This window comes from Pseudorasbora parva, chromosome 21 (assembly GCF_024679245.1).
Source record: "Pseudorasbora parva isolate DD20220531a chromosome 21, ASM2467924v1, whole genome shotgun sequence".
NCBI classification, from domain to species: domain Eukaryota; kingdom Metazoa; phylum Chordata; class Actinopteri; order Cypriniformes; family Gobionidae; genus Pseudorasbora; species Pseudorasbora parva.
The window spans coordinates 12,373,064-12,517,242 of record NC_090192.1 but is presented as its reverse complement, the minus strand read 5'-3'; the positions used below and the strand labels follow the sequence as shown (position 1 = coordinate 12,517,242).

The following is a 144,179-nucleotide window of genomic DNA, read 5'->3' as shown; positions in this document are numbered from 1 at the left end:
CACTGCCAGAATTTCGTCTGAGGTAAAATTTGATCGCAGCGCTCATTAATCGGCTGCCGGTGAACATGTCAAACTAACGACCAAAGATGTCAGATTTTAGCCTAGGATCTGAGGAATCTTTCAGGATTTGCAAAATTTGTCCCAGACGGCCAAATCGTGGCCAAAATCGCACAGTGTGCACCCGGCTTAAGGTCACACTGTCTCACCGCTTGCTAATGCGCCAAATTGGTTTAGCTCGCATTTTCTTTATGCTAGTTAGTTTAGCATCTGGTGGAGCGCAAAACTTCTGCTGTAGAAATTTCTTTCTCAAAGAAAGCAAAATCAGGCTACCAAAAAGAAAGGAAAGACAAGAGAAGGAAAGAAAACAAAACGAGTGGAAACAATTGGTAACTGACTTATTGTCAAAGAAAGGTGATCACAAAATAGAACACAAAATCTATAGTGCTAAACTGCTTGAATAGCATAGACATGGGGGGGGGGGTTGACAAGACCCCCTAATAGTTAGAAATGGCCAAATTGTCCCCCCAAAAATTAGACATTCTTGCATTGTTCTGCTGCACTTATGTATGCAGCTCTTTGCATGTTAGGATGACAAAAAGGTTCAAAAATTATATTTTTAGTCTGGTCTGCCTCAGGTCTAATGGCGCTTGTCAATGTCCAGAGGCGGACAGAGAACACAGCTTTATTACTTGAGTAAAAGTACAGTACCCTTTGCTAAATTTTACTCAAGTACAAGTAAAAGCATTACTGTCAGATGTCTACTTATGTACTGAAGAACTGATTTTTAAAAGTACTTGAGTATCAAGAGTACATTTTCTAAATATTGCATTACTAACAGCCAGTGCTTACATTTATCTACAGAAACGTCCTACATGGAGTTATGAAAAATGTTAATACCTTGGAGAATGTAAAAGGAATTGAAAGTAAAATCAAGTCATTTTCATCTTTTTACCATGTTGCTTTATTTAACATTTTTCATTTGCGCAAAAGGCAATAGCACAATGGCAGTGCTCTGACAAACCTCTGCTAGAGTTTTAATAGATTTTTTGCACACACATTTGAACCAGACTGTGTTAAACACACTGCATACTCAAGAACATCACGGGTAGGCACATTCCTGGGATGGACCTGCTGCGTCCTCATCCCTGCTGCGTCCCCATCCATCTAAATCTGACCATGGAGTTGACTATGGCGGAAAGTTGAAGGTGATTGCTAATAGGCTGTCCCAATCAGTGGCGCCTGAACAATCCAATTACGTTTGAGAGGGAAATTGAGGGTTTCCGAGTTTTTTGTTGTTGTTTTTTTAGTAGTAGTAACATGTACTTACGGTTATGGATAGAAATTTAGTGGAGTAAAGAGTACAATTTTTGCCTTTAAAATTACTTGAGTAAAGTCATGAGTACTTCTCAAAAATGATATTCGAGTAAAGTACAGATACAACAAAATTGAACTTAAAGGGATAGTTCACTTTGAAATTAAATTTTGATATGTTTTAGCTTACCTCATTGGCATCCGAGATGTAGGAGTATTTGTTTCCCCAGTAGTTTCAATTTTAATCATTTTAGGTTAAACCGTTCTTGTCTGTGCCTGACATAATGCAGGTCTATGGTCACCATCTCAAAGAGCATACACAGAGAAGTCCAAATTAAACAATCCCCCATCGTAAGGACACACTGATGGCCTAAGACACGAAACGAGCGGTTTGTGTGAGAAAACGAACAGTATTTATATCGTTTTTACCTCTTGTACACCACTACGTCTGACTGATTCGAGGGCGTGCGTGTTTCCTGTTGTGACATTCACGCGTTCTGGCTTTAGTTGGCGCAAACACGGAAAACGCCGGAAGTGGATCTCTCGCGCGTTAGTTCACCCAAAAATGAAAATTATTTAATTAATTACTCACCCTTATGTCGATGGACACCCATAAGACCTTAGTTCATCTTGGGAACACAAATGAAGATATTTTTGTTGAAAGCTGATGGCTGAGAAAGGCTGTACAATAATTTTACAATGCGACGAAAATAGTTATTGTGCGCACAAAAATCAAAATAACGACTTTATCCACCACGTTATTGACGTGAACTCGATGCATGCGCGAGAATATGACGCAAATCCGCCGTTCGAAAACACGTCCGAGACCTACAACCTATAACACCCGAAGACAATAACTTGGCGGATAAAGTCATTATTTTGATTTTTTTTTTTTTTTTTTTTTTTTGCGCACAAAAACTATTCTCGTCGCTTTGTAAAATTATTGTATAGCCACTGTAGTGAGATGGACTTTGTAACGTTTTAGTGCCTTTTATGTGTCTTGTGAGTGGGAATGTACTGAATGCCAATGGAGGCCTATCTGAAGGCCTATCCGAAGAAGAACGAAGGTCTTACGGGTGTCCAACAACATGAGGGTGAGAAATTAATTAAATCATTTTCATTTTTGGGTGAACTAACCCTCTAAGTACTTTACTCAAGTAAATGTACTCCTTTACTTTCCGGCTCTGTCAATGTCAAAATGATTGAGATGGCCAATCAAAGTAGGCTGGGTTTACATTCTCTTTTGGCTCTTCAAACACAGATGAGCGTGTCAATCTATCGCTTAATACCATTGCGGAGAGTCGATTATTTCCGGCAAAGTCACAAAACAAAATGGGTTTATTCTCTTAATAGACAATCATTGTACATCTTTGATTTTAATGAAGATGGGAAAAAAATGGACTAGAACCTGTAAAGGCAAGGATCTCGATATATTATGATAGTTTATACGCAGATTAAGGCAAACATTATTTGCAAATAGTCCCAAAATGATTATTTACCTACTAGAATTAGACCTAGATTTCCGTTCACTGTCCTGTTTCTTTATGCTTTACAAAAAAATAAAAAAATAAATGGTGCCCCCAATGCTCAAGACATAGTTACGGCCTAAGGGAAAAGGCTAAATAATAATTTTAAAAACTGTACACTAATGCTGTTTGCATAAAACACACCATTATAATAGGCTAATTTGAAACATATAATTTTAAATTAATAGGCTATAATATCTAAAATTACCAATAATAGGCTAATCAGTATCATAGGTGGCTTGGTAGCTCATCATTAGCTACATATAATGTAAACATTATATGTATGTCAGATATGCCATTAATATTAGGCTACCTTCAATGGCATTTACTGGGGGGAAATTCCAATGTCATGTATAATAATAATAATATTTTTTATTTATATAGCACCTTTCCAAAGCTCAAGGTCGCTATACAGAAAAATACATACATATACACAGTATCAAGAAAGAACAATGTAGAACATAGACATAATATACAGGGAGAAAATAAAATTGGTAAGCTATCTGTTCCTTTTGGTTTTTCATAAAGTTTCAAGTAGTGAAATGTTATAGTTAACAATAATAACCCTATGTAGTCAATATAACATATGTTCTATATATATATATATATATATACAGTCTTGTTCAAAATAATAGCAGTACAATGTGACTAACCAGAATAATCAAGGTTTTTAGTATATTTTTTATTGCTACGTGGCAAACAAGTTACCAGTAGGTTCAGTAGATTCTCAGAAAACAAATGAGACCCAGCATTCATGATATGCACGCTCTTAAAGGAGTACTTCAGCGCTGGGAAGATGAATCTGTATTTAAACTGGGTCCTCAATGTAGTAGAAATGTGAAATTATTTTTTAATTTGGTGCCTTCTAGACTGAGAAAAGACAAAAAATGTATTTTTGTCTCATGGGGATGAACGACTACAATTCCCAGAATGCTTCGCTGCCCTATGAGGCCATTCCCAAAGCCACCAACTTGATTACAGTGACTGAGTTAGAGAAGACACTACAATTAAAAACTGAACGTGTCTGTTCAATATAATGAGTGAGTCACCGCGCGAGTTTCCCAGCACTGAGCACTAACTACACGAGTGAAAAAAATGAGCTGATGAGGTCTCGTGATGAGAGCTGAGGTAATCGCGACTACACTCACAGCATACATTCACAACGCGAGTTCAGTCTGGCACGCGTTTCAGTTCATGCCTTTGCAAGCTTAACTTTCATAGAAATTAATTTGAGAAGTTAGAAGACTTACATTGCTCACCATAGCTCCGTTTAAATGAGTGCCTGTAGCTGATCTCTCCCTGCGAGCTGAGTGTAATCTCCCATCCCCCATGCGCAGATTCAAAACATGCGGAAATGGCTCCCTCTGCTGGCTGTAGTCTTTAGCCTTTGGCCAAACGTTCCTCCTATGATGCAAATATCGTCAGTTTGCATCATAGGAGGATTTTTTTCAGAAATAAAATCCATAAATCTCTTGTCTCAGGGGGATATGAGGGGGGAAAGCACAATCATTTGAATATACTCCAGGGTTTCTACTGATACAAGGCCATATGCTAATCGCTGAAGTAACCCTTTAAGGCTGTGCAATTGGGCAATTAGTTGAATTAGTTGAAAGGGGTGTGTTCAAAAAAATAGCAGTGTGGCATTCAATCACTGAGGTCATCAATTTTGTGAAGAAACAGGTGTGAATCAGGTGGCCCCTATTTAAGGATGAAGCCAACACTTGTTGAACATGCATTTGAAAGCTGAGGAAAATGGGTCGTTCAAGACATTGTTCAGAAGAACAGCGTACTTTGATTAAAAAGTTGATTAGAGAGGGGAAAACCTATAAAGAGGTGCAAAAAATGATAGGCTGTTCAGCTAAAATGATCTCCAATGCCTTAAAATGGAGAGCAAAACCAGAGAGACGTGGAAGAAAACGGAAGACAACCATCAAAAAGGATAGAAGAATAACCAGAATGGCAAAGGCTCAGCCAATGATCACCTCCAGGATGATCAAAGACAGTCTGGAGTTACCTGTAAGTACTGTGACAGTTAGAAGACGTCTGTGTGAAGCTAATCTATTTTCAAGAATCCCCCGCAAAGTCCCTCTGTTAAAAAAAAGGCATGTGCAGAAGAGGTTACAATTTGCCAAAGAACACATCAACTGGCCTAAAGAGAAATGGAGGAACATTTTGTGGACTGATGAGAGTAAAATTGTTCTTTTTGGGTCCAAGGGTCACAGGCAGTTTGTGAGACGACCCCCAAACTCTGAATTCAAGCCACAGTACACAGTGAAGACAGTGAAGCATGGAGGTGCAAGCATCATGATATGGGCATGTTTCTCCTACTATGGTGTTGGGCCTATTTATCGCATACCAGGGATCATGGATCAGTTTGCATATGTTAAAATACTTGAAGAGGTCATGTTGCCCTATGCTGAAGAGGACATGCCCTTGAAACGGTTGTTTCAACAAGACAATGACCCAAAACACACTAGTAAACGGGCAAAGTCTTGGTTCCAAACCAACAAAATTAATGTTATGGAGTGGCCAGCCCAATCTCCAGACCTTAATCCAATTGAGAACTTGTGGGGTGATATCAAAAATGCTGTTTCTGAAGCAAAACCAAGAAATGTGAATGAATTGTGGAATGTTGTTAAAGAATCATGGAGTGGAATAACAGCTGAGAGGTGCCACAAGTTGGTTGACTCCATGCCACACAGATGTCACGCAGTTTTAAAAAACTGTGGTCATACAACTAAATATTAGTTTAGTGATTCACAGGATTGCTAAATCCCAGAAAAAAAAATGTTTGTACAAAATAGTTTTGAGTTTGTACAGTCAAAGGTAGACACTGCTATTTTTTTTGAACACACCCCTTTCAACTAATTCAACTAATTGCCCAATTGCACAGCCTTAAGAGCGTGCATATCATGGGGTCTTGTTTGTTTTCTGACAATCTACTGAACCTACTGGTAACTTGTTTGCCACGTAGCAATAAAAAATATACTAAAAACCTTGATTATTCTGGTTAGTCACATTGTACTGCTATTGTTTTGAACAAGACTGTATATATATATATATATATATATATATATATATATATATATATATATATATATATATATATATATATATATATATATATATATATATATATATATATAGTGCCCTGCACTAATGTTGCTCTCTAGGTAATTATGAGCAAAGGTGGCTGTGAAGGTGAATCAAATGTTTTTTTCTCTAGCTCACGTTGGTCAAAATTATTGGTACCCAATTGCAACCTCCTTTTCCCAAGATTACAGCTCTGTAATAAATGTGCTTCTGCCAGGCGGCTCTCATCGTGGAATGGAAATTTTATAAAGTTAAGAAACTTCACTTGCCCTCGGCCTAACAATTAGGCAGGGAACAAATTAAAGATCAATGAGACCAAAGATCACCAGATTCTACACAAGACGAATTATATCTCATGTTTAACCACTTCAGAGACATCAGAGCCAGCGGCAGTCGTCAGAAGAACTAGCCGAGTTAAGGCTGCTTTTGCCGGGGTTAATGAGCACTGAACGCTGCTGATCGCCTGGATCACACAACTCCCAAAACGCCAGATCAGATTTTCAAATAGGTGCTATCTTAATAAATAAACCACAGATTTCAGCTTTAAACAACTACATTCTCACCTGAAAAACTCTTATAACTACATTTTGTGACACAATAACAGGAGTACTTTTAAATTACTCTGGCCTCGGGGTTCAATAATATCTGTCTGCAGAGCCGCAGAGCCGCAGTTTCACCCCAGCGGTTTTGCCCCGCGCATGTGCAGTTTCATGCCTTATTATTTTAAATACATAAACTTGAACACAAATAAAACTTACTTTTAAACAGGCTGAAAGTCCACTGTGACTCAGAGGAGTCATGAGAGAAAGTCATGTGGTCAGATGAGACCAAAACAGAACTTTTTGGTCATAATTCCAGTAAACGTGTTTGGAGGAAGAAGAATGAGTACCATCCCAAGAACACTATCCCTACTGTGAAGCATTTGGGTGTGTTTTTCTGCACATGGGACAGGGCGACTGTACTGTATTAAGTAGAGGATGACCGGGGCCATGTATTGCGAGATTTTGGGGAACAACCTCCTTCCCTCAGTTAAAGCACTGAAGATGGGTCAAGGCTGGGTCTTCCAACATGACAATGACCCGAAGCACACAGCCAGGATAACCAAGGAGTGACTCTGTAAGAAGCATATCAAGGTTCTGACGTGGCCTAGCCAGTCTCCAGACCTAAACCCAATAGAGCATCTTTGGAGGGAACAAACTCTGTGTTTATCAGCGATGATCTAGAGAAGATCTGTGTGGAGGAGTGGGCCAAAATCCCTCCGACAGTGTGTGCAAACCTGGTGAAAAACTACAGGAAAAGTTTGACCTCTGTAATTGGAAACAAATGCAACTGTACCAAATATTAACATTGATTTTCTCAGGTGTTATAAATACTTATTTGCAGCTGTATCATACAAATAAATAGTAAAAAAAAATCATATATTGTGATTTCTGGATTTTTTTTTTTTTTTTTTTTTTTTTTTAGATTATTTCTCTCACATTGGACATGCACCTACGGTGACAATTTCAGACCCCTCCATGATTTCTAAGTGGGAGAACTTGCAAAATAGCAGGGTGTTCAAATCCTTATTTTCCTCACTATATATAGCAAGTTTATACTTCTTTATCAGATAAAAAATTGCATTTGTCACTTGCAAAAAAACTAAATTGTAAAGATATATAGATTTAATTTTCTAAATGTGCATTAGATACATTTTTTTTTTTTGATGGACAGTCCTTAATCATTACTAGCTTTCATTGTATGGATATAGCCATGTGTGAACTATTCCTTCAAATCAAGATTGTTGTTATTAAACCTTTATCTAATTATCATGCTGGCTGTGTTTGTCTAGCTCTCATACATGCATAATACATTACACAATCACAAAAAAAAAAAAAAAAAACTTATTCAGCAGCAGATATTCTTTTCTAAACTGACCAAATCTCGTTATGCTTTTCAATGCTTACATCAAAGCCTCACATTGTAATTACTGGCTATTTCGTGTGAAATTGAAAGGTATCTAATTATACGACATCAGAGCAAATAACCCCCTCAGTGACAATCAAACACTCCAGACAGATTCTTTCAAAGTCTCTTTAAAACATCTATCATGTTATTTCTGGATATTATCAGTGTATCTGTGTCAATCAGACACGTATGAAACCGTAGACTGTTATTATAGATATTGAAACGTTTTACTTGTATGTTTAAACTTTATTTTGAAGGTGCCCTAGAATGAGTTGAAACAATATGTTAAATAATTTCTCTGATATCTACATAGAGGGTATTTGGCTTTTTTAAGGGCAAAAATTGTTCATTTACAACCCTATAAACTGCCCCTAGGATGTAATGCTCTGTTTTTGCCTTATTTGAAAGTGTCATGAATATTAATGTTGAGCTCTGCTCTGATTGGCTTATTTCCAACCCAGGCTCATTGGAAATACGTGACTCTGCCTACATTTTTGCAACACCCGAATTATGTACCTCCAGGTACATTTACCTGCACTTTTTTGGGTGAAACGTCCACCGGAGGCGCTAAGTGGTAATACTTTTTTTTCCATTCCAGATTAAACCATAGACAGTAAAATAAATGGACCGAGCGATCCCATTGACGTCAACGGCGAAAGAATGAAGTCAACCTAGGGGCACTCACTTCCTGATGGCTGAGCGAACTGCGCAGGCTCAGACTGAGCTTGACGACGTAGATGTGACGTGAGCCTCCTGTCTGACAGCTGTGAGTCTTCTAGTAGATGTGGAAAGTGAAATCTGAATCATGTTGTTTAAATATTTTCTCCCGTTGCTTTTGGCTCACTATGGGCTTCTCCCCATTCTTCCCCCTTGACTTTATCAGACTTTATGTCTCCACGTCCCCCCGACTGTCTCATAGACAGTAAAAGATTGCTTGCGAGCGTCTCCTCAGGTCTATACGGTAATTTACGGTAATAAAAAACGTCTCAGATGTAAAGTTATTCACTGTCAAAGTGACTCAAAAATGAATGGGAGTCAATGGGATGCAAACAGCAGGTGATGGCTTGGTTAGCAATGGCAGCCCCTAGGGGTGGAACGCTTTCCGAGCGCTAGATTACCCCCTTGGATTAAACTTCAAGTGATACACAGTAGGGCAAGTTTAGAATGGCGCGATCGGTCACGAGACACACGAGAGCCAATGGCATTTTACAATCAAAGCTGACATAATGACGCAATTGGTCACGAGACACACGACAGCCAATGCCGTTTCTTCTGGCGGATGGACTCGACGTTACTGATCGCTTTTGGGGATTTTCTTCACACAAATTAATCGTTTGGCCTCGGAACACTTGGGATATTTGTACTTTCTGAATAAATTATGCATGCAGTCGTATCTGCCTGTTATCCTGTTTTTTTATAATACACAAATGGGTAGGCTTAGGGAGGGGTTGAGTTACACGTTCAAAATGTCTGAATATGTGTGTGTCCACAAGGTAAATGGATTTATAAACATACTAAATTGTTTTTTGAAAATGTAAAAATGCAGAATGTTTTTTGTGATGGGTAGGTTTAGGGGCAGTGTGTGTGTGTGTGTGTGTGTGTGTGTGTGTGTGTGTGTGTGTGTGTGTGTGTGTGTGTGTGTGTGTGTGTGTGTGTGTGTGTGTGTGTGTGTGTGTGTGTGTGTGTGTGTGTGTGTGTGTGTGTGTGTGTGTGTGATGGGTGTTTAGGGGTAGAGGCACTGTAGGGGGATAGAATGTAACGGCGTTGAAAAACACGCTAAAAAGCGATTATGCGTCTTGATAGCATTCCAAAATGGCATACGAATTGGCGTGTCATACATACGCCATTTCATGAGATCAGTCTGGGAATGGAGAAAAAGTATTACCACTTAGCGCCTCCGGTGGACGTTTCACCCAAAAAGTGCAGGTAAACGTACCTGGAGGTACATAGTTCTGGTTTTGCAAAAATGTAGGCAGAGTCACGTATTTCCAATGAGCCTGGGTTGTGTTTTCAGCAGCTCACTGCACACAGCAGTTCAGTGAAGCGGCTCGTGAGTCCTGACAGAACACAGACTGGCTAACACTGACTGAATGACACTTTAAGTAGAACATCTCAAATGGAGATTGATAAAATGCAGCTTACTTGTTTTTTGGTGTTTTCAGATCATCCGCTTGCAAGAAAGAGCTTGGTGCTTGCAGTTGCCAGATTTCAGTCATTTAAATTCCCCAAACAGAGCTTTTTGGTGAAAAGTATGTAAAAGTTTTAGGTAAAACACGTATATTATCCAATGTTTTACCTAAACGTCCAATCAGTATGGTAATCATATGCATGCAAGCTTTCTCTCGCGTGCAGATGATCTGAAAACACCAATAAACAAGTAAGCGGCATTTTATTCTCCATCTTTTTTTATCTCCATTTGAGATGTTCTGCTTAAAGTGTCATTTTAGACATGTCTTTCTTCGTCAACGATATTGCATCTTTATATAACGTTAGTCACAATGTAGGCAACGCAGTGACTGTGATGTACTCTGAAATACAAGCATGCAAAAACATCATAGGCCTACTTCAGTTCTCAAAAATATAAATATATAACTTATATTTTTACAAAATGAATAGCCTTGTCAAATGTCTGTTGTTTGAACTCATATAGTGGAAAAGGTGACGTTTGCTAGAAGGATTAAGTGAACGATCTGTAAACAACATTGGTTGTATTTTGTAATACAAAATAATATTAACCTGTCATTAGACACACTGTTTAGTTTTGTATGGTACTTGGAGTTTCCTATTGTTACTTTAAGCATCTTGCGTTATCTAGACAATGCTGTCTCTCTAAGAAACATTATATTTAATCAGAAATTGTTTAAACTGTCAATAAATGGATACAATTATTATCGCTACTTACTGCTTGCAGGAATACAGTTGTAATTGCCCCTTTCTTCAGTTTAAGTCGCTAAGTGAAGCTTGCTTGAAAAGGGCCGAACAAACGAACGATCTTGAATTAAATTGTTGTGGTATCTGATTATAAACATCAACCGTGACTGTTGACATATGAAAAGTCCTCACGTCCCCTGCACAGCCTGGAACATGTGTGTCCATGAGAGCTGATGTTTTTGCTATATTTTTGCTAGCAGTCCCGATGATTCGGCTCCGTCAGTTCCGCCTGACAATGCACATGTTTGGACATATGCAAATGTTGGGGGTATATATAAATGTGTATTACCCCAATAACTGTGTCACGGTTGGCCTTATATTGAGAATCACTTATTTTTCTGTGGTGTTTTTGATTCACAAGATATATGACATGAAGGAGGAGGCAATGGTGTTTGAGACTCACAGTATGTGATGTCCATGTACTGAACTCTTATTATTTCACTATGGCAAGGTGAATTCAATTTTTCATTCTAGGGCACCTTTAAGGATTTCTTGTTAGAGTGTCAATATACTTTTAAGTACAGAGTTATATTAATTAACAACTTATTTTAGGGCTAGGATTAGAATTTGTGGTTACACTTTATTTTAAGGTGTCTTTGTTACACTGTAATTATACATTTAAGTCTGAGTGGCCTAATGTGATTACATGTATAGGCCTATAGGGGTTTGTTTAGGGTTAGTTGCATGTTAATTATACCTTTACATATTATTAATAATATTATACATAATTTATTATTCCTACAGTACATGTAATATATAACTAGACATGTGCCGGTACGCGGTAATGCGATATATCACATTAATGAATATGCATGTTATCTTGGGCAATTTAAAATACTGTGAATAATTATTTATTGCGAATTATTCCGATTTTTAGAATGTCTTTTAAGAATACTTTAAACATCAGCCATTTAAAATGAACAACAGGTTTAAAGAGGAATGCACACTGATGTAAAGCATGGCGGGATGAGTGAAGGAGATGCGCATTCACTCTCTGACAGCAGAGGGCGCTGATTTCAACAGAAGAAATGCAGCCATTTCCCCGGCAATCCTCCTAAACAAAACACTCGCGCTGTTCAAAACAAAACAGCCTCTATTCAGATTTCCGTATTCGCTATGCTATGGTGCTCATCACATCACCAAATACTTAATACTTAAAGAATTAAGGTTAATTATTTTCAAACTTGAACATTTTATATTTGAATCTGGACTATATTACATGCCCTAGATATTGTTTGAATATGTTCTGATTCTTTGTTGTTCAGTCACACACTTTACAGTAGGCTAAGGCTCAATCATGTGGTGTTCGGGTCAATTTGACCCGGAGAAGATTTTCTTTCCCCCGAAAATACTAGTTAATGTTATCGCTTTGGACTGAAACTTAGTGACTTTGTTCCCAAAGGGTATAACTAAATCTAAAAAAAAAAAGGGAAATTTTCATACTTTTTTGTGGGGGTTTTGTTACCTTGTTGCACTTGTGGTGTTCCCGGTCAAAAATGACCGGCATATAAAAAATAGCTTATAAATCACTCATTATACCATATTTTCACCCAATCTTGGATTCAATCTTTTTGTCAACATGTTCTCTTTCAATTAGGACTGGTTTTATATTTTGATTTGCATCTGAATAATCATAGGCCTCATTTATTTCAGAGTAGGCATTTTATTTTTTGAGTATTTTTTTTATTTTTAATTTTTGAATAATTTTAGAAATATTAAATAAAATCTGAAGAAAATTGGTATTGTTGATCACACTTGTCTACTCTAATGTTTCACCAGGAATTTTGTTTTGAAACTTTTATTTTGTAAAAAATATGGCACATAGTCACACTTGTGGTGTTCCCGGTCAAAAATGACTGGCCTATAAAAAATAGCTTATAAATCACTCATTATACCATATTTTCACCCAATCTTAGATTCAATCTTTTTGTCAACTTGTTCTCTTTCAATTAGGACTGGTTTTATATTTTGATTTGCATCTGAATAATCATAGGCCTCATTTATTTGAGAGTAGGCATTTCATTTTTTGAGTATTTTTTATTTTATTTTCTTTTGAATAATTTAAAAAAAAATTTAATAAAATCTAAAGAAAATTGGTATTGTTGATCACACTAGTCTACTCTAATGTTCCACCAGGAATAATGTTTTGAAACTTTTATTTTGTAAAAAAATATGGCACATAGTCACACTTGTGGTGTTCCCGGTCAAAAATGACTGGCCTATAAAAAATTGCTTAGAAATCACTCATTATACCATGTTTTCACCCAATTTTGGATTCAATCTTTTTGTAAACTTGTTCTCTTTCAATTAGGACTGGTTTTATATTTCTGTTTGCATCTGATGAATTGTGGTCCTCATTTGTCTGAGAGTAAGCATGGTCAAAAATGGTCACAATGGCCGACCATTGAAAGTGAATGGGAGAGACTGAAAATAACAGAAAAATTTAGTTTTCAGGAGCATGTTTATTATTTTCATGTACACATGAGCATATGTGCTTGCAAACATCGAGCCCTTGGACCTGTGCATGTATCGATACATTTATACACACGCTACCCAGACACACAAACGTTAAAACACACAAACCTTTTTGATCATTACACACATTCTTTTCCACAGAGAGAAATTTGATCCTATACCCTAACCTGCATCTAATATACATTTATCCATCTGACATTACCACACACACACACACACACCACAAGTGTGACAATGTACCATTTTATACAAATATACATCATGCAATAGAACAGGCATATATAAATTGTAAATATTGTCTAGTTCTGTGTGAGAACCTTACAGTTCCATAACAAAATGTCATAATATTTTGTCTGGAAGCTGTGATGAAACAAGAACATGAAAGAAAGATTATTTTGAAGCCGGGTCACTGCAGTCACAGCCAGTTTGTGTTTGTGTGTGTGTGTGTGTGTGTGTGTGTGTGTGTGTGTGTGTGTGTGTGTGTGTGTGTGTGTGTGTGTGTGTGTGTGTGTGTGTGTGCGTGTGTGTGTGCGTGTGTGCGCGCGTGTGTGTGTGTGGGTGCGTGATGGGTGTTTGTGTGTGGTAATGTCACATGGATAAATGTATATTAGATGCAGGTTAGGGTAGGATCAAATTTCTCAAATTTAAGATTTAAATGCTTTATTGTATTTAAATATTCACTTCTTTTTATTATAATAAAGGTTTTAAACTCGTTATAGTACGACAACATGTTTTTGGTAACTTATTTTAATACTGTGATAATACCGTATAAAGCTTCAGCAAATAATCGCAACATGAAAATGTGATACAGGCACATGCCTTCATGTAACAATGACACTGTAAAATAAAGTGTTGCTAAGTTTGGTTTATGATTAGTTGTTGCATGTTATTATGCATAATGTACTGTCATTACTAAAATAAGTGCAAGTAGTAAGCATAAGTAACAAGGACACTGTGTTATCAATAGTATATAATATCACATTTGGTTTGATATACTATAAACATATTTATTTTCAAATGGTGTCGCAAGATGGTGCAGATTGCCAGAGGAGTAGACTAAAATGAAATGATGAAATACAGTAAAGACGATCTTTAAATCCAATTTCATTCTTGTGCACAGCCCTATGCAGATGCACTGATCCCCTTGTGTGTGTTTGTGAATTTTTAAGTGCTGGCTGGAGGTGCTTTTGTTTGAAGTGCCCTTAAAAAGAATGAAATATCATGACGCCTGGAATTATCAGTTTCTCAACAAGATTTTCAGAAGCTCAAATAAAGTAAAGTACCCTTTCAAATGGTTTCCAGTACCTTTTAAAGAGACAAGGCACAGTTTTTCAAACCTGTAAACTATTTTCAAGAGACTCAGGGACCACAGAGTCAAAAAGCCAGTTGAGAATGAGAAGAGAGAGAGAGAGAGAGAGAGAGAGAGAGAGAGAGAGAGAGAGAGAGAGAGAGAGAGAGAGAGAGAGAGAGAGAGAGAGAGAGAGAGAGAGAGAGACTCTCTTTTTAGTATACTTTTATGTGCTTATTACTTCACTGTGATCTAATGTTTTCGACACTTATTTAAATGTATAATAGTTTAAAATCATATTAATAGCAATGAATTAAAGTAATGCTTTTTAGTAACCCGGGACATTATTAACTACCCTCCTCCTCATACATTTTTTTTTTAAGTTGAACATCAACTTTTTAGTATGCCTTAATGAATTCATTATAAACAATTTATATATATATATATCGGGTCACTAACGACCCGAGGTGTGTAACATTGGAAGTATACATATATTAGCATATGTGATAAAAGTTTATTATTTTCCATAATGTAATGATAAAAATTAAACTTTCATATATTTTAGATTCTTTGCACACCAACTGAAATATTTCAGGTCTTTTATTGTTTTAATGCTGATGATTTTGGCATACAGATCATGAAAACCCAAAATTCATATCTCAAAAAATTAGCATATCATAAAAAAGCTTCTCTAAAAGAGCTATTAACCTTATCATCTGAATCAACTAATTAACTCTAAACACCTTCAAAAGATTCCTGAGGCTTTTAAAATCTCCCAGCCTGGTTTATTACTCAAAACCGCAATCATGGGTAAGACCGCCGACCCGACCCTGTCCAGAAGGCCATCATTGACACCCTTAAGCGAGAGGGTAAGACACAGAAAGACATTTCTGAATGAATAGGCTGTTCCCAGAGTGCTGTATCAAGGCACCTCAGTGGGAAGTCTGTGGGAAGGAAAAAGTGTGGCAATAAAACGCTGCACAACGAGAAGAGGTGACCGGACCCCGAGGAAGATTGTGGAGAAGGACCGATTCCAGACCTTGGGGGACCTGCGGAAGCAGAGGACTGAGTCTGGAGTACACACTAAAAAACGTTGGGTTATTTTTTGTACCCAACCGTTGGGTTACACATATTGGGTCAATATGTTGGGTTATTTTGCAAAATGTTGGGTTATTTTAACATCGTTAAAGTAATAACCCGGCCGTTGGGTTAAATACGGTTTCCCCAGTGACGGTTCAAATTTTAACCGTCCAGTTACTGCCAACAGAAGACGCTGCTGCAGCCTGATTATGAAATGAAAGGTAAGACATGCCATTTTTTTATGAATACAACTCTTATAACATTATGTATTGTGTACTGAAACGTTGAATATAGTCGAAAACTGAATTTTATTAAAAAAAATCCCTTTAATGCTCTCTGGAAAAATGAGATAGATTGGAAATAAACCATAGCTATCCCAGTTAGCTCGCTAGCAGTAATAAAGTAAAAACATTATTCTAGTGTACCTATTTAGAAACTTAATACGGTGATACAGAAAGTAAGTAACTAATGCCTAGTCTGAAATCACTATCTAAAGCCGCGCGGAGCATTATCAGCTCGGCCCGTGCAGCGCGAGCTCAGACCCGGTCACACGACACCACAGCAGCGCTGCATGATATCCAGGGGGAAGCGTTTGAATTCGCCGAATATCCAACTGTATAACTTACTACTCTAAATATCTGTTGTGAGATGAATGAGTGCAGATATTCACAACAGCATTGACGCAGAAAACTGAAATATTGTGCTAACAATTTTAACGTTAGTTCACAACAGTTAGAATGTTTTCCAACCCACAAATTACCTAGTTTTACCGTAGTAAGTTAACACAAACTGCAACTATGATAATTTGGCAGAAATGTGGTAGGCCCATATTCATAATGAATGTTGTCATATGAATATATATTATGCATGTTACTATTAAACGTATTACAGGAGTAGCTAAATCATACAACCATAGTACGTTTTCTTATGAAGCTATGACAGTTTTTGCCTTTATTTTAAATATGTTGTACTAAATGTGTTATATACCTGTGTTTTAGACCAATGGATTCATTTGTGAAGCAAAGACTAGAACAGTTGAACCTCTGCCATTTAATTAAAGGTGAGTACGATATTGAAACAAGTTGTACACAATTATTTTTTAAAGACTAGTTTACTTTTCTGGTTATTTTTTCCCCCTGCTTCGTTCTAATGCAGAGGAAGGATTGGATCTCAGTGGTTCTCGACTCTAGTCCTGGAGTATCACCAATAGTACACAAGTTCGATGTCTTCCTTATCTGACGGACATTTCCGGGTTTGGAGTCTTTACTAACAAGTTGGTAAGTTGAATAACATTAGATAGGCCAATGTGCAGTGCAGGGGCTACTACAGAACCAGGTTATTTGGGAAACAACCAGTTTATTATTATTTTTTTCAGCTGTCTTTTCTCATTTTCATACAGTATGTTTTAATTTCAATAAGTTGTTTTTGTTGTGTCTAAGTGCATATGAAATCAGGTCCACACATTTGGTATAGGTGAAAACTGTTTTTTTCTCTTTTTCTGTTAACTTGTCTTTCAAAGATGATCATGGAGAAATTGCCTTTAAAACCCATCCTGCCATCATCGCCATACCTCACAAATGGACAACATGGTGTGTCCAACATATGCTGAAATGAAGAGAAGCTTAATTACATTCACCAATCAGCCTGTAAGTAAAAGCAACACTATCAAATTAGCTTTGATAAAGTGCACTGCTCATATGCATCCATTTATTATTTGCTTTAGTGATTTTGCTTGTTAATAGATTATCCAATAGTTTACCCAAAAAATATATCATTATGTACTCACCCTCAAGTCATCCTAGGTGTATATGACATTCTTCTTTCAGACGAACACAATCAGTTATTAATAAATGTCCTGACTAATCCAAGCATTATAATGGTCAAAATTTGAAGCCCAAAAAAAGTGCATCGATCCATTATGAAAGTAATCCATAAGGCTCCATGAGGTTAATAAGGGCCTTCTGAGGTGAATCGATGGGTTTTTGTAGAAAAATATCCATATTTAAAACTTTATAGACTAAAATAACAAATTTTCGACAGACAGCCTTCCTTATTCAACTTACAAAGAAACTGTAACGCCTCTCGCAAATCAAAACGGTTACGCTACGTCCAACTTAATCGTCTCGACATTTACGTTTTTTTACGCTACGTCCGACGTTATTCTCACAGCAGTTACGCTTTTTTCAGAAGTTGAATACTTAATGCGGTCCATTGGAAGCTAGATATTTTACTTTATAACGTGTTAAATATGGATATTTTTCTTACACAATCCCATCAATTCACTTCAATGGGTTCTTATTAATCTCCGGAGCCGTGTGAAGCACTTTTATAATGGATGGATGCATTTTTGGGCTTCAAATTATGGGCTTCCATTATAAAGCTTTGAAGAGCCAGGATATTTATTAATATAACTCAGATTGTATTTGTCTGAAAGAAGAATGTCATACACACCTAGGCTGGCTTGAGGGTGAGTAAATCATGGAATCATTTTCCTTTTTGGGTAAACTATCTCATGAATTACCCTCGTGTCGTTGTAAGACTTTCGTTGTTCTTTGAAACACAAATGTTAAAGAAATCTGCAAGGTTTCTGTCCCTCCATTGACGACCTACGCAACTACCACTTTAAGACCCAGGACAGACAGCTTTAAAGTAATCCATGGGATTCAAGTGGTCTAACCTCAGTTTTATGAAGCGACACGAGTGCTTTTTGCAACAACAACACAAAAAAAAAAACATAACACAACAACATTTGCTCTCTTTTCAACACAACACGCATGCGTCAAGGGGCTCTCGTGAACATGTGTTGAGATTAATGTTTTGTAAATAAAGTGGTAAATTATGGTTAAGGGATAGAATATACGCTTGTCACTTCATAAAACTGAGGTTGAATTACTGGAGTCACATGGATTACTTTAATGTCTTTACTGCCTTTCTAGGCCTTTCTGTGTTCCGAAGATGAACCAAAGTCTTACGGGTTTGAAACAGCATGAGGATTAGTATGTTGATTGGTGAAAAATGAAGAGCAGATGTAATGACTAATTAGTGACAATTTCTTTAATTCAGTACAACACTGCTTCATTGCAACTTTGACGTAATTTAACACTGCTGATGTTGTCACAGTGCAAGCAAACTGAACTTTTTTTATTCTTTTAAGGTAGGAACTAACATGGTGCATTAGCTGAACAGTGAGACAAGCCAGGATCCACATGACGATGCTTGGGGACAAAGAGACCTCGCTGATTTTTTTCATTTTCACTGTGGAGGCAGTTGAACAGAAGACCTTATTTCAAGCACTGGCTGTATGTTTCAGATTTTTTATTTATTTATGACATGAACTATCCAAAGACCTCTGCCCCATTTGGGAGATTTTGTAGCATGCAAACTAGAATATATATTTTGCTGCCTCATTAAAAACTTTGATTATCATAATTTGTATTTGTTTTGCTACATATGTTTACAACACATCAAGGCATACAGTGTACAATGTAGATTTTTTTTAATAAAGTTGTTTATTTCTGGAAGACTTTAATATTATGAATTTGTGTATTCTGTCCATATTTGTATAGGTTTTTAATTTAATATTTGTTGTGTTCATTTTTAATTTTTGTTTTGTATATACACCTTTTATGTATGTTTACCTTATGTACATTTTTGTGTATTATGTGTGCTGTGTATTTTGAATTTAATATTTACACATTTATGTATATTTACAATAAATATTTACTCCCCAATATTTAGTTTGACATTTACAATATATATTTTAAAGCACATTTATTGTTTTATACAAATAAAAAATCTGTATTTGAAAACAATGGGTATTTTATTTATTAAAATAATGGCATGAATAAAAATAAAAATTTAACTCAACTGTTGGGTTACTTTTAACCCAACTGTTTTTTAACCCAATGCATTGGGTTAAAATAACCCAACGTTGGGTAGGTGCTATATCAACCCACAGTTGGGTTACGTGTTGGGTTATTTTTAACCCAACATTTTTAAGTGAGTAGAAACAGTCAGAGCCACCGTGCACAGGCGTGTGCAGGAAATGGGCTACAGGTGCCGCATTCCCCAGGTCAAGCCACTTTGGGCTACAGAGAAGCAGCAGTGGACTGTTGCTCAGTGGTCCAAAGTACTTTTTTCGGATGAAAGCAAATTTTGCATGTCATTCAGAAATCAAGGTGCCAGAGTCTGGAGGAAGACTGGGGAGAAGGAAATGCCAAAATGCCTGAAGTCCAGTGTCAAGTACCCACAGTCAGTGATGGTCTGGGGTGCCATGTCAGCTGCTGGTGTTGGTCCACTGTGTTTTATCAAGGGCAGGGTCAATGCAGCTAGCTATCAGGAGATTTTGGAGCACTTCATGCTTCTATCTGCTGAAAAGCAGTCATTTCTGCAAAAGGATTCTCGAACCAAGTATTGAGTGCATAACTGAACATAATTATTTGAAGGTTTACTTTGTTTGTATTAAAAACACTTTTCTTTTATTGGTCAGATGCAAATTTTTTGAGATTTTTTGAGGGAATTTGGAGTTTTCATGAGCTGTATGCCAAAATCATCAGTATTAAAACAATAAAAGACCTGAAATATTTCAGTTGGTGTGCAATGAATCTAAAATATATGAAAGTTAAATTTTTATCATGACATTATGGAAAATAATGAACTTTTAGCACATATGCTAATTTTTTGAGAAGGACCTGTACACTTACACTTTTACACATACTTATACTATATGTAACCCCCTTTGTTCGGACTGGGACTCGAACCCCGGTCCACCGGCATGAGAGTCCTAACAAGGAGGCTAAAGGCTGCAACCTCATCCTCTAGCGTCAGTCTCATTTATTTATTTATTTTTTCTGTACAGCAATAATTGAATATTTGATGACTGAAGTGCAATTCACAATTTTCCACAAGGTGGCAATGCCTGATACAGTCACCTCAGACAATAAATGAAAAAAATATGAAGTATGATCAGTAAAACTTTTACCAATTTTCTGTAGAGCAGGTACTGAACACAATCAAATATTAGTGTCACTGTCTCTTGATGATAGGGCATCTGGTAAAGGAGCTGTCAGCCATCAAAATATTGATTTTAAAGACGTTGAAAATTATCTTGAGAATATGTTTGAGTTGTCAAATATAATCAAGATGCTGAATGTACTGGCAAATGACGAGTCTGACGAGGACAGTGATATATTATATTATATTATATTATATTATATTATATTATATTATATTATATTATATTATATTATATTATATTATATTATATTATATTAATTATATTATATTATATTAAAGATCCATCCATGGTAGAAATAGAGCCAGCTCGCTAAAGAACTGAATATAATAATGATTGACAAAAGATTCAAAACAAATTTTAAAACAAAGATTTGAACAGTTATGATTCAGCGTATTGATTCATGATTCGGATTGCGTGTCAAATCATGTGACATTGGCGAGCCGAATCATGAATCAATACGCTGATTCATAACAGTTTAAAACATTATTTAGAATTCAGCCCATCACTATATAAGTCGTTATTTAGGTTTTTTTGTGCACAAAAACTATTCTCGTAGCTTCATAAAATTATTGTAGAGCCACAGTGAGATGGGCTTTGTAACGACGTCTTTAGTGCCTTTTATGGGTTTTGAGAGGGGCAATGACATTGGTGTCAATGAAGGCCTGTCTGAGCCATCGGATTTCAACAAAAATTTAATTAGACTTGGTAAATCCAGCTTTATCTGCCGGCGATTTGATTTTGCCCTGCAGCTCACTCTGGAAACCTGTACATTCATTTATCCTGTTTCTGTCACATATTTCCGGGAACCAATCACAGACTGGCTCATTCACCTGGCGCGCTATTGGTGGGTTTAACACGATGACGGATAGAGAAGGATGGATCGATGCCTGTTTATCACCCCTCTTGTGGTCTGATTGGTTGAAGGACTATCCAATTACATACGGAGTCATTTGAATTATGCTCGTTGATCACGCCTCTTGTGCAGTAGAAAATACAGAGCAGACTCACCAGACCAATGTACAATCTTAAAAGACTGAGCTTGGTCTGGTGATAGCATGACAAGACTTTGATATAAAGTGGGACCAATTTTCTACTCTCCAAAGAATTTTTGTTGCTTTTAAGAGTTCTTTGCTGAACCTAAACTTACAAGGGACCATTGAAAAATGTCAAGTTTTAAGAGAACACATGTAAACTGTCAATTAATGAAAGACAAGTCCCAGAGGAAAGCACTTTTGAGATGGTACTACTGACAGCAGACGGTTACCTGATGATCTGTTTGGGGAGTAAAGGAGCGAGCCGTGAAATATAACAGTGGTATCAACGTACATTAAAGGGATAGTTCACCAAAAAATTAAAATTTGATGTTTATCTGCTTACCCCCAGTGCATCCAAGATGTAGGTGATTTTGTTTCTTCAGTAGAACAAAAATTAAGATTTTTAACTCCAACCGCTGCTGTGGGCCAGTCATAATGCATGTGAATGGGTAACAATTCTATAAGAGCAAAAAAAAAAAAAAAAAAACATACTTACACAACATGCATAAAGAACTCATGATGACACATTGATATCTTAAGACACTCTATTGACCTTCCTTAAAAAAAGTGAAGCGCATTCTAGGCTGTTGGATATAGCGCTGTATTTGAGGTAAAAAATGATATAAATATGGCTCGAATTCTCACACAAACTGATTGTTTTGTGGCTTAAGATATCAAGATGTCGTCATGAGCCACAGAGCTCTTTGTGCATGTTGTCTAAGCATGTTTTTTTTCTGCTCTCATAGAATTGTTACCCATTCACATGCATTATATGACCTACACACAGCAATGGTTAAAGGGGGGGGGGGGGGGTGATGAAATGCTGTTTCATGCATACTGAGCTTTTTACACTGTTAAAGACTTGGATTCCCATCCTAAACATAGACAAAGTTACAAAAACTAATGTTGGACGTTTGATGGAGTATTTCTGTGTTAAAAATACTCCTTCCGGTTTCTCACAAGTTTCTGCGAGTTTTTTTCGAGTATGGCTCGGATTGACGTCGATAGAATGGAAGGTCCTTGTATGATCCGTACGGGCTCTTCTCCTGGTAGGGTGCGGGCGCGCACGTGACTAGAGCGAGAGAGGAAATGCACGCCTGTAAACACTGCTCTGCTGCAGATCCAGTCATCCGTGAACACTTATGACGCGCCGCGCTACCGCTCCACTTTATTCCTATGGTTGATATCAATGCTTCAGCACAGCATTCCCGGAAGGCAGCGCTGCATTTGAACCGATTTGAATGCAGAAATGACGGGAAGCTTCACAACATCGCGGATTTCCACGGTCAATGCTGTCACAGGACTTCACCAAATCATACCAAAGAAGTGTGTTTTTGACGGAGCGGCCCCAGCGATAAAGGTTCGGTCCTGCTTTGGAAGCAGCCGGTGAGTAAAACTGCTTCAAATGTCTCTGCTGTTGGCTATCGTCGCGTGTGTAAATATCAGTAAACGACACGATCGCGTGCTTCGTCATTCAAATGCGCTAAAGGGTAACGTTACTCCATTGTTGTTCTATATAACGTTACACTAGTCTGACGTGCAAAACCGTTTTGCTTGCTACTGCTAAGGTTTAGTGGCATACAATAGTCCATAAACCGAATCATGTCCTCATAAACTGCGAGTAAACACACACAAATGTTGACAGGCCACTAAAGACGGACGTCCTGCTGTTGCTGTTTCTCCTGTTCAATTTATTTCAGCCTGATTCTGGATCACGTATTAGCTGAATCCGATCGATAGCATACATGGGTCGATAGCATACATGGGTTTCTCCACGCTTGAGGACGCTTTGGTTGTGCTCGTCATTCTTCAGCTCCGCCCACACGATACGCCTCCAGGCGCTCGTTTTTTTCCGGAAAGACTCGGTACAGCCTATATTTCTTTTATAAATATAATAAAACTAAAGACTTTTCGGAGATATGAAGGATGCAATACTACTCTATAGGTACTCAAGATTGACATGAGATTGACTGAAACTGAGTGCCCCCCCCCCCCCCCCCCCTCCTTAAAGAGTTAAAAATCTTCATTTGTGTTCTACTGAAGAAACAAAGACGCCTACATGTTGGATGCAGATAAACATAACATTTTCATTTTTGGGTGAACTATCCCTGCTGAGAGAAGAGACTCGATTAATGAAACGCAACTATCTTTCACAGCAGAAGAGGATGAATGCACAAGAAAAGGATGAAGGAAAACACAGCTCCTAACAATCAGCCAGACATAAGCAAAGGTCATGTGTGAATCTGCCCCAGTGGGGAAAAAAACACAGCTGACCTTTGCCACCTCGGTTGAATAGCTGCAGAGATGATATTTGGCATGTCAGTGGAGTGTGCATTTCCATCCAGACACGCATCCACTCAACTATTCACATGAAAACACTGATTTTCACTCTCTCTGTTTTCACACACAGAAGATCTGGCTTCCACAGGCTTCACTGAACACGCACACACACACACACACACACACACACACACACACACACAACGACACACACACACACACACACACACACACACACACCAGCGATCAGGCTAATCGATGCCTGGTAATTAGGCCGCAAGGAGCTCTGGACACACACACTCTCAGCACCCAGCAGTGTGAAATGAAACAAATGAGGGGTCAGTGGAGAAGCAGATGACCCTCAGAGTGCAGAGATCAGGGGTCAGCGCTTCTGGCATGTCCCACATCTCGCTCATCCGCCCACTTTTTTAGAAACACTGAATTTTGCTGGTACAATTCCCAAATTTACCAGATGTTTGGTGCAGGAACCAATGAGGGGTGCATAAAATCATCAAAGACAGAGGGAGAGAGAGGTGGAACCTTGACAATTCAGGAAGGAAAGAGACAAGCGTGATGAATTGCGGGAAGACAAGTGGCAGCCATCCTAGTTGTTTAGACCAGTGTTTCCCAACCTTTTTTCAGTCATGGCGCCCTTTGAAAATGTTCTACATTTTGTGGCACCCCCTCGCATACGTTACGCTAGAAGTATAACAGTACATATTGCTCACGGATTCAGTTTGTATACCAATTTAGGTTTGCGGTTTCAGTACGGTTCTGTATTTTCTATTGTATGTTCAGGGAAAAAAGGACTACTGGCAAATGAAAATAAAGAAAATAAGAACAGATAACTTAAATACAGGCAGCAGCACAAATAAATAAATACTATTGAGCAAAAATACTAAAGAAATAAACAATGCATTTCAGGTAGGTCTAACATTAGTTTTTAGGTAGAGAAATTGAATAAAGTAATCAAATGTAAAATAACTGCATATTTAACTGTTTAAATTAAAGATTAATCCTTATTAAACTTACAAAAGCTATTTAGTCAAGAGCAGTGAGTGATGTCCTTATCTTTTGTTTGACATTAAACAGAGCAGTAAAGGCTACTGCCCCTTTAAGACCTAATCCACGGTTATGTGTCGTCTTTCTCGACTGTATATAAAGTTCACTTAAGGCCTATTCAGACTATGTCTGCTTGGATACTCATCAAGATGAACATGTTGACATACTTTTTGTGTGTTTGTCCATTAAAGTGCAAGACTTGAAAGAGAACTTAATATTTGTGAGTTGTGAGACATGTGCACGCTTTCGGATGATGCACAGAGACAGATCTTCTCATAGCACCCGCAAGTTCTCATTCACGTGTTCTGGCTGTACACACTCCCGGTTTATGACGGCGAAAACGACTGGTCATATACGAACATACGGCAGCAGCACTCACTTGCATTGAACAAAGTTTACAAAGAGAGACCGTTTTGCCCACATTTTTTTTTTTTTTGTATCACTGAGGAGAAACACACAAAACATTATTTTCAGTACAACCCATATTAAAGATGCATCATCACATGTGAGATGAACCGCGGTGCAAGTGCGTGCTGGGACCTTTTACACGGCACCCCTGCTCACGTCAGACGTTACCCCGGTTGGGAAACACTTGTTTAGATTACAGATATTAAAGGGGAACTATATGCCTTTTTTAAAGTCTTGATTTTGTTTTTGGGGTCTACTAGACTAATTTTTCATGCTTGATTAAAAAAAAACAAAAAAAAAACAAATCACATATCTTCCGTTGTTGCAGCACCTCTCATCCCAGTCTGTCAGTAATGCTCGGTTCAGCTCTGGTCTCTAGGAAGTCTCTCCTTCCAAAAAACAAAATGTGCCCTGATTGGTCGGCTGGACCAGTGTGTTGTGATTGGTTAGCCGCTTTGAGTGTGTTTCTTAATTGTTATGCTCCTTAACATAACTGTGAGTTTCAACACACCCCTAATAACTCAACCAGGCCTTGACCTTTTACAACTTTTAACCCAAAGCCTCAAAAGTATACTTTTTTTCTTCTTCTTTTTTTTTTTTTTTTGTCCAGAAAGCTTATATCATTTCATTTTGATAATAGTTTTTTCTATTTTTTTTTAACCAATTTTGCTCTGGGACCACTTTGGGGATTTCCGCCTGGATTTGGCCTACCCAAATTAAAAAGCTTCCCATACTCACATAAAGTAGTCTAAATACACTATTTTGGTGTCAAACCCTTTGAAGTTACATAAAACACTGCTAAAAGTGATAAACATGCAAGTATATGTTGTCTGAGCTGTGAAAACGTGATAATGGTCTCAGAGTAATTTAGTGATGCATATCTGCAGAAAGTAGATATTCTAAGCTTTCAAATGGTACCACATATGAGGTCAGAGCTCCTCCAGAAGTTTAAATATTATAGTTGATGATTCAGGCCTGTGTACAGGGTCTGCAGTTTCTTTGGAGATACTTTGGATATATATATATATATACACTCATCTAAAGGATTATTAGGAACACCATACTAATACTGTGTTTGACCCCTTTCGCCTTCAGAACTGCCTTAATTCTACGTGGCGTTTTACCGTTTTCGAATCCATTCAGCGGATCTACACTCTTAGAAGAAAAGGTTCTATCGGGGCTATGTATTTAGAACCCCTAAAAGGTTCTATATAGAACCATTTTTAAGTGCCAAAAGGGTTCTTTCTTGTCATTATAGAACCTTTTTTGCTAAAAACTGTAAATGCTATTTTTTAACCTTTTATGCTAAAAAGGTTCTGTAATGGCAAAAAAGAACCCTTTTAACACTTAAAAATGGTTCTATACAGAACCTTTTATGGGTTCAAATACGTAGCACCCATAGAACCTTTTAAGGTTCTATATAGAAAATTTTCTTCTAAGAGTGTAGGGATCTGGAAGTAGCACTTTTAGCATAGCTTAGCATAGATCATTGAATCGGATTAGAACGTTAGCATCTTGTTAAAAAAAAAAGTACCAAAGACTTGCAATATTTTTTCTACTTAAAACTTGACTCTTCTGTAGTTACATCGTGTCCTCGATGTATTGCGTACATCGTGTAAAAGTTGCGTTGTTCCAGGCCGATATGGCTAGGAACTATACTCTCATTCCTGCGTAATAATCAAGGAACTTTGCTGCCGAACCATGGGTTCAGCGGCCCAATGATATTACACATGGATTCGAAAACGGTAAAACTCTGTTAAACTCTTAAAGGGAGTTGGAAAATGAGCCTATTTTTTTAAAAAAGTGGATTGTTCCTTTAAACCATGTAGTTGCCTTATTACCCAGGATACTTTCTTAGGCAAGTATACAAAGTACATGTAAGTGCATTTACTGTAAAATAAAGTGCAACCATAACTATATGTAATTTGTAACACTGTACAATTGGTGTACAAGTTCCATTTTTTTTCTTCTATTTCCTTGTTGCTTTCAGAAATGTTTTATATCTTAGCTACAAGAAAAAGTTTATATTTGTACATCGTGCTAATTTTGTATTTACCAGCAGATTAACATGAAAGAAATGCATAACTGTACAGAAGACAATTTTCATGTTTTCATTTTCAGGGTTGAATAGACAATTTACTTGTTGCTGAAAAATTTAAGCGTAGCACCTAGAGAGACAAAGAACAGCATAATTTAGTCATTTTTCAGTCTTTCTCCAATGGAGGAATGGCATGCTAACACAATGAAGCTTACACTTCTGTCAGAAAAAAAGGGAATGGTTGGCATTGAAAAAGAGCAGTCGCCAACCTGCAACTCTTAATTAAATAATTCATGTTTTCAGTCAAAGTCCTCCTTTTGTCAAATTTTCCTTGCCTTACATGCTTTGCAAAATCTTGTGAAGCAGTGTGTGCAGGACGACTTTTATTCTTTTGCATTGCGCTGATAAAAAAAAGCCTGCATGACAGGATATTTCTTGGCATAAATACCCAGTGCATGTCAGGGTGTATGCTAAGATTTAATGAATTGTGACAAGTGTCACTTTGCAGCAATATGGGCAGCTCAGGGTTCTGGCTCGTGCGCCCTGCAAAATGTGGCTTCATTGGCACCATGTGAAAAGAAGCTGCTACCATCGATTCATCCTGGGTCACTAATCCCCTCAATGAAAATTTGGTTTCATTCGGGCTGGTTTCGCTCTGACAGGCGTGAATCCACCCCAATTTACCCTCTACGTGGGGTTTCCCTGAATGCACCCAACACACACTGGTTTGATCTCAGCCCGCGTCCTCGCCTCAATGAGGCGCTTCATTAGCTTTAATATGTGAAGTGTGCCAAGACCTACCCAGCCACAACACGGGCAAGGCATGAATAGCCCCCTCCATGAGCAAACTGAATCTTCTTTTGTTGCTTGTGAATATTGCAGTATGCCGAGTGTGTATGTGGGGGGTTTTCTGCGCTGGCGGTGTGTGTTCCGTGCGTAATTGGATTAGACTTATTGCTGCGGATGTCGCCTATCAATTAGACCTTTATGAACTGCACTTTATTGCCTGAGAATATTTCATCTACAATGAGCAGATTATATGAACAGACAGAGTAAAAGGCTTTAAATTAAACCACTACCACACACGCATTATTGGAAAAGTCATTATAAACAATAAACATGTTTATTTATTGTGAAGTAGCTATTTAAAGTGAGGAGTAATATAATTAAACAACTTGTTTTATTTGTTTGATGTTGACTGTAAATGTGTTTTTAGTATCATTTCTCCTGTAATGGCAAAAATTACAAAATCATAACGTAATAATAATAATAAATAAATAAATTATATATATATATATATATATATATATATATATATATATATATATATATATATATATATATATATATATATATATATATATATATATATATATATGCATGTACAGTGGGTACAGAAAGTATTCAGACCCCCTTACATTTTCACTCTTTGTTATATTGCAGCCATTTGCTAAAATCATAAATATTTTTTTTCTCATTAATGTACACACAGCACCCCATATTGACAGAAAAACATAATTGTTGACATTTTTTGCAGATTTATTAAAAAAGATAAACTGAAATATCACAAGTATTCAGACCCTTTGCTCAGTATTTAGTAGAATCACCCTTTTGATCTAATAAAGCTATGAGTCTTGCAACAAGTTTTTTCACACCTAGATTTAGGGATCCTCTGCTATTACTCCTTGCAGATCATCTCCAGTTCTGTCAGGTTGGATGGTAAACGTTGGTGGACAGCCATTTTCAGGTCTCTCCAGAGGTGCTCAGTTGGGTTTAAGTCAGCGCTCTGACTTGGCCATTCAAGAACAGTCACAGAATTGTTGTGAAGTCACTCCGTTATTTTAGCTGTGTGTTTAGGGTCATTGTCTTGTTGGAAGGTGAACCTTCGGCCCAGTCTGAGGTATTGAGCACTCAGGAGAAGGTATTCATCCAGGATATCCCTGTACTTGGCCGCATTCATCTTTCCCTCGATTGCAACCAGTCGTCCTGTCCCTGCAGCTGAGAAACACCCCCACAGCATGATGCTGCCACTATCATGGTTCACTGTTGAGACTAAATTATTATTACTTTTATTTGATAAGGGACAGTGTACAATAAAAACATCAACCCTGTTTATAGCAAGGAGAGATGCATTGCACCGGGTTTTAACAAATAGCTATTTTCCACCAGTAGTCCCTAATGGGCATGTTATGAGCAGTGCCTGGTTTTCCCCACATATACCAATTAGAATTAAGGCCAACATGTTCTATCTTGGTCTCATCAGACCAGAGAATCTTATTTCTCACAATCTTAGAGTCCTTCAGGTGTTTTATTAGCAAACTCCATGCAGGCTTTCATGTGTCTTCCATTGAGGAGAGGCTTCCGTTGGGCCACTGCCATAAAGCCCAGACTGGTGGAGGGCTGCGGTGATGGTTGACTTTCTACAACTTTCTCCCATCTCCCGACTGCATCTCTGGAGCTCAGCCACAGTGATCTTTGGGTTCTTCTTTACCTCTCTCACCAGGCTCTTCTCCCCCGATAGGTCAGTTTGCCCGGACGGCCAGCTCTAGGAAGGGTTCTGGTTATCCCAAACATCTTCCATTTAAGAAATATGGTGGCCGCTGTGCTCTTAGGAACCTTAAGTGCAGCAGAATTGTTTCGTAACCTTGGCCAGATCTGTGCCTTGCCATAATTCTGTCTCTGAGCTCTTCAGGCAGTTCCTTTGACCTCATGATTCTCATTTGCTCTGACATGCACTGTGAGCTGTAAGGTCTTATATAGACAGGTGTGTGGCTTTCCTTATCAAGTTCAATCAGTATAATCAAACACAGCTAGACTCAAATGAAGGTGTAGAACCATCTCAAGGATGATCAGAAGAAATGGACAGCACCTAAGTTAAATATATGAGTCACAGCAAAGGGAAACATTTTAAGTAGTCGGAATACTTTCCGTACCCACTGTACGTGTGGATGTACATATTATATATATATATATATATATATATATAAATGTTAAATGTTTAACTGGCAAGGCACGGACTGTTCAATGCATGCACTGTTTTGCATTCTCAAAAAATTAGCATGTGATAAAAGTTCATTATTTTCCATAATGTAATGATAAAAATTTAACTTTCATATATTTTAGATTCATTGCACACCAACTGAAATATTTCAGGTCTTTTATTGTTTTAATACTGATGATTTTGGCATACAGATCATGAAAACCCAAAATTCCTATCTCAAAAAATTAGCATATCATGATAAGATTCTCTAAACGAGCTATTAACCTAATCATCTGAATCAACGAATTAACTCTAAACACCTGCAAAAGATTCCTGAGGCTTTTAAAATCTCCCAGCCTGGTTCATTACTCAAAACCGCAATCATGGGTAAGACTGCCGGCTCAACCCTGTCCAGAAGGCCATCATTGACACCCTCAAGCGAGAGGGTAAGACACAAAGAAATTTCTGAAGGAATAGGCTGTTCCCAGAGTGCTGTATCAAGGCACCTCAGTGGGAAGTCTGTGGGAAGGAAAAGGTGTGGCAAAAAACGCTGCACAAAGAGAAGATGTGACCGGACCCTGAGGAAGATTGTGGAGAAGGACCGATTCCAGACCTTGGGGGACCTGCGGAAGCAGAGGACTGAGTCTGGAGTACAAACATCCAGAGCCACCGTGCACAGGAGTGTGCAGGAAATGGGCTACAGGTGCCGCATTCCCCAGGTCAAGCCACTTTGGGCTACAGAGCAGCAGCACTGGACTGTTGCTCAGTGGTCCAAAATACTTTTTTCGGATGAAAGCAAATTTTGCATGTCAAGGTGCCAGAGTCTGGAGGAAGACTGGGGAGAAGGAAATGCCAAAATGCCTGAAGTCCAGTGTCAAGTACCCACAGTCAGTGATGGTCTGGGGTGTCATGTCAGCTGCTGGTGTTGGTCCACTGTGTTTTATCAAGGGCAGGGTCAATGCAGCTAGCTATCAGGAGATTTTGGAGCACTTCATGCTTCCATCTGCTGAAAATCTTTATGGAGATGAAGATTTCGTTTTTCAGCGCGACCTCGCACCTGCTCACAGTGCCAAAACCACTGGGAAATGGTTTACTGACCATGGTATTACTGTGCTCAATTGGCCTGCCTACTCTCCTGACCTGAACCCCATAGAGAATCTGTGGGATATTGTGAAAAGAAAGTTGAGAGACGCAAGACCCAACACTCTGGATGAGCTTAAGGCCGCTATCGAAGCATCCTTGGCCTCCATAACCCCTCAGCAGTGCCACAGGTTGATCGCATTCCATGCCACGCCACATTGAAGCAGTCATTTCTGTAAAAGGATTCCCGACCAAGTATTGAGTGCATAACTGAACATAATTATTTGAAGGTTGACTTTTTTTGTATAAAAAACACTTTTCTTTTATTGGTCGGATGAAATATGCAAAATTTTTGAGATAGGAATTTTGGGGTTTTCATGAGCTTTATGTCAAAATCATCAGTATTAAAACTATAAAAGACCTGAAATATTTCAGTTGGTGTGCAATGAATCTAAAATATATGAAAGTTTAATTACATTATGGAAAATAATGAACTTTATCTCACATGCAAATTTTTTGAGAAGGACCTGCATATATATATATATATATATATATATATATATATATATATATATATATATATATATATATATATATCATGCATATATCATACATACATACATATGTATGTATGTATGTATGTATGCATATATATGTGTGTGTGTGTGTGTGTTGGACTTAACTGTTTATACATTTATTTATTTTAAATATATCTGTGTGCTTTGGACTGAACTGTAAAAAAAAAAGCAGCCAACAAGATGTTATTTTATAGTTTTTAAAGGCTGTAGTAATACTCTAAAATGTGGAAATTATGAATAAAATGAGGTGTGTATAACAAGTACATTTGTTTATTGATATTTGTGTAGCTGTTAAGCAGCAGAAAGGCAGCAGTTATCTGTTTACCACCAAGTGTCAGGAGGCCCGTCAGTGATCACTCACACGCATCTAATCCACTTTTGATGAACTGGTTTAATAGACTCCCTGTGGTCATTATCAAAGAGACTCATTTCTATTCATTTCTCAGCGCACACGACCCTCACACACCCGCCCCTCATTAGGTCTGGCCTCTCCTCAATAAATACAGCTCTGCTGTGCTCTGGAGGGTCAGTTCATCCTCAAATCTTCAGCATGCACCATCCAGACAGTTCTTATGCGCAGCTCATTTGGAAAGAGGCAGAGAGAGCTCGCTCTGACCCACGTCCCGGATCAGCAGCGGGCTGGAGGGAGGAGAGGGCGCAGGGCAGGGCGAGCCGCGACCCGTGCGCTCTCGTCCAGCTTCGGCTCTCCGGACATGCATATCCCGACGAAGACCAGAGCGCCATTGCCCGAGCCCGGAGACGTCGCAGACTGGCTGCCAACGCCCGTGAAAGAAGGAGGATGCTGGGCTTGAATGTGGCCTTCGACCGCCTGAGGAGCGTCATTCCTAACGTGGAGAGCGACAGGAAGCTATCCAAGTCCGAGACGCTTCAGATGGCACAGATCTACATCAGCACTCTGAGCGAGCTGCTGGAGGAGGAAAGAGACTGTGACCCGGAATTCAGTTACCCAGCTTTAACGATGGGCGAGCAGGGTCAGGTCATCGTGAATGGTTCATCGGCGACCGAAGACACCAAACCAGAGCAAAAAACTGTCCCCGCTTGTAGGATAAGATCATATGCTGGGAATTTAAGGCATCCCACTTGCTGTGACCCCAAAACACCAGAACTCTTAGTGGACTCACACTATCTTGAGAGGAGCAATGGAGCAAAATAATATTCTCAGTGTTTTTGTATGCATTAAATTTGTTTTTTATTTTTACAAGAACTTTTTGATTTTTTTTGTAGTAAAAAATGATATCCTGTAATTAATTATATATTTCGCCTTACAAATAAATATTTTCAGATGAAAAAGCTTGTCTTTTTCTCGAGTTCAAAATACATTTGTTAAATAGCTGCTTTAGTACCAATAGTAATGATGACACTTTGTCATTAATTACTCACCCTCATGTCATCAGAATGAAGATAATTTTGATGAAATCTGAGAACTCTCTGACCCCTCCATAGACAGCAATTTAATTAATACTTGCATGGTCTAGAAAGATAGTAAGACATGGATAAAATAGTCCATTTGACTCCAGTGCTTCAACCCTAATTTCATGAAGTGATGAGAATACATTGCTTAGAAAAAAAAGAAAAAAAACCCTTTATTCAACAATTTCATGTCTGTGTAAGTCTCTTAGGCTGGTGGCATAGTGAATACAGTTCAGTGCTTCAGAGTTACGTCAGAACGCTGGCTTATGATTGGCCGAAGCTGTTCACGTGAACACCACAACGCACGTGTGATGCTAACGCAGTGGAGCTAGCCAACTTACACTGCGTAGAAGACCGACACACATGAAGTAAGTGTGTGAAAAAAAACTTATTCAACAAGAAGTATTCTCGTTGTTTCAAAATTAAAATTGAACCACTGGAGTCACATAGACTATTTTAACTGGACTATTTTTTCCTATCTTTCTGGGCCTTGAAAGTGTTAAATTGATGTTTATGGAGGGGTCAGAGCTCTCAGATTTCATCAAAAATATATTCATTTGTGTTCTGAAGATGAACAAAGGTCTTGTTGGTTTTGAACGACATGAGGGTGAGTAACTAACGGCGTCATGAACTGGCTTTTTTTTTTTTTTATACTGTTGTCTGAGGTCAGCTAATAACGTTTGTGTGGTTTTTACATTCAAAAACATCATTACTAATAGACTATTTCGCCAGCAGCCATATCACCCTGTAGCCCAAGACTGGTTTCCCACTGAAGCTAAGCAGGGTTGAGCCTGGTCAGTACCTGGATGGGAGACCAACTGGGAAAACCAGGTAGCTGCTGGTAGAGGTGTTAGTGAGGCCAGCAGGGGGTGCTCACCCTGTGGTCTGTGTGGGTCCTAACACCCCAGTATAGTGATGGGGACACTATACTGACAAAGAGCACCGTCTTTCGGATGAGACGTTAAACCGAGGTCCTGACTCTCTGTGGTTGTTAAAAATCCCAGGGTGTCCTTTGGAAAAAGAGTAGGGGTGTAACCCCGGCATCCTGGCCAAATTTGCCCATTGGCCTCTGTCCATTATGGCCTCCTAATAATCCCCATATCCTGATTGGCTTAATCACTCGGTCTCCTCTCCACCAATCTGCTGGTGTGTGGTGAGCGTTCTGGCGCAATATGGCTGCCGTCACATCATCCAGGTGGATGCTGCACATTGGTGGTGGTTGAGGAGATTCCCCTCTTCTATGTAAAGCGCTTTGAGTGCCTTGAAAAGCGCTATATAAATCGAACACATTATTATTTATTTGTTATTTTCTACACTGGTTTTGAGGGTGTCTCCTGAATGCTGGGTTTTGATGGGTGGGATGCACTGGAGATTTGGAAGTAAACGCCCACAGCTAGGATTTGCATATTTAATGAGCTTCAACTCCCTTGCCATTTCACAGGAGGGATTGTTTTGTAAGCGGCAACCGGAATGATTCTCTGACCGGGCTCTCAAAACGTATTTATCAAAAAAAAAAAAAAAAAAAAATTACCCTCTCATCTACCTGCGATTTACTTATTTTATCATTACTTGGCCCGTCTGATCAGTGGATATTAAGCGTCAACTGCACACACACGTGCAGGCGCGCTATTGATATATCAAGACAAGAGAGTGAACAACGCAGATCAAGAAATTAATGTCATTTCACTATTAAAAATTCACCAGCCTGCCAGCGTTTTGGTAGCCCGTCTGGAAAACACATAGCCCTGTGACGTTAAGCTTTGCGAGCCCTGGCCCATAACATTACGAGTCTGATCCTGAATCGCAATGAACTAACAAATAAAGGATTATCCGGCATTTGACAGCATGCTAAGGTATGTTCTGTTAGACATGTACACAATCTATAACAATGCAATCACATACAAAAAAAACCCCTTTTACTCACATAAGTGTGTTGCACCATTCCTGTCAGATCCAATATAGAAGGCCCAACATTGTGTTTTAATCTCAATACGTCTGCAAATCCAGTGTCGACCGGTCTTATTTACAAACGATTATCTTTGTATCTTTGGCATGTTTATTGCTCGTTTAGCTCCATGAGTCTGTGGGTGGGTCTACAGAAGCAGCATACACATCTATCTGTGGAGGCGGCATTTCCCCCTTCTATTACGTCCTTGATTTGAGAGCCCTGTTTTCTGGGCCTGGAGTCTATAAAAGCTTTTCTTTGACGAACAAGGAAGTTTTTGGATGTTCTTGTATCACCAATACCTTTTATATATCAAAAGCTCAAGGGAAAGTTGATTTCTCAATTCATCACCCCTTTAATGATAGAAATTTCATTTTTGGATGAACTAACTGTCAAAATGTAAGACACCAAAAACGACACATAAAAATTACTGAAAGTAGCAATTTTTATTTGCGTTAAAATTATGTACAAGTAACCAAAGACATTATTTTGAAATTGGTACAAATTTCATGTTCCTGCAGTTGGCTTTTCGATAACTCTTACCTCAAAGAACACAACTGAGAAAAATGCAGTATAAAATAAAACAATTGGATTCAGAAAAGTAGTCTATCTAGTTCTCCAACAGCCAATATTTACACGAGTATTTACAGTTCGTGTTGCTTCATTCGGTCCCCTGCTGTGTGAATTCATCCCGCTGTGATGTTTGGAGCTCACTGACACACTGCAGGACTGTGCCCAGAACTCGACATTGACTGCTTACAAAATACTCACACTCATAGTGTTTCGTGTAACAGAGTGAACCAGTTAAGAGGTGAGAGAGAGGGGGCCTAGCTTTTACTTTTGTTAAGCTGTGTGGATTGAAAATGAAGTAATTTCAGTCTATGTCCATGAAAGGACTGACAATGGCAGCAAAACTTTTCGAGCATCTGAGCGTCCGTAAAGCTTATCGTTGAGGGTGACCACTTTAGAGGCAAATAAACAATAGAGAGCTTCTTAAAAACAAACTTGAGAAGACGAGAACGGTTTGGGTCAAAAATGGTACTGGCCTTATAAAACAGACGTCAGGTGCTAAATTGCATTAAAAAATAAGTAACGAAGGACAAATTCAGCATTTATGACACAAATTAATGAAATGTAGGATGAAAGGTTGTTTCATGGCTCAGTTTAACGGTTGAGCATCACGGTCATGGCTAGATGGTAACCAGTGTTCTGTAAAACTGCGTCTAGTTTCTTCTCACAGCAGCTTTGGCTCTGACCAACCTTTGGTAGCAGCGCATGCACAAGAATTTTCACAGAACCTGAGTTACCATGTAGCCGTGACCCAAACCCAAGGATGAGGTTTGCCTGCTTCAACAACGCATTATACAAATTCCCAATCCTCTTTCTCATGCAAAATACGATTATGCAGCCAAGCTGTTGAATGATATTAATGTTGATTTTGACCCATATATGGTTTGGAAATCAGGGTTAAGATCACAGTTAACATTATGGCATTTGGACTATATGGTTATGAGTCACGACTACTAAAACATTCTAAAAACGCTTTGTCCCCTTCCTGCCCTAGCGAAATGGAAAGTGATGAAATTTATTCATTCACAGACCTTTGACACGGCACTATCGATTAAAAACGAATTTGTGGAACACAAAGGGAGCACATCCTGAAGTGAAGAGAATGGATTTGAACCAGGAGGGCATGTCTTCACAGCATTTCAAAGAGGACCAGAATTGCGTATGCTGTTTTTGGATTCGCCCTCCACGTTCAGGTCAGCGTTGAGCACTCCTGAATTTAGACTTGAAAGTGGAATTAAACAAACAGAGGGGGGAGACATCCTTTAACAAGTTTTATCAAAGCTACTCTCTATTTCTGCCAATGAAAATGAACTTCCAAGGCGACTGATCAATAGACGGCAGATTAAGGAGGGTTGTGATGTGAGAATCAAAATTATGCCGTGAAAAAAACATTTGAAGCTGAAACGGATAAACAACTTGTGACAAACTCAATCAAAACAGCTCCTCTTCCTAGAATTCCATGTGTGATGTGCTTTAAACTTCATTCTTTACAGTCTGAATGAGGAAGATACTGATAGTGGGCTGTTTTCCAGGTGTGTCGGTTTTGGGCGGGGGTGTGCTGAGGTCTGTGTGTGGAGCTCCAGAAACACACTAGCAGTGCTCCAGATAATCAATGACCCTGGAGATAGACTTCTGCCCCGTGGTGCCCACATCACACTGTGGAAACAGACACAATTGGTCAGTTAATAAGTATAACTTTTGTAGTTTTCTTTAAGAAATGAGGCAGAATATAAAGTATTAATATTACAGCATGCTCACACATAAACCTGCCTATTCATATTTCTTTACTCATGCTGCACACCCTAATGAGAGGGATTGGCTTTATAGGTAGAAAGCAGAGGTGGGAGTAAGTCACACATGTGCAAGTCACAAGCAAGTCTCAAGTCTTAACCTTCAAGTCTCAAGCAAGTCCAAGTCATTTGTTGTGACAATCAAGTCAAGTCACTGCTTTATGTCAAGCAAGTCAAGTCATAGCTTGGGACAAGCAAGTCACTGGCAAGTCATACAAACGTTCGATGATTTAACTGAATGTATATATTAAAATGATCTACAGCTACAGTAGTTATGGACTATTTGCAACAAAAAAATGCAGTATGCATTTCTACCCAAAAAAGGTGTCCACATACAGCAGAGTTGTTAATACAATAAAAATCTAAAAATTCAAAATCAATACATTAAAACTACATAACCTAAAATGGAAATGTATCTGAAATTAGGCCAATATATTGGGTAAGATAAATTCTCTTTGTATTATTTGAATGTTTACTCTCCTTCTAGTCCTGTACAGCGTGACCAGGTGATGATTAATATTATAATAAACTTAATTAACTCAGATTTTGTTAAAAAATAGACAAAATGTAGGCTAGCTAATATTACTCTAAATCATGTTTTACTAAAATGTTTTACGTGTGCAGTGTTGGCTGAGTTGAAACGCTCCCAGTAGGCGTCTTCAGCAAAACTGGTTTATTATCATTATATCCATCATTGTGCAACACAAGTCGGATACCACATTTCAACGTACAGTGCTTGACGTTTTTGAAGTGAAGAGGTTTTTGTTGAACTCATTGCTGAAAATTATGGATACAGCGCGATCCGGAACCCGCCCATTCTGGCAACACTGAGTTCGTATGAGGCGAGCATGGGCGTGTGGTGTGATCCGTTAGTAACTGATTACCATGGAAACTTTGCATAGGCAGCGCCCTTCATGTTCATTCACGACTGTCTCCGTTAGCGCGCTCTGCATGCCTGCTGCGTCACGTGGTTAGGTTGCGGTGCGTTCAAAAAACGATGTTTATTTACAAAAACAAGTTATTTCGAGTCATTTAACTCAAGTCCGAGTCAAGTCTCAAGTCATGATGTCAAGTCAAAGTCAAGTCGAGTATTTTATTAATAATTGTCAAGCAAGTCTCAAGTCCTAAAAAGTGTGACTCGAGTCTGACTCAAGTCATGTGACTCAAGTCCCCCCACCTCTGGTAGACAGTTACACTAAATCCTAGAATTGCCCCTGGTATTTACACAAATAAGCAATGAGTTTACACTATTTTAAGGAGTCTGTGTTACAGTGTAATTATGCAGTTAAATAATGTGTAATAATTAACTAAATATACTTACTCTAAGGTTGGGATTGGGCTTTGGTTAAGGGTTAGTTGTTATGTAATTATGCATAATTTATAGTTATTAATACAATAAATGTATGTAACGTAACAGACACTGTAAAATAAATTGTTACTGCACTAAGTAATATCAAGTTACAACATGCATTTACAATAGGGTCAGGATTTGTTTAGTGTTAGGCAGTCTCTTCATCAGACATGACTGTTGTCGTATCATACTGCGCTGCAACAGCTTGAAGCTGTGTACAGTGCCTGTGACAAGACAACGGTTGTAAATCCATTTGTTCTTCGTTGGAGTACGTTATAATTAGAATAGGGTATCAGTTTACTGTCAGGAACATGTTGTACAATGTGTGGCATTATTGACCTTCCAGTCCCATACCCATAAGTCAATGGGTTTTTGGTTAAATGTCTGAAAATAGGACTACAGAGTTTGTCATAGACACTAAAGGTCATCACACTTTCTGTTAGATTGTAAAGATTGAAAGACTTGTTGGAGTCATGCGACTTCCAATTTTTCTTAGGCTTTAAAATTAATTCAGTTGTAAGATTATCTTGATGAACAAAAGGAGCAAGAATCATAAACTTTTGATGATCACACAATTTCTGCAATAATCCCCAACAGAGAACCAGGGTGATTTCTAGGTTGGCCGACAAAATTAAACCATCCCTGCAGCACTCATATCATAATAGCGGTGATATTAACATAGAAATATAACTGGCAGGGTATCGAATACTGAAATCAAAAGACCAGACACTCTGCTTCGCCTCTTGAGAATATTATACTGGGCAATCACTTACTGTAAGGTTCATGAAATTCAAGAACTTCTTCAGCATCTCTGTCATGACCGAAAAGTCCCCTTTTGGCAGGTTTTCCCTCACAGTAGTCACATTCATCTGAAAGAGAAAGAGAATTAGCAGGTTACAGTATACTGCAGGCTGGTGCTGAAAGAGAGTCTGGGGATTTTTAAAGCAGGTCTCTGTTGATCAAAGCAGCAGCACTGCATCCCTGGCCATCATTTTTTCAGTGCGCTCCAGAAGTCTCAATGGTACTCAATCTTCAAAAAACACATCAAACTCAAATATTTCCCTCCTTCCAAAAGCTTGGGTGCCTCCAAACATGAATCTAAAAAGCAAATAGGAAGATGCCTTCCAAATGAAATCCTATATCGAGTCAATTTGTTTTGTTTTTCAAAAACAGAACCAAATTTGACCTTCAAAGTGTGCAAACATGCATCCAAAAGGAAAAGCGGGTGAAATAAACTGAGTATAAATGCCATCTCTTTTTGTGTCTGCATCTAGGCCGTGTTTATTGGCGAGACAGATAATGGCCGTGTACGTCAGTCAGAAAGCAACAGAGTGGTGTGAAAGAGAAACAGAGGAGTCCATTACAGACAATTCAACAACCCTCCTATTAACGTCCTGAAAATAAAGCCATTAATACTGGCAAACACAACACAGGGGCTTTCTTCTGATACCTGCGTTGAAACTTGAAAACTGCAATTTAGACAAACAACCCTCGAACCTTGCAATGGAGTTTGAAAAGCAAAAGTTCTGCCAAAGTAAATGCTATGCTTATATTGGTCCAGCCTGGCCTTGTCCTGACCTAAAAGCGACTGAGGGCACAAGTGAGCACTTGACGAGGACAAAAAGGGTCTCATCTATATGAAAGGTAGTAGTTTTGGCATAGCTAAATGCATACCTGACATTAATAACAAATTATAATGTTTAAACTTTGACGAAAATGTACATTTTGAGAAGACCAATATAAACCATGCATCAGAGACACAAAATGGAAAATATTGAGGTATGAGTGTGTTACTTACAGGGCTCCCCTGGCACAAACAGCCCAAAAGCAGTGCAGTGTATGATGCCACAATACTGTCCTCCATATGCTTGCCAGCATGCTGAAGAGCTGGAGACAACAATCACATGACAGATTATTTAAAATAGCTTCAAAACACACCAAAAAAAAAAAACAAGATTATAATTACATTTACAAGCAGAATACATTATACCTGCTTTATTGTTGTTCTTGAAAACATTTAGAAGCAATGCACAAAGTATAAACCCCCCAAAAATTAATCTCATGCAGAGCACATAAAAAAAGTTGTTAAAGTAGAGAATGTGCATAAAACTCAGCACATAATGTCTGTTTATATTGTTTCACATGTCCTTTTAGAGAAAAAAAATAACATAAAAGCAGCATGTCCACATGAAGTTGACTCCTTGGTCTCTTAACAATAAGGATGACTGCAGAGGAAACAGACGCTGCAGGGACACATATTTAATTGTGGGTTGCCAAGCGAAGTTTGTTGAACACCAAAAGAAAACTTAACACGACAGGCTTACTAAAGGCCCCGACAGGGACGTCGTTAGGCCTATTTTAGGGGGGCTGAAGCTACCCTAAAATGTCCTAAGCACCCCTAAATGATAATGAACAACAACAACAATTTGATTCATCAATAACCGTATCCTCATTCATATTTAGACACAATAAATTATATATATCCAGCTATCGAAAAGAGCAAAAAAAATGGAAGTTGGACAGAAGTACAGATGACAGCGGACGCGGTCCGGCAAACCGTACCAGGGGCGGTGCGTCTAGAGCACTGTGGCGATCATTTCAGCCCCGAATCTATATTTCTTTTATGTGCTGGATGCGCTGAATTAAAGTGACATTGTGCATTGTTAGCATTAAAATAAGCATGTATTGACGCAAAAATCAAGTAATTTCACCACAGACGCAACTCCATTCACATATGATGTGAATGGAGTTTATAATTCTATTCTGTTTCAAAGTCATCATGAGGCTTTTTGCCTCGGGTAAAGCAAGGAAAACAACATCATACCTGGCATTTAGCTAAATAAGGAGACATAATGGATAGCACTCGTCCTTCCTCCTTTCTTTTTAGAAGTGGAAAAACGTAATATATAAAACTTCATATATAAATCTAATAAAGGAATTGGAATAAAGGAATTGAAAACGTTTATATTATAATAGTGCTTTTAAATGTGTCATCTATGAAAGAGTGTATACAAGAGAATTACAATGATGACAAGCCATGTTCAATAGCCTAAAAAATGCTGTGTTTGTGGTATACTGCCGCAAATCAGTTTGCGCACTGCACACGGCAAATATGAAAGCACATCAGCGTGTACGGCTACTGCTTTGGTAACTGTAGTTTGGTCTGAGCTTGCTATACACCCTCCTGCCCGCACACACACCGATACACACGCTAATGGTGAAAGGAAGATTGGTAAGTGTCGTGAATCGTGTGATACAGTCAAATTCTAAGTTGTTTTTAATTACCTGCTTACCTTTAGCTACGTTTTCTTGAGGTAAAGGAAAGGGGATATTTTGGTTTGCAATGGAAACTGTAGTTTAGCTAGAGTGAACAAGCAAAATACAAGATTTGGCAAACGCAAGTTACAAATACCCTGGGGCTAAGCCCCCCTGTCTTCCAATCCTAGTGACGTCCCTGGGCCCCAATATACTACTAGTAAAGACGAAAAACGAACATCATTTAGAACAAAATCAGGCCAAAACGGAATTCATTTTGAGAGTTTGAAAAGGCTTGTCAAAGCAAAATTTCCAGAAAAGATCTCTGGTAACTGCTTAACTGCTGTTTTCTCACTGCTGTCATTTTTGTTGCGTTTGGTTGTTTGCTTTCAGTATATCACTGGTCATGTATTTCAAACTACTTTTTACCCCTTATACAGAACCCCTTGTATAGAACAAAAAAAAACTTTGCTCTGAGTATATCTGGGCCTTAAGGCTGAATATACACAGGAATGCCACACTCAATGACTACAGATGACAATTACTCTGCATTAGAATAGCTCTCTATTGTAACATACAGAAATAAAAATCAGAATTGCATAAACATCAGAAAAATTAACTAAGGGCGATTTTATGAGTTCTTGACGCAAAAGCTACGTGGACTCGAGAAGGTCTGAGTTTATTTGGTGCTCTCAAATGTAATGTAAAATGTCACTCTTAGAAAGAACTGACGTGTACACACGCACATTAAATGTGTTTACACTTGAGGCATGAGCATATAAAGATGTGACAGAAGTCAAAATATAAGGCAATCACCTCATCACCTCAAGGGATAGTTCACCCAAAAATGACAATTCTGTCAATTACTCACCCTCAAGTTGTTTCAAACCTGTATATAATAATACATATATAATAAATATCTTCTCCTGTGTTCAGCAGAACAAAGAAACTCTTCTTTGTTCTGCTGAACACAGGAGAAGATATTTTGAAGAGTGTTTGTAACCAAGCAGAGAAAGCAACCATTGAATACCATAGTATTTTTTCCCTACTATGGTATTCAATGGTTGCTCTCTCTGCTTGGTTACAAACACTCTTCAAAATATCTTCTCTTGTGTTCAGCAGAACAAAGAAACTCATACAGGTTTGAAACAACTTGAGGGTGAGTAAATGATGACAGAATTGCCATTTTTGGGTGAACTATTTCTTTAAGCTGTTCCTTCAATTAAAATCAAATATGCTACTTAAGCCCCTTTCACACTGCAAATCGGACCCGGAATATTCCCGGAACATTGCCGGGTCGCCTTCTGTGTGAAAGCAACCACGTCCTGGGATTGATTACCGAATCCGACCCGGGACGGGGACCTAGTAATATTTCGGTATCCGACCCGGGACGAGCGCTGTGTGAACAAAAGCCGAAACTAATGCCGCAACGGATGTGACGTAGTGATGACGTAGTTACTGTGCGACTCCTAGAGCTTGTTTTTTTTTCAATAATACAACCCTGCAGTGCCAGAAGAGCTAGTCAATGTTTTAAACGCAGAGTTTTCGCACACAAATTAAACTACAATTAAACACGCAGAAATGTGCGCAAACTGGACACAAGTTGAGACCACAGAGCTCCTTACTCTCGTCGCTGAAGATGAGATCGTTCGCCAGCTCAGTGGAACGGTACGTGATGCGGTCGTTTATGAGCAAATAAAAATAAAAATGCATCAGCGTGGTTTCCCGAGAGAGAAAGCGCAAATTATAAGTAAGCTGAAGGCTTTGAAAAAAAAGTTTCACCAAGTGCTGGATCACAACAAAAATTGTTTTCTACTTGAAATTGTTACATTTTATGTAAACAGGCACAACACACTTTATATTCTATCCAAAATAAAGTATTTTTTATTGAGAATTGTTGACATGTTTTATTTTGGTGTAAACAAGTTAGAAGAGCGTTTTCAAAGCCTGAATGCCATCCTTTACGATTGTAGTAAGCTGCAGCATCTTCCCGGGGAGCAATAATAGGGATGTGACTACCGTCTATTGCACCAGCACATAATGGATACCCACGTTGAGCGAATCCATTTATAGTGTTCTGAAGAGCTTCTCCTCTGGGCAAGGTGATGAAACGTTTGAAAAGTTCTCTCTTCAATGTCGCGGTCACTTCATGAACCAGAGTACAAACAGTCGACAGCCCCACACCAAAAAGACAACCGATTGTGCAGTATTCGCCAGGGGTAGCATACCACCACAAAACAATAGCCAATCTACGGCGTGGTTCAAGTGGCTTCTCCAGTTTGTAGACTTTCGTCTCAGACTTCTCTCAACAAGTTGCAGAACAAACTCGAACGTGGTGCGTGACATGCGAAAGTGCTGACGCCACTGATCGGCGGTGAAGTTTTCGAGAACATTAACACAGCCAAAACACAGCACCTTGAGGTCTTCGGAGCATCCACATTCTTCTATCAGAAACACCCAATTGCATGAGCCGTGTACACAGAGCGGTAGCTTTTAGCATCCGATGGCGTCTCTGTGCTCTAAGTCTCGCTGCTTCACTTTGTTTCCTACTCTCAGCAAGCTTTTCTTCCAGCGTACGCGTTCTCATTAACTCTTCGGAAAGAAGTTAATATAGAAAAACATAAAGTAATTTGGGCATTTAGCATAAACAACAATGCCGCTAGTTGCTGGTCAACAGCCATGTTTACAAAGCACTGAGAACACTTCTGTTTTGCCTTTCCTTATTCTTTGGCGCCAATCTTTTTCGACTCGTACATTATACGTCACATCCGGACGTCACGTGTCAACTCGACCCGGGACCGTTACGGGTTGTGTGTGAAAAGCGCACATATTACGGTATTTCGCTGGCAGTGTGAATGGACCAAATCTATCGACCCGGGAACAAATGCCGGGTCGCATTATCCGTGTATTTGCCGGAATCGCAGTGTGAAAGGGGCTTTAGTAACTACTTTAACTACTTAGTAAGCTACTTTAGATACGCATTCGTTCATTGGTCCAATCTGAGACTAGTCGCCTATCAAAGTGATTCATAGATGAAGGAAAATGACCTGCCAAAAAAACTGCATTTGGCTAGTCCCAAGATAAAATGAGTGAATGTCTACCTTTATTGAGATCAAGTTCTTCATCCTCTTCTTCTTTCTTCTTTTCCTCTGTGCTGTTGTTTTCTGAAGCCACCCACTGGATCTCTTCATTGGTTTCTTTCCATTCTCCACTCTGGTCCAATTGGGGCTTTGGCGCATCGTTGATGAAGTCATCTGTCTCCGCCTCCGCCAACATGGCCGCATGCTCTCTCTGAAGGAAAAGCTATTCATGCAGAAACAGAGGAAAACTAATTACTGAGGTTTCATTCGTGAACTAATTAGTGAAAGAAAAGTAGTCTGGTAATCGGTTTTAAAAGATTTAAAATCATTGACATTTCCCTCCACTAATAGTAATGCCATTGTATTATCTTTACATTTTTATTAATCTGCACATGCATTAATGAATACTCATCTCTACTAAAAACGTTATTTTATTTTATGTACACCAAAAACATTTCATGCAGTAAGTGTTGTATGTTGTCATGAAATCAGAGAAGTTAATCTCTACAAAATTGAATACACATGCCATTGAATAAATTGACACACTAAGATCTTAAAAATAGCTGTACTAGGTCCTGTTTTTCATGATATGAGCCCTTTTAAGAATGAAGCGTGGCCATGCAGTAGAGGTTTTTTGTGCTTTTATACCTTCACCAAAGCAGCGATGGCACCAAGAGATCTCTCAGTCTGCAACTCATCTTTGTCAGACACACACATGGAGTCCCAGACGTCACCTCCCTCCATCTGCAGCTCCACCAGACAGTGTCTGTTCCTTGCGCTGTACTCCACCAGATTAATGAGCAAGCCCAGACCCTACACACACACACACACACACAATGAAATAACCCTAATTTAGAACCACAGGAGTCACAACACAAACAGAAAAACTGGTTTCACTATATCAGTTATTTCACACACAACTGCTTTGCACAAATGCGTACATAAATAAGGTTGGACAAATATAAAAAATGTTTTACTATTACTAAATATGAATGGCAATATAGCCTTGCTAGTACTTGATAAAAATATGCCTTTTCCAAATATTACTTTAAATATACTTAATGCATGTTGATTAAAAGTAAATTTGGAGACAGGACAGGGAACCAGTTACCACAACTTAAATAAATGCATGGCTGCAAAAGAACATTTCAAATTTATCGATTTAATTAAACCTTTGAAGTTGCAAACATTCAAATTAAATTAATATTGCATCTAATATAGGGCTGCAGCTATCGTTATTTTAGAAAATCGAGTATTCTACCAATCAGTCCATCGATTAATTAGATAAGTAATACTTTATTAAAGAGCAATAAAAAATATAAGAGAAAATAAGATGGTATCTTAAAAAGTTACTGCTACATTAATATCTGTGAAAACTAAACCAATTTAGTGCGTTCAATTGCAATATTCAAAATGCAAATACAAATATATAAATAATGAATCGAAATATAAAAAAATACATTTCAAATTACTTTACTTTAAAAAGTTAAACATAAAACTAAACCTACAACCTATAAATCAAAATAATAGTAATAAATGATGATAAGTCCTAAACATTATGTATTTACATGTATTTATGAAATTTAAGTTTCAGCTTCAGCTCAGGCATGACATAAGCCTTTACTGTTTACTGAAGGCTTTGTGACTTTTGTAAGAAGCAAAAAATATTGGACAGGAAGATATGAGATGGGCACACTAGAGATGTGCATATCAGCTCTAATGTCCCTGAATCAGATGTTAAAAACTAACCATCCACCCGACAATGATTTTCTCAGATTTAGATTCGCACCCGATCACCACATTACAATTGTTATTCAAATTCTCAGTGTTAAGCACGATGCTATCATAACATATTAGCTACACTGAAGTAACATATTAGTTACACTGAAGTAGGTTACTTCAGTGTAGCTAATATGTTATGATAGCATCGTGCTTAACACTGAGAATTTGAATAATTGTAAAAAAATCCAAAAAATCTTAAAAAAAAATCTTCTTTGGCTAAATTAAATTTCTTAAATAACCTAAACCAGGGTCGACAACCTACAGCACATGGAGGAGTCGTTGTTAGAACGTGAGCAAAAGCAAGATGTGTATTCAGATAAAGTACATCGTATATACATGTCTACATTTTGATCTAATCATTCATCATAGTAACAGCTTGTTTAAATTAAGCTAAGAGCTATAAATGACTGAAGTGTGAGATTCAAATTACGCAAATCAATGAAAGCACGAGCGCTGCACATCACGCGCAACAGTTACAGCTTGTTCTGCTATTTGTTGCACTTAGCTTTGAGAACATTTTAATGGTGTATTTGAGATATCAAGTGTGTGTGTATGTATATATATATATATATATATATATATATATATATATATATATATATATATATATATATATATATATATATATATATATATATATATATATATATATATATATATATATATATATATATAAATAGATTTTTAGGGATGCCACAATACTTAATATAATATTGAACCGTTCGGTACGGCATTCACGGTTCAATACGTGCTGGTGAATTGCGGTTTTGCATTAAATTAATTATTTCCATTCTCTCCGTTTGAAATATTTTTCTCAGTTTATTTCGGCTCTTTTTGAGTGTGCCTGTGAGTCTACGCGCTGATTTGAGCAAATATCCACTCATATGCACTAAAGTTAGGGGGTGTTTAGCCGCGTTTTAAAGACTTGTTGGATAAACATTTCATTCACATGCTTATGCACTGTTCTGCATTGAGTGTGCGCACTAAGCGTCTGTCAAACACACGTGATTACTGGACAGTCTTACTGCAAATACACACAAGATTAACATAAACACAGTCGGTTATGTCTAAAGCGAAAGTAAAATATATATAAAAGGGATGCACCGAAATCAAGATTCTTGTCCGAAACCGAAAACGTGGAAACCAAGGCCGAAAACCAAAACACCAAAAGAAATTATGCCAATTATTAGTAATTGTAACCAATAGTAACCATTGCATTTATGGCTATGACTATGTAACTTTACTAAAAATCAAGTCATTGCAATTACATAAAAATTAATATAAAATTTTCAAATAATAAATCAATTACAAATTATGTAAATATTTATTTAGTGCATTGCAACAGACTATGTCTGCTTGGATACTCTTCAAGATGAACATGTTGACATACTTTTTGTGTGAGTTTGTCTATTTCAGTGCAAGACTTAAAAGATAACTCAATATTTGTGGGCCGTGAGATGAGTGCGCGCTGCATAGAGACAGATCTTCCCACACAGTGTGCGCGAGTTCTCATTCGTGTCGTCTGGCTCTACACCTGGTTGATGACGGCGAAAACGACTGGTCATATTCGGACATACGGCAGCAGCACTCGCATGCATTGAACAAAGTTCACAAAGAGAGACCGTTTTGCCCATTTTCTTTTATTAGCGCTGTTGTTGTAGTGTATATGGAAATATATATACCTTGTAAAGGTCCCATTAAACATTTCACAGACACATCACAATGACGTTGATGCATGTGCAAACTAGTTACTCAAGGAATCGTTTCAGCCCTAGTCTAATATAAACTAAAAATTCTGCTATGATTGAATAAGAAAAATAAGTTACAGTAACAATGAAATTGTCTTGATAACTTTGGAAACTGGGTATAATGGATTTCCAGTTCCCAGCATGCTTTGCATAGGACTGGAAAGGAGTATAAATGTTGAACTTAAGTGTTATACAGAAGGGACATACCTGTTAGTGTTTAATGAAGTTATGTTTGACATTTAAAAATGTTTTTGAAGTTTTTGTGGTTGAAGAGTAGACTACATTAGGGTAAACACTACATTGACTATATACAAAATAACTGTGTTAATGCCAGTGACAAGTAATATCTTACTTGTGCATTAATTATACAGTAAATAAGATACATTAAGTGTGCTATGATTGCTGTGGTTTTAAACTGAAATAGAGTAATTGGTTCCAGGGCTACAAACAATTAGTTGGGGCAACTTATTTTTGAGTAATCAACTTAATTTAGTTCATTGCAAATTATGAAGTCCCTCTAACTTAATATAGTTTGTTGGTTGAACAATTTCCAAGTTGTCATGCAAACGGAAAAAAAAAAGGTTTTTTTTTTGGTTGGTTGGTTGAGCCAACAGTTTTATAAATACAAGCAAAATCCTCACAAATAAGCATTGTATATCTGAAAACAACTCCTAGCTTTTATTACAAATTGGACCACAGTATGGATTTTTCATTTGTAACATTTAAAAGCACTCTGGAACTCCTAGAGGACACTGCTTGCCCTTGCTGAATGTATACTAACACTGACTGAATATTGGTAGAGCTCTGTACTCACCAGGACTCTGATATCGAATCTCTGCTCCTGCGGCAGGTACTGTGGGACCCTGAGCACACAGTTCAGCGCTGTGATGAGTAACTCCTCCTGCTCGCCTGTCTTTGTGCTGCCCCATTCTACAGACAGACAGAAAAAGCACTCAATGGCTGCTGCATATACGAGTTCAAAGTTAGTTAATCAGGGATTTTCTCTGAATGTTGTTCTCCAAGCTGCTCACATTTGGCTTATGACCGAGTACTCCTGCATTATGCTGAAGGGTTTGGCAGCAATACTAGCGAGCAGCTAGCCAAAGCAGCACCGCTAACAGAAATCCATTTGGCACACTGAACAAAACCCATGCAAGGAAGCCAAAAGACTCTTATTGACTTTAAGCCTTTCAAAAGCAGAATAACAAACGTTCTATTAGGCATAATGTAATGAGACAGTCACTGCGGCCCAGTTGCCTGATTGTTCAGCAAAACAGCTTCCAGCCCATATTACAGTTCAGTTTTGGGAGTAACTAACTAAAAGCAGCAACATAGGTCTGTAATGACTAATGATAATAACCAATAATGTATTTCATTATTGAATAGTTGGCTCTGTGTGCTGGAGAACCTCTGTCGGTGACAACACATCACAGCAGTGAAAACATAATTGGTGAAAAACGCTTTTGAAAAATGGTGGTCACAATGCTATCGAGTTGCTGTGGGAAAGGTTCTTGACTAAAGCAAAAAACGTATTCTTTACATTTTTACGTGAACCAAAAGCTAGCATATGCATAATCAAACTCATAGCCTTTAAAGTATACTCCATTTGATGCTGTTCATGAACACATTTCATCCTTGTCTAGAGACTGCACCACTTCTCTCCAGAAGTTATGTAGAAGTAGTTTTGTTGTATTTTTTTAACTGGAGTTTCAGCCATCTCTTAACCCCCTCACTGAAGTGCTCTTCTTCTATCTTCAAAGGTTTTTGTTGTTCCATCTCTTCGGTTTCTTTGTTGACTGTGAAACAACAGGCCAGTATTACCTCCTTGTGGACCAACAAATCTGAGCATACACTGGTATGAGTTAGAAAAATCCAGCTGCATGCGTTCAGGATGCACGTACTGCTGTGAGGAGGAAATTTGCATTACATCTGTATGCATAACCTTACGCAAGTATACATTGCGAATTTCAGTTTGGGGAGTTACCAACTAAGCGCACCAATGTTACTTGGTATGTGTGCAGTGAATGAACCCATGTCATTGATATCACTTTAGAGCAGAGAAAAACGGTAGGCAAAGAATGCAAGCTGTTGCTGGAAAGTGTCTAAAGCACAAGAACACATCAAAATGGTCATGAGCATATTAATTCACTTGAACTCTGTTGTGTGTGTGTGTGTGTGTGTGTGTGTATTTGTGCTTGTTTTGGTGAAATATCAGGACACAAATGTGTATAATGACATGGGTATGACATAGGTATTACAAGGAGAGGGTGAAATATGAGGACATTACCCATGTCCCCACTTTTCAAAACGCTTATATATAATACAGGATTTTTTTTTTTTTTTGAGAAAGTAAAAATGCAGAATGTTTCCTGTGACGGGTAGGTTTAGGGGCAGGGGCAGTGTACGGGAATAGAGAATATGGAGTGCACGGTATAAAAAACATTACGCCTATGGGATGCCCCCACGTTTCACAAAAGCAAACGTCTGTGTGTGTGTGTGTGTGTGTGTGTGTGTGTGTGTGCGCTTGTTTTTGTGAAATATCAGGACACAAATGTGTATAATGACATGGGTATGACAGGTATTACAAGGAGAGGGTGAAATATGAGGACATTGCCCATGTCCCCACTTTTCAAAAGGCTTATAAATCATACAGAATGATTTTTTTTTTTTGAGAAAGTAAAATTGCAGAATGTTTCCTGTGATGGGTAGGTTTAGGGGCAGGGGCAGTGTAGGGGGATAGAAAATATGGTTTGTACAGTATAAAAACCATTATGCCTATGGAATGTCCCCATATTTCACAAAAACAAACGTGTTGCACCTGAAACTCACGCAAGCATTTTTATTTCAGAAAAAAAAAAAAAAAAACTTTAAAGGGTTAGTTCACCCAAAACCACGCCTCACTTCCGTTAAGGTCAAAATCCACGCTCTGGATATGGAATATACGAGCCAGAGCGAGGATTTTGACCTTACCGGAAGTGAAGCGTGTTCCAGGCTGTTGGATATAGCTTTGTATTTGAGGTACACGGCTCGATTTCTCACGCAAACTGATCGTTTTGTGTCTTAAGATATCAATGTGTCGTCATGAGCCACAGAGCTCTTTGTGCATGTTGTCTAAGCATGTATTTTTTGCACTCATAGAATGTTACCCATTCACATGCATCATATGACTTACACAAAGCAATGGTTAAAGAGTTAAAAATCTTCATTTGTGTTCTGAAGAAACAAAGACACCTACATGTTGGATGCACTGGGGGTAAGCAGATAAACATCCAATCTTATTTTTTACGTGAACTATCCCTTTAACAGAGCCACCATCAGACGTTGAAGATTGCTAATCATTCTTACTTTTTGGATTCAAATTAGACCAATCTATCTTTTTATGTAACTGACTTAAAGCAATGGCCATTCCTGCAGAAAACAATTCCAATCTCACTCGATTCATATGGATTAAGTTTACATGGTCTTTTTGTTGGAATGGATTTTCAATGGTTGGGGTGAAGGACGGAGGGGGAGAAGAAATCTCTCAGGTTTCATTTAAAGTATCTTCATGTGTTTCGCAGATGAACAAAAGTCCTATGGGTTTGGAATAAGAGCAAGGAAATTTATGAAAATTGGCATTTTTGTATAATTTGAGTACCATTATTGGCAAATTATAGTTTCAATGTTGCTTTTTCAACTCTGTTACATTTACAATGCATTCCTTAATGGGTCCTGCACACTGTGCGATTTTTCAAAATCCTTTGCGAATGTCCCTTGTCAGACTGTACGAACATGATAGCCATGTCACACTGTAAGATCTCAGTTGGCATTAATGTCAGACTGCACGATAGTTAAGGCGCGCTAAAAACTGACGTGCGCAAGAAAACTCACCCGGAGTTTTATATCATCAATGAATGACGCGTTCAGTGACAGTGAGCTGCATTACACGCGGGACTGAAATGCTGGCTACAAAGAAATCTCTAGTACTCGTTTTGGTCATAGTTTGTCTTGAAAAACGGAGATATTTGACTGTCGTCGTAGGAGAAGTCACACTGCAGGATTGTGTGCCAAATCTTCTGACACTGCCAGAATTTCGTCTGAGGTAAAATTTGATCGCAGCGCTCATTAATCGGCTGCCGGTGAACATGTCAAACTAACCACCAAAGACGTCAGATTTTAGCCTAGGATCTGAGGAATCTTTTAGGATTTGCTAAATTTGTCCCAGACGGCCAAATCGTGGCCAAAATCGCACAGTGTGCACCCGGCTTAAGTGTCAAAAGTGGAAGGTTTGATTCGTTAAATATTCTGGCCTTTTTACTTACCGTTATCATGTGTGAGATTTAACAGGACTCCAATGATGGCTCGCATACAGTCTTCTACGGCTTTCCCCACATTGCTGTTGCTGCAGTAGGGCAGCGGTGTGCCTGACGAGCACAGGCCTCTGTTCACCTCTCGACTGTACCTCTGGATCATCTCCTCACAGTGCCATAATGCCCTAAAAACACAAGTAAGGTCAAAGACGTCATGTACATCCAAATAGTTATTGCAAATTATCGTTTTAATATTAAAAAACATTTTAAAGTAAAAGTTCACCAATTTTCTCACACAAAACTTAATATAACTACAGAAGTCTTAAAATATGTAGTGCACAAGTAAAATAGTTGGTATGGTGTTTTTAATTTATTTTGTTGCACGAAAAAGTACAGCATGAACATTATTCAAAATATCTTCTTTTGTGTTCCATAAATAAAATAAAAAGTCAGTTATATGGGTTCAAAAAAACAAGAGAACCAAAAAGTTACACATTTTTGAGTAAATTAATTTAAGGTATTGATTTTCAACTGGTGGGTTGCAGGCCTGTTCTGATAGCTTCAGAAAAGCAAGGAAAAATATTGATAAATTCAAACAATAAAATGCAGTTAACTCTATAATTGCATAGTTAGGCATAATTAGGAGAGCCTTTTTAGGCTTTTTTTTTTTTTTAAAAAGCCTTATCCTGTAAGGGAGGATGTAACAAAAAATTGTGCATTCAATAAAATTAATTTGGTAGAAGTTAGCTAAATTACACATTCAAAGATGGATTGGTTGCATGATGCCCTCATTCTGAAAAACCATGAATAAAAATGCAGAGTAAAAGAAAATATGACTGCCTACACATTCAGTGCGTTTACAGGGTCATGAAATATTAAACTTTTTAATTATGTGCAGCACAAATACTCAATGTTAGCATCGTTGATTTTAATTGTAGGAGAAACCTGTTTAATTCTGCGCTGTGTGTTCGTTTTAAGGGTTTAAAATCTTTATCATGTCAATGTCACAGGACATGATGTTTTCTAACACCTATAGTACATTGATGACTCTTCTGTGTCTCATAATTATTCATGAGACAGAGTCCTTATCGTATATGGTGACAGTTCTCTTAATTATTCACAACAGCATGTGATGTTTTCCTATGACAGATGCTGTGAGATGATGTGTTCGGCTTTTTAAGAGTTTCTGCATGGTACAAATTCTCTTCCAATGACCCAGAGTCTATGAAACAGAATTCATCTGCACCTTGAGTGTAAATGGTCTTCAGAACTTCTTAACTTGAATAAACACTGAAAATTTATACTTTTTGATTTAAATGAAAGCAGTTACAGGATATACACTACATAGCCAAAAATGGGACACACCTCCAAATCATTTAATTCAGGCGTGGTTGCCACCTGTGTAATAAGTCCATTCATGGAATATCCTCACTACTAAATAGTCCACAATCAACTGTTAGTGGTATTATAAAGTGGGAGCAATTGGGAATAACAGCAAGTCAGCCACGAATTGGTAGGCCATGTAAAACTCACAGAGTGGAGTCAGCGCATGCTGAGGAGCAGTGCACAGAAGTCTGCAACTTTCTGCAGAGTCAATAGCTAGCCCTCCAAACTTCATGTGGCCTTCAGATTAGCTCAAGAACAGTGTGTAGAGAACTTAAATGGAATGGGTCTTTATGGCCAAGCAGCTGAATCCAAGGCTTACATCATCAAGTGCAATGCAAAAGGGTCGGATGCAGTGATGTAAACTAAAGCACGCTGCCAGTGGACTCTAGAGCAGTGGAGACATGTTCTCTAGAGTGATGAATCGCACTTTTCTGTCTGGCAATCCGACCGACAAGTCTTGGTTTGGCGGTTGCCAGGAGAACAATTACCTGACTGCATTGTGCCAAGTGTAAGGTTTGGTGGAGGGGGATTATGGTGTTTTTTTCTTCTTGGGGTTGACCTTGGCCCCTTAGTTTCAGTGAAAGGAACTCTTGATACTTCACCATACCAAAACATTTTGGACAATTCCATGCTCCTAAATTTGTGGGAACAGTTTGGGGATGGCCCCTTCCTGTTCCAACATGACTGAGCAACAGTGCACAAAGCAAGGTCCATCAAGACATGGATGCGTGAGCTTGGTGTGGGAAAACTTGACTGGCCTGCACAGAGTCCTGACCTCAACATGACAAAACACCTTTGGGATCAATTTGAGCGGAGACTGTGAGCAAGGCCTTCTCATCCAACATCAGTGCCTGACCTCACAAATGCGCTTCTAGAAGAATGGTCAAAAATTCCCATAAACACACTCCTAAACCTTGTGGAAAGCCTTCCCAGAAGAGTTGAAGCTATTATAGCTGCAAAGGGTGGGCAAACCCCATATTTACCCTACAGATTAAGAATGGGATGTCATTAAATTTCATGTGCATGTAAAGACTGAAAACCTTTTGGAATAGTGCATGTATGTATTCGTGCAAGTTACAGTGACCTTACAAAACCATGTATAATAGTACCATGTAGTTTCATGACCCTTAAAACCTGGCACTGTGAAGGACAAAATCTGTTCTGCAGCAAAAAAAAAAACTTGCAAACTACATGTTTTACTATAAGCACAAAAATAACTGCTCTTGATGAATTAAATAATTTACAGTCTTTCATCAGGCATCAAAAGCGTCTTAGTGTACCCTGAAACAGTGACATCACATTATAACATTTTAACTCTAACTCTAAATCTCATCCTACAAGTGCTCCATCAGCATTTAAATAATGGCCATTAAGAGTAACACTCGAGATGGAAAAACAGCCTGCAGCATCCTAATGGATCACATTTACACCACAGCCAAGGTCAACAGACACTAACACAGGCTGCATTAGCTTTCTCTAGAGGGGGAAACTTAGCTCTTCCTCTCTATTAGTCCCCAAGATGTGTGTGAGTGAGATAGCAACAGAGAGGCAGACAGCAACCACAGCACAAGCGCTACAGTACGACCCGCTTCATGCAAAAAGCCACTAATGCGCTTAGCATAATGAGAGGTCATTAGCGAGCAAGATGGGAAATGGAGGTAGAGGTTCATGTATTCATATATTAGTGGGGTCATTATTAATGCAGGCCTGCCGTGCTCTCTAATTGAATTAGAGTCAGCTGAATGAGCCTTTCCAAATGTGTGTGTGAGCCAACTTTGTTGACTCATCTAGATCCTCTTCATAGTCCTGAGCATCCGTGTATAGTTCACTGTGCACTCTCTGAAGGGTCTGACCCCATCCAGAGAGCTGGGCCATCAGCTCATCAGGCCAGACTGCCTCAAGCAGACAAGTATGAACTAGATTTACCATAACAGACACTTAAATATGCTTTACTCTCAATATGCAAACTGAAAATGTGAGTGGTACTTGCCCATGTCAAAGCCATATGCCAGGGCGTTGCTTCATGGCTGTGTGAAGGGTTACAATCTGGTTGCTAGTGTGAATTCTTACTGGCCCAAACCGAAAGAGCCTACACATTTGTTGCATTATGGTCTCCAATCCCTCTTTCAATGCAAGTCTAAATAACCTTTTTTTCTGTTTCACCATCATCCAGGCAAGAATTCTGATTGCTTAGAAATGATGTATGAGCACCATATGAAGTATCATTCATTTCAGTAGCACAAAAAATGTTGGGTGAATTACATGCTGAGGATAATTGAGATAAAAATATAAATTCTAAATTGTGATTTCTGAAAAAAAAAAACACCTTTCATAACATCTTGTGAGAGGCACAATCATAAAAGTAGTCAATATGACTCATGTGCAAGGTGGACCCTTTTCATAAAATGTGTTAAAGCATTTTGCATTTAGCAACGATTTAATAGATGTAAAAATATGAACAATACCCTTTGTATTAACTGCTGAAATTGGGGTTCTAATACAACTGTACATTTGGCATCTTTTTTCTTATCTGACTGTCACAACCCATCCCTTTTGAAAAAAAAAATAATGGATTTTTTTTTCTTTTGTTGTTGGAGGAAAATTGCTGCCATGTAACTCTATAGATGCAACTCTAAAGGTTTACACAGTAAAGGAAACGTGAAAACCGATCAAGTCTTCTGAAGTTATAGCTTTGTATGAGGAGCAGACCAAACAGAAGTATTCAACAATATTCTGACTACTTTCAGTTCATGTTAAAAAAAACAGATCATGAAGTTGTGTGATGTCAGTTCCAGATGAACTAGCTTTATGGAGCTTGACCACACCTAATATCTGTATATTTTCATTTATGCAGCATATGGAATGACATGGAAAAAATGACAATTGTCATTTATGGGCTAACTATCATTTAAAGTGCTCTGAAGTTGGACACTTGAGACAGTATGCAACTCTCGTTAATGTCTGAAATGATTGGTCTCTTTAAGAAATGTCAGCATGGCTTGAGCTGTATCAGAGGGTGTTCTCTGGCACAGCAACTCTGCGCTTATGGTCTTGGCAGCTGGTGCTGTTGATAAAGTGTTCCTGTTGCTGTTGGGGTTGTTAATGAGTCTGGAGGCTGTCTGCTGTAATGAGGAAAGCTAGCACAAAGTGCACCGTTAACCTGCACCCTGCCTGACTGAACAGTACAAGGGTCCTACTTCCAAAAACAGTCAGAAAAGCATGACAAGGGTACTGCTATATTACAGTAAAACCACAGCTAGACTGTCGAACAACTGCATTTGGCACTTACTTCGCTGAAGACACTATGAGTTGAGAGTCCTTGTACGCAATCAGGTAGGCCTGGTTTTCTGGATTGTGAACTGTTACCTGTATCAAATACATTAATAATATGTATTAAAAAAAACCTCTTAAATTGTCCCAGTAGAGATAGATAAGTGTATATGACTATGTTGTTCATCTACGGTAGGTTAATATCAAGGTTAATGCAGACTGTTTATCCCTCAGAGAAATCTACTGACTCACTCAGCCAAAGTGCAATAACCAACATTCCCTCACAAAAAGATAGCTTTAGGCATCTAAAGTTAAAAAGATATAGTAAAGGATTTAATTGTTACAGAATCTTTTAAAATCACAGTATGTCTAATATTATCATAACATCTACACAACGGTTCAAAGGTTTGGGGCAGAACATATATAGTAATAACTTTATTTTCAGCATCATTACAACAACCTTCAATGTCACATGATTCTTTACAAAGAACCATTCAAATATGTTGATTTGGTGAATAAAGAAACATTTATTACGAATGTTAAACATTTCAAGAGAGTCTACACATCCAACTCTATCAAAGAAGAAGTCTTCAAATGAGAGATAATATCAATCCAAAGAAAGGGCAAACGGTTTGGTCACATGCAACCTTGGTCAATACCAAGCTTACAAATGTTAAGTGCAGGAGCCAGCTTAATTTAAGGAGTCACATGTTACATTGATCACATGACCAAGCCAGTGTAGAGTGTGCACTCTCTTGAAATGTTGTACTATTTGGAATTTGTCTACGCACCTCATTTGCACTAGTCTTAAGGTGCGATGAGTTCCTGACCATTCTTTAGTTATTACAAATGTTCAAAACAGTTAATATTTTTGAGAATTTTATGAATAGCATGTAAAAAAAATAATAATAAAAAAACAACAACAGCACTTTAACATTTTAAATATCACTTGAATGCATGATTGCAGAATAAAACAATTAATTTATTTCAACAACAAAAATCTTACTAACCCCAAACTTTTGAGCTCTAGTGTGCATCACAGCATCTTTTGAAAGTCATGAAAAATGTCTTGTAAAAACCATGTGAAAGCATATGATATTCTGTTAATGCTGCAAAGTGAATTTTAATTGAAATCTGTGCATAACCATGTTAATGGGGTTTGCCCGTTCAAGGATAAACAGCCTGGGTCTACATAATTTAACTTATTCAGGACACTATCCACCTTATTTTTAAACATAAGTGGGCACGGCCACTTGTAACTTGAATGTGTGAAGCTTCTGGTGTTATTCGCTTTCATTTCTTTTAAGCTGTACAAAACTTTGTTATGCTGCTTGAAAATGCAAAGTGGTATTTCTTATGGAATGTCTAACATTTCATTAAATTGCTTGCTTCTGCATTGCAAAATAAGGTGGATACTGCACCTGGGGCCTATTGCACAAAACTAGGATAAGGGATTAAGCTGGGATATCTTGGTGATCTTGTTATCTGTATGCAAAATGTAGTGCACCGCTGTCGACGTACCCTAAAGGCACACTCACACCAAGAGCGATAACGGAAAATAACTCTTTATTAGTGGATAAATTGAGCCAGGATCACCAAGATATCCCGGCTTAATCACTTATCCTAGTTTTGTGCAATAGGCCCCTGGTTGCATGTAACATAACATACAGTGCCATGTGAAAATATTCGGCCCCCTTGAACTTTTCGACCTTTTGCAACATTTCAGGCTTCAAACATAATGATATGAAACTAATTGTTTTGTGAAGAATCAACAACAAGTGGGACACAATCAAGAAGTGGAACGAAATTGATTGGATATTTCAAACTTTTTTAAAAAACTGAAAGATTGGGCGTGCAAAATTATTCGGCCCCTTTACTTTCAGTGCAGCAAACTCTCTCCAGAAGTTGAGTGAGGATCTTTGAATGATCCAATGTTGACCTAAATGACTAATGATGATAAATAGAATCCACCTGTGTGTAATCAAGTCTCCGTATAAATGCACCTGCACTGTGATAGTCTCAGAGGTCCGTTTAAAGTGCAGAGAGCATCATGAAGAACAAGGAACACACCAGGCAGGTCCGAGATACTGTTGTGGAGAAGTTTAAAGCCGGATTTGGACACAAAATGATTTCCCAAGCTTTAAACATCCCAAAGAGCACTGTGCAAGCGATAATATTGAAATTGAAGGGGTATCGGACTACTGCAAATTTACCAAGACCTGGCCGTCCCTCTAAACTTTCAGCTCATACAAGGAGAAGACTGATCAGAGATGCAGCCAAGAGGCCCATGATCAGTCTGGATGAACAGCAGAGATCTACAGCTGAGGTGGGGGAGACTGTCCATAAGACAACAATCAGTTGTATACTGCTCAAATCTGGCCTTTCTGGAAGAGTGGCAAGAAGAAAAAAAAGGCAACAATGCAAAACATTATGTTTGGCGTAAAAGCAACACAGCTCATCACCCTGAACACACCATCCCCACTGTCAAACATGGTGGTGGCAGCATCATGGTTTGGGCCTGCTTTTCCTCAGCAGGGACAGGGAAGATGGTTCAAATTGATGGGAAGATGGATGGAGCCAAATACAGGACCATTCTGGAAGAAAACCTGATGGAGTCTGCAAAAGACCTGAGACTGGGACGGAGATTTGCCTTCCAACAAGACAATGATCCAAAACATAAAGCAACATCTACAATGGAATGGTTCAAAAATAAACATATCCAGGTGTTAGAATGGCCAAGTCAAAGTCCAGACCTGAATCCAATCGAGAATCTGTGGAAAGAACTGAAAACTGCTGTTCACAAACGCTCTCCATCCAACCTCACTGAGCTAGAGCTGTTCTGCAAGGAGGAATGGTCAAAAATTTCAGTCTCTCGATGTGCAAAACTGATAGAGACATACCCCAAGCGACTTACAGCTGTAATCGCAGCAAAAGGTGGCGCTACAAAGTATTAACTTAAGAGGACCGAATAATTTTGCACGCCCAATTTTTCAGTTTTTGATTTGTTAAAAAAGTTTGAAATATCCAATAAATTTCATTCCACTTCATGATTGTGTCCCACTTGTTGTTGATTCTTCACAAAAAAATACAGTTTCATATCATTATGTTTGAAGCCTGAAATGTGGCAAAAGGTCGCAAAGTTCAAGGGGGCCGGATATTTTCACAAGGCACTGTATGCATAACAAATAATGTCTAAGGGCCAGATTTTTAGCAGCGCCAGCGCAAACCCACTTTTGGAGTTAAAAAACTAATGTCAGGTCAAGTGACAAATTAGCGCTGAAAAGGTGTGGACAGTTACTTTTGTGGCTGACATATTTGTAGTTTGTTTCTCTTTCAGGCGCAAAATTCATGGGAGGAGAGTATTTAAATGAATCGCGCAAGGTGATTTACAAAGTTTGCGCTCAGCAAACACCAGAAATTTACTGGTGTTTGCGCCATTATTTACCATCCAAAAAAGTCTTAAACAAGACGCTAACGGGTAGATTGCGCTGGTCATTGTGGAAATGATCCAGCTGTGTCTGTGTGCATACATTTTTTCTGGAACTGAGCTCACAACAATTTTCCCTGTTTTGTAAATCTGGCCCTAACAAGCACAACTCAAATGTAATGAGTATCAGACTTACACTTTCTAGAACACGGAGACATCGCTCAGCCCCCCACAATGACGCCACTAGGTTCTCCTTATCATCCTCTCGGCTGAGGTTCTCCACACACTCTTTAACTGAGGAAACACACAAGCACAAATTCACTGTTAAAACCATCTTATTTTAAAACGCATGTGTCTGAAACTCAGTCAAAAGGGATGGCCAACATTTAATAGAATGTTAACATCTCTCTGCTCTTCAGTATATTAAATAACTAATAATAACCCGATCTCTAATACTATACAGGTCAAAATACACAGTAAAAGCAGAAGACCTTTATCTACAATGTGGTCCAGGCCTCCCAAAAGCCGGAGTTCTTCTTTAAACCAATCCCCCGCTCTCTTCGACGTTAATGACAACAATGTCTCCATGGCTAAATGTCCCGTCTGTCGAGAAAAAGACAATGCATAATCAGTCTGAAAGACATTATAAAAAAATACATTCAGCTATAATGACTCCATTATGCAAATGTAAAAGTTATATTTGCTGAACAGAACATTAAAACAAATGTAAATGGAGGGCGCGACATGCAAAGAAACACAACTTAAAAATGAGTCAGTCTTATGGCTCAAGCAAAAACATTAAAACATGTAAATATAATAGTTTAGTAAAGGGTGTTTTGAATTAATTTAAGAATTTAGAGACATCTTTTAGAGGCTTTTATAATGCTGTGCTTTAGTGGGCTAGCAGTAGGCGTTCACACACACGATTGTGTATTTTTAATTGCTGGCCTATGTGCACATGCTCAAGATGGATGCCTTTGACAAGGTTTCGATGGATGTCTTTCAACGTTGACAAGGCTAACATCAGTGTTTTCAAAAACAGCAGGTAAAGTAAGAACAACTCAACTTTTAAAATCCTTGAATTCTATTTGTTTCTGATGCGTTCCACCCAGCTGTTTTTGAAATCATCCTGTGAGAACAGCTTACAAAAACTAGACTGTCAGCAGAGTGTTAAACCTTCTACAAGAAAGTCTATAATTTCCCCCTCTATAAAGATAAATATTTTGCAATATGTTCAACAATAAAGTACATTTCAAATTCAAATGAGTTGTGAATCAGTCAATAAATGAATCGGCTCATAAAACTAATTGATTGATTCAGGTGTCAAGATTTTCTGTGAATACAACTTTGGAGCCAGTTTGTCAGGCTCCAGAAGATATTTTCTAGTATGATTGCATCTTTTTTGAAGCATACAAACTCGTGTCCACATTTGTTATAATTGGGAAAAAACAACAACCAATATGTTTTTGTGTTGAGGTTTGTTATTTTGAACGATATGAGGGTGTAAATGACAAAAAAAAAAAATATTTGGAGCGAACTATTTTTAACACAGACACTAACACAGACAACCCACCATATAATAGCTTTTAAAGACCTCCCTAGAATACACAATTCAAGCTCTGAAGTATCCACTAGAGGGAGCAGAAAGTGAACCTTCCTAAAAACCCCAACTGAACACAATCTCCTATCTGCATGGTTTTTCACACAAGCAGAATAATAATAAAAAGTGCAAATCCTTGGCTGGAAAATTTGAAAGATGAAAACAAGCAGGTGGCTGCACTGCTGAAGAAACATCGCCCAACAAACAAGGACAAGCTGATCTCAAGCCAGTGTTAATTTGGTTGATGAATAATGTGTGAATTTTCATCAACAAACTTTTTTCACTGACAAAAATGTGACAATAACTATATAAAAACCAGTTATGGATATATCAAAGCAAAAACTATGACGAAAATCGACTGTCCTTTGTCAATTAATAAAAACTAGATGGAAATATTAGGGTGAGACTATTAGGAAAGAGAACAAGTCAGTACTACTGATGTCATGTGTAATAGATGGACACATTTGAATTGTAACGTGCTGACCAAGCAGCAACCTCCCGCGATCTCTCTTGAAGCCAATGCGGAAGTAATGTAAACTTCAATTCATCGACTGGCCACTAGGGAGCAAAATCTCAATGAGCCTCATGTTAAAATTTCCAACTTTACAGCAGAAAAAAACATGTTTACAGCCTGGTACAAATTGTGTTTTTGGCTATAAGGCTACTTTTGCCCTTCAAGACAACTGTGAGGGGGGTGATTTTTTTTATAACTCATTTGTTTATATTATATAAAGCCTTAAAGTTCCGCATAATTGAGGGTGTGGTGAGTTCGAGTGACAGGTGGACAGGCCATTTATCCGCAGTCTATAGTCATTGCGTAACCTAAGCTCCACCAACATCCTGCCTATTTGCCCATTTTCTGTTATCTGGGAGTGACACGCAATGACTCGCTCACAAGATGACAATGGCCAGCTCGCCCCTACTTTGCGCTTCAGAACGGCTTATCGGAAACTTATGGGTGACGTAACGGACACTACATCCATATTTTTTTACAGTCTATGGTGCTGACCTAACCGCGGAAAAAACTGGCGCTGTTGTGTGTTCTACAGGCTCACGCAACATGATTCGCGCATATTATGCAAGGTAATTGTATATGAACTAATGCTGTTGATTGAATAATGACAATGTTTATATAGTAATATGTTTCAGAGGGTTGTAGCAATGAATATTTCATCTCCCTCATCTGCAATAGTAAGGCGCAGACATTTCAAAATAGGAGTCCTGGGGTCTGTACCATGATGATAGTTTAACAAACTCAGGGTTACAGGATTAGTTTTGAGTTGACAAAACCAAACCATTGTATTAAGGCTTTGTTGGTACCATGATGCTGATCATCAGCTTTCTTTGTCAACTCAGCCTTTGATCCTGAGTTCAGGAGTTTAGCTGTGACATCAGCAGTGAACAGCCAATCACACGCTGTGGAACTGAGATTCACTTCTCGCGAGACAAGCAGTGAGATTAATTTCTCTCTTCTTCAGAACATTACCTTATTGAAAAATATTTAGAATAAAAATTTTAAAAAAGCTGTCTATGAAAGAGGACAACTTAAAGAAAAAATAGTATACGTCAATGCAAATAAAAGTTATGAAGAATTTCACGCTCAAGCGCTGAGCACTCAGCGTTTTTTATATAGGCTATTTATATTAATTTGAACAAAGTGAATCATTAAGAACCTATTAATGATTGATTAAATAAAATGATAAATGTGTAATTGATTACGGGTATAATAATTACATAAATTATATCTAAATCATTCAAAATTATTATTTTTATAAATAAGCATTGGTAAAAGCCAGACACTTTAGTCTTTAAAAACCATTTGCTATGGAGTGACCTTTAATTTGGAGCAGAAACAGGGGGAGTGATTTATCTAATCAAAGATGCGTCACTTTACTCACAGCTGATTGGCCCAATTTCAGTTTGAGATCTCTTATCCAGAACATAACCTGCCTAAGTTACTATGGCGATGAACACAGCTAAAAGCCAAACCACTTTAATGGTACCTAAAACCCAGGATGGCACAAACTAAGCTTAAACAAATCTGGCTAGCCAGCTAAACCAGCTTCATGGTACAGGCCCCTGGTGTATTTCAAGCTTGCTTATAGTCACACATTATATACACGTTTTTGGTTACACAGACTATTTAATTTCATTCCCATTTAATTCACAGTCAGGAGGAAAGACTAAGAACGCGTAGACATATGACACGTAGTATTCAATAAAGTATCAGGGTTATACTAGTTAACTAAACCCATAAAAAATAAACATCTACAAACAAACAAAAACACTTATTTGAATCTTCAGTTCAACCTGAAATATTAACTAAAACATAAATACAAAATTATAAAACATTAAAAAAAAAGTGAACTGGGCTCTCATGTATTTTTGTGCTTGAACGGTCAAAAAGAAATTATGTCGATATGTCAGTTTTGTCATGCATTCAAGAAACAGCCGGTTATATAATGCTTAAATGCTCCATGCATTACAATTTAACTAAACTCATTAGATTTTAGTTGACAAAATCTACTGTAGACTTAGTCAAGTAAAATATTACGATATTACGTCAGCTAAAACTAGACTAAAACTAAAAACAATTCAGGTGACTAAAATATGACAAACTAAAGTCCATTAGTCAAAAGACTAAAACTAAATCAAAATTTGCTGTCAAAATGAACACTGTCTCAAGCTTACCGTGATATTCTCCAAGTCGAGATGCTTATTGTGGACAGTTTCGCAGAGTTTGCGAATCTTTTCTTTCACTTTGTTCATCTCTTTTGTCGTCAGCTGATCAGCAATGGATTTGTCCTGTTCTAATTCCAGTAACCGAATCATTAGATCCAAACTGGCCCTATCCAGATCCATATTCAAGCGGTCTCGGCTGAGAATGTACATAAGAGAGGCCGTACACAGAGCTAGATTCTGAGGAAGGCACAAGGACAACAAAGTGGAACCGATTAAATGTAAGACATCAGCCAGTAAAGATTTTAGAAGAGTCGAAACGTCTTCGGACTTACTGGATGTTGAGGTGCATCATTGAGAGTTTTAAAGACCTGAGCCACTTTCCCACGAGCCCTCAGGTGCATCCTGAAACCGGGCATGGCACACCGAGTAGCCAAACTAATAACACTGCACACAAAAGCAATAGGATTGTAATGAGCAAACATAAGGTCATAGCTTAAACAAAGGTCAGAATGTACACTGAGGAATGTTTTCTGCACCTAAGGCAGCGTGTGTTAAGGGGTTGACCAGTCTTCAGACCAGTGGCAAGATACTCAAAGTCATCGGTGAACTCCTGGTTCTCGCCAAACTCCACAACATCATTGAAGTGCTTCACGTGCTGGACAACGGTATACAACTGCAGAGAGAGAGAGAAAAAAAAAAGCATGCTGCTGGTTATTGTATGAGCTCAGCTGAGGTATATGGGTTTATAAATATATAAAGCCTCTCACTGATTCATAATAGTGGTGGATATGACCAAAATCTTATTCTACAATATGAGAAATTGTATATCACGACAACAATGTTTTTGGTTACTTTATTTTAGTTAAGCAAATTACAAACAATAGAATAAATGCAAAAGAAATGGAAAGTATTTCCAGGTACAGTCATGTTTTTTAACATTTAACAGAAATTCAATAATAAATAATAAAACCCTGCATTGTCTTTACTGTATAAATTACATATTAAATGATTCTTATTAAAGATATAAAAGTTATTTAGCCAAAGACCAGTGAGTGATGTTTGATTAACATTAATGATAGAGATGGCAACAGGTTTAGTGCCATCTCTAAGACTTAAAGAGATAGTTCACCCAAAAATGTGAAATTTCTGTCATCCTTTAGTCCTCAAGTTGTTTCAAGAATTTCTTTCTTCTGCTGAACACAAAAGACGATTTTTTTGAAGAATGCTTGTAACAAAGCAGATAACCATGAGTAACCATTGACTACAATAGTACCCAAACTTTTGACTGGTACTGTGTGTGTGTGTGTGTGTGTGTGTGTGTGTGTGTGTGTGTGTGTGTGTGTGTGTGTGTGTGTGTGTGTGTGTGTGTGTGTGTGTGTGTGTGTGTGTGTGTTTATATAATATACAAATGGTTTATACAAACCGTATATGTTTGTTCTGTTATACAAAAAGAACAAACATACAAATGGTTTTCATAAGTCTAAACAAGATTATCGGGTAGGCTACAGAAATAGTAATCAAATGTAAAATATCACTTAGTATTCTTCACTTTATAAATATAGATTAAACATTATCAAAGTTATTCAGTCAAGAGCAGTGAGCGTTTCTCTGTCTTTTTTAAACTCGTCTTTTATGATGAAACGCTCCCCTGCCATTGATGATTTTCATGTTTCTACTGTTATACGGTGGCTTGGCCGAGCAGTCTAAGACATTGGATTAAGGCTACAGTCTTTTCGGGGCGTGTGTTTGAATCTCGTCGCTGCCAAGACAGCCTTTTAGAAGACTCTTGTGGCTGCTTTGCCGGAGCAAGAAGACTGGAGAAATGACACTGCATGCTCCCAGCAGCAACTTTTGCTTTCCTTGGCCGCAATAGACAGCCTTCAGAGCCTTACGATAAAGGCCGACACACAAAGTTTTCTATTTTTCTGGAGTTACACATCTGAATGTGTAGAGAATCTCCTAATCAAAACACAGGCGAAGGAGAAGCAGAAATGTGCGCTCTCATATAAAATACATATGTAAAATAACACTATGATCAACATTAAACGGCATAAAAAAGCAAAATATATGTTATTAAACGGTATGTTATTGAATGAAATGTCGACCCAAGACTATAAAGCTCTGAGGTGTTGATGGACTCTCTCTGCATCACCAATAGGAATTCCATCTGTAAGTTAGTCTTTGTTTTCCTCATTGCTGCTTTTTTCATGAAACATACCCATATTCGAATGTTGATAAACAATGCATGAAGCAAGAATAAAACAGAGGCTCTGTTCTTTCTTTTGATATATTTGCATGTTCAGATATTCATACAAGATATTCTCACCAAGAACGGCATTTTGAATGAATTTTGTGAGTATTGGCTTGCTGTCAGACGCATGGACATCGGCACTGGATCGATTCGGAACAATTTTGTGAAGTTTCGTGAAGAGCATGGTAAACAATCACAGACAGAGTGCATGAATCCAATGGCCAATCAGAGCAGTTTAAGTTATTGGCATGCATGCAATACTGCTCAAAACCTTGGAGTTTTTGTTTAATGCAAGCTCAGTTCCGCACATTTGCAAATCTTTCCATTATAACAGTATAGATGCAACACAAATAAGAGATTTGTGCAGTGTAAACAGCTTTCAAAAGAGTGCAGAGCTCAGCCAGTGAGCTTGAGCTAAACTTACATGATTGACAGCTTCAATGATTTTAAAGGGAACACGCTTTGCTTGCTTTTGTATAACCCATTCCCAATTCCCAAGTTTTATTTTGTATCCTGCAAAGTGCAAAGCTAAATTTCTGAGCTGACAACTCTGTTTAAATGCAAGATTGAATCCAACCATATAACCATTGCAATGAATGGGACAACATAAAAAATAAATAAAAAAAAACAGTTCAAAAGATATTTTGAGGGGGAAAAAATGGTCATATAGCTGTCTGTGGCAAGGGATGTCCATCCATCGGTGGTGATTGCGATGAATTCAGCAGTACTCAACCCTTCCTCCACCTTAGCCTTTTTTTTCTCCATAAGTTTTGGTAGCACATTTTGAGAGAAATGCGCCCGGCTCTGTAATGCATAACGGGGCTTGAGCAAGTAAATACTTGAATCCCTCGTTTTCAACAACCGAAAAAGTAGGGATGAGTCACGATTTTCGAATATTCGATTAGTTGATTTAATTATAGAATATCGAATAGGCTGTGCGATTGTCGTCTAAAAAAAATCCACGTTTGCGGCGCTGATGCGGTGGTGACGTGTTAATGTAACCGCGCACTGTCAAAACCGCACGTAAAAGCTGTCAATCAATTCTCACACAACAAAAAAAGAATACATCGTCTCATACGCACACTACGTAGAGTCACGATGTCGAATAAGAGTTCTGTGTGGTGTTCTTATAATAAAATTAATGAAAAAGAAGTGCAGTGCAAACTCTGCCATGCGAAGCTTGCTTATCATAGGCAACCACTACAATGCACAGTCATCTGAGAGCAAAGCACCCAGCAGGTCCATCCACAGGTCAGCAGCAATCAGTGGCTAGTTTTATGATTCGATCAACCAAGTCGGATGCTAGACGGGCAGAGCAAACAACGGCCCTCATCACGAAGATGATCGCTAAAGATATGCTTCCGATCAGCTTTGTAGAAGGAGAGGGTTTTAGAAGTCTGATGGAGTTTGTAGAACCCGAGTTTACTGTCCCATCTAGAAAGACGCTCACTGCCAGACTGGAGAAACTTTTTGATGACCATGTAAGGGAGCTGCACAGTCAGTTAGGGATAGTTGAAAAAATGGCACTGACGAAAGATTCATGGACGGCGCGTTTATCCACATTACAGTAAATTAATTGTTAACACAGCCATACCAGAATGAATTAAACAGTCATTATTGGTCTCTCTCCCTCTCTTTCTTCATATATGTAGCCTTTAAACCGTTTTAAATTAATAGCGAATAAAAGCGATAACGTTCCAGTGACAGATATCTATCATTGATTTTTTTTTTTTTTTTTTTTTTACGAAACATGCAAACATATAATTTATACAACAACAGCTAGAAAGTCGACAAGGCAATTTCGGTCAGAATTACTGTAGCCTAATCGGTAACCATCATTGAAAAATGTAAAATGCTTATTCCTCGCTTAATTTTTTATATAGGTTGCACGTGAGGTTATTTTAGCGCAACCAGACTCAGCTTTCTACAGCCTGGTTTCACGTGAGGGGAAAAAAAGCCTATCTATCTCTTTACATAAATATTTTTTATCCTTAAACTGTAATTTCGTTATTTTACTAACCCAACTAATTAGCCTACTCAGTGCTTTCTAGGTTGCACGTGAGAGAAAAAAGCTTCCTTCCATTAAGAGTTGTGTACTTTTAAGCACTTTTTAATTTAATATATTTCTTTACATAAATATTATTTTCTATTAAAAAATATATATAATTTCGTTATTTTTCTAACCCAATTAATGACTCCGCGCTTTCTATAGGCTATCGTTGCACGTGAGGGAAAAAAAGCTTCCTTCCACTTAAGAAGAGTTTATGCACTTTATGTCGCTTTACATAATTTTTTTAACTTGGTTTTTTTTTTTTACTATAATTTAGTTATTTTTCTGACCAAACTAATTACTCACCAGTGCTTCCAATAGGTTGCACGCACTTTTCTCGGAGATAGGGCCTATTTATGATTTTGCCTATTTTTATAAACGGTCGTTCGTGTAGCCTATAGTTCATGACCACTTTACAATATTTCATCAACATAGTTTATTTTGAAGCCTATCCTGTTTTCTTGTACAAAATAAAATATTTTAAGTTAAATGCAGAGTATAGCACTATTCGCACGGGATTAGTATTATCTAGGGACCTCTGAATTTAGGCTAGGCCTACTCCCCCACATCTGAGTTTTGCGTAATAAATAAAAAACGAAATTATGTTTATTTATTACTATAAAATAATCAAAACGAAATCGACGCCTGTTTAATGATTTCATACAGCTATATCTATAACGAAGTCTTGACATCATATCCGGGTAATAAGTCAGTAAATTCGAGTAAAATCACAGGCTTATCCCGTGCGAATGCGCGCCCCGCAAAACTCAGATGTGGGGGAGTAATTTCTAAATCACAGAGGTCCCTAGATAATACTAATCCCGTGCGAAGAGTGTTTAAGACGTATAAAAAAGACGAGAAGATCAATATTTGTGTAGCCTGCCTGACACGGTATTTTCACAGATCTCATATCTCTCATCATGTAGCCTATTTAAAATGGCATAAATGCATCAGTTATATTCTCAATTTAATTTACAGAGCCATCCCTACAAAGTTTTTAGGTTAACTATAGAAGAGACTATATAGAATTAGTGTGTGTCGCACTCGCAAGAACGGGCGCGTGGCATCAGGATGATTGCGTGATGTTGGTCAGCCTTCACGGCACAACCCTACTGTAGCCTACATTACGATGAACTTGAGTGCACATTAAATGAAAGGCATTTAGGAGATTATCCACACATTTTCCCCCGGCCTTTATTTGTTTGTGCTGACCACGCCACTATCAGAGACCCAGCGTTTAATTGACCAAAGGCTTTTATTTAAGGATATACCTATGCCAGTTTGCGTGCATGCGGGGGAGGGGTGCGATTTTCGAATAATATTCGAATAATTCCCAGCGATCATCGAATATTATTTTTGCTTGAAATGCACATCCCTAATATCCAGTGACATAATTTCAATTGCATCTGTAATTTTTTATGCTCGTTCTGAATTGGCTGGAAACTTTGCTTGGAATAAACTAGGCATGGTATGCTGCTGCTGTTGGGTTGTGGGGACACACTGCAAGCGTGCCGTGAGCGTCTCGGCTGCGTGGCGTGTCCGTTTTTATTTTGGCTCCCATGTTAACCGATTAGAGCTTGCATAGGCTACTGCCTGAGTGACACGCGAGGCTCACGCGTGCATGCTTCAAATAGAAGAGATGCCTAATTTTCACGCGACACGCGAGTGGTTGGAAGCGTTTCCAGGCAAAATAGAATAGGAAAAGATGTTTATGTCATTTTGACACGAATACATATTAATAAATGACATTTTCATGTTTGAAAGTCTGTAGGTTAGCATAAATGCAAATATAGGCCTAATTTTAATAATAAGAAATAATTATTGATTTTGAAAGATTAAACCTGTCAATACAGAACAAAATATTCTGTAGCCTATTTTGCCGTCAATACCATATATCTGTATGGTCAATAGGCTACTGCCGACGTTTTCTTTGCGGTATCAATAGGCAATATATATTTAACATGAAGTATAGGGCCTCCTGTACATCAATACCAGCAGAAGCGCCACGTCAGACACACTTCTGGTGTGCAAAGAACGAGAAAACGCCCCGCGGATGACACGCAACAGAAACGCCATGCTCACACCACGTTGCCGGCCGGGTTGGGGAAGCTTCTTGAAACACTTACGGCAAATTGTGTGGGTCCTGTCAACTACACGATTGCCATCCTTGTTCTCCACTGGGTAGCCAAAATGTTGCCATACTGCTGACTTAAAAGTTGGACCTGGACAGGAAGGATAATTCTGGTAGTTGGAAGGGGTGTGTCGCGATTCTACCTTTTCACATCGCGATACAGGTTCGTGGACCTGCATATTGCGATTTCGATTTCATATCGCATATCGTTACAGCCCTAATTATTTGTTATAGCTCTGATTTGGGGGCTGAAAACTGCCTAAATACAGAAGAATCCGAACAGCTTAAAACTTTTAGCTTAGATGAAACCCAAACTATTCATTCAGTGAGTGGGCAGAGTAAGAGTTGAGGGTTGTAGTGTAGGTGGGCTTGAACACCTTTCCAACTGTTTAACACCCACAATAAGAATTACTCTACAGAACATCAGTGCTTTCTGGACCCCATCAATAGGTATGTGTGTATTACTATAACAGCCCTAATGATCAAGCCAGTTTTCAATATGCTCCCACCGAGACATTCAAGTTCAGAATTCATTGAAAAACAGCTGTGCTACTTTGTATGCATATTAGGATGGAGCTTTATGCCTTTATCATTTGTTCCATGCCACTGACTTTCAAATTTAATTGGCTCCTGCTTGGGCCTTCAGTATTATGTTGCAAAATGTTCAAATGTCTAGTGCATTATAAATGTCTTAAAGCAGTAGTAAAGCCATACCCAATACAGAATCAGCTTCTTTTTGTTCAGTATTAAATAAGTGAGTGTTTCAAAGATGTTTCCAATCTAACTCAAGCCCATGCCCGGGACAAAAGGTCCAGTTGTATCGCCATATTGTGCATAAACTACCTGGATTTGTGTGGTCAAAATATAGATTTTGAGATGCATATTGATTTTGAATCTTACAATAATCATTTTCAGCGTGCCAGATAAGCTTGATTGACAGTAAACGCAGCAAATTCAATCTCTGTATGTATTGTGTTTGTGAGTTTACCGTGCATGTAGGAATGCAATGCATGAGCATCAATAATAATTCATTTTCACCTAATTACTAAACTTTTGTGGACAGGTTACAGAATTCCAGGATTTTCACATGTCTCACAGCTTTTGGATGAGAAACATTTATAAACCTCTTTCTTGAGATAAACTCTTGGAAGTCAAGAAAATGTTACTATTAATAATTTTTATTTTACTGTGGAGTTGGTGCTTTTATCCCTCTAGGCACCACGGTCAAGTTTACTCGACAAGATGCGGCACTGAATAAAACGGCCGATTTTGTCAAATAGATGGTACTAGATGGTAGACATGTTGTACTTCATCCCTGACTCATACAAACATCATGATTCTATACAAAATATACGAGCAAGAGCGCACTGAATCAGTGCAAACAAAAGCGGAGCTGATGTGCGAGTGAGCTGTTTTATCAGAGCATTGTCAACGTCAGCGAGTATTTGCATTAGATTATTATTACTATTATTATTTTATAATGGCATCAATAAAGCTTATCCGCAATGAAGTTGGGTATTCTATTCGCGGACCCTGATTCTGAAGGGAAATACGGGATGACGTGATTCTGAAAGTGAAACTAACCCTAACGTTACACTAAGCACAAATGGTGAATCATTTGCCCAATGTACATGGTCCTTTGCCCATTGTCAGTGGTGGGAACAATTTTTCCCGGGGTCGGAGTGTTCATCGCCGAGTTAGCAGGTGTGTTAGTGTAGGGAACGAGGCGGCCGCGGGAGATTTTTGTCGTGCTCACCATGAAGCGCGTCTTCTCACCGCGCCTCTCCGCGATCACGGCGACAGTATTGTGGTGGAGACTTTATCTAATGCCACTGGGTATGTTAGACAAGGTCAAAGTATTCATAGGGCAGTTTGGGGGCAACATGGAGGCAGGGTGGGGAGTCAAAATGACAGTAACAGTGGTCGTGGCTGTGCACACTCGGCGCGCGCGAGGCAGATGTTGACGCGCTGCTCGTAGCAGGAGCAGGCGCACTGTGACATGGGGCAGGGGCTTTTATGCATAATATATAATATATATGTGCCCCATATATGCGATCAGAATGCCTACTGTATGTAGTAAATGGAAAATCTCTACAGAAAAAGGCAAACAGAAGGTGAGGGACATTTTGGGGGGAAAGAAGTGCTGCATTTTATCATTTAAACATAAAATCAATGAAAATTCTATAATCCAAGATTGTCACCACCTTATGACATCATAATATGCAAATTAGATGGGAAAATGTAATTCCTACATAAACTTTGGGTCATCCTTAATATTTCTCTAATTTACAGAAAGTTTCTATCTTTTATCACTTTTAAGATATAGTCTTTTGAAATTAAGATGTCAAAATTGAACGTTTTAGAAAAAAAACTCTGGCACCTAAAGGGTTAATGCTGTGGAAATGTGTCCTTGTAGTATCAAAAATGGTATCGAATACCATTTTTAATTAATTAGCCATGATTTTCATCATCTTACTAGACTCCAAAATGCCAAAAGTTTAAATATTTTTTTCAAAAAACAAAAACTGATTTGAACACGCAAACCAATATTTTTTACAATACAGAAACTGGATGCCACTTGTTAAGATAAAGCATGCAACATAATGCGGACTTGACAAGCATACTACATCTAAAATGTTTATTACTACATTGTGTTGCATGCTATTTTAAAATGTTGTAAGTGATATGCACATGATTTGATGCTATGCAGCAAGTTTCTATATTGTATAACATCAGAGGCCTGTCAAGTGTTTGCACTCACCTCCTTGTGTTCCTTCCTACATTTGAGTGCAGTGACCATGTCCTGGTACGGTTCTGTGGGGATTGTGACGGACTTGGTGACTTTGGGAGGAGGGGCTGGAGCTTTGAACACTCCGTCGTCTTTGTGAGAGTTCGACTCTTTACTGCCTCCTGATGAAACAGCCTGTGCAAGAACAACTCAGAATTAAAGCATAACATGTTTGGAAGCACTGCAGAGCTGATTCACATACACCATGAGATGCCAAAACCCGACCCACTGTTGGTTATGTAATATGACAACTAAAAATGGGCTATAGAACATTATAAATTCTTCATGCAGCAACAGCTAAAAGGCCAAATCCACAAACAAAAGCAAATGCTTAAAAAACGCCTCAAAGATGGCCAAGCGCCACATACTTTAATAAATAATGCAATGTTTTGAAAACTTTAATATCGGTGGCCTTGTTTATAGGAACAGTACAAATGGAGGTGCTGAGCTAATGAAAATGCGTACACACAGTTCAAGTGAAGCGCAAGCATATCTGTCAGTGGGCTTAATATTACAGTGGGCTTCACTGGCGGCAGCAGATGCAGGCTGCCTAAATTGTGTGGGATTGATTGTGTTTAGATGGCAAATTTAGAGAGCGAGGAAGAGGTTGTTGGTAGAAAGAAGTGCATAATGGGGGAGTATTTGCACAGAGCATCAAATCAAAATTCACTCTATTTACTTTAATACACATTTCTGGTTTTATTGTGAATGATTCATCAGGGCCAGTTATTCCAAAGGAAAAAATGCTTGTCTTAGAATCGTTCATTAAAATCGAATAACTTGCTTCACCTTGGATAATACTTTGCAGTCTACTGTTCAATATTTTTAAAAAGAGCTGCATTAGTGTTGGGAGATATGGCTTTTTGAACAATTACATTTTATCTTTATTAACTTTATACATTGGCTTCATGTTTTCATTAGAGCAGTTAGCAAACTAAAATGAAATATGCCTCACCAGCAGAGTAGTCGGAAATAATGTACTCATTTTACTATTTACCATAATGTAAAAAAAAAAAAAAAAAAAATTGTATATAAAAATATAACTGGCAACACCAGCAGTGCTGACAATTCTGTACATCTCTCAGATAATGTTACAAAATATAAAATATTACTACATACATAACAGGGTACATCAGTTCAATCAAGTCTAAATAAACCTTTTTAAATATTGACATTTATTGTCAAGTTTAACTTAGCTGAAACTGGAATCTAACAATAATGCAGGCGGAAATTCCTGTATGCTACTAATTGGAGCAGGATGTGATGACACGTGACCTGTGATAAAGCCCTTTTGACCAAACATAATTTAATTCAAACATCCACTTAATCTTAATATTGGGCCACTTCTTAATAATGGAATACTTAATATTGGATTCACTTAATATTGGAACATGCAAGCTGAGAGCGCGGGTATAAACTTTTATTTTTTAAATCGCAATTATCATATTTGCAATCATTGATGCATTCTCCATTGTTAGCTTAGGTTTATAAAATGATTGCACCATGCTATATTATGATTTAAAGGTCCCGTTCTTCGCGATTCCATCTTTCAAACTTTAGTTAGTGTGTAAAGTTAGTGTGTAATGTGTAATGTTAGAGCATAAATAATACCTGTAAAATTATAAAGCTCAAAGTTCAATGCCAAGCGAGATATTTTATTTAACAGAAGTTCCTTTTCAAAGCCTCCAGCGAACGGCCGGTTTGGACTACAGCAGGAAGTGCAGGGATGTAATGACGTCACTAGAACCGTTTGTTGACTAACCCTCCGCCCACAAGAACACGCAAAAAGGGGGCGTGGTCTTGTTGCTCTCCCACGTGGAGTAGAGCGCGCATTCAGCGCTTGCATCTCCCCGTTATGGTAAGAGGCGGGACCTTGCCGGGCAAAGTGCGCTAAGCTGCTGTCCAATCACAACACGGAAAGCACTGGCCCAATCAGAACTCGTTACGTGTTTCTGAAGGAGGGACTTCATAGAACAATGAAATCATCAGGCTGTTTTTAGGACAGAGGAAACAGCGGTGTACAGAAAAGTCATTAAATGTAATCTACAAATCATAAAAATTATATAATTATAGCATTTTGCAGAATATAAATAGAACTTTTCTATACTTTTTTTTGCATTTACCATATGCTAGAAAATTCTGTTTTAATTTAATTAAATTAGTTTATGTGGTGTGACAGGCAGCGGGGCGAGGGACCGCGAGAGCGGGCCGGTGATTAGTGTTGATAAGTGCCAGCTGCATGACACACCGGTCTCGTCTCGCGGCCATGTGACGGGAGCATAAAAGGAGGAGCAAGGACAGCGGAAGACGAGAGAGGACCAGGCCTGGATTTTATGTTATGTTTTGTTTATGTGTTTGTGGGCAGTCGTCCGCGAGGGGCTGCCCACGTTTTATTTTATGTGTTTGCGGGCAGTCGTCCGTGAGGGGCTGCCCACGTTTTATTTTATGTGTTTGCGGGCAGTCGTCCGTGAGGGGCTGCCTGCAGTTTTACTTTCGTTTTGTTTATTTATTTTGAATAAAGTTTGTGAAACGTTCGCAGGTTCCCGCCTCCTTCCTTCCCAGCTACTAACCGTATTACTGTTTATAATGATGGGCACTATAATTTATATTTAATTTCATACTTTTTACTCCGATGCGATTTAACAATGCAATTTTAACCTGGCGTGACAGTCAAATGAGGCTTAAAAAAATAACATAAATCCTTATCCTCCACAATCTACTGCAAATCCCATCTAATCAGTTCCTGATGAATAAAATAAAGTCTTTCCCTAAAACATCACAAAACTAAATTAAAGAGGGAGGTGAATGTCATTTCATATTGACTTTAACAGCCGAGTTTGGTACTAAGCCATTCCTGTTCAGTGTCTTACGCTGAGGGAACACCAAAGCAGAAATGTGTGAAGTGCTATCATAGAGGGAGGAGATTTCGCACAAAGGTGACTATAAACATGGTGGTGATAGTATGAGAAGTGCTCAATCTATAACTGTATGCTTGGTTCTATACTCACTGGAGGAGCTTGAGATCGAGATGGAGGCATGGGTTCTTCTGCCTCTGGCTGGTTCCAGTGTCTTGCATTATACACAGCTTTAGTAGGCGACTGCGAAAACAACAGACAAACACTCTTACACTGAGGGCATTTTCATACAAGAGCTTATTCCAGAGCTCATTTATTGTCTTGATTGTCTTTGAGTCATTAGGTTTGGGTGGCTTGAAGGACAACAATCCCATTTTGGGACTGAACAGAAGTACAAGATTTCCCTTGTCAGTTTCACTGAGAGAAAAAAATCCTTAATTTTGCATAAATGTCAAAGTGGTTCTCAATCAGGGAGAGGGAGCCCAAAAGAGGGCCTCAAAATGACAAAGTAATTCTACTTTAAATATTGATTCATTTTAAAATTGTAATTTCAATACCTGGTAAAGCGACATGTGGTTTTGTAACAAATATATGTTTTTTTTACTAAATTTATTGAGTAGAAATTATGACAAAAACATTTTTTAAATCCTTACAACATGATCTAACCAAAAAGGGAGGCGACGATGAGACAAGGTAACATCAAATAAAAAATAAAAAAAAATAAAAAAAAAATCACAGCCAAATCAGAAGATCTCCCTCTGCAAGCCCCTAGTGAAATGGATAAGTACATAAACTCAAGAATACTAAATTTCAACATTAGAAATACATACTTGGTTACTGAAACAATCTTTGTCATATAATACACTTCTCTGCTCAAAGAGTTTGAACGGTATTGTCTTTTATTTGTTTTGAAGATTAAAAAATGGCTACAAAGACAGAAATTATATTTAAACTGTGCTATGTATAATTCTTAAGTATGCGCGCACAATTATACATAGCACACACATATATTATGTAAACACAAACTTTTATTTTGGATGCGATTAATCATTTGACAGCACTAAAAATAAGTTATAGACATCAATGCACATCCAGAGATAGCCTCATGTTAATGAAGCAAACACATCAGGTTTCAAAGCCAAAAAACACATTGTGAAAAAGAGACCTGTGGATCTGAGAGTTGGGAGCGGAATCGCACATGGGTTCAAACAAGGCAACCAAACCAAGTGTGATACCAGAGAATACATCTGACATCCAAATCCACTCTAGTCATGAAGATAATTGTCTGTAAACATTTTTCAACGCCTCTTCTCCACTTTGCACAACGATGGCTATATTCTTTCTTCAACTGTAATCACGTTTGTAATTAAAACTCATTAAGAAGTGCTACATTTCTCAGCTTGTTTGTTTTGGCGGAGTGTGAATTGAAGCGCAGGTCATTTGTCTCGGTGGGAGCGCATTTGAAGCAGACTGCAGGAACACTTTGTATATGAACAACTCGCAGAGGATGCCAGATCGAGTCAAACTGCTGGAACTGACGGCACACAAACAGCCAAAAGGAAAGGGGGTGATAAAAGTGCACTTGGCTACAGGAGGCGGTGAAGGCTCAGTCCACTGGGCAACACTGGGGCTGGGTTATTATTAATAATGAAGAGAAAGTGTCTGGCCTTCAACATAACTCTGCAGGAGACTGGTTTTAATCTTCTGTAATTAAGAAGTGTTCTTAATGCTGGCAGGGAGTGAAAGTCTAGCTCCACCCCATACAGGGCTCCACATGCTGGGCTAGAAGCTTCCAGAAGGTCTTGCAGAGAGAAATCAAAACTGCCCCCTGAAGTGTTTTTTCTGTGAGTTGGAATCCCCATCTAAAGACTGGGAATGACGCTGCCAAGTATGACCTATAACAGGAGCAGGCAGGTCTTTCAACCCGTGAGCATCTCTGACAAGCATTTGCCTGAAAAAAACTACACAAGCACACGAATACAAACGCTTCTAGCTACTCAAGCTTGAGCTATGTCATAAAATACCATAACGCACAAGGCAGTGGGGGGGGGGGGGGGTTCATGCAGGCGTGATGTAAATAACAGATTCACTGTGCAGTATAGACTGTGACATTAGTTCCTTTCATACATACAGTCTTTACTGGCAATTTTTTGGTAACAGAGCATGTGTGAACACAACATTTTCAAAAAATACCAGTAAATTGGTTTCAGGCAATTTACCAGCAAGGGAAGTTGCAACATTAGGCTGTTTTTGGACTAACAAGAACTAATTTCTGAAGCATACTGTATGTTTTATAGTACAATGACCTTTATCTGTCAAAAGGGATCAGGGAAAATTACATTTCTCAATTCTAAATGCATTTGGAAAACCAAACAAATAAATCACTGAACAGTAAAAACAAAATTAGCACGCCTGATGGCCGTCATCTTTAAGCAAATGAAAACTCGAGTAGTGAACACATCTGAGACGTGTTCAGCCTATGCTGTAAAAAAAACAAGGCGGTTTTGAACTCAGATTGTTTACAACCATCACAGTCACTTGCCACAGCTGTACGATTACAACGTGACTCTCGGCATCTTTGTGTCAATACCCATGAACTTTAATTAAATTAGCTTTAAGCATCATAACCATGTCATTACTGAAGTCTTAAGAGCTTAGGAAAAGGGAAAATAAGCTACACAACCCTATAGCTTAAGTCTGTGGCTGCAGACTCATTTCATTACAGTCAGGCACTTCTCCAGCAGAAATACTGCCATCAACTGCATCCTCGTGAAACTACTGACAGCTTTTAATACAAATGTACAAACACATAAAAATGTAATAAATTGCTTTCCTCTCTTGTCAACATGAGCATGGCGCACGCTGTCACGTCATGTAAGGACGCACATTTAAAAGTAATCGGTCAGGTTGTTATACATGGTGAAAAATAGACTGTAAAAAAATTAATAACGAGTATGGAAGAGATTCAAGCTGTGCTGCTTTTGCTGGTTATGTATAGGTTTACTAAAGAGGTAATTAACAACGACAGAAAAGAGCACTAATATGCAGATTCAGCAGCATGCAGCATATTCTGAAAGCTTGTAAAGTTAGATTTAAAATGACAATGTATATTATTATCAGCTATTACAGACATTGCACGTGAGATAGCTGAGACGAACACGCGCCATCAGAGAGCAAGACTGATATTTACTGAATGTAGAACGAACCTCGCAAAAGACTTTTAAAAATTCCAGTTGAAATAAAATGCTAAACAAATCAGCATGTTCAGTACCTAAGTCCCGCCCTCGAAAGTTCCTGAACTTTGAAAAAGTACTACCTCGCGAGCAGGGCCGTTTGGAGGGGGAAATATTTACCCGGAACTTCATTTAGACCCTGGTTCCTTCAGTCAAAACACACCGAGTACCACCCCAAAGTTCCTGGTTCCTGGTTAAAGTTCCTGTGGTCGAAACGCGGCTTTAGCATATGAATGGCTTACAGTGGTCTCTGTATATGACTCTGTAATAGGAGAACATATTCTAAAGCCGCATTTCCACCAAGTTTCCGTTCTACATTCAGTAAATATCAGTCTTGCTCTCTGTCTGATGGCGTGCGTTCGTCTCAGCCATTTCATGTTAAATGTCCGTAATAGCTGATAATATACATTGTCATTTTAAATCTAGCTTTACAAGCTTTCAGAATATGCTAGTGCTCTTTTCTGTCGTTGTTAATTACCTCTTTAGTAAACCTATAAATAACCAGCAAAAGCAGCACAGCTTGAATCTCTTCCTTCCATACTCATCTATTTTTCACCATGTAAACGACCTGACCGATTACTTTTAAATGTGCGTCCTTACATTACGTGACAGCACGCGCCGCGCTCACGTTGACAAGAGAGGAAAGTTCATTTTTCTGAGGGGTACACTTTTTATTTCGTAAGTTATGAAAATAATGAAATAATGACAGCATATATTGCCCCAGGCAGTTTTTACTTTAACTCTGCCTGACAGAAGAATCCTTTTTTTCTGAGATGATTATTACACTTTACAACAAAACGATTGCGATTGAAAGTCATCACATGTAAACACCAGATCGGTTTAGATAACGGCTCATGTAAACAGTCCACTAAATCTTTCAATCTGAATGACAAAAAAAGTGTGCTTGTAAACGTGGTTAATGTCGCGCAAAAATGATTACTGTCCTTCACTGACTTGGCTTACCATTGGCCGATACTGTTCACGTGTGCATTGTGGGCCTTGAAAGTGTTAAATTGCTGTCTATGGAGGGGTCAGAGAGCTGTTGGATTTTATCAAAAATTGTGTTACAAAGATGTTCCGACGAAGATCTTATGGAATTAATGACAGTATTGACTTTTTAGGGGAACTAGCCCTTTTTTAAGTCAACATGTAATCAAAAAGTTAAATCCTGCTCTAATTTTTTTAGCTGTATATTAGGGCTGTCACTAAAAGTTATTTTGGGAACCGAGTAATTGATTGATTGATTATTCTGACAATTAATCCGATTTATTTTGTTGTAGTATCAAAAACAAGTAACCTAATGATTTTATAGAACGGCAGTTAAAATACATTATATAATATACATTCTAAAATTAATCTTATGTACATTATCTATTTAACAAATGACTGCAGAGAACGCCAACTGCCTGGAGATTGTTGTTGTCCCACTTTACAACAGATCAAATCCTTGTTCAATATTGCTAAACATCATTTATTTCAAATGTTTACTTAAACTTTAATATTTGGACACTTCTTTACAACAGAACTACAGCCACTGTATCGACTTACACAAGAATATGTGGACATCAAAACATGCGAACTAAGAGCGATGGTTTAAACTTATTTTGAAGTCACGATGAACAGTTTCATCTATGAACATATCGATGTATTCTCCAGTGTTGCCGTTGGTTTATAAATGATTTACTTACATCAGATGAAATGGCACACATTGCGCTCCCAGACGAGCGTTATAAGCAAACCGAACTCACAGCATATGCAGAGATGGAGTTTGAGATGCGCTCCATGCATGAAAATGATAACCGTTCACGTGGAGCAGAACGAAGCCACTCTGTGAGACAAGTAACCGACACGCATGTAAATAAATATTAAACCAGCAGCCGCAGGGCATATATTTATTTAATTGAATTGCTGCCTTTGTCAATTCTCAACAGCACTATGCTATAGTACGTTTTACAGATTTAATATATCATGCTGCCTTAGAAAACAGTCTAATAATGCGGATCATGGACTGTCCTTCGTGGAATGCGGCTTTTCTATGAGTAATTTGCAATTGAAGATTTTTTTTTTAATCAAGAATTCAAAATGAACAGAGGTATCGCGACAACCCTACTACTGTATATAAACTATCATAACTTCTACTCCTATGCCAACTTTAAAAAGAAGTTAAATTAAGCTAAATGAAGGAGGGAGAGGGAGAGGGAGAGGGAGAGGGAGAGGGAGAGGGAGAGGGAGAGGGAGAGGGAGAGGGAGAGGGAGAGGTAAAGTGCAACCTCTCCAAATAAATGATTCATGCAGGAGAATCAGCCTGAGTTTGCGTATCGAGCGAGAGGTGAGCAGGTTCTGCCCTTGGCATGTTCATCGGAGACAGAAGGAGTCACTGCAATGCTGAGCTTTGACCAGTTTCAAACACCTCTCATATATCACAACTGTCATGAATAAGAACATCACTTTCGACTCTCTTCCTGTAACTACAGTTGAAGGCACATGAAAGGAATTCTGTGCACTCAGTAAGAGGTTAATTCAATGCTTTATGCCTTGCTGTGATATTTTTAAAAGGTCCATGGGGAAGTTTTTAAATATAAAACGTCACCAAGTTATTTAGCTGACTAACAAACTTGGTTTTGCAAAAATTTAAGAGGCCATGAATTGAGAAATCAAATTTCCCTGATCTTCCGACACATAATAGGTCATTGTACTATAAAACATGCAGCATGTTTCAGAACTCTAAACTTCCTTGTTAATCCAAACGCAGCTCAAATTATATACAGAAAGCGATCAAAGAACGCTCCGTTTTTATAAATCACTGGAGCTGTCAGTCAAACCCCCGTTACAATCAATGAATCTGTCAAACACTTCACAGGGAATCTCTTATTTGAATCGTGTTTGCAGTGTTTCAGTTATGATGCAAGCATTCGCAAAAGTACAGAAATTTAGTTGCAATGGCAATTACTGCATTCTAAATATAGTGCTGCCAATCAAAACTTTTCAAGATTATTTAATCTCAGCAGTTTTAATAGTAAAGATGTAGTTTTGTAGTGAAAATGTTCCACATGAAATACTTATTTCATATACAAAATCAGATCAGTGGGTAATTAAAGCAAGAGCAGAAGGTCTTACAAGAGAGAGTGTTCAAATCACAGAGAGCTACATTTTTACACAAACACACACACACACACACACACAACCATGATTTCTGTGATAGAGTGAATTAGGGCTGCAACTAGTGCTGTCAATTGATTGATTAAAAACAAATTATTTTTTCCGTCAGAGAGTTCAAGCATCTGTGGACTCGTTCCTTCAGCTCTGGCCATCTTGCTTTCAGTCCGCAATTAGCTTTTTTTTGTTTTCTTCATTACAGTTAAAGTAACCTCTGCTTTTCGCTAGTCCCTTACAAGTTTCTCACTTCAAACTTTCTTTCTTCTGATCCGTTATGTACAGCGCACGCGGCTCTCGCTCTGCTTCTGCCCTAATGCGACATAGTCCAGTGCGACTTATTTTCCTCTTCATGACGCATTTTTTGACTGATACGACTTATTCTCCGGAGCGACTTATAGCCTGAAAAATGCGGTAAGCATTGCATGGCAATACTTGCATTTTGCCCCGTCACTCTCAATTTTAAATTGCTCCCACGCTGTATTTTTCTTTGCCCGCTTCATGTTAGAAAGCTGGTCATGACTACTTCTTGTGGATATTACAAATGTCTGGGAGCGCTCTGGCGGTCTCTAGTGGTGCAAAAATATATTATAACTAAATTCAAAGCACGTCATTGACGCTCGTCACTTAACCGAGCAAAATGTTTCACTCGGTTACGCAATTTTTAAACGGTTAATCGGTTAAACATGGACATATATATATATAGCAAAACAGTTTCAACTTCTCAAATTAATTCCTATAAAAGTTAAGCTTCCAAAGGCATGAACTGAAAACGCCCCAGACTGAATGCGCTGTGAGTGTTTGCCACGAGCGCGGTCGCGCTTACCTCAGCTCTCATCATGAGAGCTCATTCTCTAACGCAATTAATTCAGCATCTGTTATTTTCTGTCATCCTTTGGCTAGCATTACATTATATGATCACGATATATAAGTCGCATATATTATATGATATATGCGACTTATATATCAAATTTAATTCATACTGACTGACAAGAATAAACATATAGCCGCGAGAATGCGCTCTATGCTGCTCCTGTAGCCTAATATTTACTTAAAGACAACAACTTAGAAAGACTGAACACAAACAAAATGCCCCCATAAAGAAAATCTTATTCTGCAAAATACAAACAGCATGTAGTAAAACATGCAGCGGAGAACGATTCTCACAGCGTTCGTCTCGCGCGGCAGAGCCTCTCCCGGCAGAGAGTTCAAGCTTCTGTGGACTCGTTCCTTCAGCTCTGGCCATCTTGCTTACAGTCCGCAAGTAGATTTCTTTTTCTTCTTCATCACAGTTAAAGTAACCTCTGCTTTTCGCCAGTCCCTTACAAGTTTCTCACTCACTTCAAACTTTCTTTCTTCTGCTCGGGTTATGCAGTGAAGCGGGCACGAGCGAGTGCTCGCGAGCAGGTGCTCGCATGCGCGCGCGCGGGTGCTCGCGTGCTCGCATGCGCGCGGCTCCAGCTCTGCCTTAATGCGACTTATAGTCCAGTGCGACTTATATATGTTTTTTTCCGCGTCATGACGCATTTTTTGACTGATGCGACTTATACTCCGGAGCGACTTATAGTCCGGAAAATACGGTACTCATGCAAATACTTTTAAACCATTCATGTGCAACAAAACAAAAGAGAATGGTCTGTCTGTGAATGGCGTACAAAGACATCAGGCGCACCAGAATCCAGTTCTCTTTGTTGAGTATTCTTAAAAAAGCAGTATTTAAGGAGTTAAATAACATCTTAAAAAGATGTGAGAAATTGAGATGTGCGTGACAGATCGGCATCACGTGCGGCAGCGGAAGATCTTAGTGATGGAAAAATTTTTTTGTTTTTAATCAATCAATTGACAGCACTAGTTGCAGCCCTAATTCACTCCGATATCACAGAAATCATTGTTATACCTTAAACCATCAGAATCATCCATGGAGGAAAGTCAAATGTAAATTTAATTTAAAATGTAGTCATCTGGAAGTAAGCCATTCACAGGCTAATTACCTCAGAAAGCATAAACACGGTGGAGCTATCAAAACATTACTGTTTGAGCATTCTTATGTTTAAAGTTCAATGACGACTTAATCAATCATAACCCCAGAGAAGCCTGTGCATATACCGCAGCCGCAGGAGCAGTCGTAATAATGGCTGAGCTGTCAGCGGGGGCGAGCAACGTAGCTATATTACTGTCATTACAGATAAAACTCATGCTGTCAACAATGGCGCAATGCCCTTTACACCCTCTGCATTCACTACACTTCCGTTAATGCACACAAAACAGAAAACAACAAATCAAACGCCTTCATTTCTTTACATGATTGCAGTGTATGGCACCATTTACTTCAGTGAAATGGGCAAAACATCCTTCTGATTCTAAATGAAATGACACAGACAGGGTTCCCACTCTTTTTCAGCTATCATTTTCTAGGACATTTTAAATTTGACTAAAGTGACAATAAAAGGCAAAGATCACACCCTAAAGTAATATATTGCTCTCTAAGACTTTTTAAAGAAGTCATGAAATGAGAAATCAAATTTTCCTTGAGCTTTGACATAAGAGTCCTTCATAATACAAGAATATCCTGTAAGTTTCAGAACTGAAAAGTTCCTTTTTAGACCATTAAAAGCTTTTATTGACACCAGGCACAGCAAATGACAGATGACCGATTTAAACACTTAACAATAGGGCTGGGACAGTATGGATTTTTTAATTGGAAAATTATATAGGCCTATTTGTTTAAAATAGTTTTGTTTCATTTTTCCCCGCTAAAGTGTGTAAAGATGTATCATGCCGGTCTGCGCTTTGAGGTGAATGTGGGACACGGTCTGGATAGACAACTTCTCGTCTTCATGTTTTCTTCTGATGTTGCAAAGCAACACTCGTTGTAAAACATCTGAAGAGCGAATTTTATCTTCCACAGGGTCAAGACATTTAGGCTATGTTTGCTTATGCACTGCTAGAGAAAACGAAAGTAAAACCGCTGCGTGTGAACTGCGCTATATTCAAATAAACTTGAGGCGCCTCAAGTCCAATAACAAGCACAAACTGCCTTAACTAAACGTTTTATCCTACAGTGTTTTTCTTCTTTACCACAGTAAAAGATGTGAATTAATATAATAGACTTTATATTCTATGCCAAATAAGAAACGCTTATAATTCCCCGCAAAAAATTAGTGCGACGTGCATGAAGATTTGGGAGAAGAAACGAGATGTCCAGTGGGATAAAAATGGACTAAAGTCAGGCCTATTGTTAAAATGTATGGAAATCGAAATATCGGATGACCAGATTGCAAAACAGAATTAAAAAGAGGGCAAATCTTAGTCTGTGATCAGCTACAATGTTCTTCTCTGCAACCTTCCATGCCACAATCTTAGCCATAGATCTAAATATAATGTCATAGAGCTAAATGTATGTTTATAGACTAAATGTAATGAAAGACTTTTCGCTATTAGTTAACCATGAGAACTGTAATAGTAAAAACGCACTAAAGCCCCTTTCACACTGCACGTCTGACCCGCAATATTCCCGGAACATTGCCGGGTCGCTTTCTGTGTGAAAGCAACCACGTTCCGGGATTGATTACCGAATTCGACCCGGGTCGGTGACCTAGTAATATTGCGGTATTCAACCCAGGACGGGCGCTGTGTGAACAAAAGCCGAAACTAATGCCGCAACGTGTACGTAGTTATCGTGCGACTCCTAGAGCTTGTTTTTTCAATAATACAACCCTGCAGTGCCAGAAGAGCTAGTCAGTGTTTTAAACACAGAGAGTGTTCGTATATAAAAGAAACTAAAATTAAACAAGCAGAAATGTGTACAAACTGGACACAAGTCGAGACCACGGAGCTCCTTACTATCCGCGCTGAAGCTGAGCTCGCTCGCCATTATACGTCACATCCGGATGTCACGTGTCAACTCGACCCGGGACCGTTAAGCGATTGTGTGTGAAAGCGCACATATTACGGTATTTCGCTGGCAGTGAAAATGGACCAAATCTAGCGGCCCGGGAACAAATGCCGGGTCGCATTATCCGTGTATTTGCCGGAATCGCAGTGTGAAAGGGGCTTAAGAGAGAGTAACACTATATCAAATGGAAAGACGTTAGCCAATCACAGCAGTTGGCATTTACTCTGAAGTCTCAGAGCAGACACGTCCCTTAAACGGTTAGTTCTCCCAAAAATGAAATTTATGTGATTAATGACTCACCCTAATGTTGTTCCTCACCCGTAAGACCTCTGTTCATCTTCAAACACAGTTTAAGATATTTTATATTTAGTCCATATGTGAGATTAGTTAGTTAATTAGAATATCTGGAAGCATCGAAAATACATTTTGGTCCAAAAAAAAAACCAAAACTTTTTTTAAAAAAATAGCAAAAACTACAACTTCATTCAGCATTGTCTTTTCTTCCGTGTTTGTTTTCAATCCTCAAATAAAGATTAAAACGGTCATGAATCAGCATGATTCATGATTCGGATCACATGTCAAACTGCCAAACTGCTGAAATCACGTGACATTGGCAATCCGAACTTTGGTGATGTTTTTATTCCCTTTCTGGACACGGACAGTAAAGTGTGCCTACACTTAGATGAACTGTCGGACTAAATATAAAATATCTTAAACTGTATTCCGAAGATGAATGGAGGTCTTACGGGTGTGGAACGACATTAGGTTGAGTCACTAATGACATAAATTTCATTTTTGGGTGAACTAACCCTTTAAAACAGAGCGTTCAGAGCAGAATGCTAAAATCAGGATAGGAAAAATGCCTTTTATTTCTAAATTATGGAAAAAGCATTCTAACATAAGTGCACCCCAAGAAACATTAAAACAATAAAACAACGCAGTTCTTGACCACTTTTTTAATATGAGCTCTTCAATCATACATTATGACTAAGGAAGCTTGTTTCAGCCACAGAATAAAAAATAAAAAAGGTAATTCAGAATTGGACTTTATAATTCGTAATTGTGAGTTTATATCGCACAATTCTGAGAAAAGAAGATTTGCAAGAGATAAATTTGCAATTGCAAGGGGGAAAAAAAGTCAGAATTCGCAATGTATATAATTGTATATCTCAATTCTGACTTTTCACGATTACAAAAACATGCAATCACAAAAAAAACTTTTTTTGAATTGTGAGATACTGTAAAAAGTTCCTGCAACCAACAGTAATTGTTTTGGGCCAGTGATAAACTCTTTGTTTTTAACGTTTTAAAAAAAAAAATTCAGGGCAACAACATTTTTTAATTTTTTCTAATTTTCCATGCGTTTTCTATGACTGGAAAATGTATCACCAATTTTCCACGTTTCCACGTTCCAAGTGGGAACACCACGCTCCAAAACACATACTGGCATCACAAACCATCAGCTGAATGATGGAAAAGATGCTATGAACCTCACCTTCTTGGGTCCACTGAAGATCTTCCTGCTGCCCTCATTGGCTTTCTCCTGAGCTTTGACCTGAGGTTTCCTCACCGTCTCAGAGGGGAAGGGGATCTCTGGGAACTCCAGAGGATCTGTGAAACCACAAGCAAACATCAGCCAGGTGCCTGGTGAATAAAAGAGCTAGGGCTGCACGGTTAATCGGAAATTAAACCACACGTGATTTGTCAAAGGCTGTGACAAACCACGATTATTTAACGTGCAGCTTCTCAGTGACGCACGCCGCTGTGATCATTAATAAATGCTGCTCCATTTGAAAGACAGAGGGCGCTCTTGCACACAAAATCAAAATATGTACCGCAGAAGTACGACATTCCAGGAAATGTTAAGGTTTAATTGTCTAATCGTGCAGACCTAGAGAGCATAAAAATGAACAAAGGTATAATACAAGAACATTTCACCACAAAATAAATATGCAAAGTATATTATAAATTATTTATTTTTTTAATTGATTTTTATATTTGACTTCCAATACAAAGATTTATTCAAACCAGTGCAACATATGCTACTCTGATGTATAAATTAGTTAAGATTCATGCTTTTTTTCTTATGTGCGTAACTGTGAGGAAATAATGTCACAAAGCAAGAAAATTAAAAAGAATGGTACAAAAAAGGCTTAATTTTCTGAATAAAAGAGAAAAACTTCTTTTGCAATGAAATAGAATCTAGGTCTGTTTTTGATGACATTGTGAGATTGGGCAGATTTCCTACGCATTGATGCAGGTGCTGCGATGTAAACAGAGCCCAAAGCTAGATCCCCAGAGAAAGTGTTGAGTGTAAATACTGACCGTGTTTAAGGCAGTGACCGTGACCAGCAGTGTGACTGCTCTGAAAGTCCTGCATCTCTCTGGGCTGTGGAGGACTGTCAACATTTGTCTCTAAAGACATCAGTGGCACTGCTACAGCAGCCGCAGCGGCAGCCGCAGCCGCAGCAGCAGCCTTCCTCTTGGCTTTCCTTCTTTGAGAGGATTCCTCGTCTTCCTCACTGTCACTATCAGTCAGTTCATCAAAGCCGAAGTATTTGATCCTGTAGTTAGAGCTTCCTGAGGCAGAGTCGTCATCCTCAACCACAGAATCAGTGTCATCAAACCCAAAGAGCTCCAGCTTACTGCTTTTCATTTTGCCCTGTGTCGGTCTGGAACGACTAAAAAACCCAACAGACAAACAGTTAGAATCTCACACATGTAGACTTCAAATCAAACATGAAAGAATGAGGCCAACTGAGAGCAACCAATGAATTATGAATTTAACAGAATTATTTGGCATCTTTTCTCATTGTTTCATCTATGTGTATACTTGAAGTTGATCTCCACAAATTAAGTCTGGTGAATCAAAGCCTTTGCGATCTTTATGCTAACATCCTAAATGATTTTATTTTTATGTTGCATAGTCACAATTAAAGTACCTGGGGCCATTAAGAAAAATTTTAAGATAAATTCTAAGAAGTTCGAAAAAATGTTCCTCTGTGCAAATCTTGAAAAATTCTTTAGTTCTCAAATATTTTCTTAAGAACTACTTTTCTTCCTAAGAAAAAAAGTGTTATTTGGTGTTATTTTATTAAAAGGCGGGTATTGCTGAATTGCTAAACACCACGTCTTTTTCCACTGCCTGCAGATTACGAAAGATATCATAATAAGTGTGCAGACTATTTTCGTTGTGACAGGAGTTAATCCCTAGGCATCGTGTTTTTAACACGCTGTCATTAAATCGTTATTTAAAAAAAAGCCTGTCTCAAGATGCAGCAGTCTTTCCCATTTATTTTCGTTAGGTCTTTCTTGCGCTCTCTCTACAGTGAATGCGTCCGGTATCTGTGTGTTGTGCTGCCTCGCTAGCTCTAGCTTGAGCAAGTGTCATATATGTGTAAAAGAGCAATCTTCAGAGTACTCGTTCAGATTCATGGTACTATTAGTAATATATATATATATATATATATATATATATATATATATATATATTATATATAAAACCTAAGGGCTCCTCAAGCCATAGACTCTTAAGAAAGAACTAAAAAACTTTCTTTTTAAACAAGCATTTTTTACTTTTTGCTAATTATTTTTAATTTATTTTTTATTTTTATTTTTGTGTGTGTAGCACTTTGGGATTGTTTTTAACTATGAAAAGGGCTTTACAAATAAAATATATTATTATTATTATTATTATTATTATTATTATTATTATATATTATATGTAGCTAGCTACTGTTTATATTGTACTGGTTAATATTTGAAACAACCCAATAAATTCATTAAACATCTTATATTTGGGTATTTAAGATAGGTTGGAGGTTATCCTAACTATGTTTATGAACTAAGTTATTTATGGTGATTTTTAAGAACATTCTTTTTGTGAATAGAATATTTCTTAAATGTAATAAGAGAAATCTTAAGAAAAAAGATAAGAATATTCTAGTTGACCGAAAATAAATAGAAATTGACAGTTAACAAGAATTTTAGTCTTAAGAATGTTTTTCGTGAAATCTGATTTTTAGTGACTTAGAGTGGTCAAAGCCACTTCAATGAAACATTAGAAACATTAGGCCGGCTACACACTGGCTGTGTGACGCGAGCGTTTATATATCGGCTCCTATGTTAACAGGTTAGCGCTTGGACACCACCTGCTCGAACCACGGAGAAAAAGCACGTCTGCTAGAAATAGAATCGATGCCTGTTTTATAGGCGACACAGAAGTGTTTCCAGGCAAAATAGAATAGGAAGAGCTGTTTATATTTCGTTCTGACACAAATACATATTAATAAATTACACTTGGATGTTTGAATGTCTCTAGGTTGACATAACCTAGGTTGACTTTTTTTTTATGATACGAATAAGTGCTCATGGAAGAGATTCATTTTTGCCTGTCTTTTGAATGAAGCGAGTGATTCTGTTGTGCGTATGGAGGACGGCAGATCGTTCCACCAACCAGGAACAATGAATAAAAAAGTTCTGGAGAGGGATTTCATGCCTCTCTGTGATGGTACCACAAGCGATAGCTGAGCGAAGGCTTCTGGCATAATAATAATAATAATAATCGATTTTGAAATATTGCGCCAGTATGTTTTTACAGAACAAAATATTCTGTAGCCTATTTTGGTCTCAATACTGCCGACGTTGTCTTTGCTGTATCAGTAGGCTACATATTTATGTTTAACATGAAGTATAGGCCTTCCCCGCATGTCATGTAGGAGCAGCAGCGTTGCGTCAGATACGTTTCTGTTGTGCAAAGAGAGAAAACGCCATGCAGCTAACACAACAGAAACGACACGCAGTTAACGCAACAGAAATGCCACGCTCACGCCAGTGTGTAGCCGGTCTTAAACGCCATGCGCGCCAAAAGCAGAAAAAAACAGTCCTACTCGTTTGAACCGCTTCACACAGACCATTTATCAGCTCTGCCCAAAAGAGTGCGCAGCGTGAGCTTGGAGCAAAAGCATTTACTTCGCTGATGGGTAAACACCGCTGAGATCCAGCGAGAAGCATTTGAGTTTGGCACACAGCTCTCTGATAAAACCCTAAAACTGTGGTAATGTTTTTATTTGCATCTGACCTCAAAGGACTGAACCAGAGAAGATTTCCACATCAAAGATGATGTAGAGCACACCTGCCTATTATGTAATTGTCATGGACCAATGACCAATAAAGTTTGTTTTGGCAAGCTGTTTCCAACTCCTAAAATTAACTTCAAATGAATTTTGTTTTGCCCTGATTTTGTTCGAAATTACATAACTCTAGTTTGTTCTTCGATTTCACTTGAAGTTTATTGGAGCCTTAACCACCTCCTGTGGTGGAAATCTAATTTGTAATGTTGTTTGTGTCTATGTGGTGTTTTTAATATGCTTTAAACAAACCATTTGCAAACTCATCAGTCAACACATTTGTTGAGTATTTTCTCCTTAAACCTGCAGTGAACTAAACACAGTTTGAATTCGTTCCCCATTCTCTGCATCGCAAACATGTTTTAACCAATCCCGTCAATGTGTGGGCAGGCATTAGCATATCATTAATTATGTTGCAAAGCTGGCTTAAATAAGCCAGGTTATCACAGTATCTTTTTCTATTGAGATGGTGAACGGGAACATGGCTTGGTGTAACATTAGCAACACATTATTAGCTGTTTATTAATATAGTCAAGCCAAATGGCAATCATATGAATTATTATTATGTGTCCAACATTAGAGAGTGATACAAGTATTACTATTCTGGGCTACACTTTATTTGTGTCATTGATACAGTGTTATTATATATATTTATGTACTGAGAATATTAACTACATGTACTTACTATAGGGTTATGGTAGGATTAGGGTTTGGTTGAGGGTTAGTTGCATGTAATTATGCCTAATTTATTGTTATTACTATGGTACATGTGACATATGTAACAAGGACACTGTAAATTAAAGCGTTACCCCATTCTGTTACATCAACTTGTAGATGACCCTATAATTCATTCTTCCTCTTATTTTGGATCAGTTTTTGGGTCAACCATATATGGCTGAATTAAACCAGTTTTTCCACTAGCCATTGTGCAGAGTTGACGACAGTAAAGTTGACCAAGTGGATCAGATAGTCTGAGCTTGTGTGAGAGAGTGGAGGAGACTAATTTGCATATTCATAGTTCTGTATATACCAAATGATGCAGGGGTGTGGATACACTGAAGGCATTTTAAGGCATGAAGAAATTATTTTCACAGGGGAAAAAACACCTAAATGTGTCATTTTTTTAATTTATTTTGGTGATCAAAGATGAGTTTAAGGGATAAAATTATTGAAAACGTGGTTTAGGTTGGAGCTGTGGCTTGATAGTTGAACTGCAGTACTCAAATGTGCAATAGGTTTGAGATCAGCTTGCATCTCTTCAATAAGAGGCTCAAAATAAAAACAAATAAATTAAAAACAGAGTACAGATTGTATACTACAGATTAGACTAAGAACATTGTCCAAACCAATATGAAGTACAGTTCAAAATAAATACTAAGAATTGTATGTGATTACACTAATGTAATTACACTAAACTATTACCTGGAAGGTTTGCTTTCTAACTCAGTTTTCTTCCTCAGTCTTCCTGCATCTCCTGGACCAGCCGCTGGGGCACTGGCCACGTACTCCTCCATACTGCGGTCCATGGAGTCCTGGAAGGTGACGTTAAACATGGAAACACAAGACGGGTGTAGCACTGTGTAGTCTCTCGTCCGGCCTCTACTCGTCGTTTTCCCAACATTTTCGGCCCCGCTGTCCTGCAACGCTCCTGTGGAGCTATGACTGGAAGCACTTCCACTCCCATCAGCTCCACCAGGCTGTTTGCCTTTACTGGGCCTGCAGTACGTTCTGCAGTTGGGTGCCCTGAGAACAGACTGAGAGTGGTCCTCGCTTTCAGATGGCTCAACGGGAACATTGAAGTCCCTTTGGCTATACTCGTCTAACCGAGTCTCAGTGGAGGATGTGCCCTGAATGTTGCTGCGACTGTAACTACTGGATGCCCACAAGGTAGATGGAGGGTTTTTAGGTCCTGTAAAAAGTGATGTGGAGCGTGCCCCCAGACCGACCACGGCGCTCCAGGGATCATAGGAATCCTTGTCCTCTGTTTTTTCAGATTTTAAAGTGGTGGTCTGGGCATAAGGTCTCGTGTCGCTTTCAGATGGGTTTTTGTACCATGAATAGCTGTGGCGGTCAGTGCTCTCAATGGACCAACTCTGGGTCTTTCCTACAGAAAAAAAAAGTCAAGAGTAAAACCATCAGTCAGAGGTAACAACTTTAAGTACATGACCAGTCATGTTCCTAAATCAATAAGGAGTAATAAAAAATAGCTAATGCAAATAGGACATGGTATAATGTTAAACTATTAGAAATAACTTGAGGAATATACTCTTATTTACAACTATAAGCTGTACCACTTTACATTTACTTTGTTTCTCTCGCTAAAATGACACTGATTTAAAACTATTATTTCTTTATAAATTTCATCCAAATTTGTGTACATTCAAGCAAGCACAAATCAAGAGCACATCAACTCGATCAGTTTCCTAAAGTATTGTCTTTTATACATTACACACTCTACATTATACAACCTGATCAAATCGTCCCTCAAATGCTAAAGCACTAAAAAAAAAAAGGGAAAAAAAGAATATTAATTCCAAATTATGTTAACAGTGGTAGCATAATTACATTAATTCAGCAACCACACATGCAAACAATAGCTTGTTTGCAATAATGTGGTTTTGATGATGTGCAAATGAAAAGCAGAATGGACGAGACGAAAAAGAAAAATATAATAATAAATCACAACATGTCGTGATCCATATGTTATGAAGAGGATCGATTTGAGGATCGACTGAATTGGAAGACTTGCCTGCCATCTAGACAGTTTATAGAGAATGTGAAGCTGCTGTCACGCTGTATTGAGTTCTGGTTTGGTCTTGTTTAGGCCTGTCGCGATAGTCAATAAATCAATTAATCGCACGATAAAAAAAAAATGAGCTCGATCATTTTTTAATTGCCATTTGCATGATTTTTTGTTTTCCTCGTCTCTCTCGTTGACTGCAGGCGCCTCGTCTGTTTGAGGAGGTGTTTATACTCGATGCGCAGACCGAAATTTGACGTGCACAATGCCAAGCGAAATGGGGTCTCACACACCCTCGCGCTCGAGCGGACACGTCGTGTATAAACGATGCTATGTATAAAGCTACACTGAAGTTTGATGAACGAGTTAATTCTTCAGTTCAATCTTTGTGTGCTTAAAAGGCACATAAGTTCCTGTAGAGATAGCAATACACATTCTCCTTTTTTTGCCAAATAAATGAAAAGCATATCATAAGTGTCTTCTCTCTTGCTGTATCAAAATATCACTTTCCTCAATGTCCCCAATTTTTTTAATACTGTATCCTAAATTGTGGATAATTAATATCATATGCTGAAGTACATTTCTGTAGTAAAAAAATAAAATAAAAAATAAAACAAGAACCGTACAGAACGGAACGGAAAACCGTGACCCTAAAACAGTGATAAGAAACCGAACCGTGGGTTTTGTGAACCGCCGTCCCTACTATACACCTAAAACACAATCATCCGTTGCAGTTTTCATACATTTTATTTATTGTTTTTGGTACTTATTTAAATTATTATAGACAATAATTTGTTAAACAGACTGAGAGTACATGCTTTTATTGTTTTTGGTTGTTTTGTTCATTTATTGTGGTTATTTAAAATGTTTTCCCTTTTTAGTGTTAAATAGTCTTTAGAAATTAAACTTTATTGATCTTTGAAAAGGTGTACCTGCATTTTTATGCCATTATCATTATTTTAGATATTATCGTTTATCGCAATAATTTCTTGGCCAATTTATCGTCCAGCAAAATGTGTTATCGTGACAGGCCTGGTCTTGTTGCCTTTTTCTAGTCAGTTTAGGTTATTTTGTTTATTATTTTCTGTCGACTCATAATTGTGAAAAATTTCCATTGTAGATCATTCATGCAGCATTGAGGAACTCACGTTCATGATCATCTTCCAGGTGGGAAACTGGTAAGACGTTGGATAGCAAATCTAGTGGTTTACACTGATTAAACCCACTGCCTACAACTCAATAAAAAAAAGGGAAAAATCTCATTGCAGTGTTTTTGCAAGTTCTGAATTTTGTTTCGTTTAGATGCACTGATTGATCAGCCAGGGATCAGAATTGGCCGATTTTCTGCATGATCGCGCTGATCGGTGATCGGCCGATCAGTCTCACATGCAATCATAGTCATGCTCACGGTCACAGCCCAATGCAAACATGCCGATGGCATGGAAGTTTTTTACTGTGAGAGAAGTAGTGGTCACAATAACAAAATTATGACTTCGATACGATAAGTGGATTTTTGTTTGTAAATGCTGTCAAGTATAGTTCTTAGAAAGAAAATCGGAATCGGCAAAAATCGGTGTATATATAAAAAAAAAAATCAGCCAAGAAAATTGCAATCGGTGCATCTCTAGTTTCATTAAATAATTAACATTACAGATTCTCACAGAACTTGCCCACAGCCAATTCAAAACTGTTTACAAGCTTCCATGGATTTGATTTTGGTTGTTATTTGTTGAAATAAATATACCATATAATGATGCTGAAGCAGCAGCGAGTGCACAGCGTGACAATTCAATTGCATTGTGAACATTCAATGCAATAAAATATATTTTCTTTATAGCAAACGATACCAAAAAGAATGTGAATGTTTAAAACGAAGCCGGTCTTCATATTAAATATCAGCAGACGCAAAATGCCACAGACTATGCCTGAGTCCATTAATGTTGTCTGATCCCAAGACTAGTCAAACACAGGCCAGAAGATGATTTAAACACACAGCTAGACATCTTCAAAGCAATAATCACACCTCTGCAGTCATAACAACAACTGTGCTATAGTCTCCCAGACAAGACTCACAATTTACCACTTACATTACTGGATGTATTCATCATCTTACCTATAACCACATTTATGCCTATGTACTGTGAGTTAAGAGAGTAGACAAAACGCTAATGGCAGCTTTGGAAAACCGTCTACTACAACATACAAAACCCCCATTGAGCTCCATGGCAAAAGAAGCACAGGGGCTGTTAAGCATCTATTACACAACAGCACTTACACAATTTCAGTTATATCACCACTTCAGTAATTCAGAACATTTCCCTTTTCATTAGATTGTTAAGAGACAAAAACGAAAAAGTAGACTGTCACCTCAGTCACCTCACACAGCTAACTTTTAAACAACATCCAAATGACTGTTAATTTATGACAATGTAGTCATTACAGTCAAACTTCCTTTCACACTTCAAAGACTGATTACTGATTAAAACTTAGTTGAAAAAGGATTTATGTAACGCCTATAAATGACGTTAACATCCGATTTGAAGCATGTGTAATGTGTGAAAATGTCAGAAAAGGGGCACTTACATTGACATTGTTTGACAGGGCAGCAGTTAGTGTGTTGAGGCGACCTGACTGACAGCAACCGTCAAAGATGCAACAAATTTAAGCAGTAGTTAACTATGGAAATGAACAGTAACATGATACAGCAACCACCAATCAGCAATGGAAAGGCAGCACGCATGATGGGTCCCCTGAAGTTGGAACATCCACTATCAACCAACCATACAAAACTGTATGATTGTCTTTTCAGACCTTAAAACTGCACATGATCTCCTTTTCACATCCTAACTGAACTCCTTCCCACAAATTGATCATAGATATTAAAGGGTTAGTTCACCCAAAAATGAAATTGATGTCATTAATCAAACGTAAGACCTCCGTTCATCATCGAAACACAGTTTAAGATATTTAAATTTGGTCTCTATTTGCATTTTGAGTATTGTGTACTTTGATGATGGTTATTGTTTGCACTTAAAGAGGTTCACCCAAAAATGAAATTGATGTCATTAATAAGTCTAATGTCATCCTAATGTCATTCCACACCCGTAAGACCGCCATTAATCTTCAGAACACAGTTTACGATTTACATGTTATTACTCTATTTAAATTTGTATAGGCTATTATTATAGGCTATTATGTGAATACCACTGTTAGCACGTCTTTCTGAAAAACCTAAATGAAAGTTTATTTAATTTATATTATTGTTCTATTGCATTTGTTGTCAGTTTTGTTTGTAATTGGCCTAGTTTCTTTGTTCTTATTTTATGTGCACTTGTCTTCTGTAAATGTTTTTGGCACGCACTTAAAGGGGTACTTCAGCGCTGGGAAGATGAATCTGTATTTAAACTGGGTCATTAATGTAGTAGAAATGTGAAATAATTTTTTTAATTTAGTGCTTTCTAGACAGAGAAAAGACAGAAAATGTATTTTTGTCTCATGGGGATGAAAGACTACAATTCCCAGAATGCTTCGCTGCCCTGTGAGGCCATTCCCAAATCCACCGCTACTGGATTACAGAGACTGAGTTCCTACAATTAAATACTGAACGTGTCTGTTCAATATAACGATCGAGTTGCCGCGTGAGTTTCACAGCAGACTCAGATTAGGACTCAGATTGCATTTAACGTCATAAATGAGTTGATGAGCTCTCGTGATGAGAGCTGAGGTAATCGCGACCACATTCGCGGCATACATTCACAACGCGTTTTCAGTTCATGCCTTTGGAAGCTTAACTTTCATAGAAATTAATTTGAGAAGTTAAAACACTTACAATCGCTTAGCATCCGTTTAAATTAATGCCTGTAGCTGAGCTGTGCTGTAAGTGTGATCTCCATTCCCCATGCACGAGTTAAAAACATGCGGAAATGGCTCCCTCTGCTGGCTGTAGTCTTTAGCCTCTGGGCAATCATTCCTCTCGTGACGCAAATATCGTCAATTTGCGTCACGAGAGGAATTTTTCCAGAAATAAAATGCATAAATCTCTCGTCTCTGGGGGATATAAGAGGGGGGAGCACGATCATTTGAATATACTCCAGGGTTTCTACTGATACAAAGCCATATGTTAATCGCTGAAGTAACCCTTTAAGGCGCGCATACACTGTGCGAATTCAGAACACTCAGGAGGTCATGAGATATTGCAGACGCTACGAGTCAGTTAATTTGATAATCGCATCAAATCAGCTGGTACACGGCATGACTGTTTGCACCACGAGCCCGCGACGATCGCACAGCTTTTGCGTTAAACACAGAGACTGGAGCTTTCAATGTTGCTGCTATAGCTTCAGATACAAAAAATAAAGAAAAAATAGCAGAGAACAGTTATTTTCAACTGAAACAACTAGAGGGAGAGATAGGGTGCACGTGAGAGAGAAAGAGTGTGTGTGTGTGTGTGTGTGTGTAGCCACTGAGCTAATAATACTCATAGATTGAGCCTATGTGACGTGGTTGTGCATGATTTGGCAATAGTGGACAGCCATACGCTGGTGAAAATCGGGCCAACTCCTCGAACTTATTAAACATGCTTAAAAACGTACTCGGCTCATTTCTCATTGATACTTCATATCATCCAGCAATAATAGTGTTAAATAATTGTGATTTCAATACTGAACAAACCAATCGTGATTATGATTTTTGCCATAACAACCAAGCAGCCCTACAAGCAACAAGCACGTACTGAACCATGGATGTTGCATCAAATGGTTCAATATTATATTGTGAATTATTAGAATTACGGCATCCCTTTCAATCTACCCTAACCATAAAGTTTATTCTAAGTGAGCTGAAATGTCATTGTCTGCCAAATTAAATGCTCAAGCTCCTTTAAGTCGAGTGTATTCTGGTCTGGCTGTCCAAAGATGTATTAATCATTAGCTTGAAATAGGGCTGGACAATAATTCAATATCAATATATATCGCGATATAATTTTTTTCAATAACGGTGATATGATTTTTAAACACATTTCCGATATTTCGATATATACATTACAGCATTCCTCACTGACTGACGTTCAGGGCGCAGCCGTCAGAGAGAGCAGAACATGATTGGCTACTTGCGCGATGACGTACACCACAGTGCTCAGCAGTAGTAGGCTGATAGATCCAACGCGGCAAGTTTTAGCTACAAAGTTTTCCTGACTGTCCGCAACACAAATGTGACTGAACGAACTTCCACAAGTAAGGAGAAAGACTAACGTTAATTCAGTGGGGTGGAAGTGGTTCGGCGTGTCCCCCGCACTTTTAATAAAGTGTATTTTCATCCCCCGCACATTTACTGGGTCTCACCGGTCCTAGTCGACCCGCTCCGAACGGGATTCGAAACGGCATTACCTGGAGCGAGGGCGGGCAAGTTAACAGGGACGCTATAGACCGCTTTCTCTAACCTCGGTTGATTGCGTGCTTCTTGAGGTCACGGGCAAGTGTAGCCTATACATAGAAACCAACGTGAATACATCAAGATTTAATTTCAGAGACAAAAAATTATCTATGCATGACCTGTCATTTTATTCTTATCTAAATATGAGGAGGGCGCTCTCACAGAAATCCAAAAGCGGATTCGTAGAAACTTACTGTCGCGCTGGAGCTGCAGCTGAAGGAAAACAATCGTTATGAGCTGAAAGGTGACGACGACAGTCAGACGATTGCGACAATATATGAAAGCAATGAAGGAGCATCATGAGCAACAAAACTGTTTTCAACACTGATAATAATCAGAAATGTTTGTTGAGCATCAAATCCTAATATGAGAATGATGAGTGACACTGAAGACTGGAGTAATGATGATAAATTCAGCTTTGATCACAGAAATAAATGACACTACTATATATTCACGTAGTGAACAGATGATGTAGATCAGAATAATATTCCACTGTATTATGTTGTTTACTGCATTTTTAATTAAATAACTGCAGCATTAAATATATGCTATAGTTTTGCATAAATGGAAAATAGAGCGCTATGAATTGTTCTTCACTGAAATTTAAAACTTAAAAGAAAATGCTCAATAAACTGCGTCTGCGGCATAGGAGCACTGTACGCTGTGAAGCAGATCCACCATCTGAAGCAGATCCATCCGCTGAATATTCTGAGTCTAAGAGTTCTAAAAGCACTTTTGTTTAATCTATATTAAGAATAATATAATCAGCCTATATTATAGTTTAAACTTAAAGATATTAATATTAATAAAGTGAGAGTCTTATGTTTATTTGATGTTGATTTCACATTTCTTTTTCATATAAAGGCTAAATACAAATAAAAGGTGAACATTAATTTATTTGTTCTGGTTTAATTTCTAAAAAATTATATAGTTTTATAGGAGGACTATTCATAGACTTGGCAAATACATTTTTCAGAAGTTTGTAGGTACAGACATCCTTTGTGGCAGTTCTTAGTAGTTTTTTCTAAAGCTTTTATATAATTCATATCGATATCGGAATTATATCGTATCGACCGAAATTAAGAAAAATATCGTGATATGAATTTTGGCCATATCGTCCAGCCCTAGCTTGAAAAATAACTGGAAAAGTTTCAAAATTGAAACAAAATTGTTACTCTGTGTTTATAGCTATAGCGGAGGGGTCTCCATTCTCATAGAATTAAAACGATTATTAAAACTTTTTAGTTATAGTAATCATCCATAATCTACTTCCCCTCTGATCCAGTGGGCTTTCTTCTGCTGTCTAGAGAACAATAGGAACTTAAACGTCTACTTTTTGCCAGACAATAGATTGATCCAAGCATTATTCGCAGGAGCAACAAAACTGAAGTATCTTAGGGAGAGACACTCATCAGCATGCATTATCATAAGAGACCCTTAGCGGTTACAGACAAGGTGATGAGTTCTGTGTGCTGTGCTTCCAAATGAGATAAGCAGCTCACACAGGCCTGTCCAGACGCTACGCTCCATCGGCGTCTAAGTGTTCCCCTCGTATTAACATCGCCGCTGACGGGTGTCAGTGTTCTGAAAGTTTCCTCTAACTTCACCTCATTGATTACTTAGTCAGCCAAATGATTTGCAAGACCCTGGAGGAGTACCGACCTGAAAAAGCAATTATGCAGAGGAAATGTAAAATAGAGTTTGGGCCAATTAAAGATTTTCATTTCTTGGTCTGCTGGGAGCTCCAGGCTGATGTTGTAAGAGTCAGTCTTCCGTATCCATTACTGTGATATTAAGCAGGGTCTTACACAAGTCTACAGCCTGTAACGTTGGTCCTAATCATTTACAGCACTTATGGTGCAGATCCCTTTAGGGAAGTTCAGACAAATGCGAGAAAAAACAGAGAAAAAAAACACATGTATGATGTCAGTTTATTTCATGTCTGTACTGCACCACATCCACACTACCATTACATGAGTTTAGCTCCAACCACATTCACTTCCGCATTTCTTTTCTCTCCTAACAACACAATGAAGAAATCAAAGTGTGACAGTTTGTTTTGGGCATTTTGTTGAGTATAGTCAAAGGCCTATGCCAGCATCAGGGTTTCCGTTGTCCGGTAATTACCGGACATTGGCCGGGAAAAAAATTAAATGTCCGACAAAATGAAATCTTTTCGGTCAAATTGTCAGATTAAAACTGCCTCTTATCGATACCGTAAGCCTGCGACGTGATGCCTTCGCTGTCATGACAGCGCTCCGTGGCTATGGAGGATTGCAATTCTCTACAGCCTGCGAAGCAGAGTATGTGAGCGGAGCGGCGAGATTTTGAATGGAGTGAGGAGCGATTTTTTTTAAAAGTCGGAGCGTTGTGGTTTTTACTCGCTCCGAGAGCGCTCCACTACCGCTCCATCACGAGAACAATTTATGACAACGGGCCGGCACAGCACTACATTTTTCGCCAGAACTAGAGCGTAGATCGGCTCAAAAAAATTAGGCCCGGCCCAACCCTACCCGAGCCCATGCACCCGAGAGACCGGCCCTGCCCGTGTAAGTATCGAGAACGAGCCAATAATGAGCGGAGCGGAGCCGGTGTGATCAGCTCAATAATCCGCAGGCGCGCGCTCATTAACCCACCGGTAAAATGATGTTCGTTCAAATCCAGCTCAGACATGACATAAATCTGTAGCTTACTATACTTGTTGTAGCCATTAAACAATGTTTTTTTTCTTCATATTTATGTTTAAATATTATAATATTATTTTTAGATTTCATCTGATTATGATAGGCTATAAGTGCAAAGATTCAAGTGGGTCAGAAATGATTTTGGTGGTTATATTTAGTTTAATATTAAGTTTTGTTAAGTAAAAAGCCTTTCTTTCGTTTTGTACAAATTGTCTCTTAATTTTAATAAAGGTTTCTTCGGTTAATTGCATGTATTTAATAAATAAGAAATAAATAAATAAGTAGACTAGGTCGCGGAAGCCATCGCTTTCATTGCTCATTAACTGAAGCGCGTCTCAAATAAACTGAAACTCAACAGGCTTGCCTCACAGACATGAGGAATATGTAGCCTAATATGTGTAGAAACGAAAAGATTTAAATAAGCACATGGTGCAGTGTTCAGAACTCACGGTAAACAACCAGCTGGATACAGATGATCACGGCGATGGGCATGAGCGGGATGTTAAAGTTTAAGGGATTTTTTTTTTTTTTTACCTTCTACTGAATATGATCGGGTGCAAGCACATTTTAAACAGTTAGCACTTATTTACACACGTAATTTTGTGAATAAGTAATTTTGTCGTTTTCTCTAATGATTTCAAAAACATCTTGTAGTGCTTACCTGCTTATAGTTATCAGTATACTGTTATTCTATTATATGATTTTGTCATTTCACACGGTGGCCAATTTAAATGTTACCAACTAAATGAGACATACTGAGTTTATAATTAAATTTATTAATTGCATCTAAACACAATAGTGTTGTGCCAAGATTTTTCACGTGAATAAAGGCAAATAGATTTGCACACTTTGCTTAATCACTGGTCTAGTCTGTTAAACTTGTCAGAAGTTCTCGTTTCTAATCTGCCCTCGTAGCCTATTTTCTCTCTCATCAAAACCGAATACCATCAGTGATTGTACATCAAGAGCAGGAACAGTTTTTGTGCATTTTGTTTCGCGATCTGACCGGAACAAACAGAAAGTCTGCAACGGCGTTAAGCGTTAGATTAAAGCGCTCGTCTGAAGACTGCATGAGCCGAGAGAGAAATCTGCTCCACTGATAACAGCGGCAACGAGTGCCTGATCGCCTCTTATTTAACAAACGATTGAAATGATACTCTTCTAGTTAACCAGAGATGTTTTGGTTGTATTAGTTAGGTTAATCCGTGAAGCAAGATGTTTTAAAAAAGTAGTGGGGACTTGTCCCACCTGTCCCACCCGCAAATTACGCCTATGAGTTAAAAAAATTGGTTGATTGACGTCAATCGGACGTTAATGTTTTTTTCCGTCTATTTGAAAGTTAGGCTAATAAACATGTTGCATATACGGCCTGATTATGTCATTTTTTTAAAGTTACATAAACTGCTTTCGGGAGTTTTTGACCGGCATATCATCAAAATGTCCGGAAAACGAAAACTCTGCCGGTCACTTTGACCGGCACGATTTTTTTCTAGCGGAAACTCTGGCCAGCATGTATATCGTAATATAGCCTTCTGTATAGCTCACTGAATATTTAGCTGACAGTTTGTCACTCTTTAACTCCTGTAAAATATATTTCAGATTATTATGAATTTTATGAGTTAATACTAGTATCTAAAATACGTCATATTAATGATATTTTATTTAGGCCATATTAATTATATACACAATTAAAAAAGATAATAAAGGCTATTATAAATATAAATGAGTTGTATCAGGGTACAGAAAAATGTTCATAATTGTTCAAAAAAAAAATATCTTTAGCAAAGTTTGCAGTATTTTCTGTTTATTTTGATGAATAAAATAATTCATTATTGTTCAGCAAATATTAACAAATATTAACATAAAATAGTTTTAAAAATAGTTCAAAAACACTGAATGAATGAGCTCCCATAATAATTTAATAAAGTTGTACAGTAGTATTCTCTAAATATATTTGTATTATATGATGATTATTATCATATTTTGACTATAAATATGATTATCATCTCTAAGAGGAGCACCCAACTTAATATATAATATTTACCATCTGAATCTTAACCATGTCATGTCAACAAAATGTTAAAATCAGCTGTTTATAATCATGTTAAATACTTTTACATATTCTGTTATTGAAAAAAATGTTGCTTTATTTACTTATAAACAAAAATCCTAAACAAGACCATTGTCTCAAAATATATTCAATAATTTTAGAGATTCTCATTTGCTACTTAAATCTCCAATAGAAAAAAAAAAGAGATCAAATTAGCGCAGAATCAACTTTTTGAAAGCATAATTACAACAACATAAATTAAATTAGTACTAAAGCCTAACAATTGTATTTACAATATGATTGTAAAAGGATTGATATTCATTCTCTATATTAAGATGACTCAACCCCCTTATAGTGCCCCCTTTTTTGGTTTGGGCCACTGCCCCTCAAAATGTCTGTGCACGGCCCTGCCCCACATAGAATATGAAGAATATGAAAAGCCATGAAATGCCTCAACCAGTTACAGTCCCAACGCAAAAACACACAGCAAAATATTGGCTAATTGGCTAAACTGTCATTACTGACAAAATCCCAGATTACATTTCTATTGAAGAAACCCTGAAAATCACCATTCAAAAGATCTTGAATAACTAGAAACTGTACACAAAGGCATAAGCTAAAACAAAGAGCTTAGCAGCAACAACAAGCAATCTTGACGTTTTTCTTCCAAGCATTCACACGTTGCTGAACATCTATCAGAAACACCTGATGAAACTGAAGTGGAATTCACCAATGCTCTTGCACGCCTCTTAAATCGCAGCAAAAAGCCACTGAGCCTAAGAAACTGCAAAAACTGTTGACAAACCCTCCAACTAAAGGATGTTCAAGGATTTGGCAAGACTTTGTGATGATACGTGCTTCCTAATTTAATTTGTGCATTACGCCAAACATGGACTTCCAAAGTCAAACAGAGTAGTTATTTGTTCAAATGTTTCAGGCAACAGTTAAAAAACCACAAAAAAAATCTAGGGCAGGTTTATACAATGTGGTAAGTGCTTCCCGTTGAGATAAATGGGTCAAACACCTGAACGACACTGACAGCACATAAAAACTGATTAACACAGTTTTAATGCTGGAACAAATCAGATATTTAGTTTGAACATTACAACAATTCATTTCAGGGTGGAAGAGATCCTCCATGAACAAAACATACCTGTAGCAGAGGTGTTAAAAAATTTCCCAGGGTCCTCTGGCACTTTGTGAGCACTCCTCTCACTGCTAAGAGCGAAAGGGGCCCTGCTTGGGGCCACGGCCTCCACGCTGGCTGGCTGGTTCACCCTGCTGTTGGGCTCCAGCGTCAGACTGGCCTGGGATCCCCCTGTGGACGTCACTTTGGATTTAGACTGGGCTACGTTACGAGACGTGACCGGCTTGGATTCGTCGTCACTGTCGAATCCGAACGGGTCCTCCGAGCCATCCCCTTCTGAGACCTTGGACCTCTTGGTCTGATCTGTCACCTCAGTCTTTAAACCAGGCCTCTTTGCTCCCACCTTGGCTTTGTAAGTCGTCTCACCCCATTTGGTGCTGAGCGTGGCCCTTTTATTGGACAAAACCTCGTCAAACTTGGAGGTCCCATCTCCTCCTCTTCGGCTGTATGTTTTTCCAAATCTAGACGTCATTGTGGCATCTGTCTCATATTCCCTGTAAATGATCACAAACTGTTTCATGAATAATTCACTGGATGTTTTGCAATCAAATGCTGACTATTAACAATTTGCCTCAAGATTAATCTGTTCATAATGAATAAAAACAACATTATTCCGTATTCTACATGTCTGAACCTAAAAGATCTTAAGGCAACTCATTATGAAACAGACGCACTCCTAAACTCATTCCAACCAGAACATTTTTATGCACATACACCTCACAAATAGCAAAATAAAGAGGGTTAAAATCAACTTTGTGTCCAACATAAGAAAAAAACTATCTGATGCAATGTGCTCAACAGCTGAGAAATTTAAGCTTTGATATATAAAACTAATAAAAAAAGTTCCAAGATCCTAACTACTACAGCAGCAAGGCATGACGCAATTATTGATTAATCGTCTGATCATGATTATTCATTCTAATCGTAATTATTTGACAATACTGCAATATTTGTGGAATATACATTTCAATCACATTTTGCAAAAGAAAAAGAACATTGTTGTCAAGTACAAAAAGGTAGTCAAAGGTCGTCCTTTATACCACTTCCGTCGCTTTCCGCGCTTTCGCAGACTAAAGCCAGAACGTGCGAATGTCACAACAGGAAACACGCACGCGCGCCCTCGGATCAGTCGGACGTAGTGATGTACAAGTAGGCATGTGCCGATATCAATTTTTCATGTTGCGATTAATTGCTGAAGTTATCACGATATACAATATTATCACGATATTCAAATAAGTTGCAAAAAAAGTGTTGCCATAGCATAACAGCTTTAAGAACTACTTTTGTAATAACAAAAACAACTGAATGCATTACTGAATACAATAATGCACCAAAAATATATACAGCTCTGAAAAAAAAATTTAAGAGACCACTTAACACTTAAAATCAATGAGAAATCAATGTTATGTGGTCTCTTGACTTTTTCAGGGCTGTAAAAGTACAATTTTCAAACAGATTAAAGTGCAAAAGAATTAGGCTATAAAGAACAACGGGTAGGCTAACAAATTACAATAAGGTCTCATTATTTAATGCATTAACTTGAGCAATAGCTACATTTGGTACAGAAAGTATAATGTTTTTGTTAATGTTAGTTAAGAAATACTGATCATTGTTAGTTTTATCTTTGGTCCATTAAAAAAATTATTTTGATTTTGATTTTAATGTTATTAAACAGTAACTAAGAAATTAACATTACTTAGAATAATTAATTCTTTATAAGTATTTTTCATTGTCAGTTTGGTAATAATAAATTAACATGTTAACTAATGAAGTCGTATGTCTCAAAGTTTTACTGAACAATAACAAATAATCAGAACAGTTCTAATTATTAGGGCATCTTGTAGTCCAGATTAAAACATAAAAATGTTTAAGTTTGAAAATAAATAGCCTATTAAGCCTTTAATTATTAAGTATTTAGTGCTGTGATGAACAACATTGAGATAGAAAAAACGAACGGCTGTTTTAAAAACTACACGCGGTTTCTTTTGTTTGCGGGGTTTCCAGGGTAAGCGCTGCATTCTGCAGTTCATCAGCGCCCTCTGCTGTCACTGAACGGCACATCATTAGCGCGTCTCCTTCACTCGTTCATTTAGCTTCTCCTTTACACCTAAGCGCGTATCCCTTTGGCGCAGAATACAACGGTGTTGAGCATTTATACGGTCGATTGGCAAAGTATTATTGAGTGCATTATAAAAAAAATATTATTGGTAATAAATTATTATTTACGATATTTTAAAGTGCCCACAATAACAATATTGTGCATATTCATTATTGTGATAAATCGCATTATCGAAAATCAGCAAATGTCTATGTACAAGAGGTAAAAACGATATAAATACTGTTCGTTTTCTCACACAAGCCGCTCGTTTCGTGTCTTAGGCCATCAGTGTGTCCTTACGATGGGGGATTGTTTAATTTGGACTTCTCTGTGTATGCTCTTTGAGGTGGTGACCATAGACCTGCATTATGTGAGGCACAGACAAGAACGGTTTGACCTAAAATGATCAAAATTGAAACTACTGGGGAAACAAATACTCCTACATCTCAGATGCCCATGATAAAATTCCAAAGTAAAAGACTATACAAGAGCAATGCATTCAATAAAACCTTGAAAACATAAAGTACACACACACACACACAAATAAATAAGTATAAACCAACAACAAAGAAACACAATATACGATTTTTCTATGTATGCAACTCAGCCTAAAGGCTATGCCCATCGATTAAATATCCACAAGTTGGCTAATCAAATCCGGGGACACACTGAAGCATGTCGTGAGCGTAGGGATGGCTCGATACCACAATTTTGGATTCGGTACGGTACCACAATCTAATACCGAAGTACCGATATTAAATCGATACCACAAGGTCTGATATTAGCGCGGGTATATTGCACGCGAATGAGAACAATTATGCAAGTTTTGAGTTTATAAAGTGGGAAATTACCACAAATGTTTCTTAGTAAATGAATCAGCAAAGCTTATCACATCAAATCAGTCATTTGAAAACTTTCTTGTGAGAAATAATTTCAGCAAAAATCTCTCAAAATTAGCAAATTGCTTCTGGTTTCAAAAGACATCGCACTCAGTGGCGATTTCTTTAAGACTGCAAGGGAAGCTCGGCTTCCCTTATAATGTCACAAAATTAATGGTCAAATATGTACTATTATATTAACATTGTATTGACTAAAAATGCGTTAGAAAACGTTTATCTCAAAGACGAGTTCGTTTACATATAGCAGGTCGGCTGACTCGATTTCCATCCCATACATTCCCGCAGCGTCACAGTGCATTTCCCTATTGAAGCCCAGCGCCCATTGACTTCAATGGGGCTGCTTTGAACGGTTTTTTTCAGCGCTTCGAAACTAGACGGTCATTGGATAAACGCTGCGATTATGTCCCGCCCACGGACGCTCAGCGTCTCTGGGAGCGAATGGGGAGTGGGCTGGCCCGGACTCCGAGCTTCTGCGTGATGATTGGAGGGTCTGCATCTCCTTTTGACTGACAGCGATTCTGTACTATAAGGAATCACTGAAGCTATTCGCGCTCAGTCCCATCGCGAATTTCTCAAGTTCATTCGAAATAAAAACTGCTGCAACCTATTTCTTTGATATTTGCTTGGCGAAATTGCTTCATTTTCATCATACATTTCACACAATTATACACCACATTCCTTGTTTCAGTTTTACAGAGTTTAATATTTTTTTAGATCGTTCATTCATTCACAGGGTAAAAGACCATTTTCTTGAAAAGGAACGTAGGGCAGAATTTACTTTTAAATAAATAAGACAATTGGCCGAAAATGAGCTTCCCCTCTCTGACAGACCAGTAACTTAGCCGCCAATGATCGCACTACACTAAAGCAATCTGCATAATCCTATTCAACATTTCACGCTGGTCTCGGGATGGATAACGGAAATCATTTGAACATGCAAGTGATTTTATAGCATTTCGTAATAACAGTTACAGGAGATATGAGCTCATACGACACACACACACACACACACACACACACACGCCTGTCACTTAGTCACGCTCGCACATTACACATTAAGTTTCCTTAAACAGTCAAATACACAGAGTTATGTACAAATGTCCGTCTTTAGTGAGTAAGTTATTCACATAAACACAGGCGGTTGTGTCTAACGGGAATATAAATAGTGCAATAGTACGCGTGCAAATATAATGAGATCTAAATGTCATTGGTTGAAACGAACGCTGGAGATTGTGATATTCGATCTTATGTTAGGCTGTGTGTGTGCGTTGATCAGTGTTAAAAGAAAATAAATGTCTAAATGAGATGGTTTGAATGATTCACTGACCTGTCGATCTCTTCAGAAGTCTTAAAGTCAGAATAGTGACAGATATGCTTCTTGGCTAGGTTTGATGGTTCTTCATCAGTTTTATAAGCAAAGTCATTACAAATGTCACTTCTACTCCTCTCTTTATTAATTCGTTTTGGGCATCTTGAGTGAGATTCAACTGCTTTATCCATTTTGTTCGTCTATGTTGTTGTCACATTTGCCGGTTGTTTCGGGTCAGTTTGGGTAGCGCGCTGCCATCTAGCGGTGAACTTCAGAACAGCAGCATATACCGAAATGTGCCAAATCATGATATCGTACCGTTTTAAATAAAATATATACCGGTATTTTTCCAGTACCGGTATATCGCGCATCCCTACGTGAGCGTCTCGGCTGCATGGCGTGTCCGTTTTTGTTTCGGCTCCCATGTTAACAGGTTGGAGTTGGCCCACTGCCTACGTGACACGCACGGAAAACGCATGCATGCTAGAAATAGAAGAGCGCCTATTTCTCACGCGAGTTGGAAGCGTCTCCAGGCAAAACAGAATAGGAAAAGATTTTTATATATCATTTTGACACAAATACATATTAACAAATGACATTTTCATGTTTGAAAGCCTATAGGTTAACATAGATGCAGAAATATACGCCTAATTGTAATAATTAAAAAACGACAATTATCGATTTTGATATATTGCAACTATTAATACAGAACTAAATATTCTGTAGCCTATTTTGGAGGCAATACCATAGACATGTGGTCAATAGGCCACTGCCGACGTTGTCTTTGCTGTATCGAAAGGCTATTTATGTTTAACATTAAGAATAGGGCTTCCCTCCGCATCAATAGCAGCAGCGCCGCTTCATGCTTCTAGTGTGCAGAGGCAGAGAATATATATATATATAATTTACACTGACAGCTCAGAGTTGTGTATGTATGTATGCATGCATGCATGCATGTATATGTATATATATATATATATATATATATATATATATATATATATATATATATATATATATATATATATATATATATATATATATAATACAATACACTAGGGATATATACACAAGTTGTTGTTTTTTTTTAGAGTAAAATTAAGTTTAAGTAAGGCTTTTTAATTATTTTAAGTAAAACAAAGAAAGAGTATTGCAATAAAAAAATGGTCTTCTTTCTCCTTACCCTCTTGCTTCTGTCGCTTAAGAATAGAATAGCAAAAAACTGATGTAACAAGCCACCAGAACCAAACCGAACACCGTTGTGAAAAACTGAGGTATGTATTGAACTGTGGACTAACTGTATTGTTGCATCCCTAATATTATATATATATATATATATATATATATATATATATATATATATATATATATATATATATATATTTTATTATATTATATTATTTATATATATATACACACACACAAGTATAATGTAATAAAGTAGAAGACTAGCGACTAAACAAAAAACAGTTACTAGACAATAGCAATTCTATTGCCAAGATGTGTGCAGAGGATTATATATAATATTATGCGACCTTAGACCACAAAACCTTTTTTTTTGTTTTATGTACACATCACCTGAAAGCAGAATAAATTAACTTTTCATTGATTTATGGTTTCTTAGGATATGACTATTTGGCTTAGATGCAACTAAATGTGAAATACTAGAATCTGAGGGTGCATTAAATATTGAGAAAATTACCTTTAAAGTTGTCCAACTGAAGTCCTTAGCAATGCATATTACTACTACTAATACATTTTTTTGATATTTACAGTAGTAAATTTACAAAATATCTTCATGGAACATGATCTTTACTTAGGCTAATATCCTAATGATTTGGGCATAAAAGAAACATTTATAATTCTGACCCATACAATGCATTGTTGGCTTTTGCCTCAAATATACGTGTGCGACCTTTGACTGATTTTGTGGTCCAGTCATATATTATAATTAATTACCGGTATATGAATAATTTTCACAGCATTTAAGGTAATCATACAGGCCTGTTTTATAAATAAATTTTTAAAAAATCATTATATTGTTTACAATTTTAATTTAAAATATAACATTAGGTTTACACTAACATAAAACAAAAACAAACAGTTAAATCGCAATTATTTGTATGCCAATTATTCATCAGCAGAAAAATGCATGATCGTGTTAGGCCTATTACCAGCACTAAAAAGAACCAAAACCATTGATTTTAGACAAGCTGAGGTTGTAAAACGGTATTTCTTGAACTAAATGCCATGGTACATTAATATGGCAATTATTAAGCTCCATATTATTACTATATTCATAATTTAAGGCTGTGATTGGATTGCAATCTAGTTAGTGCCAAATGAACAAAACCAACAGTATTAAACAATGTTGTTGCTATAATACCACTGGATGTTTATGTTTTTCAAACACTGTGATATTATATACATAAAGAAATTACAAATAACTAAATAAATAGGCTTAAATGACACTGTGCTCTACGCAACTAAGAAAAAGAATGCAATGTGCTCAGAAAAAAAAAAAAAGTTTAAGCTTTGATACCCACAACAACTAATAAAAGGCAGTGCAAGATTCTGGCCGAGAATAGAATTCCATGAAGGAATAAGTAAACGGCAGGGCACGTAAACATGACCAATCATACCATGGTATTACCATTGACCATAATATTACCATAATAATTTTAGCCAGTTATTGGCTTGCAACCTAGCTAGTGTCAATTGTGCAACCTCAACAATATTAAACACAATGTATGCTATAATTCCATTCGACATTATTGCAAACGCAGCGAATTCTCCTCAATAATCTGTAATAAACTAAGAATGCTAAAAGCCAGTGGGACAACACGCTAATGCTATTCATTTTGACTATTGTCTTCGTGTTAACGTTAACGTTACCTGACATTTTAGAAACTTCCTTCCCTTCGCTAAGCAAATAATACATTAACGCAACTTCTTCCCTTGGATTAAAATGAAAGGGGGTCTTAAAGCTAGCACAGTTGATAAAAACAACATGTCCATGCTAACGGCTAACAGGCTAGCAAGAGGATTAGCATGAAGCTAACAGGCTAATAAGTCAACGCTATGAAATACACTTTCATCTCCAGCATTAAAACGTATTTAACACTAGGTTACAATGCATATATAGAACGTACAGAACAAGTAAATCCACAGCAGGGCCAAATGAGGTTAAACACTCACCTGGTTGGTGAAGAGAGTGAATCCGGGCCTTTGAGCTCCACTAACACTATAAACAAACACTAAATACTGACACACAATGCCTCAATAACTCCACCGACACAGTTATCGGTGTGTCTGAGATATAAGTTTCAGTATAACAGAATAGAATGATTCAGAGGCTTTATTTTTAAGTTTTCCTCATGTATTTCTCCCTCAATTGTTTCGGCACTGAAACACCAACGGCCTCCATTCGCGTTCCCCCTCCTTCACGTTTTCGCATCACGACAATCGCGTCGCGGCAAAGGCGTATACGTGAGGACCAATCACGTGCCGCGCCGGAGGATTTTCGAAGCGTGTGATTGGCTAGCTGTAGAAAGAGCCTTGAACTTGAACACGATGGGCGTCACGTACTTCTTATTGAACTATGGGGATTGTAGGCACTTATGTTTGTTAAGGAATTTAATGAAATTGTATTTGATTAAAAAAACATATACACATCCAAGTATGTTATATTCAACTATATAATCTTTGGTTAGTACAAAAACGTCTAGTAACCAGTGATACAACTGAATAGAAGAATAATCCAGTTTGGGGATGTCAACAGTTTGGGGCAAAAGTGAATGCAACAAGCATGTTTTAATTTTTCTATGTAGCCTTTGTTTGTCTTGGCCATATGTATACATATACATGTAACATATCTATGGTTTGGGCCAGGAATATGTTAATATTCGCGTCATCTGACACTAACAGGTCAAGTGACCCACATGTCTCCTAGCAACAGAACCTGCCAGTGTCAACAAGAAGTAACGTTATAACGTTACATAGACCACAAATTGTACGGCTATGTCTCCCTCACTCTTCTTCACCCACCTTTACAGTACTTTCTGTGTTTGTTTAGCGGATTTTATCGTTTATTTATGATGTATAGTGAGAGAGAAAAACGCATTACTCATTAAACCTCTTTAAACGTATGTTTAGGAGCATGCTGGGGACTGTCAGCCAGCAACAGTGAAAGCATTATTTGGATTGAAACAGAATGCACATCCAGTGGAGTCCTTTATCTGTCGGCAGGAATATGCCACTCAGACCGCACACAAGGTGGGTTAATGCACAAAAAGTGTCACGTAGAAGGGTCCTAACTTTGCAAATTTAAAAGTGCAAGTTAACTAGGTTTCACTTTAATTTGATAGTCCCTTTAACACGTTCTGTTGACAATAATTAGCATAGGCCTAAATGTCTACTAACTCGCATTAGAGTGAACGCAAAGAATAAATGTTTCCTTAGGCTATATATTTGAAAATATACAGAATATTATTGCATTGAATGATAGCCTACTATAGTCTTTGGAATTCCCTTCCAGAAAACCTAAGGGCTCCTCAAGCCATAGACTCTTTTAAGAAAGAACTAAAAACCTTTCTTTTTAAACAAGCATTTTTTACTTTTTGCTAATTCATTTTTTGTTTTGTTTTTTGTTTATGTGTAGCACTTTGGGATTGTTTTTAACTATGAAAAGGGCTTTACAAATAAAATATATTATTATTATTATTATTATTATTATTATTATTATTATTATTATTATTACATAAGTAATTGCTGCTTTTCATACATTGAAAACACCTATTAAGCTCAAAGTTACCCAATAAGCACAGTAACATACTCTTTCTCAGAATATATATATATATATATATATATATATATATATATATATATATATATATATAAATGATCATCCTACTTGATGTCTTAACCAAATGATGTGTTTGTTACTATATACTTCATGTAATTCCAAGCTAATCACACCATTGCTCACTGAGATATCATGTGTTCACACTGTCTGGCGGCCATTTTGAAAAAAAAACTTTCACCAAAAGATTAAGTGTGCATTTGTTTAGATGTTTAAGACTTTATTTTCGATAAGTATAACTTCTCACTGCAAAATTAAGAGATTAATGTTTTGACTTCTGCATTCTATAACCTGTAACCTTGATTTGGGAAATAATTAAAGGTAGATCCAAAAGATAGTTTTAGCAACATAGTGCAGGTGCCACAGAACATTGTTAGCTTATTAGCTGTATAAGATTGTGAGCTACACTAACATATTACTTCACAGGCATTACTGGCTTGTGCTTTTAAATCCATTATATTATAAATTTACAGTTTACTGATGGTCTGTGGTTTTACACTTCTACAATTTTTAAAGAGTTTATATTATTTTAAGATGATCTTAAAGGGTGCACTAATATAAAAATCACAGCTTCAGTATATTTCAATAAGAAAAAGTATAATTTAATGGATATTATCTATAATAGCTGTTCATATTAAAATAGATATGAATTTAATACATGACCTAGATTATTTATTTCGCACAACTGTCCTTTTAAATTAATAAATTTAATATTTATTAATAAAAAAGGTTTGCTGTTCCAATAAAGCTCAGTGTGCTCTCTTTAAGCTCATCCACATTGAACATTGATGTAAACATTTCAAACATACTTTAAATATAAACTGATGGTTGTCACTTCAATTTAAACTTTATACAATTATTCTTTAAAACTGTTGTTTAAAATAAACAAGAATTTTCCCCAAAAAACATGTTGTGAGATTAATAGGAACAGGGGTGTGCTTAAAGGGTACAAACATGTACCCATTAAGCACAGCCAGACTTTTTGAATTCAATGTTGTATATCTTAATTTAAAAGCTTTTGTCATTTAAAATAAAATATATAGATTCATACTTTATTTTAAGATAACTTCGTGTATCTCTTCAAACTAATACCCTGTGCTCTAAAATGTCTCAATGTAGATTTGGTACGTTTCCCCTATATCATAATGTATGTAATTTTATATTTAGAAATATACACTTCATAATACATAGCTGTATGATCAGATATGGTACTGCATATGCATATTAGTTACTCATGAAGTAAAAACACATGTATAGATAACTATATAATGTAATACAGTATATCTTATATTTCATAATTATTTACATTCTAAATTTTTCATATTTTCAAGTTATTTTTATTAGTTAAAGGCACAATATGTATGATTTTTGGCTTAAAATATCCAAAAACCACTAGAACAATATATTTTGTTTACTTGGGTGGACAGTGTCCATGTGTTGCCTATTAATAACATCATATATGCGTCACCTTTGATTGCTGGTTTTATTTAGTAGAAACCATGGAAACAGCAAATTTGCTTTAATATGTTATGTGTTTTATTAAACAGTTGAGCAACTCTTTGGATATATTCATCAACAGAAAACGAATCATTGTTATATAGCTCAACACATTAGTCTTATTGTTTTCTTGATTTACCGCAAGTAGCATATTTACCATGCCTAATATTGATCTTGCTTACTGCAGTGTGCAACAAATGTCTCATAGTAGCTGCAGAGCGAACTCAGAGAAGCTTTATAACAGGCTTGTGCAAAATTCAGAATTATCAGAATAGGCATCTATTTAATTCATGACTTGGAATTTGAATTGAATTGACTCCGCCCCACAGGAAGTTGAATTTGAATGGGAATGACAGGAAGTAGAATTAAATTTATGACAATTCAAAGAAATTCCAGTCACAGAACAGAAAGAATGTGTTGAATCTCACATACATTCAATGTTAGGAAGGTTACTTTGGAAATGTAATTGCTTACTGTTATGAGTTACCCATTATAAATGTGGTTTGGATTACTTTATCAATGCACAGCAATTTTCTTTTAATATGGTTAGTAACTAATTGAATTACACATTTTACCTCAGTAATATAACAATTATGTTAATTTTGTAATTTAATAACACAATTTCATTACACGCATTTACAATTTCATTACACTGTAAAATATTAAACAGTATCTACTTGAAAAAATAATGATAACAATATTACACATAATATTTTAGTAGTTTTTATGATGAATTAAATCTTATTAGTGGAATGTGCTTTTTTAATTTAAGTTGATTTTGAATATATATATATATATATATATATATATATATATATATATATATATATATATATATATATATATATATATATATATATATATATATATATATTAGAGTAAATGGAAATGACCTGTTTATATTTGACTTTCAGTTAATAGTCTGTTAATATAGTTTGATGCACAAGTAGAAACAAACTTGTTATTGCACTAACATTAGCAAAGTTATTGCTCATCTAGCAAAGTCAAGACACAGTTGACTTCATCTCTCTGCAAGAGTACACAGTCCAGAGAGCAGTTTGAGAGCAGCATCAGAGTAACTTATACCTTTGATCAAGTATGATTTTGCAGTCCCGTTTCTGCATGCTTTCCAAGCTTTTAACTTGATCTGCAGTCAATGAACTGTGCCTTTATAGATGGTAACCAGTTTAGGGTCATGAACACCACCTTTCACTAACCAACAGATAGCAAAAAGCTTTCTGTTGGCTGAAGTCAAAATGTGATCCACTTGACTATCCCATCTTACGTCACTCTGTGTCGTGAGTCCCAAAAGTGATGGCCTAGGGTTAATGCTAGTCATGCTAGTGTAAAACAAGTAAAAACTTGCATTTTCATTTTGTCCCTCTCTACCCAGACATCAAGACCATCCAATGTCTGTTGGAACCTCTGGGCAATTGTCATGTCATCCACATATTTCTAGTATGTGTACAACAATAGTCTCTTTCCATTGTCCAGGAACAACCCCAAGAGCTGTTTATAATTTCACAAATTGGATTGCTGAATTCACATGGAAACTCCTTTGGTATTCTTAGGGAGATCAAATCAGGGCCAGGAGATATGTAACAATTAATAGAAGACAATCTGCTGTACACATCCCAGTAGACTCACTCCACAGCTAACCTGATCCAGACAGGTTTATATTTTAGGTTAGAGATTTCTCCATCTAAAATTGGAAAATCCTGCAGTCACTCCCCCAGTTTCTCTTGCTTAAAAATAAAGGTCACTACATAGTAACATATTTTTAAATACAAAAATGTCTGGCTTTTAGTGATGATTATTTATTATACTTATTCTATATGATTCAAATATTATTTATATAATACCCCTAATCAAGTTCACAATTTTAGTTAAACAAATTATAATGAAAATTTTAGTTTAAATGAACAAAATGATATGCATATAAAATGTAATATAAAGATTTGGAATCGGTAGATAAACCTTTAAAAATGAAAACGTGTAAATTCCCATTTCTGAGTCTCTGTTTACCTAGGCTAACTAACTTTAAACTTTCACTTGCATTGATATAGCAAAACATTTTCTTCTTGCTGTGTACATTCATTTATGTGGCCTATGTCATGTTCTTGACGTAGGCAGAAGAAAGAAAAGAAAAAAATGTTGCTGACTCTGCAAGAAGCGAATTGCAGTTTTTCTTTGTTTCAAAGCATGTGATTGGCTGTTTGCTACTGATGTCTCACTTTCATGTGCACATGCTGAACTCAGGATCTAAACCTGAGTTGACAGAGAAAGTTGATGATCAGCGTTATGATACCAATTGGTTTAGTTTTGTCAACTTCCATCATGGTATAGGAACCTACCAACATGTGCACGAATACCCTTCTCCCCTGGTCCTCTCTCGTCTTCGTCACTCTTCCTTTTATCCTTCCTGAGCTCTTTCATGGGATTCTTTAACTTGCCCCCCCCTCCCCAATATTTTTAATATTTATTATTTGTTTTGCTATTTTGTTTTACCGTAAACTTTCTCCCTTACACCCTTTTAGCCCCTGCTCTATACTCTATATTAAACACCAAAATACTGTCTCTAATTGATTATTGATTTAATTTTTATTTAGGTTGGTGCTTATAACCTCCCACATTTCACAACAAAACTCTACAAGAAGTGTAAGTTTGAGTCTTCTTCATGACTCTGTACCAAATATATGTATTTATCTTTGAAATATTTAGCACATCACACTGTTATTCCATGATTCTAACAGGTGTCAGCTCGCTCACTAAGTCAGCGCACACAAGCTGGCCACACGAACCGCTGGCAGCTACCAGGTGCTTTAGGCAGTGACCTGCTGGGACAGGCACAGGTTCAGAGGGCAGAGGAGTTTGGCAATAAATCATCAGACAGAAAAAAATATTCAGGTGAGATGTGCAATCAGCCTAGAAATGCAAACAATTCCCATGTTTTGAATCAGTTTGGAATATTGACACATACAAAATATAAATATTGAAAAATAAGGAAAAATGTTCCAGGACAATACATTATCACTGCCCTACCATATCCTTTTATCAAAACCTTTTATCACAATAAAATAATAAAAATGTAAAAATACCATAACCTAATACATGTCAAAACATAATAACAAAAAGAAAAACATCATAAAACATACAAAATATGTTATAAAATATTTATAATTCAACAAATACAAAAAGTTATTGATTTTATATATATATTTTTATTTTATTATATATATATATATATATATATATATATATATATATATATATATATATATATATATATATAGGATTGCTGAAGGATACAGATATATATATCTGTATCCTTTAGAACTGCCTTAATTCTACGTGACGTTGATTCAACAAGGTGCTGAAAGCATTCTTTAGAAATGTTTGCGCAAATTGATAGGATAGCATCTTGCAGTTGATGGAGATTTGTGGGATGCCAATTTGAAATGATACAAGCTTTGTGACATGGTGAATTATCCTGCTGGAAGTAGCTATCAGATGGGTACTTGGTGGTCATAAAGGGATGGACGTGGTCAGAAACAATGCTCAGTTTGGCTGTGGCATTTAAACGATGACCAATTGGCACTAAGGGGCCTAAAGTGTGCCAAGAAAACATCCCCCACACCATTACACCACCACCACCAGTCTGCACAGTGGTAACAAGGCATGATGGATCCATGTTCTCATTCTGTTTACGCCAAATTCTGACTCTATCATCTGAATGTCTCAACAGAAATCGAGACTCATTAGACCAGGCAAACATTTTCTAGTCTTCAACTGTTTAATTTTGGTGAGCTTGTGCAAATTGTAGCCTCTTTTTCCTATTTGTAGTGGAGATGAGTGGTACCCGGGTCTTCTGCTGTTGTAGCCCATCCGTCTCAAGGTTGTGGGTGTTGTGGCTTCACAAATGCTTTGCTGCATACCTCGGTTATAACGAGTGCTTATTTAAGTGAAAGTTGCTTGGGTGACTGGTCTTTATTTTCTAGAGGTCTGATACTCCTACTTTATTTATAAAATAAAAAAAACACTGAGCAAGATAATCAAATGTATCTACTAATCATGGTACATGGTACATAATACATTCATGATGAAACATTTATTCTTTTGAAAGAATGTTCAGATTTAGAAAAAGCTCATATATATATATATATATATATATATATATATATATATATATATATATATATATATATATATATATATATATATATAGGTTTTACCACAGCGTGTCTTCAGCATTGACTTTTGCCAGAATCCTGGGTTTGCCAGGGGGATACGAGTGCCACTCTGTGCCAACCCGCCGACCTGGTGTCACAAGCCTGGCATCATTTTAGAGATAGGCACCTGTAGGGTTTTGGCACAGAAGTGGTATAAGAGGTATTGGCAGTTACGCACATGAACGCTCTTTACAGAAAACACTAAGGAAGACAGTATGGCTTTTGATTCATGTGCCAGGATTCTGTGAGTTTAATTTAGAATAGTCAGAATATTGCAGTGAAATAGAGGTGGACATGCTGAGAGGCGTCTGCTTGAATTGAATGTCGAATTGAATGCTTCTTATGATTGGAGTTTTGTAAAAGTATAGCTGATTCTTTTCACATCCGAGAGACTGAATATAGGGATGTTTAAAGACACTCTCCACAAATAACAAACTGGTGTCTTATTACTCTGTTAAAGCCATGAAGGCCCATATGTTCATGTCCATGTTGCTGTTGTTGTTGTTGTTTTGAAGTGAAAACTATTAAATATGTTAAATTCCACATTAGAAAGTCACACAGGTTTAAAAAAAAAAAAAAAAACCTTCCTTAGGATGATTAAATGATGATTTTTCCATTTTCTCTTGATAATGTTCACTATTCTTTTTAGCTATTATCTTGTCACACCACCCCAGCTCAATTTCGAAATGTGCAACAAATGATTACAGATATACAAAACTGTATAACTGGAACTAGCAAGATATGTTTTTTAGAAAAACAAACAACTACTTACCCATCTAGCAAATATGCATTTAAAATATTTCAAGCTGTACAAATGCAGCCCTGACATCTAGACTAAAGCAAGGTGTCAGTGAAAATTTAATAGACGTCTAACCATAACCTAAGAATAGACTAGTCATCTAGATTCTAGAACATGAACATGTCAAAGAAATGAAACCAAACACCTTGTAATAACTGTTGACTTTGCTTACATGATGGAATATCATACATCTCGCAAGTTATTTTGGCAAAAACGACATGTAAACAAATTCAAGGCTATTTTCGCTAGAAGTTGGTTATTCATAGTCGGACTGTATCGGGTCTATAGTTAACTTAGACTGTGAAATGATGGCTATTGCTTGCTGGGTGAATTGTATTCGCTATTGAAAGTGACTTTTTTATTATTACAGTTTGATGGGGTTTTCATGCAAGTCAGCAACAATGTTTGCCCATTTAGGCATAATTTTAAACCTTTTATATATTCTCAGAAAAAAAGGTACGAATGCTGTAACTGGGGCAGAACCTTTTCAAAACATACACTTTTGTTCCTTTTAAGTACCAATTTGTGCCTTTTAGGTACAAAAGTGTACCTTTTAAAAAGGTACCAGCCTAGTGACAGCTTTTGTACATTTTCTTCTAAAAGTGTAATGGCATAAACTGCATGTATTAGATTTTATTTTTAGCTAATATTTATTGTTAGATCTGTGTTTTAAACTTCAGTCATGGCCCAAATTTTGTTACAGTAACAGGGTTGCAAAGATTTCATTCAAAATGATATATTTTTAAAAATTATTAATAATATTAAGTTAGTGAAGAAGTGCAAAAAATATTCATAACATTATTTCAAAATATAAAGTAAATGTATAATTTCAAAAGGTAAGAACTGTCCAAACAAGCCGTGCTTGCTGGTGGGATGAATCAGAGCATAATTAAAAAGCATGTTTTCTATAATCTTCATTTGCATTAATTTTTTAAATCTTTTTCATTAATGCAAACGGCCATCTGTCACAGACATATGTTTGCTCAAAGCTCAAAAATCTGGATCACTTCATCCTATTCTTGAACACACACACACACACACTCAGATTTGCTCTCACTGTGTGTTTATGTTGCAGATGACCCCATGACACTCCACTGGCACGAGGATGCTGCTAGCTGCCCACAATCCCCTTTGCCACGTCTCGTTCACCCGCTCTCGGCCAGCCGACGTACCCGACTCTGGTATGTTGCCAGGGGCAAGTGGACTTCCATGACAACTGTTTAGCGGGGGAGAGAGACAGGCAGGCGAGGAGAGAGGGTGACAGTTTATCTCACTCCAGGGATCAGGGGCGTCAGACTGGGGGGATAAAGGGTACCGAGTAACCAGGGCCCGAGGCGGGGGGGGGGGGGCCTTAGAAGTCAGTTTTCTATACATACACATACATGGTACGGGGCCCAGCAAGATGGTTTGTACCCAGGGCCCAAAATTTGGTGCTACGCCCTTGCCAGGGATAGATCTGTGGGATATCTGCCAGGCCACATGCTATCATTATAGAGCAGGCTGGATAGCACATTAGAGAATGACAACTTTCAATTTGGTGGGCCTTTGAACACAATGGCTATCAGGAGGGGCCTCAGATCACTTGGCACTGAAGCACTGTGGAATAAGAGGGGATTAAAGTGACACAGTGTGTGTGTGTGTGTGTGTGTGTGTGTGTGTGTGTGTGTGTGTGTGTGTGTGTGTGTGTGTGTGTGTGTGTGTGTGTGTGTGTGTGTGTGTTTCTTTCTGTGATGAGTAGGTTTTGGGGTAGTGTACTGGTTTTAGAAAATACAGATAGTACAGTACAGTACAGTATCAAAGTCACGAGTGTCTTTGGATTGTCCCCATAAAACATGAAAACAACGTGTGTGTATGTGTGTGCGTGTGTGTGCGTGTGTGTGTGTGTGTGTGTGTGTGTGTGTGTGTGTGTGTGTGTGTGTGTGTGTGTGTGTGTGTGTGTGTGTGTGTGTGTGTGTGTGTGTGTGTGTGTGTGTGTGTGTGTGTGCACTTATAATGTCTCTCTTTACCCTTATATACAGCAACGATGTCACATGGTCTTCAAAGCTTGACACTCCAGAAGAACGATTTTATATTTTGTCTCGCAGAGTGGCCCGTAACGCTAAACCAGGTACGAAGTAATCTGATTGTACGAAGTATTGAATATGTTATTGGCGGTGTTTGCAAAGACAGGAATCATTATTGCTATTGCTCAAATTAGGAAAATAAAGATTTTTAGGAAAATAATCCATCTCTGTGAGTCCATATGATGCTGTTGAATGGCTGACACTTGTTGAACACTTGAAAAACCACAAAGCCATCATGATGGTAAAACGCTTTGATTCGTAGTTAAAAAAGTGAAGAAAAAAAAATTGTTTTTGTTTGTCAATGTGTGATCACTTTATCTGCAGAAAGAAAGTCACACACACACACACACACACACACACACACACACACACACACACACACACACACACACACACACACACACACACACACACACACACACATATATATATGGGGATAGTATGAGGGTGAGTAAATGATATAATTTTCTCATATTATATGGCAATGAATGAATGATGCCTCAACTTATGTAGAAAATTGTGTAGAAAAGGTGAGTTATTGGAGTTTTTGAGTTAGTGATTTTCACCTGGATGATGATTAAAATGGCTGAATAAATCCCATAGACTAACATTGAATCAAGGACCTGAGTAATATCTAGAGACCAAATTACACATAGGGACTTGGAGGTGGGTTCTTTGATTTAGGATAGCAAGCCAGCACTTAGAACACCAAGCAACACTCTAACCATCTAGAAAACCTAAGTATACCACATTGGCTACATCCGAAAGCTTAGCCCGTTGACTTGTTGCCTTATTACTCCCCTATTAGGCAATGGCAGCATTTGCAAATTTACCAAGTACCACATGTTCCTGGATCAAAATCTTTGTTGATCCTGGAACAACATTTTGATCAACCAATCAGATCTGAGTGACACGTTTACAGTTTATGTTTACAGCTAGGGTTGGGTGCTTATTCACCTATACCCTCTGATTTTAGGGATAAGTTATTGTTATGTTTAGAAGAGGGGTAGGAATATGTTTTCTGACAAGAGTGTTGCTACAGGATCAACAAAATATGTCTTACTCTGTAAAATCATGTTGACTGCAGAACCTGATTTTGCCAAGTATAACATGTTCCTGCAACACCTTTGTTGATCTTGCATGGAGCAACATTCCATTCAACCAATCAGATTTGAGGGACAAGTTTACCGTTTATGTCAAGTTTAGGCTTACAACCAGGGTTTGGTGCTTCTACATCACTGTTATTCACAGTATAATTTCTACTGCACTTGCATAGTTGCAGGGGACAAAATTTTATTTTTGTTCCTTACTGTCATTTTTATATTCATAATTCTGCAGAATGATATAAAGGCATAATGATATACTAAATATCTGTCCTTTTTGTACATAGATGCAGTACTGGAATGTCTGGGGGTCAGGTGGGAGCTGCATTTCCCCATCCTGAGTAGTTCAGACACTTTATTCGAGTTATATACCAATAACAAAAGACAGCGGGATATTGAGCTACAAAAGAGAGCAGGTATGATGCTCTAGTGTAGCTACCGGATCAATGCAAAAACCTTTTTTCTTTTGTTTAGTTTTTTGTGAGCCTCTAGTAAGTCATGGTGGTGGAAAAAAAGTTGGAGGAAAATGTATTTTTCAGTGCTTTTATGTTCTCAAACTTGCAAATGTTCTGCGTTCTCCCAAGAAACTTTGCGTTCCCTCACAAAAACCTTTGTGTTCTGCTGAGAAACTTTGCATTCGTTCACAAAGAGCTCAAAAGTATTTTCTCCCATCTCATTTTGCTTTCCACCACCGTTTTCCTTTAGGGGCTCAGTTTATTTTATTTTATTTTATTTTATTTTATTTTATTTTATTTTATTTTATTTTATTTTATTTTATTTTATTTTATTTTATTTTATTTTATTTTATTTTATTTTATTTTATTTTATTTTATTTTATTTTATTTTATTTTATTCTATTTCATTTCATTTTATTTCATTTTATTTTATTTTATTTTATTTTATTTTAATCAATTAATTGTTTGTTTGATTGTTTGTTTTTGTTTTCTTTATGTATTTATTTATTTTGATTTATTTATTTATTGTGTGTTTTTATATTTTTGTTATATTTATTGTTTTTATTTATTTATATTTTTAATATTTTATTTATTTCATTTTATTTATTTATTTTGCTTTATTTATTTGTTATGGGTTTTTTGTTTTCTTCTTCTTCTTTTTTTACTTTTTTATTTTATTTTTATTTTTACTTTTTTTTACTTTTTTTTAGGTTTTTATAGCCAAAATCAAGATCTTAAAAATCTTAAAGCATCAACAATGTGCAATTTCAGCAATCCCATTTGCCTAAACACTCTCAGTTAGTGGTACAGATATCATACGCTTTACCTAAAAAATTACCTTAAAGGATTTCCTAGAAATAGTTGACACCACCCACAATTCATTATATTATGAGCACACAAGACAAAACAGTTTATTTACAAAAGAGTTCATTAAAATCATCATAAAATATTCAGGACAATAATTTGTGAACCATTATTGTGTAATAAATAATGCAAAAGAGAACACCACATTACAGTGACCAATCGATCATTTATCCTTGAGATCATAATAAATAAACTGTTTAGAATATAACTTTTAAATATTCTACATATTTATCATAGAGCTTGCAAAATAGACGTCGAAAAACAGTAGGAGAGAAATTTATGACGTGCATTTTGTGTTGCGATACTGCAGTCATTGGTACACACAGCAGAGTCAGTTCTGCATGTGGGAGAGGACTGGCCAGGGAATGGCTTCTCAGCAGTCCTATGACTCTCCGACTGCCTGTCAAAGATGCCTCCATCAATAAAGAGGGTAAGTGCTAAAAAGACATCATGTTTATTATATTATGGCAGTAAATGACAAGCTCTCATTATCACTTGAGTATTGCTGTCACATGAGTTTCTGATCTAAGTATTCTCAGAGATGTTGACTCTTATGGGGCATACAGTGACAGTTAAGGAGTAATACAGTTATATAAGAATCTCTCTTGTGTTCCAGCGTTGTCTTTTGCCCTGCGTACACTGTATAACCCTGAGGAATGCACTGATGAGTGGGGAGAGGCTGTACTCTCCACTGCTGCATTACTGGGAATGTCAAACCTCTTCCAGAAGTGAGTGTCAACATCAACATCAACTTCAAATCTGTTCTTGAACTTGCAGATTAATTCGGTTTGCTACATGGTGTCCAATACACGAGCAGTCACTGCCACGCAAGTGCGTGCATGCGTTTGTGTGTGTGTGTGTGTGTGTGTGTGGTGTCCTTTTTTATATTATGGGGTCCAAATGTCCCCATAAAGATAGTAAAACCTGAGATCACCTACATTGGGGACCAGCCAGCGGTCCCCACAATGTATATGGATTTATAAACATACTACTTTTTTTTTTTTTTTTTTTTTTTTTTAATGTAAAAATGCAGAATGTTTCCTGTGATGGTATAGGTTTAGGGGCAGGGGCAGTGTAGGGGGATAGAATGTACAGTTTGTACGGTTTAAAAACCATTACGGCTATAGAATCCCTACAAAGATAGTGAACCAGACGTGTGTGTGTGTGTGTGTGTGTGTGTGTGTGTGTGTGTGTGTGTGTGTGTGTGTGTGTGTGTGTGTGTGTGTGTGTGTGTGTGTGTGCGTGTGTGCGTGTGTGCGTGTGTGCGTGTGTTCGTGTGTGTGTGTGTGTGTGTGAGCCTGTTTATGTGGTTTATGAGGACACAAATTTGTATAACTACATGGGTATTACACTGGTATTACACTATAAATGTGGTTTATGAGGACATATCAAATGTCCTCATAATTCAAATGGCCTTAAAAACATACTAAATTATGTTTTTTTGAGAGAGTAAAAATGCAGAATGTTTCCTGTGATGGGTAGATTTAGGGGCAGGGGCAGTGTAAGGGGATAGAAAATACGGTTTGTACAGTATAAAAACCATTACGCCTATGGAGAGTCCCTGTAAACCACATAGACCAACATGTGTGTGTGTGTGTGTGTGTGTGTGTGTGTGTGTGTGTGTGTGTGTGTGTGTGTGTGTGTGTGTGTGTGTGTGTGTGTGTGTGTGTGTGTGTGTGTGTGTGTGTGTGTGTGTGTGTGTGTGTGTCATATTATGTAATAAACACTAATCCAGAAGTCTATAATGCCACACCCAGGTCTCTAGAGAATGTTGTTTTATCCAGTATTAAATTAATTGATATCCGGGATGTTGGGTGGAACTGGATGTGATTTTTGGCCCCGCAGGCAGTCATTGCATTTATTTGAAAGATATTTTTCGCATAAGATCAACTGTGTTCCACCCAGCCGAGTATAAACTACAACATGCATTGCATCACAGTCCATATCCCCCTTGGACATGGGTGCGTCAATTTGTAATTGTTTATGCAAATCCAATTAATGCACAGTCACGAATGCTACATATTTAGTTTTAGAATGAATACACAGTGTTTTGTATCAAATGTTAAATCCTTTTGAGGCTGACGGATATGATTAACAGGTGTCTTAAAGAGATGTTGACGCGTATCTCGTCTTCGACCGTGTGCAGCTTTCATCAAGTGTCCTACAAGGTAACGTTTTTAAGGTATTTTTATAATGGTTGTTTTAGTTATGAAACTATAATAAAATATATCCTATCCATGTTCTATTGTTCTATAAATGACCAATAGAGGGAGCTCTGTATTCAGCTCTGTATAAACGTCTATTAATCTCTCTCTGTGTTTTTCAGTTTAAAGAGACTCTTCTCCAGAGAGCATGTGAGCGCTGGTTGGAGCTGTTCCTAGTGACCGAACTCTCCTTCCACATCAAACTCAAAGATTTGCCTTTTGACCTGCTGCTGAAGACCCTGCGTAGTCCAAGGTCTCATACTTTCTTTGACCTTTTTAAGAGCATCACTGACAAATCACATTGGGAAACACTTGCATCATGAAGTTGCTTGATTGCATAAAGAATGGGAAGCCTATTTATAGGACCATTAGGATTGTTTTGCATTGTGACATTGTCAGCCCAAAGCCTCGTTCCTGCAAAGCATCAGGATGTTTTACTTTTGAGTTTGTTTATAATCCCTGTTATTCTCACGAGTAATTCACATTAGATACTGAATCATGAAAAGACACATTTTTCTCAGTCATTAAAATAGTAATTTTTAAATTAAATCAGCATAAAATAAATAATTACACCAAAATCGCTTCATAATAATGGGGAAATGTGATTTTTGTAATGTCACTTAAGGTCTTAAACGGATAGTTCACCCAAAAAAATGAAAATTAGCCAATGATTTACTCACCCTCTAGGTTTATACGACATTCTTCTTTCAGAAGAATAAAATCTGAGTTTTATTAAAATATGTCCTGGCTCTTCCAATCATTACAATGGCGGTAAATGGCTGTTTCTCTTTTGAAGTACATACAAGCGCATCTATCCATCATAAAAGTACTCCACATGGCTCCAGGGGGTTAATAAAGGCTTTCTGAAGCAGAGCGATGCATTTGTGTAAGAAAAATATCCATATTTAAAACTTTACAAACTGTAATCTCTAACTTACACTAACTGTCGTATGCACGTTCACAAACACTTCGCTTCAGAAGGCTTTTGGAGCAACCCCCCGGAGCCGTGTGGAACAGTTTTATGAAAAATAGATGCAAAAACCAAAACAGTCATTCACTACCATTATAATGAGCCAGGACATCTTTAATATAACTCAGATTTTATTTGTCTGAAAGAAGAATGTCATATACACCTAGGATAATTTTAGGGTGAGTAAAAAATGGGCTAATTTTCATTTTTGGGAGAATTATTACTTTATGCAAATTAAAATGGAGTGATGTTTTTTTTTCTGATTATTTTTGAGTTGGCTTTTGTCCTGGCCATTTTCTACAAGTGTTTAAAGTGCTTTTCTGAACTTGAAATAACCTTCTGCATAGAAAATGACTATTACACGCAGCTAAAATGAGCAGATGGAGTAAATCAGCAGGAAACTAATAAGGTCTCTGTGTCTAGACTGTTTGCATCTAATGAGTATGAGGTCTTGAGAGCAGTGCTGTACTGGCTGTACCTAAAGTTAAACCCCCTCAGAGAGACTCTACCTGCCCATAGCACCATCATCCACTTCTTCTCCAGGTACATAACCTTCGTCAAACCATTTACAGCTATCAGCAACAACACAATGCACCAATGTTCCATTAGTATAATTCCAGTCAGTAAACCCCATTTACAGAGGACATTACAATAATTCAATGACTTCAATTGTGCAGCAAACTATAAATTATTTTTGGAATGACCTTCATACTGCTTAGCTAGTTTCATGCACATATGCTGTTTTTAATGACATCCCTCCATCATGTATCTGTCTGTTTCAGGGAAACGTCTGTTTTCTTGGAACAGCCTCAGGGTCAAAAATACATCACTATCTTTCAAGCTCTTCGTATGCATGGCATTACTGAATGTAAGTGTTAAGCATTCGTGAATAGTATACATCCATTTTTCAAATCTGCTATGATGCAAGCACATCTGGCTTTTAAAGGGAATGGGAGATGAGACTCTGATTGGTTTATTGCACGTTACACCCAAAGCACACCCATGACTCATTAAGAGACTAGGGACAACCCTTCTGGACCATGCGCCTGGCACACTGACAGTTTTTTTTTTCCCGTTGTTAAACTAGCAAATGTGGATTAGGACACCGCCACCATCTGCTTCAGACCATGCACTCAGATCTTAAAAATTGCGCCCTAACACCATCTACAACATTAAAATAAGCCTCAAAAAAGCCCCCAAATCTCTGAGTAATGTTGCACACTATCGTTAGCTTAAATGAAAACAGACAGTTTGGCAGAATAATGTGTATATCTGAGAAACAGTACGTCCCAGCTGCAAGCACACGTCATTGACACAATCAGAACAACAGCGACTGGATCTCGACAACCACCCAGCAAGTGATTATATCCCACCATTACACTACAGACATGACAACTCCATCAGCTATTCAGAAAACGCCTCACAAACACAGTCATGTTAATGATGTGTGCCATTTTGTAAAAAGGAACATTTTGATATCATGTTCTCACCATCATTAAGTGACTTGCTTTCTTCTGTGGAACAAAAAAGAAGATATTTTTGGGAACATAAAACTAAAATCAGATGGGTTCTAGCTACAAATATACAACCAAATAATCTGTTAGTAATCACATTGACTCATTCGGACTGAAAAGGCTGAAATAATAGATCAATAGGAAACAATTAAGCATATAAATGCTTGAATCTAAATGTTTTCTCAATCGGATCCCAAAAGTTTGGATTTACATATACGTAACATATACGTAACTTTCAGAATCTGAAATTGGATTGGATTCATTCCAACTACTGAAAATGAGCTAATGTAAACATACCTAATGTTGTCTTGGATCCCATTATTTCCGTTGCACGGATGGAAAAAATAAATAAAGAAAAATGTAAATACTTCCACAGAGAGAAAGTCAGAATCCTTTTTATTTTAAAATAAAAATCTCTTTGTCACTTTCATAACATTGCTGTGTTCATTTGAGTGCCAAGACATGTCAAATTGACATTCAGAATGCCTGTGCACTTGAAAAGATGGTGCCAACATGTGGGGAAACCTGTTTGGAAACTATTATTAGTGGTGTTTGGTGAAATTCTTAAAGAGCGGCATGAAATAGAAGTTGCAATTGTATTTTCTTCTCTGCTATTACATATATCCGAGTGAAACTCTCCTCAAATAAGAAAAAAATGTAGGGCCGCGGGACTTGGTTTTGTCCATCAGGAATTAACTGAAACATTGAAACATTGTGGTTTGGTTTGATCATTGCTTATGTGACAGATTGCCCTGTCCTCACGCCAGTAAACAAGTCATCAGAGAAGAGATGTCAATGCAAGATTATGAGGACACACGAATTTAAAAAAGAATACAAACCCGATTCCAAAGAATTTGGGACACTGTACAAATTGTGAATAAACACAATGCTATGCTATGAATTCAATGATGTGGAAGTTTCAAATTTCAATATTTTGTCACAAATCAGGCCTCTGGGGGCTCCCTCTGATCGCCACCAGAGGGCTTCCTCACCTCAATATTAATCCCCACTCCGGACTTCATTACCCATAATAATCCGTTGCCCTGACTCATCACCCATCGTTGTTTACACCTGTGTGCCATTAGCCTCATCACCTCAGTCTATATAAACCATGTTCACTCTGCCATTCACTGCGAAGTCTTGTAAAGTATAACGCTACAATTCTGAGCGGTCTATCATGTTTTCATGTCTCTTGGTTTTGGATCACCTGCCTGTTTCTAGACTGCTTTCTTGCCTACGTTCCTTGCCTTGTTGTGTTTGTTTGCTCGGACTGCCTACATGTATGTTGATCTTGCCTGTACTCTAGACTTCGATTGTGGACTGTAAAATCAAAATTGCATTTGGATCCTCAACCTGTGGACTCATCATTACAATTGTATTCAGAATACAACATAGATGACATCAAATGTTAAAACTGAGGTAAAAATGTAAAACAAATTGTTTTAAGGGGAAAATAAGTTGATTTTAAATTTCATGGCATCAACACATCTCAAAGTTGGGACAAGGCCGTGTTTACCCCTGTGTGGAACCACGGTAGATTGTGTTCACAATCATGTTTTCGGGAATTATTCCTGAGCCCATGTTGTGATTTCCATTACAGTAGGGCATCCAGTATTGTTTTCCAGCCTTGACCCTTACGCACAGAGATTGTTCCAGATTCCCTGAATCTTTGGATGATATTATGCACTGTAGGCGACGATTACTTCAAACTCATTTTTCTCTGAGAAACTCCTTTCTGACATTGCTCTACTATTTTTCACCACAGCATTGGGGGAATTGGTGATCCTCTGCCCATCTTGACTTCTGAGAGACACTGCCACTCTGAGAGGCACTTTTTATACCCAATCATGTTGCCAATTGACCTAATAAGTGTGCAAACTGGTCCTCCAGCTGTTCCTTATATGTGCATTTAACTTTTCCGGCCTCTTATTGCTACCTGTCCCAACTTTTTTGGAATGTGTAGCTCATGAAATCCAACATGTTTCAAAATGTCTCTCTCGCAACATTTGATATGTTATCTATATTCTATTGTGAATAAAATATAAGTTTGAGCTTTGTAAATGATTGCAGTCTTTTTTTATTCACAATTTGTAAAATGTCCCAATTTATTTTTGGAATCTGGTTTGTAAGATGTGAATGATGTGCACTGATATATAATTTGTAATAAATACTGCTGTAATACTATTTCAAAAGTCACATTTGAGGAATAAATGTGTATTTTTTTTGTTGTAGAATAAAACAAAGAAGTCTTGTCAATTAACCAAACACAATACTGGAAAAGCTATAGTTATTGAAATAACTGTGTATGTAAAATGTATATAGTGTTGCTACTTTTGGTTTACTACCCCAAGCTATATTTGAGTTATGCTGTTTATGTGTGTTGGTGTCTCAGGGCAGCATCTGCAGGAGCTGCAGAACATCAGAGTGCTTCCTGAATCCTGGCTGCTGAGCATCCTGTCAAATCATTATCACACTGTGAGCTTGTGTAGACACCACAAACATAACACCACATTCAACCCACCATCACTCCAGATGTAGTGCTATACTTAATTCATGAACTGCTTGTTTCAAGTTGTATTGGTTTTTTACTACCAAGTGAAAACTAATTAATCAGCTCCATGGTTAACCTGTATGTTTTTTATTTTTCCATATAGCTTTACAGCGGGGGTGACATGGTCGTGACTGACTTCTCCAAACAAGCCATCCGGTTTGGAATGATGTGTGATGGGGTGCTGTACACTTTCTCATACTTTAACAAAGATGTGTTCTACCCATTTCCATAAACTCTATGATACGTTTCTGTCTTTTAATCGCTCGCGATTTCTGTTGTTAACATATGACAAAATTTTGTGTTCTTTTACTGCTTGTAGGCCTGTATTTGGCGTTTTATGTGTTTTTTACTCTGTCACTGTATATAGGAACAAGAGTGCTGCACTCAAACCATCAGCCTCTGTGGTTTTTACTTTCTTCTTCAAGCTGCTAAATTGGGCGAATCCGATACGTACAACTTCTGCATTGAGGTTAGAGCACTCATAAGTTCATTTCCCTTGTGAAAAAGAAGGGCATGTAATTTCATGTATTTAATGTTGTGCACTTTAAGTGTGCTCCAAGTCCTAGCTGCAGATAATATTAAAGGGATAGTTCACTTTGAAATTAAATTTTGATATGTTTTAGCTTACCTCATGGGCATCCGAGATGTAGGAGTATTTGTTTTCCCAGTAGTTTCAATTTTGATCATTTTAGGTCAAACCGTTCTTGTCTGTGCCTCACATAATGCAGGTCTATGGTCACCACCTCAAAGAGCATACACAGAGAAGTCCAAATTAAACAATCCCCCATCGTAAGGACACACTGATGGCCTAAGACACGAAACGAGCGGTTTGTGTAAGAAAACGAACAGTATTTATATCGTTTTTACCTCTTGTACACCACAGGAAACATGCACGCGCGCCCTCGAGACAGTCGGACGTAGTGGTGGGGGATTGTTTAATTTGGACTTCTCTGTGTATGCTCTTTGAGGTGGTGACCATAGACCTGCATTATGTGAGGCACAGACAAGAACGGTTTGACCTAAAATGATCAACATTGAAACTACTGGGGAAACAAATACTCCTACATCTCGGATGCCCATGAGGTAAGCTAAAAAAATTTAATCCAAATTTAATTTCAAAGTGAACTATCCCTTAATAAAAAATAAAAGCATTTAAGTATACAGTATAGTACACTTTAACCATATTTCAAAGACAATAGACACAATTATGAAATTGCATACAGGCCTGGTTTCACAGAGGACATTTAATTAGGACATTTAAAGGGTTACTTCAGCGATTAGCATATGGCTTTGTATCAGTAGAAACCCTGGAGTATAATCAAATGATTGTGCTTCCCCTCCCCTCATATCCCCTTCAGACGAGAGATTTATGCATTTTATTTCTGGAAAAATTCCTCCCGTGACGCAAATTGACGATATTTGGGTCATCTTTGGAATGTTTGGCCAAAGGCTAAAGACTACAGCCAGCAGAGGGAGCAATTTTCATCACGAGAGCTCATTGGCTCATTTATGGTGTTAAATGTAATCTGACTTCTAATCTGAGTAAGTGCTGTGAGACTCACTTGGCAACTCGAACGTTATATTGAACAGACATGTTCAGTATTTAATTGTTAGTGTCTGTTCTCTAACTCAGTCACAGTAATCCAGTAGCGGTGGCTTTGGGAGTGGCCTCACAGGGCAGCGAAGCATTCTGGGAATTGTAGTCGTTCATCCCCATGAGACAAAAATACATTTTCTGTCTTTTCTCTGTCTAGAAGGCACCAAATTCAAAAATAATTTCACATTTCTACTACATTAATGACCCAGTTTAAATACAGATCTTTCCAGCGCTGAAGTACCCCTTTAAGTAGCTTTTTTGAAAGTGCCATAAAAACATTAATGCGTTCATCTTCAGAAAAAAAACAATGACACTGACATGTTTTAGGATATGTCAGTGCAAGTTGTTTTCAGTTAAAACAGCTCAATAATATATTTTAGTCTGTGACTAAATTTAAGCCTTTTCTGTGAAACCAGAGGATAAAGATGTAATTAAGTGCCATTTAAAAGTATCAAAGCACTTTTAAAGGGATAATTAATCCAAAAATGTAAATTGTCATCATTTACTTACCCTCAAGTTGTTCCAATCCTGTATATATTTATTGTTTTGTTCTGCTGAACACAAAGGAAGATATTTTGAAGAATGTTTGTTATCCACAGCTGATGGGCCCCATCGGCTGACATAGTATGGGGGAAAAAATACTATGGATGTCAAAAGTGCCTCTCAATTGTTTGATTATTTTTGTAGTGATTTTAATTTCATCCATCTGAGGACTCTAAGTAAGTAGTGATTGGTACCCACGTCAATGTTGGAATTTTTAGATCACCCCTCACTTAAAGTGTGGTTATGAGTACATCAGATAAACACCTTCCCCCTTTCTTAGTTTGGGACAATAGTCAAGGTCTTTTACCATGGCTGTATGAGAACACTCCAAACAGGAGGCTGTTCAATCATTTAGAATGAATGAAAAAGTGGGGAGAGTTGGTCAGTTGATTCATCTGAAATTGATTTATTTCTGGAAAGAGGTTTGGTTAAGTGATATTTATGTTCCACATAATCGAGTAAGCAGTCCATTGGCAGTGGCTTCTTTCACTGGTTGTGCTGGGTGACAATGCAGTGGGGAAAAGAGCTGGAATCCATTTCAACAGCCTTGAACACAAAGGTCTGTGGGATGCTGATCTCCTGGAGCACCAAAGGGTCCTAAAATCTGGAACATGCAGATGAGGCCCTAAAGTAGGTGCCAAAGGCCTGGAACATCTGGAACACATAGATGAAGGAACCTCGACGTGAAGGTTTGCTCTCCTGAGCCTAACCTTGTTGCAAATGTCTGTGTGCCTCTCTGGGCTCATCCTTGGTAGACATACTCAGAACTTGGTAAAATGTTTGTCTCTCTCAAGGGAAGACTCAGAACTTGGTGATCTGTTTCAGTCTCATCTTCGCAGGACAGGCTCAGAACAAGGAGTTTCTGTTGAAAGGGTAACTTTATGCCTTTCCGATGAGGAGGAGATTGCAATTTGGAGCTTCTCCATTATAGTGCTGTGATTGGCTGTTGACCTCAGAGGGGGCACACAGTGTGGCCCACACTTTTTTCGCCTGTGGAACTCATTTGCATACTGTATTTGGCTTTAAAAAAATGTTTATACTGTTGTCTGAGGTCAACTAATGACGTTTGTGTGGTTCTTACATCATAACTAATAAGTAATAAGCTATTTTCTACACTGGTTTTGAAGCTCTCTCTGAAACGCTGGGTTTTGATGGCCGATGGAGCTCCCCTGTCAGTTCAGTTCACATGAGGGAGGGGTTGTTTTGAAAGCGGCAATGAATGGTTCTCTTGATCACAGGGCTCGTAAACGTCTTTATCAAACAAACACAATGATTTATTTCTCATCCACCCGCAATTGATAGAAATATTTTTTATGTATTTCATGGCCCACCCGATTGGTGGCTATAAGCGTGAACCGCACGCACACACGTGTGCACGTCCCTTTTAAATGTCAAGTCAAGAGAGAGAGTGAACACTGTAGAATAAGAATGGAACATTATTTCACTATTTGAGATTCACTGGCATGCTGACAGGCTTACATTTACATTACATTTACATTTACATTTATGCATTTAGCAGACGCTTTTATCCAAAGCGACTTACAACTCAGGAGAACAGGAAGCGATCCGTCAAGAAGAGGCAACGAAACACAAAAAGTGCCCTAAATACTAAGATTTGTACACTGCTTAGAGTAGCAAAGACCAGAAAAGGAAAGAAGAAAGGAGAAATAGAGGGGGAATTTTTTTTTTTTTTTTTTTTTTTTTTTTTTTTTTTAATGTAAGATTAAGTGCTCATGGAAGAGATGAGTTTTTACCTGTCTTTTGAACGAAGTGAGTGATTCTGTTGTGCGTATGGAGGACGGAAGATCGTTCCACCAACCCGGAACAATGAAAGAAAAAGTTCGAGAGAGAGATTTCATGCCTCTCTGTGATGGTACCACAAGCCTTCGCTCATTAGCTGAGCGAAGGCTTCTGGTGGGTGTGTAGACGCATAGGAGTGAGTCGAAGTATGCGGGTGCTGAGCTTGTGGAAGATCCATAAGCAAGAGTCAGGGCTTTGAATTTGATCCGGGCAGCGAGTGGTAGCCAATGCAGAGAGATGAATAGAGGTGTGACATGAGCCCTTTTGGGCTCATTGAATACAAGACGTGCTGCAGCTGTTTATCGGCTTACATTTTGGTAGCCCGTCTGGAAAACACACAGCCCCGGGACGTTGGGCTTTGGGAGCCCTGGCCCATACATGCCTGAGTCCAGTGTGCTAAGATATGTTCTGTTAGACACGTCACGTGCACATAATCAAAACGATCTATAACAATGCAATACTATAACATAAAAACACATCTTACTCACATAAGTGTGTTGCACCATTCCTGTCGGATCCAATATATAAGAAACAGCATTGTTTTTTAATCTCAATATGTCTGCAAATCCAGCATCTTAAACTTGTTTACAAACGATTCCGCAATGAAATGATGCATGTTTATTGCTGCTGGGCACAATTTGAACAACTCCATGATTTGGTGGGCGGGGCTATTGAATGACATATGCTTATTATTCTATAGTGGTGTGTTTTGTCGCGCGATGACATATAGATATACGCACAAACGTTTTCTGGGCCTGGTGTCTATAAAAGCTTTTCTTTGACTAACAAGGAAGTTTTCAGCTCTTAAACTTTCAGGATATTCTTATCCTTATCCATGACCTTTTAAATATCAAAAGCTCAGGGGAAAGTTGATTCCATCACCCCTTTAAGTCATTACTTCTTCAATCACTGTACTAGTCAAATTTAACTTTGTGGCTTGGCACCATATTTGAATATATGTATGCATGAATTCCACGGAAGAAAAACGCATGTTTTAATAAATAAATGATGACTGAACATTTATATTTTGGTTGAAATATTGCATCTTCTCTCTCTCTCTCTCTCTCTCTCTCTCTCTCTCTCTCTCTCTCTCTCTCTCTCTCTCTCTCTCTCTCTCTCTCTCTCTCTCTCTCTCTCTCTCTCTCTCTCTCTCTCTCTCTCTCTCTCTGTAGAGGTTAAGACACTGGGATCCTGCTGTATCCCAGTCTTCTATAGTGAGCCATCCATACTGTATGAGGGCTGATCGATCAGTGTGCTATCACATCACAGTGCAAAGCTTTGCCAACGGCGAGTGGCAAGAGCACAGCAGTGGACCTGTCAATCATGAGTTTGGCTTATTCAAACGCCGCTGTAGGAGCAAGGTACCAACACACAAACAGACTGAAATAAAACAATGAAAACTAGAGACACTGGTTACAGGATAATCCGAGGCCTGTTGCATGAAGCCAGTTTCAGTTCCAGTATGTTTGAGATTAGTTTGAACAAACTGTTTTTCCGGGCTCAAGAAGGTGGCTTAACTTGTAGCAACAGTGTTCTGACGCTTCATTTTACCTGTCAGATTGTCATTACCAGGGCTTACTGCTCATGTGCACATCAATAATGTGTCATATATATAAAAATAATAATAATATATATATATATATATATATATATATATATGTATCAATAAGTGGGACACTAAAAATATGATTAAAGTTATACAAATAAAATGTATGAATTAGGTCTTATTTAATTCTATAAACTATAATACTGATCTGCCAACATTGTTGCTATATGATAAATTAAAATAAGCTGATAACATCACTGTTTTCTCCAGTACGACTGTACAGCCAAATCTAATCTTGTCGCAATATTATCCTGTTTGACACTGTGAAGCTGCTTTGAAACAATCGTGATTGTAAAAGCGCTATATAAATAAAGTTGATTGATTGATTGATTGAATAAGTATTTTGTCAAGCTTTCTACCTACGGACCAGTACTTCTGAATGGGCTGAGGCTGGGATTTAGTGGGTTTGAAATGAAAGTATTTTATTAACTTATACTATATGCAAAGAACATTCAGTCAGTATCGTTATCTCGTGATCGAAGTGGCTTTTAGAAGCTTTTGCATCTGAACTCTTCATATATAAATATATATATAATCCCTTTAAAATAGTCCATGTGACTCTAGTGGTTCAACCTTAATTTTACCAAGCAACAAGAATACTTTTTTTGCGCAAACAACAAACACAAATTACGACTTTGTTCAACAATCTCTTCTTGTCTGTGACAATCTCCTATGCAGTTTACGTTGGCCAGCTCCTGCGTCAGCATTGCATGCATGCATTGTTGTGCTCATGTGAACAGCGCCGGCCAATGGAAAGCCGGCGTTCTACCGTAGTGCTTCGAGAGCACTGCACTGTATTTACAACATCAACAGCGTATTTCGTTGTTAATAGCATTTTTCATTGTTGAATTATGCTACTGTTTTAATGGAAGATAGTAAAAGCTGACAAGGTAGGACAAATCATTGGAACACTAGCTCTCTCATGAGATGTGTGTCTGAGAACTGATGCTCTCCATGTTCCGTGTGATTGGCTGTTCGCAGCACATCACACTTTCAGGTGCACACCATCTGTTATCCAAAAATTCTGGATCAAACCCTTAGTTAACGGAGAACTTTAATACGGAGCATTGTGAGCCTTTTGGGCCTGTACCATGATGGAAGTTGACCAAACTCAAGGTTACAGGATTAGTTTAAAATTGACAAAACCAAACAAACTCAATCAGGCTTTGTTGGTACCATGACGCTGATCATCAACTTTCTCTGTCAACTGAGGCTTTGATTCTGATTTCATGGAGCATGCTCACATGAAAATGTTACATCAGTAGCAAACAGCCAATCACGTGCCTTGAAACTGCAATTCAAATCTCGCGGGAGAATCAGCAAAATTCTATTCTATTTTCTGTCGAAGATCGAGAGATTGAAGAATATGAAGTATATGAATGCATTTACACAGCAAAAAAATATCTTTTGGAAGGCGGACCGCCTTCCATATTCCTCTTTAGGAAAAAGCACAACTGGCATGGCAATGACGCCGCCGCTGCGAGAGGCGTTACACTTTCTTTGTGAGTTAAATACTGAAGGTGGTTCGCCAGAAGAAAAAAAAAATATAGCTACATATTTTACTTTTTATAAAGTTTTAAATATGGATATTTTTCTAACACAAACCCATCGAATCGCTTCAGAAGGCCTTTATTAGCCCCCTGGAGCTGTATGGATTACTTTTATATGCTCTTTTATGGGCTTCAAATTTTGGACTGCCATTATAATGCTTGGATTAGCCGGGACATTTTTTCATATATCTCTGATTGTATTTGTCTGAAAATAGAATGTCATATACACCTAGGATGGCTTGAGGGTGATAAGAGATCATTTTCATTTTTGGGTGAACTATCCCTTTAATCGCTAAAATCTGAGCCACTTTCACAGTGCCTAAAACCCAGAGTTGGCTAACTGACTAAGTGACTACTAACTGACTCCGCCCAAATCATACCTAGCTTCATGGTATAGGCTAGCCTAGAAATCTAGACGCACCCTAGCGGCAGCATATCTAATCTGCCCGTGAGTGTCATCTAGCAACTCTCAATACCCTTCTGAGCTGTAATTGCCTAACTCTTGCCAATCACATCGGGTATAGAGTCGGTGGGCGGGGCAATAATGAAGATGGCAGAGTTGCGCTTGCGTGCTTCTAGTAAACAGAAACTGGCGATCGGCGGTCTTTCGAATCAGCTTTGACCACGACTCTGGAAGACTTGGAGTTGAGCTTTTCTCTGAGAAAAGAACGGCACTAGTCATTCGGAGTTCGTAAATTTTGCCGAACGGATACGGCGAATGTTTAATCTGTCAACAAGCTCTGTTTCACCTTCGTTGCTCTGGTTGGCGTAGCGCTATCCTATCGCGTGCAGAGGGAGTTTGAAAGACAACCGTTTATCCCGCCCCTCGGATTGAGCCCTGTCAATGGTGAGTTTCCAGACCAAACATCTTGATGTGGGTCTGGCTTGTCAGGTATAGGCCCCTGATCTACTAAACAAGGCTGTATTTGTATGTTTGTGTTTGAAACTCAGAGTTTGTTCAGCTAGCTTCATGCAACAGGTCTCTGAACACTGCTACTTTAAAGTTATTGCTAAACAACTGTTTCAAAATAAATATCTATAAACTAAATGAACATGAACAATGTTTTTACAAAAATAAAAGCTTAAATAAAATGAATAATGATTATTTTATTTCAAATAACAACAGTTTTTATGGTATTAGTTTTAGTTTATAACTAAACATTATTTATTTAATCATTATTACTGAATTATTATCGTTTTAAAAAGCAGATCATATCAGAAAAAAAAATGTTGGTCAATCTGTAAACAGTACATATTCTTCTTTGTAATAAAATTATTTTTTATTTATTTTATTTTTACAGCCGTTTCAGATTGAAGGACTTTTTCCGCCCATCCTTGTGACCTTTGCTCTGGCATTCCCATTTTGATGCTGCATCTGCCTGGGCTTTTGCTGTTAAATAAAGCAAATATCAATCCATTTAATAGCAAATGGATTATACACAATGTCAAAATGCTTTTGTATTTTTCATGTTTGTGTATGTTGAACGGCTATGTTTAATTACAGCTATTTATGCTGTTAGAGTCACTGAATTATACATGAGTAATGCACATGCTTGATATGCGTGTTTAATTATTGATGCTTTATTTAATCAACAGTACTAAAATACCACAAAAGGCCAGGTTTATGACTTAAAGTTCTTGTGAAGATAAAAGTATGAAACCCAGTGTTTTTTAGAATGTAAAATCCCTTGAAGGAAACCAAACTACGAAGCAGCTCAACAGTGCAACTTGTGGGTGATTCTTTACTGGATTTGTGTTGCTAAGTCACACACAAAACAAAGGTGAAGGTGAGGGTGTTTGATAAATCCACAGGGAAGATCCACATGATTAGAGTACCCTAACACATCCAAACATTGACAAGACCTGACAACAAAAAACAGAAACAAGGTAACCTAAATACACATGCAAACAAGTATAGTCACACACACCTGGGGGTATTCCAAAAAGCAGGTTATGTGACATACCTGTGTATGTTTAAGGGTGAGTATGCGGATAACCTTAACTTTCGGTTCCTTAAGGGTAAGTAACTTTCAGGGTATAAGCACCCATAGCAACTCACTCACTCCTCCGGAGCAGGTTATGTTCCAGAGTTAGTTTGCTTAAAGGAACTGTATGCCAGAAATGTATTTCAATTAATCATAAAAGGGCCCTGATATGTCACTAGACATTAGGAAACATGTTAATTTCAAATACCTATATCACTAACAACATTAGTCCGGCCAGGATATTGTCATTTAAAAGTTGTTGTTGCAGCCCTCAACTGATGTTGATGTTGACATGTTGTGTTTTGGCCTGAAGCTCCGGACGAAAGCCAGGGCAGACGGGACCGCAGCATCGGGTTCCTGTGATGGAAACAGAGGAGGCTTATAACCCACAGAACACTCAAAGGGGGACATA

General features: G+C 37.7%; 3 protein-coding genes, 1 long non-coding RNA gene and 1 pseudogene across 5 annotated transcripts; 4 read left to right on the top strand and 1 right to left on the bottom strand.

The window, feature by feature from the left end:
• The first annotated feature begins 16,248 nt into the window (after positions 1-16,248).
• On the top strand, positions 16,249-19,651 carry LOC137055783 (uncharacterized). Of its 2 annotated transcripts, none has more exons than XR_010900068.1 (4): positions 16,249-16,711; positions 16,807-16,928; positions 17,171-17,297; positions 18,810-19,651. It is a non-coding gene; the product is annotated as an uncharacterized lncRNA (long non-coding RNA). The 2 variants fall into 2 exon arrangements; XR_010900067.1 differs by having other exon boundaries at positions 18,806-19,651.
• Positions 19,652-32,678: 13,027 nt separating this feature from the next.
• atoh1c (atonal bHLH transcription factor 1c) lies at positions 32,679-33,302 on the top strand. Its single transcript, XM_067430664.1, has one exon. The coding sequence runs from the start codon at positions 32,679-32,681 to the stop codon at positions 33,300-33,302; it is 624 nt and encodes a 207-aa protein (XP_067286765.1).
• Positions 33,303-34,286: 984 nt separating this feature from the next.
• Positions 34,287-34,403, top strand: LOC137056594 (5S ribosomal RNA; annotated as a pseudogene).
• A 1,528-nt stretch (positions 34,404-35,931) lies between these two features.
• Positions 35,932-115,034, bottom strand: waplb (WAPL cohesin release factor b). The gene is made up of 20 exons (XM_067429181.1): positions 114,775-115,034; positions 107,277-107,764; positions 94,642-95,323; positions 90,416-90,771; positions 89,586-89,701; positions 77,963-78,052; positions 74,928-75,089; positions 66,271-66,407; positions 66,067-66,178; positions 65,744-65,971; positions 61,944-62,055; positions 61,649-61,746; positions 58,045-58,121; positions 53,382-53,554; positions 49,895-50,010; positions 46,199-46,363; positions 45,572-45,773; positions 41,014-41,102; positions 39,989-40,084; positions 35,932-37,730 (listed from the first exon to the last, which is right to left on the bottom strand). Exons 2-20 carry the CDS (start codon positions 107,740-107,742, stop codon positions 37,665-37,667), a joined length of 3,543 nt encoding a protein of 1,180 aa, XP_067285282.1. The 5' UTR covers positions 107,743-107,764; positions 114,775-115,034; the 3' UTR covers positions 35,932-37,664.
• Positions 115,035-115,545: 511 nt separating this feature from the next.
• On the top strand, positions 115,546-143,256 carry btbd16 (BTB (POZ) domain containing 16). The gene is made up of 18 exons (XM_067429916.1): positions 115,546-115,588; positions 115,732-115,851; positions 120,544-120,592; positions 120,688-120,841; positions 124,038-124,143; positions 124,981-125,069; positions 126,416-126,544; positions 127,758-127,877; positions 128,064-128,175; positions 129,546-129,615; positions 129,774-129,904; positions 131,045-131,164; positions 131,404-131,489; positions 134,528-134,610; positions 134,790-134,864; positions 135,054-135,155; positions 139,799-139,987; positions 143,084-143,256. Exons 2-18 carry the CDS (start codon positions 115,790-115,792, stop codon positions 143,147-143,149), a joined length of 1,743 nt encoding a protein of 580 aa, XP_067286017.1. The 5' UTR covers positions 115,546-115,588; positions 115,732-115,789; the 3' UTR covers positions 143,150-143,256.
• Positions 143,257-144,179: the final 923 nt, after the last annotated feature.

Excerpts from the sequence above, each read along its gene's own strand:
- atoh1c (XM_067430664.1), top strand. The coding sequence starts at position 32,679 with ATGCACCATCCAGACAGTTCTTATGCGCAGCTCATTTGGAAAGAGGCA.
- waplb (XM_067429181.1), bottom strand. The coding sequence starts at position 107,742 with ATGACGTCTAGATTTGGAAAAACATACAGCCGAAGAGGAGGAGATGGG. Across the intron at positions 90,772-94,641 it reads TTAGAAAGCAAACCTTCCAG|TCGTTCCAGACCGACACAGG; the intron begins GTAATAGTTTAG and ends TGGGTTTTTTAG. Across the intron at positions 37,731-39,988 it reads TGAATTTCATGAACCTTACA|TGTGATGTGGGCACCACGGG; the intron begins GTAAGTGATTGC and ends CTGTTTCCACAG.
- btbd16 (XM_067429916.1), top strand. The coding sequence starts at position 115,790 with ATGCACATCCAGTGGAGTCCTTTATCTGTCGGCAGGAATATGCCACTC. Across the intron at positions 127,878-128,063 it reads TGCCTCCATCAATAAAGAGG|CGTTGTCTTTTGCCCTGCGT; the intron begins GTAAGTGCTAAA and ends CTTGTGTTCCAG. Across the intron at positions 128,176-129,545 it reads ATGTCAAACCTCTTCCAGAA|GTGTCTTAAAGAGATGTTGA; the intron begins GTGAGTGTCAAC and ends TATGATTAACAG.